Source organism: Coregonus lavaretus (genome assembly GCF_964263955.1).
Source record: "Coregonus lavaretus genome assembly, chromosome: 18".
In the NCBI taxonomy this organism is placed as follows: Eukaryota; Metazoa; Chordata; class Actinopteri; order Salmoniformes; family Salmonidae; genus Coregonus; species Coregonus lavaretus.
Window position 1 is genome coordinate 31,694,206 of NC_140005.1, and position 143,314 is coordinate 31,837,519.

The 143,314-nt window shown below is 42.9% G+C and overlaps 7 protein-coding genes and 1 pseudogene across 16 annotated transcripts in view; 4 read left to right on the plus strand and 4 right to left on the minus strand.

The window, feature by feature from the left end:
* Nucleotides 1-808: 808 nt before the first annotated feature.
* Nucleotides 809-3,707, plus strand: LOC311145947 (NF-kappa-B inhibitor alpha-like). The gene is made up of 6 exons (XM_084182351.1): nt 809-1,126; nt 1,648-1,753; nt 2,072-2,285; nt 2,489-2,577; nt 2,723-2,980; nt 3,201-3,707. The coding sequence occupies exons 1-6, from the start codon at nt 834-836 to the stop codon at nt 3,243-3,245; spliced, it is 1,005 nt and encodes a 334-aa protein (XP_084038477.1). The 5' UTR covers nt 809-833; the 3' UTR covers nt 3,246-3,707.
* Nucleotides 3,708-14,465: 10,758 nt separating this feature from the next.
* Nucleotides 14,466-18,593, minus strand: LOC311145826 (proteasome subunit alpha type-6-like). Its single transcript, XM_084182143.1, has 7 exons — nt 18,439-18,593; nt 17,738-17,832; nt 17,567-17,648; nt 17,303-17,458; nt 16,989-17,167; nt 16,787-16,881; nt 14,466-14,664 (listed from the first exon to the last, which is right to left on the minus strand). The coding sequence occupies exons 1-7, from the start codon at nt 18,512-18,514 to the stop codon at nt 14,607-14,609; spliced, it is 741 nt and encodes a 246-aa protein (XP_084038269.1). The 5' UTR covers nt 18,515-18,593; the 3' UTR covers nt 14,466-14,606.
* A 140-nt stretch (nt 18,594-18,733) lies between these two features.
* prorp (protein only RNase P catalytic subunit) lies at nt 18,734-49,744 on the minus strand. The gene is made up of 7 exons (XM_084182564.1): nt 48,457-49,744; nt 48,295-48,342; nt 47,983-48,115; nt 32,397-32,504; nt 19,555-19,703; nt 19,138-19,333; nt 18,734-18,967 (listed from the first exon to the last, which is right to left on the minus strand). Exons 1-7 carry the CDS (start codon nt 49,407-49,409, stop codon nt 18,836-18,838), a joined length of 1,719 nt encoding a protein of 572 aa, XP_084038690.1. The 5' UTR covers nt 49,410-49,744; the 3' UTR covers nt 18,734-18,835.
* Nucleotides 49,745-49,825: 81 nt separating this feature from the next.
* LOC311145632 (serine/threonine-protein phosphatase 2A regulatory subunit B'' subunit gamma-like) lies at nt 49,826-53,772 on the plus strand (annotated as a pseudogene). Its single transcript, XR_014615600.1, has 8 exons — nt 49,826-49,911; nt 50,257-50,378; nt 50,596-50,700; nt 50,836-50,948; nt 51,466-51,569; nt 52,162-52,375; nt 52,414-52,602; nt 53,135-53,772. The product of XR_014615600.1 is annotated as a serine/threonine-protein phosphatase 2A regulatory subunit B'' subunit gamma-like (transcript).
* Nucleotides 53,773-61,786: 8,014 nt separating this feature from the next.
* Nucleotides 61,787-64,673, minus strand: LOC311145805 (protein FAM177A1-like). 3 transcript variants are annotated; one of them, XM_084182117.1, is made up of 5 exons: nt 64,311-64,673; nt 63,669-63,830; nt 63,499-63,565; nt 63,267-63,364; nt 61,787-63,122 (listed from the first exon to the last, which is right to left on the minus strand). In XM_084182117.1, exons 1-5 carry the CDS (start codon nt 64,377-64,379, stop codon nt 62,928-62,930), a joined length of 591 nt encoding a protein of 196 aa, XP_084038243.1. In that variant the 5' UTR covers nt 64,380-64,673; the 3' UTR covers nt 61,787-62,927. The 3 variants fall into 3 exon arrangements, with proteins under 3 accessions (XP_084038243.1, XP_084038242.1, XP_084038244.1); XM_084182116.1 differs by having other exon boundaries at nt 63,669-63,848; nt 64,311-64,443; XM_084182118.1 differs by having other exon boundaries at nt 63,669-63,910; nt 64,311-64,424.
* Nucleotides 64,674-100,599: 35,926 nt separating this feature from the next.
* Nucleotides 100,600-106,623, plus strand: LOC311146095 (F-box only protein 33-like). Its single transcript, XM_084182563.1, has 4 exons — nt 100,600-101,130; nt 102,068-102,178; nt 102,556-103,223; nt 106,010-106,623. The coding sequence occupies exons 1-4, from the start codon at nt 100,703-100,705 to the stop codon at nt 106,273-106,275; spliced, it is 1,473 nt and encodes a 490-aa protein (XP_084038689.1). The 5' UTR covers nt 100,600-100,702; the 3' UTR covers nt 106,276-106,623.
* An 8,646-nt stretch (nt 106,624-115,269) lies between these two features.
* On the minus strand, nt 115,270-140,145 carry LOC311145713 (melanoma inhibitory activity protein 2-like). 6 transcript variants are annotated; one of them, XR_014614624.1, is made up of 26 exons: nt 139,908-140,145; nt 139,643-139,729; nt 139,230-139,492; nt 135,720-135,976; nt 130,784-130,915; nt 130,563-130,673; nt 130,352-130,423; nt 130,104-130,214; nt 129,881-129,952; nt 129,631-129,735; nt 127,660-127,782; nt 125,628-125,739; nt 125,379-125,425; nt 125,202-125,292; nt 124,788-124,926; nt 124,302-124,403; nt 123,999-124,059; nt 123,849-123,884; nt 122,483-122,550; nt 122,272-122,351; nt 121,804-121,990; nt 121,259-121,387; nt 119,031-119,174; nt 117,605-117,654; nt 116,429-116,633; nt 115,270-116,202 (listed from the first exon to the last, which is right to left on the minus strand). XR_014614624.1 is itself a non-coding variant. In XM_084181987.1 (26 exons), the coding sequence occupies exons 3-26, from the start codon at nt 139,378-139,380 to the stop codon at nt 116,039-116,041; spliced, it is 2,538 nt and encodes an 845-aa protein (XP_084038113.1). In that variant the 5' UTR covers nt 139,381-139,492; nt 139,643-139,729; nt 139,908-140,145; the 3' UTR covers nt 115,270-116,038. The 6 variants fall into 6 exon arrangements, 5 of the variants coding, with proteins under 5 accessions (XP_084038113.1, XP_084038110.1, XP_084038112.1 ...); XM_084181987.1 differs by having other exon boundaries at nt 121,853-121,990; nt 135,882-135,976; XM_084181984.1 differs by having other exon boundaries at nt 121,853-121,990.
* A 348-nt stretch (nt 140,146-140,493) lies between these two features.
* The window catches only part of LOC311146097 (gem-associated protein 2-like), a 4,167-nt gene continuing 1,346 nt past the window's right edge, over nt 140,494-143,314 (plus strand). The window contains exons 1-5 of one of the 2 annotated variants that reach the window (XM_084182565.1): nt 140,494-140,815; nt 140,916-141,000; nt 142,811-142,900; nt 142,986-143,045; nt 143,134-143,247. In XM_084182565.1, coding sequence (XP_084038691.1) covers nt 140,688-140,815; nt 140,916-141,000; nt 142,811-142,900; nt 142,986-143,045; nt 143,134-143,247 — 477 coding nt within the window. In that variant the 5' untranslated portion in view covers nt 140,494-140,687. The remainder of the gene's footprint in view (nt 140,816-140,915; nt 141,001-142,810; nt 142,901-142,985; nt 143,046-143,133; nt 143,248-143,314) is intronic. The other variant, XM_084182566.1, reaches the window with a different exon arrangement.

The window sequence follows — 143,314 nt, forward strand, 5'->3', positions numbered from 1 at the left end:
CATGTTAGCACCAGGTATACACAGGGCTAGAATATTTTTTCCCCAGTTCAGTTGGAGAGGTATCAGTCATTAGTCATGTTTTGTCAGTCTATGAAGTCAGATGAACAGTGGTTACCACTAGAGTGCGTATGTTCCTGTCAGTGTGGTCTGGTAACACATGGAGATAGTTGCTATGTTCCTGTTGCTATCATTTGAAGAGAAATGTACCTTCATGTGTGTGATTGTGTTTAATCCCCTGTGTTGTGCAAATAGAAAAAACCCTGGATTTCCCTGTGTTGTTCACACCGCACAATTTGAAGAGTAAAGTAAATTGGCACCTGGGATAAATAAGCAAACACAGGACTTTCCCTTAGAACTGCATTACAATTAGGAAATATTATGTCTGTTATTAGGCATATCATTGTAGAGACAAAATATTTCAAAAATAAAATTGTTTGATAGGTTTACTCAGCCAATAGGCTATGATCTATTCTGCAAGTAGCCTATAAACTCCCTTCACAAAATTATATTATATTTTGTTTTCTTTTAATTAATTTCATGAGTGAATTTATTTGTTTTGTTTTTCATTTAGGCTATTCTTTGCTTTTATGTAGGATTATGCAAAAATGGCCAAGCCCCTTTGCAGTGTTCTAACATAAACCTAATCTGTTGAGTTTTTAGGGGGTTCATTTTATGTTGGATAAACGGCCACAAGTATGAAAATGCAGAATTGAAATATGTGGAGCAGAAATTTCCCCATGGAGACCGTTTGGAGTCCTGCGTTCCGCCTGGAAATCCCCCACCCTGTGTTGACTCCTCCCCCTCGGGCACTACTGAGAATTTAACGTTGGTGTATGTCAAATTCTGAATTACAACCAACACAGCAGCCAGTGTCAACAATGGACCTTCATCGAGCTAGTATCCTCAACCACATGGATTATAACACTGATGGTCGACATTCTAAGGATAGGAAAGTGCAATCTATCAACGAAGAACGGCTGGACAGCGGCCTTGACTCTCTCAAAGACGAGGAATATGAAGTTGTCGCCAGTGAGCTCGAGCGTCTTCGTGTGGATTGTCCCCCACCGCAGAGAGACGAATGCGGCAATGAACCCTGGAAGGAACAAGTTTTAGAGGACGGAGACACGTATGTTGAGAAACTATAATAAAATCAATGGACATTCAAGTTGTTTCCATATCAGAAGTTAGTTACATGAAATCGACTTTAAAAAAATGTTTTTTTGTTATTTCTAGGTTATACAATAAGCTTATTTTTGTAGTCGAGTAATTATAGAGCAATTGTGGTTGTCTTCCTGTGTGCAAAAGTTACGTTTGCGTTTGCATGCAAAGTAGCTTCTAAACAATGCACAAGGAAGGTATTGGCCTTAGTGGGCTTTACGAAAACAAACCTTTCAGAACGGAATGTACTATGGCCAGGGGTCAAAGAAGGCGGCGCTCACACTTTGCCAGCTGGGAAAGTCCCGGGCCTCGTGCCAGAAACCTGATAAAACTGCAACGTGCGCAAGTGCGTCAAGCAACCACTAGTAGAAATAGATTGAGGGAAGGGTGTGACGCCTGTTTTAAGTGCTGCCTGTTTTAATCGTTATATATGTCGTATTCATGAGTCATCTGAGCAGTTAATAATTCCCCATTTTTTTTTCTATGCAGGCTTCTCCACCTTGCCATTATACATGAAGCCAAGGACTGTGCAAGGAAGTTGATCGAGCTGTCATGCAATGAGCCTTTCCTCAATCAACAGAACTACCAGAGACAGGTAAATACAGCTAAAACCTGCACAATTACAGTAATGCATAAATAGAATACAAGGTGTGTATGAAAAATGTATGCACTCACTAACTGTAAGTCGCTCTGGATAAGAGCGTCTGCTAAATGACTAAACATGTAAAATGTGTGTGTTTGTGTGAGAGAGATCGAGAGAGGGTCGAGCGAGAGACTCATATGTTTTTACATTTTAGTCATTTAGCAGACGCTCTTATCCAGGGCGACTTACAGTTAGTGAGTGCATTCAATGTATTTTTTTTTTCATACTGGCCCCAGTTCCTAACCATACCTGTCCTGCTCCCCTATACAGACTCCTCTCCATCTGGCTGTGATCACAGAGCAGGCTGAGATAGTGGAGCGTCTGCTGAAGGCTGGCTGTGACCCCATGCTAGTGGACGACAGTGGCAATACAGCCCTCCACATTGCATGTAGGAGGGGCTCGCTCACCTGCTTCAGTGTCCTCACCCAGACCCAGGGCTGCTCTACCCAGCTCCCAGCCATCATGGCCACGCCAAACTACAGTGGTAAGACACTGAAACATTTCTAGTTTATTTTCTGTTACTTGTTTCAGCTGGTGGGGAACCTGTGGCCATACTGGAACTAAGCAATTACAAAAATAATGTGTAACAACAATGTTACTGTAGTAATTACACAGGTATAAGAGCAACTTAATGTAAAGTATTACCCTGTTCTCTGACCATTGGTCTTCCTCTGCTCTCTGTTTCAGGTCAGAACTGTTTGCATCTGGTCTCTATCCATGGCTTTCTCTCGCTAGTGGAGAGCCTTGTTGCTCTAGGAGCTGACATCGATGCACAGGTAGGCTATGCAGCAAGTTAGCCTTTTTTCAACCCCACCCTCACAATAGTCCATTTGATTATGTCATTCACATTTCCTAAAAAGCACCCAAATGCTGTGTATTTCCCATTAACTTATTTGGCATTGTTTGTCCCTTGGATTCCAGGAGCAGTGTAATGGCCGCAGCCCTCTCCACCTGGCTGTGGACCTACAGAACCTGGACTTGGTACGGCTCCTGGTCAGTAACGGGGCTAACGTCAACAGCCTGACCTATGGAGGTCACACGCCGTACCACCTGACCTACGGACGCCAGAACGCCGCCATCCAAAGGGAACTGTATGAGCTGACGGCTCAGGAGCTGAGAGAACTGCCAGACAGCGAGTCTGAAGACAGTGAGGAAGAGGGACAGTCTGATGAGGAAGAGGTGAGTGTGACTGAACTGATGTGAGTGTATGTGAGGCATCTCTACTGTGTGTGATTGCTTATGTAGTGTAGGGTTTTTCCATATCGTTTTGTAGTGAAACAGCTGTGAAAACAGTTCAGCATATCTAGCTGTATGTCATGAGTGAACCTAGCAGATTCGATGTTTTAGATAGTCATAAGTTAACTTTGGCTCTAATCCACCTTCTCCTTTCCTTTCGCAGGTAACATGTTGGTATGATGACATTCAATGGAATGGGCACAAGTAGGAAGTAGACCAAAGAACCTGTAGAGAACGGTAGTACAGACAGAGAGAACCTCTCCTGCCCACAGGCTCTAGCAATGGTACAGTGGCATGCCCAGCAGTGGTGCCAACCTCAGAGGTAGAGGATGGCAAAAGGCTGGGGTACAACACCCCAGGACTGACGACGTGATGATGGACAGTGTGAACCAATGAGAAGATGACAAATATACAAAATGGATGCCAATAAATAATGGTCTTTATGGCTCTATGAAAGATACTCATTATCACAAAGCAAACATCCAACCAATGATGTAATAGCATCTGCATGTATTATATTGTAAATGGCTGTGAATACAAATACATATTTTTTTTTATAACTAACTGTAAATGTATAAAGTTTGACATTACTGTAAATGCTTTCCATTGCTTGTGGAAAGGTAAAGCAAGCCACACACTCCAGTAAATTAAAACATGACATTTAACTTTGCCTTGATTTCTGGTGTTTTTCCATCAGTGTTGGAGATAGTGATGAAAAAATGTGCTTTTTTTTCTCCATTACTTGAAAGTACAGGCAACATGCCCAATGGACTATTTGGAAAGTGACCATATATCTCTGAGACTGAATTATTTAATTATGTTAAATAAATCAAACAGATCCTGAAAGGTCAGTGTTCAAGACAAACACATCATTTTTATGCAGATAAAATGGCAAATCACAAATGCCTGAACAGAATAAGAGACTCCAAGTGTCAAGATGCTGGTTTATCAAGCTTGTGAATGAGTCGCAGGCATGTGAGCCGTAACATCTATCCATAGACTTGTATAGGTCTGTATCTATATTGTTATAGCTGAGTACACTGGGATTTCTTGTAAGGGTGGGGCCAAGACGGGCAGCGGTGAAAATTCCGCTGGGAAGTCATAGTTCCCGGACACGGCATTCCAGACATGAGGAACTTCACAGAATTCCTCACTTAGAATTAGTCAGAAGAAGAAGGGATTCTCCAAAGTACATTGTGATAATTAAGAAAGGTAATGTGATGAGAAATATACAGCATAACTATGATTAACTGCGTGTTTGTACAAACAGTCTGCCAGAAATGTACAGACTACTAGAAATCTGAGACTAGTGCCCGTGTGGTTGTACAAGCTAAAAAGCTCACGGGATTCTACCATAGAGCTACTAGTGTTTATACTAAAAAGATGAGTAATTTTGCCCTGTCGCTCTACTTTTCAGTGGTGTATTCTCAAAGAAACCTCTGCAAGTGAAGGCAAATTATTTAGTCATAGCATGCTCACCCAAAGCCCCAAGTCAGCAGGAAACACAGAGGGACAGTCAGGCATTTCAGAAAAGAGTCCCAATGGGGGATAAGAGGGGCTCATATGATTCAGCATGACAAGGAGAAATGACAAAGCCTTCGGATGGAAAATCCGGACTGTCTTCATGAAGGGGAAAGTATTCAGAACCCTTCACTTTTTCCACATTTTGTTATGTTACAGCCTTAATCGAAAATTGATAAAATTATTTTTTCCCCTCATCAATCTAAACACAATACCCCATAATGACAAAGAGAAAACAGGTTAAGAAATTTTAGGAAATTTATTAAAAAAACAAAGAAAACAAATACCTTTACATAAGTATTCAGACCCTTTTCTATGAGACTCGAAATTGAGCTCAGGTGCATCTTGTTTCCATTGATAATCCTTGAGCTGTTTCTACAATTTGATTGGAGTCCACTTGTGGTAAATCCAATTGATTGGACATGATTTGGAAAGGCACACACCTGTCTATATAAGGTCCCATAGTTGACAGTGCATGTCAGAGCAAAAACCAAGCCATGAGGTCGAAGGAATTGTCCGTAGAGCTCTGAGACAGGATTGTGTCAAGGCACAGATCTGGGGAAGGGTGCCATAAAATGTCTGCAGCATTGAAGGTCCCCAAGAACACAGTGGCCTTCATCATTCTTAAATGGAAGAACTTTGGAACCACCAAGACTGGAAACAGGATGCACCTGAGCTCAATTTCGAGTCTCATAGAAAAGGGTCTGAATACTTACAGTGGGGAAAAAAAGTATTTAGTCAGCCACCAATTGTGCAAGTACTCCCACTTAAAAAGATGAGAGGCCTGTAATTTTCATCATAGGTACACGTCAACTATGACAGACAAATTGAGAAGAAAAAAAATCCAGAAAATCACATTGTAGGATTTTCTATGAATTTATTAGCAAATTATGGTGGAAAATAAGTATTTGGTCAATAAGAAAAGTTTCTCAATACTTTGTTATATACCCTTTGTTGGCAATGACACAGGTCAAACGTTTTCTGTAAGTCTTCACAAGGTTTTCACACACTGTTGCTGGTATTTTGGCCCATTCCTCCATGCAGATCTCCTCTAGAGCAGTGATGTTTTGGGGCTGTCGCTGGGCAACACGGACTTTCAACTCCCTCCAAAGATTTTCTATGGGGTTGAGATCTGGAGACTGGCTAGGCCACTCCAGGACCTTGAAATGCTTCTTACGAAGCCACTCCTTCGTTGCCCGGGCGGTGTGTTTGGGATCATTGTCATGCTTAAAGACCCAGCCACGTTTCATCTTCAATGCCCTTGCTGATGGAAGGAGGTTTTCACTCAAAATCTCACGATACATGGCCCCATTCATTCTTTCCTTTACACGGATCAGTCGTCCTGGTCCCTTTGCAGAAAAACAGCCCCAAAGCATGATGTTTCCACCCCCATGCTTCACAGTAGGTATGGTGTTCTTTGGATGCAACTCAGCATTCTTTGTCCTCCAAACACGATGAGTTGAGTTTTTACCAAAAAGTTCTATTTTGGTTTCATCTGACCATATGACATTCTCCCAATCCTCTTCTGGATCATCCAAATGCACTCTATCAAACTTCAGACGGGCCTGGACATGTACTGGCTTAAGCAGGGGGACACGTCTGGCACTGCAGGATTTGAGTCCCTGGCGGCGTAGTGTGTTACTGATGGTAGGCTTTGTTACTTTGGTCCCAGCTCTCTGCAGGTCATTCACTAGGTCCCCCTGTGTGGTTCTGGGATTTTTGCTCACCGTTCTTGTGATCATTTTGACCCCACGGGGTGAGATCTTGCATGGAGCCCCAGATCGAGGGAGATTATCAGTGGTCTTGTATGTCTTCCATTTCCTAATAATTGCTCCCACAGTTGATTTCTTCAAACCAAGCTGCTTACCTATTGCAGATTCAGTCTTCCCAGCCTGGTGCAGGTCTACAATTTTGTTTCTGGTGTCCTTTGACAGCTCTTTGGTCTTGGCCATAGTGGAGTTTGGAGTGTGACTGTTTGAGGTTGTGGACAGGTGTCTTTTATACTGATAACAAGTTCAAACAGGTGCCATTAATACAGGTAACGAGTGGAGGACAGAGGAGCCTCTTAAAGAAGAAGTTACAGGTCTGTGAGAGCCAGAAATCTTGCTTGTTTGTAGGTGACCAAAGACTTATTTTCCACCATAATTTGCAAATTCATTAAAAATCCTACAATGTGATTTTCTGAATTTTCTTTTCTCAATTTGTCTGTCATAGTTGACGTGTACCTATGATGAAAATTACAGGCCTCTCTCATCTTTTTAAGTGGGAGAACTTGCACAATTGGTGGCTGACTAAATACTTTTTCCCCCCACTGTATGTAAAGGTATTTCTGTTTTTTCTCTTTGTCATTATGGGGTATTGTGTGTAGATTGATGAGGGGGGAAAAAAGCAACTGAATCCATTTTAGAATAAGGCTGTAACGTAACAAAATGCACTTTGTCTTTAGTCCCAGCCTTCAGCTACCCTCAACCCGTCCCATCTATCTCTGAAGGCCATCCAGTTTTGATTTCTAGCTGCCATATATATATATATATATTTCTACTGTGCTGTTTCACAAAAGTTCTCAACCTTTCTATTCTCATAGTTTCTACAGATTGTAAATTAAAGAAACATTTTTGCTAAGAGTATTATTATATTATTGATCGATGGACTATTACTTTTCAAATCACCCAGCACTGCTATTTGCAGAGTTAGCTCCAAGTAAATGTTGCAATTTTTTTGCCATTCCTGAAGCTGTGACCCAAAACAAGCTACATATGGGCAGTACCAAAATAAGTGAACTAATGATTCTGTCTCTTCGCAGAGCTGGAAAGGTTGTATCCCCCATATACAGTATATAACATTCTATTGGGAGGCAAGAATTTTGTATAATCATTTAAATTGAAAAATTTAGTTTTGAATCCGGCATCATTTTGTGTATCAGTTCATAAACCATGTGCCATGAAATCAGTACATCGAAAATCTCCTCCCAACTATTTTGCAGCTGTGAATTTTTTGGTCCTTAAATGAAACTGGTATACTTTATCACAATTTTCTTTAACCAATTTTGGTCTTTAAGAAAAGTTCCTTACCTTCTCCCATTTTCACTTGCCTCCTCCATCTTTGCGGTAATGCTGCAATCAGTTGGTTGTAACTTTGGATAGTGCAGACATTTCCATATATCTTTGTTAATTGCAAATGTGACATAACTCCACCAGTCCTATTTATGATGTAATTTACAAAGATCATACCGTTTTTTAAATCAATTAGTATATTTGAGTTTAACCATAATATATGTTCTATTATTTGTTCTGTCTTTTCTGGTAGATTAAACTGAAATTGCAACCAGCTTTCTATGGCTTGTTTCAAAATAGGGATATTTTGGAGATAATTTTCATTTCATTTTCAAATAACCGAAAGTGAGAGGTTGTAATCTGAATGAAGGGAAAAAGGCCATTCTTGAACACGGGGTGAGCCATTCTTACTAATCTGCTAGAGAACCAGTTTGGATTTAAGTATGTGTATAACTTAAGCCTTTAGTGAGAGATCCAATGCTTTGATATTTAATAATTTCTGCCCTCCGAATTCATATTCATTATATACAGTGGGGAAAAAAAGTATTTAGTCAGCCACCAATTGTGCAAGTTCTCCCACTTAAAAAGATGAGAGAGGCCTGTAATTTTCATCATAGGTACAAGTCAACTAGGACAGACAAAATGAGGAAAAAAAAAACAGAAAATCACATTGTAGGATTTTTTATGAATTTATTTGCAAATTATGGTGGAAAATAAGTATTTGGTCAATAACAAAAGTTTCTCAATACTTTGTTATATACCCTTTGTTGGCAATGACACAGGTCAAACGTTTTCTGTAAGTCTTCACAAGGTTTTCACACACTGTTGCTGGTATTTTGGCCCATTCCTCCATGCAGATCTCCTCTAGAGCAGTGATGTTTTGGGGCTGTCGCTGGGCAACACTGACTTTCAACTCCCTCCAAAGATTTTCTATGGGGTTGAGATCTGGAGACTGGCTAGGCCACTCCAGGACCTTGAAATGCTTCGTACGAAGCCACTCCTTCGTTGCCCGGGCGGTGTGTTTGGGATCATTGTCATGCTGAAAGACCCAGCCACGTTTCATCTTCAATGCCCTTGCTGATGGAAGGAGGTTTTCACTCAAAATCTCATGATACATGGCCCCATTCATTCTTTCCTTTACACGGATCAGTCGTCCTGGTCCCTTTGCAGAAAAACAGCCCCAAAGCATGATGTTTCCACCCCCATGCTTCACAGTAGGTATGGTGTTCTTTGGATGCAACTCAGCATTCTTTGTCCTCCAAACATGACGAGTTGAGTTTTTACCAAAAAGTTCTATTTTGGTTTCATATGACATTCTCCCAATCCTCTTCTGGATCATCCAAATGCACTCTAGCAAACTTCAATGTGATTTTTTGGATTTTTTTTTCTCAATTTGTCTGTCATAGTTGACGTGTACCTATGATGAAAATTACAGGCCTCTCTCATCTTTTTAAGTGGGAGAACTTGCACAATTGGTGGCTGACTAAATACTTTTTTTCCCCAATGTAAATAGGCCCGTTAATTTTGTCTTGCTTGCCATTTCAAATAAAGTGGAATACTTTTTGCTAATTTCATTTAAAAAACACATTGTTAGGTGTAGGCAGGGCCATAAGTAAATAGGTAAACTGGGATATGACAAAATAATTAATCAGGGTGATTTTTTCACAAATAGACATGTGGCTATCTTTCTATTAAAATGTATTGTAGTGAGATTATTTATTTCCTTTGGGATATGAATACCGAGTATGTCCACTTCACCGTCGGGCCATTTTATTGGTAAAGTTACACGGTAATGTAAAAGTTGTATTTTTTAGCGATGGAATACGTAATATGGTGCACTTACCATAATTCAGTTTTAATCCAGAGAGGTTAGAAAAATTATCTTGATGCTCCGAGGCTGTGCAGGGATCCAAATTGTGAATTTAAAAGAAAACATTAATCGTCAGCCTACAATGACACCTTTGTTTTTAAGCCCTGGATTTCTAGCCCCTTGATATTCTTGTTGGATCTGATTTTAATAGTTAACATTTCGATGGCCATAATAAATAGATATGCCGATAGTGGACAACCTTGTTTTACTCCTCTTGACAATTTAATTATTTCTGAGAAGTAGCCATTATTTACTATTTTACACCTGGGGTTACTATACATATCTTTAACCCATTGTATAAGAGATTCTCCTAAATTAAAATAGTCCAAGCATTTATATATAAACTCCAGTCATACTTTATCAAAGGCCTTTTCAAAGTCAGCTATGAATACCAGCTATAAAAAACCTGTCTGATTAGGATGAATAATATCCGACAATACCTTTCTAATTCTATGCGCTATGCATTTTGCTAGGATTTTGGCATCACAACACTGAAGTGTAAGGGGTCTCCAGTTTTTTAGGTGGACTGGATCTTTATATTTACAACCTGGGTCCTGTTTCAGTAATAGCGAAATTAGAGCTACTTGCTAAATATTTGATTGTCTACCATTTTTATAGGAGTGGTTAAAACATGTTAATAACGGATCTTTCAGTACGTAGGAAAATATTTGATATACCTCAATTGGTATGCCATCAAGCCTTGGAGTTTTCCCAGAATTTAAGGCTTTAATTGCATCTGGAAGTTCCTCCTCTGTAATTAGGCTTTCACTTGAGTATTTCTGTATTGCTGTTAATTTTACACTATTAATAGAAAATAAATCCTTACAATTAACTTCCGTTGGTGGAGATGGAGGAGACTGAAATGAAAACATATGCTTAAAGTACTTTGCTTTCTCTTTCAAAATATCGTTTGGTGAATCATGGATGACAAGTTTCTGTAAATTCTTTTTGGTAGCATTTCTAAGTAAAAAAATAAATAATTTGATGCATTTTCCTCCATATTCCATCCAGTTTGCTTTATTTTTATAATATATTACACTTGATCTTTCTTGAATAGTTTTTCCTCTAACTTACACTATATATACAAAGGTATGTGGAAACCCCTTCAAATTAGTGGATTTGTCTATTTCAGCGACACCCGTTGCTGACAGGTGTATAAAATCGAGCACACAGCCATGCAATCTCCATAGACAAACATTGGCAGTACAATGGCCTTACTGAAGAGCTCAGTGACTTTCAACATGGCACCGTCATAGGATGCCACCTTTCCAACAAGTCAGTTTGTCAGATTTCTGCCCTGCTAGAGCTGCCCCGGTCAACTATAAGTGCTGTTATTGTGAAGTGGAAACGTCTAGGAGCAACAACGGTTCAGTCGCGAAGTGGTAGGCCACACAAGCTCACAGAATGAGTGCTGAAGCGCGTAAAAATCGTCTGCAACACTCACTACCGAGTTCCAAACTGCCTCTGGAAGCAATGTCAGCACAATAACTGTTAGTCGGGAGCTTAATGAAATGGGTTTCCATGACTGAGCAGCTGCACACAAGCCTAAGATCCCCATGCGCAATGCCAAGCGTCAGCTGGAGTGGTGTAAAGCACGCCGCCATTGCACTCTGAAGCAGTGGAAACGCGTTCTCTGGAGTGATGAATGACGCTTCACCATCTGGCAGTCCGACTGAGGAATCCGGATTTGGCGGATGCCAGGAGAACGCTACCTGCCCGAATGCATAGTGTCAACTGTAAAGTTTGGTGGAAGAGGAATAATGGTCTGGGGTTGTTTTTAATTGTTCGGACTAGGCCCTTTAGTTCCAGTGAAGGGGAATCTTAACGCTACAGCATACAATTACATTCTAGACGAATCTGTGCTTCCAACTTTGTGGCAACAGTTTGGGGAAGGTCCTTTCCTGTTTCAGCATGACAATGCCACCGTGCACAATGCGAGGTCCATACAGAAATGGTTTGTCGAGATCGGTGTGGAAGAACTTGACTGGCCTGCACAGATCCCTGACCTCAACCCCATCGAACACCTTTGGGATGAATTGAAACGCCGACTGCGAGCCAGGCCTAATCGCCGAACATCAGTGCCTGACCTCACTAATGTTCTTGTTGCTGAATGGAAGCAAGTCCCCACAGCAATGTTCCAACATCTAGTGGTAAGCCTTCCCAGAAGGGTGGAGGCTGTTATAGCAGCCAAGGGGGACCAACTCCATATTAATGCCCATGATTTTGGAATGAGATGTTGGATGAGCAGGTGTCCACATACTTTTGGTAATGTAGTATATTCTGTGCCTCTGTTACAGTTTTTATTTATATCTGTACTGTTAGTTCCTCTATTTCCTTTTTTAAGAGACACTCTTTTGAACTAAATTGTTTTAGTTTTATATATGAGTATTGAATTGCATGGCCTCTAAAGGCACATTTAAAAGGGTCCCATACAATAAGGGGGATCTGCTGTACCTATGTTATGTAGGAAAAAGTCAGTTATAAATTATTCTGTCTTGGTTAAAAACAAGTTGCCACCCAGTAGGCTTTGATTACATTTCCAAAATCCTCACCCTCATGGAAATTCTTTAAGAGTAATGTGTATACCAATTATTTGATGGTCCGACCGCATTCTGTCTCCTATCATGGTGAAAATGACATCAGAAAGTAGTTAAGACTACTAGCTTGATTTAGGCTCCGCCAAGTATATCTCATTAGGTCAGGATATTTAAGCCTCCATATATCTACTAGTTCCAATTTATCCATAATATTTGTAATTTCCTTAAGTGCATGAGGGTGATAATTTGTAGTGTGATTTACTTTATGTTCCATTGAGGTATCTCCCACCATAATGATTGAGTAATGTATTCCATATCATTCTTAAGTATATATCTTTGGTGTATATATATTTTTTAGTTTCTAGTGTTTTATTATTATTATTTGTGTACTTGTTTGACATTTGTGCTGCACTGATAGGAGCTAGTAGCAATCATTTGAGTGGTGCAGTGGTCTAAGGCACTGCATCGCAGTGCTAACTGTGCCACTAGAGATCCTGGTTCGAATCCAGGCTCTGTCGCAGCCGGCCGCGACCGGGAGACTCATGGGCGGCGCACAATTGGCCAAGCGTCGTCCAGGGTAAGGGAGGGAATGGCCGGCAGGGATGTAGCTCAGTTGATAGAGCATGGCGTTTGCAACGCCAGGGTTGTGGGTTCGATTCCCATGGGGGGCCAGTATAAAAAAATAAAATAAAAAATAAAATAAAATAACCTTGTATTCACTAACTGTAAGTCGCTCTGGATAAGAGCGTCTGCTAAATGACTAAAATGTAAATGTAAAAAATTTGCTGCACCCGCTATTACATCTTCCAAACTGTGCAAAAGTATTCTTCCCCCTTGGCGTTTTTCCTATTTTGTTGCATTACAACCTGTATTTTAAATTTATTTTTATTTAGATTTCATGTAATGGACATACACAAAATAGTCAAAATTGGTGAAGTGAAATGAAAAAAATAACTTGTTTCAAAAAAATTCGAAAAGATAAATAACGGAAAAGTGGTGCATGCATATGTATTCACCCCCTTTGCTATGAAGCCCCTAAATAAGATCTGGTGCAACCAATTACCTTCAGAAGTCACATAATTAGTTAAATAAAGTCCACGTGTGCAATCTAAGTGCCACATGATCTCAATATATATACACACCTGTTCTGAAAGGCCCCAGAGTCTGCAACACCACTAAGCAAGGGGCACCAACAAGCAAGCGGCACCATGTAGACCGAGGAGCTCTCCAAACAGGTCAGGGACAAAGTTGTGGAGAAGTACAGATCAGGGTTGGGTTATAAAAAAATATCAGAAACTTTGAACATCCCACGGAGCACCATTAAATCCATTATTAAAAAATTGAAAGAATATGGCACCACAACAAACCTGCCAAGAGAGGGCCGCCCACCCAAACTCACAGACCAGGCAATCAGAGAGGCAACAAAGAGACCAAAGATAACCCTGAAGGAGCTGCAAAGCTCCACAGCAGAGATTGGAGTATCTGTCCATAGGACCACTTTAAGCAGTACACTCCACAGAGCTGGGCTTTACCTTAGTGGCGCCAGAAAAAAGCCATTGCTTAAAGAAAAAAATAAGCAAACACGTTTGGTGTTCGCCAAAAGCCATGTGGAAGACTCCCCAAACATATGGAAGAAGGTTCTCTGGTCAGATGAGACTAAAATTGAGCTTTTTGACCATCAAGGAAAACGCTATGTCTGGCGCAAACCCAACACCTCTCATCACCCGAGAACACCATCCCCACAGTGAAGCATGGTGGTGGCAGCATCATGCTGTGGTGATGTTTTTCATCGTCAGGGACTGGGAAACTGGTCAGAATTGAAGGAATGATGGATGCCGCTAAATACAGGGAAATTCTTGAGGGAAACCTGTTTCAGTCTTCCAGAGATTTGAGACTGGGACGGAGGTTCACCTTCCAGCAGGACAATGACCCTAAGCATACTGCTAAAGCAACACTTGAGTGGTTTAAGGGGAAACAATTAAATGTCTTGGAATGGCCTAGTCAAAGCCCAGACCTCAATCCAATTGAGAATCTGTGGTATGACTTAAAGATTGCTGTACACCAGCGGAACCCATCCAACTTGAAGGAGCTGGAGCAGTTTTGCCTTGAACAATGGGCAATAATCCCAGTGGCTAGATGTGCCAAGCTTATAGAGACATATCCCAAGAGACTTGCAGCTGTAATTGCTGCAAAAGGTGGCTCTACAAAGTATTGACTTTGGGGGGGGGGGGGTGGTGAATAGTTATGCACACTCAAGTTCAGTTTTTTTGTCTTGTTTCACAAAAAAAAAAATTTTGCATCTTCAAAGTGGTAGGCATGTTGTGTAAATCAAATGATACAAATCAATTTTAATTCCAGGTTGTAAGGCAACAAATTAGGAAAAATGCCAAGGGGGGTGAATAGTTTCACAAGCCACTGTATAAGGGAAAAGAAAACCTACCAAAATGTCAGTTCCTCGAAAACATTATCTTTAATTGAACAGCGTAAATGTACAGCAAGTCAGGGCTTTCGTTCTGAAGATCTGTGGTAGTGCTCTCTGTCATCTCTCTAGGGTAGTCTCCCCTCTAGTCTGGAACACAAGGAAACACTCAATCTCGCTCTGACAGGGACACAAGGTGGACATCGATTTCAGTCTCTGTCAGGATCCTGCAAAGAGAGAGAGATATATAAGAACACAAGTACTGACTGCGGATGCCTGGTCCTTTATACATATCGCCAAAGATGGTTTAGTATGTAGATATGTAGAAACTGCTTCTCCAATAGAAATCCTCGATCAAGCTTGTAGGAGATGTCATGCTGATGTCAAGCAGTTTTTTGACAAATTAAAAAGTGTCACTGTGACACTTTCACAAGGTTGTAGTAATGACATTCAGCTACTTAAAACACTGGCTTGAATCTACAGTCGTGGTCAAAAGTTGAGAATGACACAAATATTAATTTTCACAAAGTCTGCTGTCTCAGTTTTTATGATGGCAATTTGCATATACTCCAGAATGTTATGGAGAGTGATCAGACGAATTGCAATTAATTGCAAAGTCCCTCTTTGCCATGAAAATGAACTTAATCCCCAAAAAACATTTCCACTGCATTTCAGCCCTGCCACAAAAGGACCAGCTGACATCATGTCAGTGATTCTCTCGTTAACACAGGTGAGAGTGTTGACGAGGACAAGGCTGGAGATCACTCTGTCATGCTGATTAAGTTAGAATAACAGACTGGAAGCTTTAAAAGGAGGGTGGTGCTTGAAATCATTGTTCTTCCTCTGTTAACCCTAGTTACCTGCAAGGAAACACGTGCCGTCATCATTGCTTTGCACAAAAAGGGCTTCACAGGCAAGGATATTGCTGCTAGTAAGATTGCACCTAAATCAACCATTTATTGGATCATCAATAACTTCAAGGAGAGAGGTTCAATTGTTGTGAAGAAGGCTTCAGGGCGCCCAAGAAAGTCCAGCAAGCACCAGGACCGTCTCCTAAAGTTGATTCAGCTGCGGGATCGGGGCACCACCAGTGCAGAACTTGCTCAGGAATGGCAGCAGGCAGGTGTGAGTGCATCTGCACGCACAGTGAGGCAAAGACTTTTGGAGGATGGCCTGGTGTCAAAGAGGGCAGCGAGGAAGCCACTTCTCTCCAGGAAAAACATCAGGAACAGACTGATATTCTGTAAAAGGTACAGGGATTGGACTGCTGAGGACTGGGGTAAAGTCATTTTCTCTGATGAATCCCCTTTCCGATTGTTTGGGGCATCCGGAAAAAAGCTTGTCCGGAGAAGACAAGGTGAGTGCTACCATCAGTCCTGTGTCATGCCAACAGTAAAGCATCCTGAGACCATTCATGTGTGGGGTTGCTTCTCAGCCAAGGGAGTGGGCTCACTCACAAGTTTGCCTAAGAACACAGCCATGAATAAAGAATGGTACCAACACATCCTCCGAGAGCAACTTCTCCCAACCATCCAAGAACAGTTTGGTGACGAACAATGCCTTTTCCAGCATGATGGAGCACCTTGCCATAAGGCAAAAGTGTTAACTAAGTGGCTCGGGGAACAAAACATCGACATTTTGGGTCCATGGTCAGGAAACTCCCCAGACCTTAATCCCATTGAGAACTTGTGGTCAATCCTCAAGAGGCGGGTGGACAAACAAAAACCCACAAATTCTGACAAACTCCAAGCATTGATTACGCAAGAATGGGCTGCCATCAGTCAGGATGTGGCCCAGAAGTTAATTGACAGCATGCCAGGGCGGATTGCAGAGGTCTTGAAAAGAAAGGTCAACACTGCAAATATTGACTCTTTGCATAAACTTAATGTAATTGTCAATAAAAGCCTTTGACACTTATAATTATACTTCAGTATACCATAGTAACATCTGACAAAAATATCTAAAAACACTGAAGCAGCAAACTTTGTGAAGACCAATGCTTGTGTCATTCACAAAACTTTTGACCACGACTGTAGGTAGTGCCTTTAGAAATGTAGAAAATTAACAACTAAGGAAGAATTCGCAAGCATTCCCGGAAGTATCGCAACGTTGGGCCGCTGGGTTTAGAAACTCTGTTATAAAGAGGTTTTGGACAGAACGGCGTTATGTCCACAGTGTGTTTACACAATAAATAAAACTATTTAAGAAAATAAAGGATAAGATTTCAGATTGCATGTTTGTGATGTCTGGGAGATCTAAACTTTATAGTTACAATAAAACATCCTGTTATTTTTTGCACCAATATTTGACAAGTTCCATCACTATTAAACAATTCCCTTGGAGACTCACCTGAATTTAGGGTCTTCTATTGTAATGACACCGATCTCTAGCTCGGAGGGCTTGAAGTCAATGGACAGCACCGTAGACAGACAAGTTATCGCCGTCTGTAAACAGAAGAGGATGAAACTCAAAGTACAATGTCATTCAAATGGGGACTAGCTTGCTGATTTAGTTTGCAATCTTTTTTATGTCAATGGGTATGGTATTTTACCTCGATTGTTTGTGCGAACGTCCAGTCCAGTTTCTTCTTGACCTTTTTCTCCAAGAAGCTGGTGGCCTCTGTCTGTTTGACCCCAGCAGCGGTGGCCTTGAAGCCACAGTAGTATCCTGCAGGGTCACACTTAAACACCTGGGGACCCCACTCCTCATCCACACCAATCACTATCATGCCTGCAACAATAATTAACAAAAAATATGCATTGAGTGAGACCAAAGGCCAAAACTTTTCTTAAATATATATATATCTTGAAACTTCTCAGCTACACTGGTGTCTTTTGTTGTTTTTGACAATTTTGTAACACTTACAGCAACCAAGAGGTCTCATCTCAGCGTTCTGTGTGTACACCTGAGAGATGTCAGCCATCCTCTTACACAGCATGTCCACTGGGATCTCATAACCGTACTTGTACTTCCAGTTGGCTGCCTCGTAACGAGCCCTCTGGACTTGGGACTTGCTGTCAGCTGAACACAAATGAATCGGTCACGATTAGTCATTATAACATACATTAAGTAATACATTTCATAAGGTTGATTGTGTATTGGATATTTCAACATTAACACGTTTCTTACCCGTCATTCCAGACATGACACAGCCAATGTTTTCAGTGATTCTGAATAAGTGTGTGACTGTGGATGCATCAAGAAGCTTGTCCTATGGGAGAGATTGAAGAGTACATCTGATTACATCACATAGCCATATTGATAACTGAGTACTGAAATAGTCATGAAGGGTGTTCTTACTGGAACTTTCTTCTGTGTGACGACAACTGCACAGTCTTGTCCTCGGATAGCTACTGAGGTAAGGCCACCTTGGTTGATAGCCTTGAATGCATATTCTTGGAAAATAAACAGAACAGGGGAAAATTATGCACCACTCCAGACTTTTGTTAAGGTGAGAGATCAACAGCTTCAAAGATGTCACTGCATGTCATGATGAAGGCTATTCACCACATTGAGGGGCTTGGACCATGAATGCAACTGCAGCCATAACACTCGACGAATGACAAGAACAAAATGTTTAACAACTCATTACTGGACAGCTAGTTGCTGCTAAGCTAGCCTCCTAAGGCCATGGTGTAACGGTCTACTTCTGTCAAATAACGTTACAGGAATAGCTAGTTCTAAAGTTAGCTTGCTAACTGCTTCAAGCTAAGCATGAATTAGAATTTTATCAGATAGCTAGGTCAGCTGGCTAACTAGTTAGTTTAACTGCTAGTAGTTAGAAAACAATCAATGAGCTAGCTGTTAGAAATCTGACAGTATTAACATACTTTATCCATTAACTGACATTATAAAGCAGCTAATTAGCTTTAATATTTTTAACTGAGCTAACGTTAGGTATGGAACAGGTTAGATAACATTAGCTACCTAGCTAGTTGGCTACCGATAATGACTGGGCAAGTTGGTATTCTTTAATTTCTTCAGAACTATCCCATACTAACCGACTTGGTAGAGTCTGCCCTCCGGAGAGAAGATTGTAATATGTCGGTCAAATCCTGCACTCGACCCTCTGGACATTGTGTTGGTAAATGTGTATAAAAGTTGTAAACTGAAAACAGAACTACTGAGGAAAAAGATAATGCAAGACAATGACCCCGGAACTGGTTTAGGAACAGTAGTTGATGTCCGGGTCAAGCGAAGAGAGGGCCGTAGTTTACTCAGACACTTCTTGGTTTACTGAATGCATTTTCAAAAACATATTCTAGGACTGAAAGTAATTTTTTTCCAAGAACAAAAAACGTTTTTTTCAGTCTTTTAATATTTTTTCACATGCTATAGTTTCATTAATGAACACTGTATTTACAGGTTTGTGAAGATCAAACAGTTCTAAGCAGGTCCTTATTTTGCCCGGGTGAGACACAGCCACTTCTGTGGAACTTCATAAGTGCATCTCTCTGCCCCATTCTCATCATAGGGGATGTGCCAGGAGCCTCCATTTGTCTGGACAATGGTGTCATAAGTTAATATCCTCTGGAAAAAGATTCACAGAACAACGCAAGAATTGTAATAAACATACACATGCCATATTTATTTGTTTATCAATGTGCCTTTTAGGTCCTCATGTTGACAATAGATACTATACTATGCATTTATGCATTGATGTGTAATAAATAAGCAAACTATTTCCCTGTTACTCTCACCTGGAATCGTACTCTCTTTCCCGGGGTGTAGCTGCTCAGCACCAGCTGGTGACCTCTCTGCCACTTGAAGAAGAGGCGTCGGGTGGCACCGTCAGGCAGGCAGGCCTTGTGGTCCCTCATCAGGTCCCGGCTAACAAAGTTACAGTGGTTCCCAGAGTGCAGTGTGGCATACAGCAGGAAAGGGTCATCCTCAGAACTGACAACCAACCAGAGGTGTCAACATCCAAACAAACCCAAATAATCCATATTGGGTACTTTACCCAATGTATTGCACAAAAATATATATTTTCTTTCAGCCTTTAGTTATTCTCTTTGAGATATAGTCTCTTCTGCAAGAGTGACCTGTACTCTTGTAATATGGATATGAATGATCCACCAGAAAGCTTTGGTTTGTAAGACATATAGGGCTGAACTCACATGTTGTCCGTGAAGAAGCAGTGGGCCTTCTGCTGGACCAAGCTCATGTCATTTCTGTCCCAGCTGCGTGAGGGCCGCTGCATGTGCTTCCTCCCCAGGACCAGGATGACCAGGCCCTGGCGCTCCAGCTCCGACACCACCTCCAAGAGCTGCATAGAAACACCAACACGATTAGTCATCATCACATATGTCACACCAGGGTATTTTTCATTAGGCACCAAACGGAACACAATATATTGAAGGACTACCTAGACTTGTCCAAAAAGAAACTATTTTTTTTGCACATTATTTTAAAAAAGTTATCTGTTGCGTGCCGGCCCTAATGAACATGACCCAGTCAAGGCACAGAAAAGGGTTATTTTGCTTTTAGAAAATCAACAAAGGTTAGCCAATATGATGCATTGTACTTCGGGTTAACATTCTCCCATCCTTCAAAGGAATATTTGAATGAAAAAACACAATGCATTCGCCCATTGGGACATATACCCAGTACAGTCATGTGTTACTACCCTCATCCTCTTCCACTGTAGGGAATTTTCCTGGCCGAGTCTGAGACAATTGACACACAAGATGTAGGGAAATTCATTCTTTCAATGCTTAAAGGGGCAGTGCAGTCAAAAATGCAATTTCATTTGTTTTGTATACACTGAGTGTACAAAACATTAGGAACAACTGCTCTTTCCATGACATAGACTAACCAGTTGAATCCAGGTGAAAGTTATGATCCCTTCTTGATCTCACTTGTTAAATCCACTTCAATCAGTGTATATGAAGGGGAGGAGACAGGTTAAATAAGGATTTTTAAGCCTTGAGACATGGATTGTGTATGTGTGCCATTCAGAGGGTGAATGAGCATGACAAAAGATTTAAGTGCCTTTGAACGGGGTATGGAAGTAGGTGCCAGGCGCACTGGTTTGTGTCAAGAATGGCAATGCTGCTGGGTTTTTCACACTCAACAGTTTTCCGTGTGTATCAAGAATAGTCCACCACCCAAAGGACATCCAGCCATATTTCCACACTATGAGGTTGGAACAATACTGTGAAAATTATGATAATGCACTGAAATTTCATCTTGTTTGGCTTTGTGTGGTTTTTGGACTGTATAAGTTAATAGACCAATAATAAAGAGAGTTTGCCCTCCTCTCTGCCAATAATGGCTAGTTTTCAGGTTACGCGTCCATTCCCATTAGGCTCCTCCAATGAGGCCCCTCTCTCAGAGAGTCCTAGCAAAACTCTTGCTTGAGAAATTGCATTTGGCTAAGAAGCTATTTTTGTTTATTTTTTGACAATTTTAATGAAAATCAATCACAGCACAGTACTTAATTGTTACCCAGAAATGACTTGATATTGTGATAAAAACGTCTGCATTGGACCTTTAACCCATGTTTTGGCTTCTTTGGTAATACTTACTGGTTCACTCAGAGGTGATGGCGTCTTTCCTACCCGACACAAAAAAGGGGAAGTAAAAAAGTTTATTGACTTGTGTTACATTGTGAAATAAGGCTAAAATAATGAGGACCCATGCAAAAACTATGCCATCATTTAGCACATTTTAATAAGATCACACCCGGTTCTCTTTCTGTCCACTCTAGATGAGGAAGTGTTGACCTGGGAACAGCCGGTGGTTGTGGGCGTGGCTATTTTCTTCTGACTCATGTAATGATGGGGAAGTGAACTAGTAACAGCAGGTGTGAGGTTTACCAAGTAAAGCACGAGACAAGAACTTGTACCTGTAACTTGAAGCAATTTATATTTCTCACCACATTGTTTTATTCTCTGTTTGTGCATATGGAAAAAATATACCCAGAATAATTGTTTTATTACACAATAATGTCTATATTAAATGTACACTGAACAAAAATATAAATGCACCATGTAAAGTGTTGGTCCCATGTTTCATGAGCTGAAATAAAAGATCCCAGAAACTTTCCATACGCACAAAAAGCTTATTTCAAAATAAAAAAAATCGCACAAATTGGTTTACATCCCTGTTAGTGAGCATTTCTCAGTTTCCAAGATAATCCATCCACCTGACATGTGTGGCATATCAAGAAGCTGATTAAACAGCATGCTCATTACACAGGTGCATCTTGTGCTGGGGACAATAAAATGCCACTCTAAAATGTGCAGTTTTGTCACAACACAATGCCACAGATGCAATTGGCATGCTGACTGCAGGAATGCTGTTGCCTGAGAACTGAATGTTGATTTCTCTACCATAAGCCACCTCCAACGCCGTTTTAGAGAATTTGGCAGTACATCCAACTGGCCTCACAACCACAGACCACATACAGTGCCTTCGGAAAGTATTAAAACCCCTTGACTTTTTTCACATCTTGTTACGTTACAGCATCATTCTAAAATTGATTAAATAAAACTATTTCCTCATCAATCTACACACAATACCCCATAATGGCAATCGAAAACAGGTTTTTGGACATTTTTGGAAATGTATAAAAAAATAAAAAACAGAAATACCTTATTTACATAAGTATTCAGACCCTTTGCTATGAGACTCAAAATTGAGCTCAGCTGCATCCTGTTTCCATTTATCATCCTTGAGATGTTTCTGCAACTTGATTGGAGTCCACCTGTGGTAAATTCAATTTATTGGACATGATTTGGAAAGGCACACACCTGTCTATATAAGGTCCCATAGTTGACAGTGCATGTCAGAGCAAAAACCAAGCCATGAGGTCGAAGGAATTGTCCGTAGAGCAATCGGGGGAGAAGGGCCTTGGTCAGGGAGGTGACCAAGAACCCGATGGTCACTCTGACAGAGCTCTAGAGTTCCTCTGTGGAGATGGGAGAACCTTTCAGAAGGACAACCATCTCTGCAGCACTCCACCAATTAGGCCATTATGGTAGAGTGGCCAGACGGAAGACCCTCCTCAGTAAAAGGCACATGACAGCCCGCTATTAGTTTTCCAAAAGGCACCTAAAGACTCTCAGACCATGAGAAACAAGATTCTCTGGTCTGATGAAACCAATATTGAACTCTTTGGCCTAAATGCCAAGAGTCACATCTGGAGGAAACCTGGCACCATCCCTACGGTGAAGCATAGTGGTGGCAGCATCATGCTGTGGGGAAGTTTTTCAGCGGCAGGGACTGCGAGATGTCAGGATTGAGGCAAAGATGAACGGAGCAAAGTACAGAGAGATCCTTGATGAAAACCTGCTCCAGAGCACTCAGGACCTCAGACTGGGGCGAAGGTTCACCTTCCAACAGGACAACGACCGTAAGCACACAGCGAAGAACACACAGGAGTGGCTTTGGGACAAGTCTCTGAATGTCCTTGAGTGGCCCAGCCAGAGCCCAGACTTGAACCCGATCTAACATCTCTAGAGAGACCTGAAAATAGCTGTGCAACAACGCTCCCCATCCAACCTGACAGACCATTAGAGGATCTGCAGAGAAGAATGGGAGAAACTCCCCAACTACAGGTGTGCCAAGCTTGTAGCATCATACCCAGGAAGACTTGAGGCTGTAATCGCTACCAAAGGTGCTTCAACAAAGTACTGAGTAAAGGGTCTGAATACTTATGTAAATGTGATATTTAATATTTTTGTTTTTATATCAATTTGCTACAATTTCTAAAAACCAGTTTTTGCTTTGTCATTATGGGGTGTTGTGTGTAGATTGATGAGGGAAAAAAACAATTTAATCCATTTTAGAATAAGGCTGTAACGTAACAAAATGTGGAAAAAGTCAAGAGGTATGAATACTTTCCGAAGGCACTGTATATGGCGTCATTTGGGCGAGCGGTTTGCTGCTGCAATGTTGTGAACAGAGTGCCCCATGGTAGCGGTGGGGTTATGGTATGGGCAGGCATAAGCTACGGACAATGAACACAATTGCATTTTATCGATGGCAATTTTAATTCAAAGATACCATGACGAGATCCTGAGGCCCATTGTTGTGCCATTCATCCGCCGCCATCATGTTTCAGCATGATAATGCACAGCCCCATGTCGCAAGGATCTGTACACAATTCCTGGAAGCTGAAAATGTCCCAGTTCTTCCATGGCCTGCATATTCACCAGACATGTCACCCATTGAGCATGTTTGGGATGCTCTGGATCGACGTGTACAGCAGCGTGTTCCAGTTCCCACAAATATCCAGCAACTTCGCACAGCCATTGAAGAAGAGTGGGACAACATTGCACAGGCCACAATCAACAGCCTGATCAACTCTATGCGAAGGAGATGTGTCATGCTGCATGAGGCAAATGGTGGTCACACCAGATATTGACAGGTTTTCTGATCCATGCCCCTGTGACGGCCGCACCGCGAGCCGCACAGTAAAAACCGCTGCCTAACAAATATCCCTTTCATTTTATGCACTCAGTTTGCACTATATACTGTACATGGCGATACACATAATATATAAATGATGACGTGACACATTTTCTTTCTTATATCCCATACATAACTTTATTGCAGAAATACAGTTTGACATTTGCTATCATTGTTTTCTATGTTGAGTGCACGCTTCATAGTTTACGTGGTAACAGTCATTGGAATAATTTAACTCAATCATCTAACTTTATAATTTAACCATTATCATTCTCAAGCAAATAGTCAGTTCAATGTAATGTCTTGTTTACCTCCGTGTCTCAGCAGTCTTAAAGGCGTTACATGGTCAATCTGACTTTTCCATTGGCTGTGCAGCATTTACAGTGATATGGCCTCTGCAGAAGTCAGGGCATTCATACTTTGTGTGCTTCGCTGAGCAGCGCAGAGCTGTTGTGAAGGAAGTTGTCAAGGAAGTGAGTTTGTGTTTATACAGGACTTCCCACACTCACCTACCGTCAACCAATCATGTCAATGCGGAGCTATAGGAAGCTCTCCACATTTTTACAAAATTTGAGGCGCTCGGCTATGCGGTACAGAGCTCAATTTGGCCTCTGCATTTCTCTGGAGGCTCCGCAATTGCATCACACCATCCATACGGCACCTCCGACCACATTTTCGGATCAAGCATAAATTGGCTCTTACAGCCCCACGTCTGCAGCATGGATGCCGCTGTGTTCTGGTAAAGGAGGTCCAACTGGAATCCCAGGGTTAAAATAATGCCAACCCTCTGTTCACCCCGGGGAACTCTTTTTTTCCCCCCTTGAAGAGTTTAAAATAGTGAAGTACAGTTATACATTGATATTGTGTACTGTTATTGCTAAAATAATTATTGTATTTAAAAACATGATCTGTATATCTAAACGTTATATCATTCTTGTCTTAATGTAAAACCTGATGGTTTGCAGACTCCCCTTGGAGCAGGGAATGGAACTGGCCACTCCCCTTATAGTCTTTGTGGAACGTCCCTTCAGGTAGTTGATTTTTGGTTTATGTACGTTCTGTTCCTGCATGTTTGATCATAGTTATTTTTTAAGTTAAGACATTATTGGACAGTCCGTTTTTCATTTCAATTCATTTATCCCTTTGTATATTTTAAAGCACTTTGGTTTATTTCCTTGACATCATTTGTATTTTCCAAGTTTTGAGAAATAAAACCTTTGTAAGTGGCGTGTATTCATGGATGCCAAGGGAAGCCAGGCTTCCCCAAAAAATTTAACAATAAAAAAACAAAATAATTCATCTTTCAGTTTCATAATTTTCCTTCATTTCACAAGAGGCTGAATATCTCTCACCGGAGAAAGCATCCGAGCGAGCCAAACAGTGCCCCTCTGTCTCTACGTGTAGGCCATCTATCTTTATTTTATTTATTTTACCTTTATTTAACTAGGCAGTCAGTTAAGAACAAATTCTTATTTACAATGACGGCCTACACCGGCCAAACCCGGACGATGCTGGGCTAATTGTGCGCCGCCCTATGGGACTCCCAATCACGGCCGGTTGTGATACAGCCTGGAATCAAACCAGGGTGTCTGTAGTGACGCCTCAAGCACTGAGATGCAGTGCCTTAGACCGCTGTCTGGTCCAAATGAGTATGACATTGATGCTCCCAGTAGCACTGAATGGAATGCAAGGGAAGCCAGCGAGCATTTGGCCTCCCTTGTTAAAAAAAAGTATAACAAATTGACCAATCAGCGTTGAGCTAAACTGAGCGAGCTCAACTGTGAATGGTCCTGGCGCACCAAAAAAAGTGTCAAGGTAAGCCGGGTGTGGCGTCACTCCTATCAAATCCCATTGAGAGCATACGTCATTGACAAAAAATCTTGAATTGTTGCATCACGTTGTGTTGTTGTCCTCCGGTGGCTAGCTAGCTAGCTAAAGTTGGCCCTTTCCTAAATTAGCCATGGATGGAGATAGGGATTTGGAATGTGGTTTTACTTAATTCTCCGTACTGACCAATGATAATAACGGCGATTCTGATCCAACCATTAATTCATACATTGTTGTGCCCCTGGCATGAGGATGAAAGTTCAATACGTACTGTAGCTAGATGTAGAAGGCTAATGTTAACTAGCTAATGTTGCCCATGAATGTAAGTTAGGCTAGCGAGCAAGCATTTTAGCCAGGTAGCCTAGGACAACAAAAAATAAAAGTGTGTACTGTATGACAGAGTGATAGACCGTTTCGTCAACATGAAAGAGAGGAGGATGGCATTGGCTTTTCTCTACAAGTAGGGTGAGTCAACATATTGTTCTACTTGCACGAACCGCACGCGCGCACACACACACACACACACACACACACAGAAATCAGAACCATGGACATCCACATCATATTTAGCTTACGTTGGATTGGACTAAATTGTTTTTGGTATCCTTTAGTTGTCACTGTATTAGACTAAGCAGAGGTGATTTGATGATGTTTAAATGTTGAAGTTGAAATGGTGCTGGAATAGTGGAGGCAGCTCCTGTTTTCTTTGCGACTTGCGGTAACTCTCTGTGGTTCTAAATCAACAGTTGTTTAGTGGTCCAAAAATGTCCGAAACATTAACTTACTTGACCATGCTGTAGGTCATGTAACTGTCTGTTACATGCAATATGCTTTGTGGACTAAACCGGACAGAGGTTGCTATCCGGTTTTGTGATAAAAAAAAGGTATGGTTGAATGAATTGTGTCTTCTTATTGTCTCAGCCTTTATGCATATGAATTAACAGGTTATAGAGCAAACAACGCAATTATCACAACACATAAGGTGCCTTCGGAAAGTATTCAGACCCCTTGACTTTTTCCACATTTTGTTACGTTACAGCCTTATTCTAAAATTAATAAAATCGTGTTTTCCCCTCACCAATCTACGCACAATATCCCATAAAGATAAAGCAAAAATAAAATAAAAAAATCTGCAAATGTATAAATTAAAATAACTGAAATATCACATTTACAGAAGTATTCAGACCCTTTACTCAGTACTTTGTTGAAGCACCTTTGTCAGCGATAATAGAATAGAGTCTTCTTAGGTATGACGCTACAAGCTTGGCACACCTGTATTTGGGGAGTTTCTCCCATTCTTCTCTGCAGATCCTCTCAAGCTCTGACAGGTTGGATGGGGAGCGTCGCTGCACAGCTATTTTCAGGTCTCTCCAGAGATGTTCGATCGGGTTGAAGTCCGGGCTCTGGCTGGGCCACACAGGGACATTAAGAGACTTGTCCTGAAGCCACTCCTGCATTGTCTTGGCTGTGTGCTTGGGGTCATTGTCCTGTTAGAAGGTGAACCTTCGCCCCAGTCTGATGTCCTGAACGCTCTGGAGCAGGTTTTCATCAAGGATCTCTCTGTACTTTGCTCCGTTCACCTTTCCCTCGATCCCTCCAGACGTGACTCTTGGTGTTCAGGCCAAAGAGTTCAATCTTGGTTTCATCAGACCAGAGAATCTTTAGGTGCAGTCTGAGAGTCCTTTAGGTGCCTTTTGGCTTACTCCAAGCGGGCCTTCATGTGCCTTTAATTGGTTCACCAACTACTTCTCAGATAGAGTTCAGTGTGTCAAATCGGAGGGCCTGTTGTCTGGACCTATGGCAGTCTCTATGGGGGTGCCACAGGGTTCAATTCTTGGGCCGACACTTTTCTCCGTGTATATCAATGATGTCGCTCTTGCTGCTGGTGACTCTCTGATCCACCTCTACGCAGACGACACCATTTTGTATACATCTGGCCCTTCATTGGACAGTGTGTTAACAAACCTCCAAACGAGCTTCAATGCCATACAACACTCCTTCAGTAGCCTCCAACTGCTCTTAAACACTAGTAAAACTAAATGCATGCTTTTCAATCGAACGCTGCTGGCACCCGCCCACCCGACTAGAATCACCACTCTCGACGGGTCTGACCTAGAGTATGTGGACAACTACAAATACCTAGGTGTCTGGTTAGACTGTAAACTCTCCTTCCAGACTCACATTAAGAATCTCCAATCCAAAGTTAAATCTAGAATCGGCTTCCTATTTCGCAACAAAGCCTCCTTCACTCATGCTGCCAAACATGCCCTCGTAAAACTGACTATCCTACCAATCCTTGACTTCGGCGATGTCATTTACAAAATAGCCTCCAACACTCTACTCAGCAAACTGGATGTAGTCTATCACAGTGCCATCCGTTTTGTCTCCAAAGCCCCATACACTACCCACCACTGTGACCTGTACGCTCTTGTTGGCTGGTCCTCACTACATGTTCGTCGTCAAACCCACTGGCTCCAGGCCATCTATAAATCACTGCTAGGCAAATCCCCGCCTTATCTTAGCTCATTGGTCACCATAGCAGCACCCACCCGTAGTCTGCGCTCCAGCAGGTATATCTCACTGGTCATTCCCAAAGCCAACACCTCCTTTGGCCGCCATTCCTTCCAGTTCTCTGCTGCCAATGACTGGAACGAATTGCAAAAATCTCTGAAGCTGGAGACTCTTATCTCCCTCACTAACTTTAAGCATCAGTTGTCAGAGCACCTTACCGATCACTGCACCTGTACACAGCCCATCTGAAATTAGCCCACCCAACTACCTCATCCCTATATTGTTATTTATTTTGCTCTTTTGCACCCCAGTATCTCTATTTGCACATAATCTCTTGCACATCTAGCATTCCAGTGTTAATACTATTGTAATTATTTTGCACTATAGCCTATTTATTGCCTTACCTCCATAACTTGCTACATTTGCACCACTGTATATATATTTTCTGCTGTATTTTTGACTTTATGTTTTTTTTTACCCCATATGTAACTCTGTGTTGTTTTTAATCGCACTGCTTTGCTTTATCTTGGCCAGGTTGCAGTTGTAAATGAGAACTTGTTCTCAACTGGCTTACCTGGTTAAATAAAGGTGAAATAAAAAATAAATAAAAAGGAGTGGCTTCTGTCTGGCCACTCTACCATAAAGGCCTGATTGGTGGAGTGCTGCAGAGATGGTTGTCCTTCTGGAAGGTTCTCCCATCTCCACAGAGGAACTCTAGAGCTCTGTCAGAGTGACCATCGGGTTCTTGGTCACCTTGATGACCAAGGCCCTTCTCCCCCAATTGCTCAGTTTGGCCGGGCAACCAGGTCTAGGAAGAGTCTTGGTGGTTCCAAACTTCTTCCATTTAAGAATGATGGAGGCCACTGTGTTCTTGGGGCCATTCAATGCTGCAGACAATTTTTGGTACCCTTCCCCAGATCTGTGCCTTGACACAATCCTGTCTCGAAGCTCTACGGACAATTCCTTCGACCTCATGGCTTGGTTTTTGCTCTGACATGCACTGTCAACTGTGGGACCTTATATAGATAGGTGTGCCTTTCCAAATCATGTCCAATCAATTGAATTTACCACAGGTGGACTTCAATCAAGTTGTAGAAACATCTCAAGGATGATGTAAACTTATGTAAATAAGGTATTTATGTTTTTTTATTTTAAATACATTTGCAAAAATGTCTAAAAACCTGTTTTCGCTTTGTCATTATGGGGTATTGTGTGTAGATTGCTGAGGACTTGTTTTTATTTCATCCATTTTAGAATAAGGCTGTAACGTAACAAAATGTGGAAAAAGTCAAGGGGTCTGAATACTTTCCGAAGGCACTGTATGTTGTAATATGGCTCTTTTTCTGGCTTCCCCAGTGATTTTACCCACACACCGCTACTGACCCTTATATTGTTTGCACCCTACTAAGTTGTCTCTCGTTGCCTGCTTGGTCATCCCGGACAGCCTCTACCTTTTTTTAAAGGTATCTGTGACCAACAGATGCATATCTGTATTCCCAGTCATGTGAAATCCATAGATTAGGGCCTAATGAATTTATTTAAATTTACTGATTTCCTTATATGAACTGTAACTCAGTAAAATCTTTGAAATTGTTGCATGTTGCATTTATATTTTTGTTCAGTATAATAACTAAGTGCAAATATCTGTTCATGGTTGAGTCAGTTTAAAACACACACAAAAAGTCCTACATGTCTGTCTGATGTGGTTGAGGATGCAGACAAGTGGGTTGGGAAGATGTGGCCTTTAGCTGATAACTGGGACAGAAGTCAGCACCACAAATAAAGTTTAACACACACACAAATACTGATTTTAATCATATTACAACGGAAGAGAAATCCCCTCAATAAGGCATCAGGGTCTGTAGCTGTGCTGAAACAAAGCTACTTGTGCTGCATTTATACAAATAGAGAACTGCTGTATTTGAAAGCTGGGAGCATGTGCCTAATATTTATTCTATGCAGCCAGTGCCCTGAGGCCACAGTCTGCCCTGCTCCTCACTGCTGCTTAGCTCACATGTCAGAGAAACAAGATGCTAAACAGCTGTGGGGATGTCGAGGGATTATTCACACTGTTGGGTTGTGTTTTTTCTCCCCAATTTCGTGGTATCCAGTTGGTAGTTACAGTCTTGTCCCATTGCTGCAACTCCCGTACGGACTCGGGAGAGGCGAAGGTTGAGAGCCATGCATCCTCCGAAACACAACCCAACTGAGCCGCACTGCTTCTTGACACAATGCCCGCTTAACCCGGAAGCCAGCCGAAACGCTGACACCATACACCTGGCGACCGTGTCAGCGTGCACGCGCCCGGCCCGCCACAGGAGTCGCTAGTGCGCGATGGGACAAGAACATCCCTGCCGGCCAAACCCTCCTCTAACCTGGACGACGCTGGGCCAATTGTGCGCCGCCCATGGGTCTCCCAGTCGCGGCCGGCTACGACTTGTGTGAGTGTTTGTGCGTGCATGGCAGACTGCTGGCCAGACTCTGTGATGACTGAGGGTTCTGCTTACAGAGCAGAGATAGAAACCCACAGAGTATTATTCGGCTATTAAATATACACAGCACTAAAAGTCTTTCCCACAGGAAAAAGTGTCGCCATTTGTTAACAGCCTCCCACAGTACCCTGCAGCTGTGACAATGCCACCTTCTCTATGTCTCAAGAGGGGGAAGAACATGGGTACCTTATGTGGACTGGCATTACAACTTATTCACTTAATTGGAATTCAAGACGGATATTTGTATTTGGCTCTTTCCGAGGGGTCTATACATGCTGGCTTGGCTGTGCTGCGCACTATATCCTACCCTAGTGGCAACAGGAGAGAGGGAGCAGACATACCGTACATCCTATCCAGAATTACTTAATTGTACTGAGTTACAAATACAAGATAGGCACCCTTTATATTCCGTTACTAGGAATCCGTAATATTGACAGTGATTCCAGCCTTGGTCATCATATGGGAAAAAGTACTTTTCTCCCACTGTTTCAACCCAAGTCTGAGATGTTTAATGGCAGCTTCATTAAATAGTACCCGCAAAACACCAGTCTCAACGTCAACAGTGAAGAGGCAAGTCCGGGATGCTGACCTTCTAGGCAGAGTTGCAAAGAAAAAGTCATATCTCAGACTGCCCATCTTAATCTTTTCTTTTTATTGGCCAGTCTGAGATATGGCTTTTTCTTTGCAACTCTGTCTAGAAGGTCAGCATCCCGGAGTCGCCTCTTCACTGTTGACGTTGAGACTGGTGTTTTGCGGGTACTATTTAATGAAGCTGCCAGTTGAGGACCTGTGAGGCGTCTGTTTCTCAAACTAGACACTCTAATGTATTTGTCCTCTTGCTCAGTTGTGCACCGGGGCCTCCCACTCCTCTTTCTATTCTGGTTAGAGACAGTTTGCGCTGTTCTGTGAAGGGAGTAGTAAACAGCGTTGTACGAGATCTTCAGTTATACAAATAGAGAACTGCAATTTCTCGCACGGAATAGCCTTAATTTCTCAAAACAAGAATAGACTGACGAGTTTCAGAAGAAAGTTCTTTGTTTCTGGCCATTTTGAGCCTGTAATCGAACCCACAATTGCTAATGCTCCAGATACTCAACTAGTCTCAAGAAGGCCAGTTTCATTGCTTCTTTAATCAGCACAACAGTTTTCAGCTGTGCTAACATAATTGCAAAAGGGTTTTCTAATGATCAATTAGCCTTTTAAAATGATACACTTGGATTAGCTAACACAACATGCCATTGGAACACAGGACTGATGGTTGCTGATAATGGGCCTCTGTACGCCTATGTAGATATTCCATAAAAAATCCGCAGTTTCCAGCTACAATAGCCATTTACAACATTAACAATGTCTACATTGTATTTCTGATCAATTTGATGTTATTTTAATGGACAAAAAAATTGCTTTTCTTTCGAAAACAAGGACATTTCTAAGTGACCCCAAACTTTTGAACGGTAGTGTAACTGTTTTGTTCCCCCCCCCCCCATCACTAATCAATAGCACAACACCTCATCCTTACATGTCAGATTTTATTGTCAGATCAATGGTGCCAACCTAGGCTCAGAACATTTCATACCCTTTTGCTGTGATTGTTGTTCCAGTGAGTTTGGCAGGTCTGTTGCATGTGAAAATAGGCAAGGCCTTGCCTTAACTCATGACAATGATATATTCTGGATTCACATCAGCAGATAGGAGAGATCTGGCAGAGAACTCACCGTCTGCGACTGGTTCCCTTTGATGCCGATGTTGGCCACGTTGAGTCCATCTATGACCACGTCAAAGGTCGGCTTCCGCTTGACAAAGTTCTTGAAGCTCTCCAGCTCCTAGGAGAGGGAGAAACATTTGGTTACCCAAGCTACCAGTTTATATATCTGTTTAAATGTTTTATGCTTCCATTTGAAATGTTTGTGCATGTCAAGTCCATATCATATTTAATACTTTTTCAAATTAAATGTCTCACAGCTATCAAATATCCAATCGTAGGTGAAATATAAAGAAGGGGGGAATTCACATACTTTATCACAAAAACAGACTCTAAAGTCTCGAGCACCAGCTCACGTAGCATGCTTGTCTGTACACAACAAGGATGAACTTTAGTAGCAGGGAAAGATAGATAAAACATGGCTTGGTCATGTCCCGTGTAGCTCAGTTGGTAGAGCATGGCGCTTGCAATGCCAGGGTTGTGGGTTCGATCCCCCTGGGGACCAGTATGAAAAAATGTATGCACTCACTAACTGTAAGTTGCTCTGGATAAGAGCGTCTGCTAAATGCCTAAAATGTAAAAAATGTCAATATTTACTTAACTCGACAGCCAGGACTTCCCTCTCTCTCTTGTTTTTCTTTCTTTGTTTCCGTTTCAATGGGAACCTGGACTGGCTCCAGATATAAGTCTGGCAATACACAGTACAGTGCTTAATTTCTGGCTAGGCCACATGCCAACCCCAGGCCACACCTCCACCTGTCTGTCTGTCTGTCTGTCTATCATGTACATTCTACACTGTATGTATGCATAGGTCTCATGTTGCTGTCACTGCTGCTTCGTACATAGGAAAGAGATCCATTGACACATTTCAATGGTATGAGTTTGGTAAATACTGGCCATGCATGTCGCAATCTAAAATATGTTTAAAATATACATTTAATCACATATAGATGCTAATATATTCACCATGTTTCCTGAGAATGCAACAAGACTGACCAACTGCAGCCTACAGCCCAGAGATTACAGAACACTGCAGAGTCCATTCATTGTACAACAAATCATGTTGTATAAGTGTCCATTATACAATACTGTAGACCCATGGAACAGGCCAGTACTTTCACTTCTTTGTCTCTGCGATGCAAATAGCCTGAGAAATCCCCTGACACACCCCAATACAAACCTAGTCCACCAGAACAACAGTAAAGTACTGTATACCCCTGAGAAAAACTAACCATTCACATTTAAGTAGGCTCTAACTGCTTGATGGTACTGTAGCTTTGAGAATAAAAAAGGCAGATAACACTATAAAAAACTGTAGCAAATTTAGCTAAAGCTTTTGACTTTGTAAGCAACAGCATTGCAATGAGACATCTGTATGGGATGGAAAGACGAAGAATATTTGGGGAATCTCTCTTTGGTGCAGAAGGGAGAAAGAGTTCTGCAACTACAGGACATTAAGTATTCAAGAAACGTTCAGGCCCTGTTTCAGGCCATAGACATTCATATTCATATAAATCATTAGGCCTCTGGGATAAAGGCAGGATGTTAACATCTCGTTAACCAATAGCCTGGGGACGAGATTACATTCCGTTTACTTCACCTCTACCTTATTAACACAGCTTGTTGTGTTGCTATCTGCTCCCCTGCAGCACTAGCAGTTGTCATGGAGAGTTGGGGTACACAATGGGACTGGAAGAACTGGGAATTCCCAGAGGTTGTAGGGTCACGTGACTGGGGCCTAGATGTCGTTTTTGATGGAGTCAGAGACAATGGAACTCCACTCTAGTTCCATTGTGGCGGGAATGGGTTTAGCTGAGCATAGCATGGCACCCACCCAGTCACACTTGATAGGGTGCACCCAGGCATCTCCCCAGAGTTTCTCCTTTCACATTTGATGGCTCTTTTTCATTGTTCTTGCATAACTGAGTTTTCCACATGGAAAAAGGAGACAATGCTGAGAAACAATTTTATCAACTGCTTATCTGCAATAATGTCTGTAACCAATAAAATGTCTAAAGCACAAAGGAGCCTACATCAAACATGCCTACATCAAACATGCAAAAGGACAATATAGGAGGAAGGTGGAATCATATTACACAGGCTCTAACGCTCGTCGTATGTGGCAGGGCTTGCAGACGATAAAGGATGACAAAGGGAAACCCAGCCGTGATATACAGTGCCTTCAGACTTGAAAATGGCTGTCTAGCAATGATCAGCAACCAACTTGAAAGAGCTTGAATAATGTTAAAAAGAATAATGTGCAAATATTGTGCAATCCAGGTGTGCAAAGCTCTTAGAGACTTACAGCTGTAATCGCTGCCAAAGGTGATTCTAACATGTATTGACTCAGGGGTGTGAATACTTATGTAAATGAGATATTTCTGTATTTCATTTTCAATAATTTTGTGTAGATGGGTGAGAATGTAAAAAAAAAAAAATCCATTTAACAAAACAAAACGTGGAATAAGTCAAGGGGTGTGAATACTTTCTGAAGGCACTGTGCCCAGTGATGCAGAACTCCCAAACGAGCTGAATGCCTTTTATCCTCGCTTTGAGAAATACAACACTGAGTCTTGCATGAAAGTCCCTGTTGTTCCAGATGACTGTGTGATCTCGCTCTCCGTGGCCTTTGTGAGTAAAACTTTTAAACAGGTTAACACTCGCAAGGCTGCCGGGTCAGAAGGAATACCAGGGCACGGTCTCACAGCATGCGCAGACCAGCTGGCTAGTGTCTTCACAGAATTTTTTTGTTGTTGTTGTTTATTTGTGTAAATTAACCCCTTTTCTCCCCAATTTCGTGATATCCAATTGGTAGTTACGATCTTGTCTCATCGCTGCAACTCCCCAATGGGCTCTAGAGAGGCGAAGGTCGAGTCATGTGTCCTCCGAAACATGACCCGCCAAGCCGCGCTGCATCTTAACACACTGCTCGCTTAACCCGGAAGCCAGCCACACCAATGTGTCTTAGGAAACACAGTTCAACTGACGACCAAAATCAGCTTGCAGGTACCCGGCCCGCCACAAGGAGTCGCTAGAGCGCGATGAGCCAAGGAAAGGTATGACGCTACATGGGTATGATGCTACAAGCTTGGCACACCTGTATTTGGGGAGTTTCTCTCCAGATCCTCTCAAGTTTTGTCAGGTTGGATGGGGAGCGTCACTGCACAGCTATTTTCAGGTCTCTCCAGAGATGTTCGATCGGGTTCAAGTCCTGGCTCTGGCTGGGCCACTCAAGGACATTCAGAGACTTGTCCCGAAGCCACTCCTGCATTGTCTTGGCTATGTGCTTACGGTCGTTGTCCTGTTGGAAGGTGAACCTTCGCCCCCAGTCTGAGGTCCTGATCGCTCTGGAGCAGATTTTCATGAAGGATCTCTCTGTACTTTGCTCCGTTCATCTTTCCCTCAATCCTGATAAGTCTCCCAGTCCCTGCCGCTGAAAAACATCCCCACAGCATGATGCTGCCACCACCATGCCTCACCATAGGGATGGTGCCAAGTTTTCTCCAGACGTGACGCTTGGCATTCAGGCCAAAGAGTTCAATCTTGGTTTCATCAGACCAGAGAATCTTGTTTCTCATGGTCTGAGAGTCCTTTTTGTGCCTTTTGGCAAACTCCAAGCGGGCTGTCATGTGCCTTTTACTGAGGAGTGGCTTCCATCTGGCCAATCCACCATAAAGGCCTGATTGGTGGAGTACTGCAGAGATGGTTGTCCTTCTGGAAGGTTCTTCCATCTCCACAGAGGAATTCTGGAGCTCTGTCAGAGTGACCATCAGGTTCTTGGTCACATCCCTGACCAAGGCCCTTCTCCCCCGATTGCTCAGTTTGACCGGGCAGCCAGCTCTAGGAAGAGTCTTAGTGGTTCCAAACTTCATCCATTTAAGAATGATGGAGGCCACTGTGTTCTTGGGGACCTTCAATGCTGCAGAAATGCTTTGGTACCCTTCCCCAGATCTGTTCCTCAACACAATCCTGTCTCGGAGCTCTAAGGACAATTCCTTCGATCTCATGGCTTGGTTTTTGCTCTGACATGCACTGTCAACTGTGGGACCTTAAATAGACAGGTGTGCCTTTCCAAATCATGTCCAATCAATTTTATTTACCACAGGTGGACTCCAATCAAGTTGTAGAAACATCTCAAGGATGATCAATGGAAACAGGATGCACCTGAGCTCAATTTCGAGCCTCATAGCAAAGGGTATGAATACTTATGTAAATAAGGTATTTCTGTTATATATTTTTCATAAATTTGCACACATTTCTAAAAACCTGTTTTTGCTTTGTCATTATGGGGTATTGTGTGTAGATTGATGAGGAAAAAAATGTATTTAATCAATTTTAGAATAAGGCTGTAACGTAAAATGTGGAAAAGGAGATGGGGTCTGAATACTTTCCGAATGCACTGTATCTATCTCAAATACCTCGTACCCCTGCACAGTGATATGGTACTGGTACTCCCTGTATACAGTGGGGAGAACAAGTATTTGATACACTGCCGATTTTGCAGCTTTTCCTACTTACAAAGCATGTAGAGGTCTGTAATTTTTATCATAGGTACACTTCAACTGTGAGAGACGGAATCTAAAACAAAAATCCAGAAAATCACATTGTATGATTTTTAAGTAATTCATTTGCATTTTATTGCATGACATAAGTATTTGATACATCAGAAAAGCAGAACTTAATATTTGGTACAGAAACCTTTGATCATACGTTTCCTGTAGGTCTTGACCAGGTTTGCGCACACTGCAGCAGGGATTTTGGCCCACTCCTCCATACAGACCTTCTCCAGATCCTTCAGATTTCGGGGCTGTCGCTGGGCAATACAGACTTTCAGCTCCCTCCAAAGATTTTCTATTGGGTTCAGGTCTGGAGACTGGCTAGGCCACTCCAGGACCTTGAGATGCTTCTTACGGAGCCACTCCTTAGTTGCCCTGGCTGTGTGTTTCGGGTCTTTGGCATGCTGGAAGACCCAGCCACGAACCATCTTCAATGCTCTTACTGAGGGAAGGAGGTTGTTGGCCAATACATGCGATACATGGCCCCATCCATCCTCCCCTCAATACGGTGCAGTCGTCCTGTCCCCTTTGCAGAAAAGCATCCCCAAAGAATGATGTTTCCACCTCCATGCTTCACGGTTGGGATGGTGTTCTTGGGGTTGTACTCATCCTTCTTCTTCCTCCAAACACAGCGAGTGGAGTTTAGACCAAAAAGCTCTATTTTTGTCTCATCAGACCACATGACCTTCTCCCATTCCTCCTCTGGATCATCCAGATGGTCATTGGCAAACTTCAGACGGGCCTGGACATGCGCTGGCTTGAGCAGGGGGACCTTGCGTGCGCTGCAGGATTTTAATCCATGACGGCGTAGTGTGTTACTAATGGTTTTCTTTGAGACTGTGGTCCCAGCTCTCTTCAGGTCATTGACCAGGTCCTGCCGTGTAGTTCTGGGCTGATCCCTCACCTTCCTCATGATCATTGATGCCCCACGAGGTGAGATCTTGCATGGAGCCCCAGACCGATGGTGATTGACCGTCATCTTGAACTTCTTCCATTTTCTAATAATTGCGCCAACAGTTGTTGCCTTCTCACCAAGCTGCTTGCTTATTGTCCTGTAGCCCATCCCAGCCTTGTGCAGGTCTACAATTTTATCCCTGATGTCCTTACACAGCTCTCTGGTCTTGGCCATTGTGGAGAGGTTGGAGTCTGTTTGATTGAGTGTGTGGACAGGTGTCTTTTATACAGGTAACAAGTTCAAACAGGTGCAGTTAATACAGATAATCAGTGGAGAACAGGAGGGCTTCTTAAAGAAAAACTAACAGGTCTGTGAGAGCCGGAATTCTTACTGGTTGGTAGGTGATAAAATACTTATGTCATGCAATAAAATGCAAATTAATTACTTAGAAATCATACAATGTGATTTTCTGGATTTTTGTTTTAGATTCCGTCTCTCACAGTTGAAGTGTACCTATGATAAAAATGACAGACCTCTACATGCTTTGTAAGTAGGAAAACCTGCAAAATCGGCAGTGTATCAAATACTTGTTCTCCCCACTGTATAGTTCCATTCTTGTGTATTCTATTCCTCTTGTTTTTTGTTTTTACTCCGCTTCGTTGGGAAGGGCTCGCAAGCAAGCATTTCACGGTAAAGTCTATACCCGTTTTATTCGGCACGTGACAAATAACATTTGATTTGACGTCTTAATTGCATTAGGCTATTTAGTGACATTCCACATAACTGTATTCACCAAAATCCCCCAACCTCCCACAACAAAAGCTATAGCTAAAAATACATGTGGCTGTTCCACCGGTCTGTCACTTCCCTCTAGTCTAAAGCACGAGGAACAGGTTATGTTATGTTCTATGCCTGGATCTATACTCTAAAACCCTGCAAGCCAGGGTGTTCCCTGTCAACCTGCTACAAAAGGTTACCCTTCATATCCTGGTTAGTTACAGAAGAACAATACAATCTTACTTCTCAGTGCAAGACTATTTTATGCTTATGCTAGGAATTTACCTCTGAAAGTATTAATTGGGTCAGAGAAATAGGCTAATATAAAGCAGTGCTGCACCGCAGAGAAACCATAACAAGTTGGTTCTAATTTTAATCTGTGAATCATAGACACAATTATTTAATGAAAAATGGTACCGATGCTTTTCAATTTGTACTAAATGCATTTTCTTGCACTCTTTCATGTGATAGACTTTAAAATGAAGTTGAACCTTGCAAAGAAAACGCCAACGCTGCATAGGAGCAAAGCTCCAGGACTGGGGGTGTTCATTTTCAGTGCCACCAAACTGGTTTCACTTCATAAACTACTCACTCATGTAGCCATGGGGGGTTAGAGTCCACACACCGCGCGCGCACACACAAACACACACACACACACACACAGGGACTTTCCAGGGTCACTCATGTGAGAGCCTGTTGAGGGTTGAAATGTGAAACTCTTTTGTGCAGCTTATATGACTGCAGCAGGCCCAAAAATGTCCAAGATATAAACAAGACTAGTGTTACCTAACGCAACAGAGAGGGATTAAAGCTCAGAACAGGGACTTAACAGTGTAAGTTAAGTCCCTGTGGGGCGGCGCATAATTGGCCCAGCGTCGTCCAGGGTAGGGGAGGGAATGGCCAGCAGGGATGTAGAGCATGGCGTTTGCAATGCCAGGGTTGTGGTTTCGATTCCCACAAGGGGCCAGTATGAAAAATAAAATAATGTATGCACACACTAATTGTAAGTCGCTCTGGATAAGAGTGTCTGCTAAATGACTCTAATGTAATGTAAATTTTTAAAAATGTATTACAGTTCATCCTGACATGCAACAGAGGAGTCAAAGGAAATTGCATTTCCCAAATAAACTGCCATGAAATAGCCTATCACTTTATTATACAATATACACTGAGTGTACAAAACATTATGAAAACCTGCTCTTTCCATGACATACTAGGATCCTTATTGATGTCACTTAAAAATCCACTTCAATCAGTGTAGCTGAAGGGGACGAGACAGGTTAAAGAAGGATTGTTAAGCCTTGAGACAATTGAGACATGGATTGTGTAAGTGTGCCATTCAGAGGGTGAATGGGCAAGACAAAATATTTAAGGGCCTTTGAACGGGGTATGGTAGTAGGTGCCAGGCGCTGCTGGGTTTTTCACGCTCAACAGTTTCCCGTGTGTATCAAGAATAGTCCACTACCCAAAGGACATCCAACCAACTTGACACAACTGTGGGAATTATTGGAGTCAACATGGGCCAGCATCCCTGTGGAACGCTTGACACCTTGTAGTCCATGCCCCGACGAATTGAGGCTGTTCTGATGGCAAAAGGGGGTGCAACTGAATATTAGGAAGGTGTTCCTAATGCTTTGTACATCTGTACAAAAATGATAGTTCCCATGCTACAGTATCTATAAAGGATAGTTCCCATTGCGCTAACACTAGTTAGCATTGCCTCGTGAAACTACCTCTAACTTCCTTCATACTCGGCAGAGACACAAAACATTCATCCACGAGGTCATCTGACTCTGGGAAAGTAGATAAAGGGCCACATTGCCAAAATCCCGAAGTATCCCTTTAAGCCAAAACAGATTTAATACAGTAGTTCTCAGTGGTTGAAAAAGTACCCAATTGTCATACTTGAGTAAAAGTAAAGATACCTTAATAGAAAATGAATCAAGTAAAAGTGAAAGTCACCCAGTAAAATACTACTTGAGGAAAAGTCTAAAAGTACATGGTTTTAAATATACTTAAGTATCAAAAGTAAATGTCATTGCTAAAATATACTTAAATCAAAAGTAAAAGTAAATCATTAACAAAATCCTTATATTAAACAAACCAGACGGCACGATTTTCTTGTTTTTTAAATTTACGGATTGACGGGCACACTCCAACACTCAGACATAATTTACCAATAAAACATTTGTGTTTAGTGAGTCCGCCAGATCAAAGGCATTAGGGATGACAAGGGATGTTCTCTTGATAAGTGTGTGAATTGGACCATTTTCCTGTTCTGCTAAACATTCTAAATGTCCAATTACTTTTGGGTGTCAGGGAAAATGTATGGAGTAAAAAGTACATTATTTCTTTAGGAATGTAGTGGAGTGAAAGTAAAATGTGTCAAAAATATAAATAGTAAAGTAAAGTACAGATACCCCAAAAAACAACTTAAGTTGTACTTTAAATTATTTTTACTTAAGTAATTTACACCACTGGTAGTTCTAAGGTCTGTAGATTTCATGGCGTATAAGGCGCATCAGATACTTAAGATCAGACTCGGTCTCTCAGAATTGTTAACTACTGACTAACTACTCACTTTCAGCATGCACTCAACTTGTTATTTATGCAATAGAACCCAGAGAGTGTTCTTCAATGGGAGCTTCTCTAACATCAGATATGTACAGTGCGGTGTCCCTCAGAGCAGTTGCCTTGGGCCGTTACTCTTCTCTATTTTTACAAATGATTTGCCACTGGTCTTACACAAAGCTAGAATGACTATGTATGCAGATTATTCCACACTCTACATGTCAGCACCCAAAGCCTGTGAGCTCACTGAAATTCTAAATAAGGAGTTACAGTCAGTATTAGAATGGGTGATAAATAATAAACTGGTCTTAAATACACCTAAAACTAAAAGCATTGTATTTGTATGGAGCGATTTCAGTGCCAACAGAAATTGTATTTGAATTCCATAATTTGGAATTTATATTGGGATATTGAATGTTAATTTAATATTTTTGAATTTGTAATACATAAATTGAATAATTGAATTCATAAATTGAACTTGAACCCCATTCCTGAAAGCTAAGACTCTCTGGAATAGGGATGTGCCTTCTGTACCCCTCTATGATGATCACAGGCCATGTTAGAAGGGAGTGTCACAAAAAATATATATATACAGTGAGGGAAAAAAGTATTTGATCCCCTGCTGATTTTGTACGTTTGCCCACTGACAAAGACATGATCAGTCTATAATTTTAATGGTAGGTTTATTTGAACAGCGAAAATCCAGAAAAATGCATGTCAAAAATGTTATAAATTGATTTGCATTTTAATGAGGGAAATAAGTATTTGACCCCTCTGCAAAACATGACTTAGTACTTGGTGGCAAAACCCTTGTTGGCAATCACAGAGGTCAGACGTTTCTTGTAGTTGGCCACCAGGTTTGCACACATCTCAGGAGGGATTTTGTCCCACTCCTCTTTGCAGATCTTCTCCAAGTCATTAAGGTTTCGAGGCTGATGTTTGGCAACTCGAACCTTCAGCTCCCTCCACAGATTTTCTATGGAATTAAGGTCTGGAGACTGGCTAGGCCACTCCAGGACCTTAATGTGCTTATTCTTGAGCCACTCCTTTGTTGCCTTGGCCGTGTGTTTTGGGTCATTGTCATGCTGGAATACCCATCCACGACTCATTTTCAATGCCCTGGCTGAGGGAAGGAGGTTCTCACCCAAGATTTGACGGTACATGGCCCCGTCCATCGTCCCTTTGATGCGGTGAAGTTGTCCTGTCCCCTTAGCAGAAAAACACCCCCAAAGCATAATATTTCCACCTCCATGTTTGACAGTGGGGATGGTGTTCTTGGGGTCATAGGCAGCATTCCTCCTCCTCCAAACACGGCGAGTTGAGTTGATGCCAAAGAGCTCGATTTTGGTCTCATCTGACCACAACACTTTCACCCAGTTCTCCTCTGAATCATTCAGATGTTCATTGGCAAACTTCAGACGGGCCTGTATATGTGCTTTCTTGAGCAGGGGGACTTTGCGGGCGCTGCAGGATTTCAGTCCTTCACGGCGTCGTGTGTTACCAATTGTTTTCTTGGTGACTATGGTCGCAGCTGCCTTGAGATCATTGACAAGATCCTCCCGTGTAGTTCTGGGCTGATTCCTCACCGTTCTCATGATCATTGCAACTCCACGAGGTGAGATCTTGCATGGAGCCCCAGGCCGAGGGAGATTGACAGGTCTTTAGTGTTTCTTCCATTTGCGAATAATCGCACCAACTGTTGTCACCTTCTCACCAAGCTGCTTGGCGATGGTCTTGTAGCCCATTCCAGCCTTGTGTAGGTCTACAATCTTGTCCCTGACATCCTTGGAGAGCTCTTTGGTCTTGGACATGGTGGAGAGTTTGGAATCTGAATGATTGATTGCTTCTGTGGACAGGTGTCTTTTATACAGGTAACAAACTGAGATTAGGAGCACTCCCTTTAAGAGTGTGCTCCTAATCTCAGCTCGTTACCTGTATAAAAGACACCTGGGAGCCAGAAATCTTTCTGATTGAGAGGGGGTCAAATACTTATTTCCCTCATTAAAATGCAAATCAATTTATAACATTTTTGACATGCGTTTTTCTGGATTTTTTTGTTGTTATTCTGTCTCTCACTGTTCAAATAAACCTACCATTAAAATTATAGACTGATCATGTCTTTGTCAGTAGGCAAACGTACAAAATCAGCAGGGGATCAAATACTTTTTTCCCTCACTGTATATAGTTGAATAGCCCTGTCACAGCCCTTCTTAGGATAGCTGTTCCACTCCCTATTTAATCTTGCTCTTGTGAATGACTGGGTTCGAACCAGGTCTCCTTCATGTCACAAGACTGTGTTAGCCCACTTAGCTAAAGCCCATAGGGATCAGTTCAGGAAGCTAACACAAGTCTTCAAGTCTCCAGCAAGGTTACTTAACAAAAGAGCATAGTTCATCGAACAACCTCCGTTACATTTCACCCCCTTTGACCTCATACTCAGAGATCACGGCACCAATATAACTGACTGGGTTCGAAATTAGGCCTACTGCACAACAACAACACTTTCTGTGGCAAACAGAAGCAGAAAGATCTGTGCACCCCATTTAATGAGATGCAACAGAGGTGGTTTGATGATCCATGCATGTGATGAGCAACCTTGCCTGAGACCTGAAGACATGTATTAGTTTGACTGATGCACTTTCTAATGCAGGTATCCTGTGTGCCAGACAATGCAACTTTCCAGGTCTCAGACAAGTTACTCATCACACAAACGTGGTCACCGCACCACCTGTGTTATACTTCACCCCCCTTTGACCTCCTTCTTGAAGAGACCCATCCAAGTCACAGGACCAATGTCTAAGCTTTAGCACAACAGGCTAACACAGTCTTAACACAGTCAGAAACATGTTAACCTTATAATGACTACCCTTGCCGGAGACTTAAAACTAATACAAACTAACACATTTCAAACTAACACGTCTTCAGGTCTCAGGCAAGGTTCTCATCACATAAGCATGGATCACCAAACCACGCTCTTTAGATGAGTAATCTTGCTGGATCTTGAATACTCATCAGCCTGAAGCGTCGCCCCTTGTGCAATTGAAGAAGGCCTTTTCAATAGTACGGTGGGTTGGAACACTTCAGGAGGGCGGTCACGTATGTTTGCAAGGCAGAGGTCCTGAGTTCGAGTTTCAGTATGAGCTGAATCATGGGGATGCGGTACTTGTTAAGCAAGCAATGTGTCGTCCTTTACATGAACTTCCTGATCTTATCCCTATAGGCTTTAGCTAAGTGGGCTAACACATAGAGTAGGGTAATATGGGTACAAATCCATATTGCGATAAACTGCCTGAATTGATGCGATAACGATAAATAGAACGATATGTTTATAACAATGTGCACCAGTTGTTTTTAATTCTCCTTCAAACTACTACTACTAGTTTGATGGTTGTAGCAATCAACTGTCCCATTAACAAATCAGCCATATTAGCAAACGTATTTAATTTCAAACCTCACATTTCTATGGTATAGGCTACTTACCGTAAGGAACGATATCAGTGTCGATAATTTTCGGTCTATCGTCCCAGCTCTACTAACACAGTCTTGTGAAATGCAGGAGCCCTGGTTCGAACCCAGTCAGTCACAAGAACAAGATTAAATAGGGTGTGGAACGGCTATCCTTAGAAGGGCTATGACAGGGCTATTCAACTATATTCTTATGTGGGCTAAATTGTTGACACTCCTAACACGGCCTGTGATCATCATAGTTCATGTTCCAGAGAGTCTTAACTTTCAGGAATGGGGTCATAATAGCTTATAGCCAAAACGGTTCAATTGCTAGAGCCAAATTCATAGGAAGAAAATTAATGAAACATGCCACGTTGGCTTCAGAAACCACCAGAAGCTTCTGTTGACCACAGTGAGCATTTGATTCTATCTGTTCTCCTCTACCTTTCTTGGCTGGCAGAGTACCAGGATGTTGTCTCTGGTTTTTAATCTGAATTCGAAAACTGAATCTGAACGCATCTGAGAAGTCGAATATCTGAAACTTTGATCAACTTGAAATGCTAATTAATAAACTTGATACACAGACAATGAATGCAATATATACCATATTGAAACTGAAAATATAAATATTGCATTTGAATATTCAATTAAATTGAAATTGAATTTGAAAACTGAATGCAATATTCACTCAATTTTGTTTCAAATCATGAAATACAAGTTCAATTTATGAATACAATGATTCAATTTGTGCATTAAAAAATGTATGCAATAACCTAATACAAATTCCAAATTATGGAATTCAAATACAATCTGTTGGCACTGAAATCGCTCCATATATTTGGTTCAAAACATTCTCTAAGACCTAAACCTCAACTGGAGTTGTGTATAAAGGGTGTGACCATTGAGTTTGACCATTGAGCAAGTTGAGGAAGCTCCTAGGTATAACATTGGATGGTCCATTACCATGGACAAGTCATATTGAAAAAGTTGCTGTGAAGATGTGGAGGGGTATGTTTGTTATTTAAAGATGTTCTGCCTTTTTTTTTTTTTACATACAAATCAACTGTGCTAGTTGTTCAGGCTCTGGTCTTGTCCCATCTTGATTATTGCCTGGTAATATGGTCAAGTGCAGCAAAGAAAGACCTAGAAAGCAGCAGCTGGCTCAAAACAGAGCAGCACGCCTTGCCCTTAACTGCATATACAGAACTAACATCAACAACATGCATGCCAGTCTTTCCTGGTTGAGGCTTGATGAGAGATTAACTGCTTCTCTTCTAGTTTTTATGAGCAGCTTTACCGTAATGAAAATTCCTGATTGTCTGCATAATTAAATAACATTCAGCTCAGACACCCATACCCCATAAGACATGCCACCAGAGGTCTCTTCACAGTCCACAAGTCCAAAATGAATTCACGGCAACGCACAGTATTATACAGAGCCATGATCGCATGAAACTCCCTTCCATCTCCAATTACACAAGCAAACAGCAAAATTACCTTTAAATTGTTTTAACAACATCTCATGGAACGGCAGGGAGGGGACACACACACAAAAACAAACACTGAACACACACACAATTTTTTTAGTTGTATTGTTGTGGTTGTATTGTTTGTATATAGTTGTATTTTACATGTGTGACTGTCCTTTGTTACTTGTCATGTTTCGTGTTTTTTGTGGACCCCAGGAAGAATAGCTGCTGCCTCTGCAAAATCTAATGGGGATTCAAATAAACAAATAATTGTATGTTTCCTACCATGCATCTGAAGAATTCTTATTGATGAAACATAAATGACCACATATAGGACAGTGACAAATGGAGGTAAGCTAGTTACAGTACACTTAGCAGCTATCATCAAATACCCTTACAATGAGGTGCAATAGGTCTTCGCCAGTAAAGGCTCAAATCTATTTTGTCACTTACATATTGACCAGCCTTTACCAATGTTTGAAATGTGTGGCTGTGCTGACTGACTATGAGCGGGCTCAGTGGGGGATGCAGAGAGAGAGACGGGGAGATACATGTGCTGCAACTGGAAATCCCCATAATCTCATCTAATTATGGATCCTTTGGAGGACGACCTGCTATTTTAATCAGTAGACCCCTAAGCTCATACAACTGGCCCTCATGCAGCAAAATATCCTGTTTAATTCAGGAGATAAACCCCTAAACTACAGCAAATCCTAAGAGTAAAGCAAGATTGGCCCTGAACAACACAGAATCATGCAACACTGCATTTAATGGCTGAATAGTTCAACCAATACTTAAAAGATGTAGCCCCAAAACATCCAGCACGAAAGGAATAGTTAAATCCAAAATCAAACTTTGCCAGAGGTTTTTCACAACATTTGTTGTGCAATTCTCAATGTGTGCATATGGAGAAATACAGGAGAAATCTGCAGTGCTTGCTGTTGAATTTACATCGCGCAGACTTGGTTTGATACGACACTAGCACCAGCTAGTGGCCATTGTATTCAGTGCAACTATTTTCTGCTGTCTATCTACACTGAACAAAAATATAATCGCAACATATAAAGTGTTGGTTCCATGTTTCATGAGCTGAAATAAAAGATCCCAGAAATGTTCCATAAGTACAAAATGCTTATTTATCTCAAATGTTGTGCACAAATGTTGTGCACAAATTTGAGGCCCATTGTCGTGCCATTCATCCGCCACCATCACCTCATGTTTCAGCATGATAATGCACGGCTCATGTTGCAAGGACCTGTACACAATTCCTGGAAGCTGAAAATGTCCCAATTCTTCCATGGCCTGCATAATCACCAGACATATCACCCATTGAGCATGTTTGGGATGCTCTGGATCGACGTGTACGACAGCATGTTCCAGTTCCCGCCAATATCCAGCAACTTCACACTGCCATTGAAGAGGAGTGGGACAACATTCCACAGGCCACAATCAACAGCCTGATCAACTCTATGCGAAGGAGATATGTTGCGCTGCATGAGGCAAATGGTGGTCACACCAGATACTGACTGGTTTTCTGATCCAAACCCCTACCTTTTTTTAAAGGTAGCTGTGACCAACAGATGCATATCTGTATTCCCAGTCAAGTGAAATCCATAGATTAGGGCCTAATGAATTGATTTCAATTGACTGATTTCCTTATATGAACTGTAACTCAGTAAAATCTTTGAAATTGTTGCATGTTGCGTTTATATTTTTGTTCAGTATACTTGTACTTCATGCTCTTGTACTACCAACTGTACTCAAAAGGATTGGCTGACCAATTACATAAAGCTGACCTGTAGTGTAGACAATTTGCATAATGTGTGTGGACACTATCAATGCGGAGGACAAGAGGGAGACAAACAGAAAAACAGGTTCCCAAACCTCTGGAGTGGTCTTATTGAAGACGTCTCTGCCTTGGATCACGTCCCCCATCACCCTGTCTTTGAGCTGGGCATACTCCTCCTGACTCAGCTGGATGGACTCCAGCTCTGCCTGGCAGCTTCGACACACTCCCCTGGATAAAAAGGCAAAAGTTAGAGGTTAATAAAGAATTTCAATTTTCCAGCCATCTAGATTTCATATAAAAGTAGAAGAAGTATAGAAGAAGTAGCATATGAAGTGCTGATTCAAACTCTGAATTCATTAGGTCTAATGGTTTAATGAAGAAGATGAAAATAATGTTTATGTCTTTACCTGGGGTGTACGGTGGACCAGCTTCCAATCCACTTCTGTTCTGGAAGACTGGCAGGAGAGAGGAAGATATCATAATCAAACTAAAATAGGCACAGCCCATGCTTTGTCCCAATAACATTGTGTGATTGTAGGCCTATTTAGTAACCTATATTCAGGACTTACCTCTCAAACCAAGCTTTGATATCTTTAACAAGAGTCTCCTCGGGATAGATCTGGTTGTCCCTCATATGGAGCAGGATGGACTGCAGCCCGTCCTCGTGGCCCTGATGAGAGAGGCCACACTGGAACAGGGCCTGCCATGTCTCCTGGTTGGGAATGAGGCCCTTCTCCATCAGCTCAGCATACAGGGCCCAGGCAGTGGCACCGTCACCATGCAGCACCGCCCCAGCGATGGTATCGCCGTAGTTACGCGGTGACGGCGTGATGGCCCTCTTGATGTTCTCCAGGATGGTCAGCGCCTCCTTCCAGCGTTCTGTCCTGCTGAAGCCCTTTATGAACAGGCTGGAGGCTCCAGTGTCTAATGTCCTGAACCGGCTCCTCATGATGTCATACATGTCAAACACCTCAGAGTGGTGGCTGCCGCCGACACACAGGGTGAGATACCGCAGAAGCAGCTCATAAGACAGCGTCCCGGTATCCATGGCAACATAGGCCAGCAGGGACTTGGCCACGTTGATGTCTGTGCCATCGGCCAGCATTGATGACATCATCCGGACGTCAAAGCGATCAGGGTTCGGTGAAGTCAATTTGAGGCTCTTCCATTCTGAGGCAGTGAGAGGGTGTTCTGGGGGTTCCACTCTCTTGTTCTTTCTGGGGAAGTCTGGTTCCTCCTCCACCCTCTTCTTTTGGTATTCAGCAGTTCTCTTGGCTGTCCCAGCAGCAAACACTGACTTGGGGAAAGGGGGCCTCTCTCTGATATTGAATTCCCTCTGTCTGTCCTCTTTCCTGTTGTTAGCTGCATGTCTACTCACTCCTTTAGTGCATAAAAGTCTGGTTCTAACTGATAGCTTGCTAATCACATTATTCAGAGGAGTAAAGCCAGCAGTGCTTGGATTAAAGAGTGGGCTAACGTATTTCAGACATATTCTTGTTTTTAATATCAGGAGGGAGCTCATAGTTAGTAACAATATACTACTACTGTACACTGTCAGATGTGCTGTCTCATGTCTGTGTTGAACAACAACAAAAAACAGTCAAGTGAAGTCAGGGATACTTTAAGAAATGAGGTTCAAACTAGCTAGCTAGAAACTTTAGTTGACATTGCCTATAAGCAAACAACCAGCTTGCCGGTTTTATTATTTCGATAAGGAGTCAGGAGACCCAATATCTGCATGCACATGTTTTGGATGATAATTTGGCTAAATAAATGTAGCTATAGAACACTTTACGGAGTATTCACCTGCTGAAGAAGGCATGCCTGTGATCAGAAAGTCGCATATCGTGACGTCACAATCGTGTGACATTCGTGATGCAGTTCAGAGGTCACGTCGATAGCCGACCAATCCCAAGCGAGCTAACGATTGTTTAGAAATTTCAGAGACGCTGGAGATTGAAGTTCTCATAGTTGGATGCCAACCGCCGATAAACCCCACAGAAGAAGAAGTTCTCATGACATTGGTTAGCTAGTTTTAATGTTATTACGAATAAACAGAAGTAAAAATGTCAAACGATAAGGTAGTGTACTGGAAAGAGCTTTAGAAAAGGAGATCGGCATCCTCCATGAATGGTTTGCTGCATCCATAGATTTGTTGTGTTTATTTAGCTAGCTATCTAGTCAAATTTCATAGAAATATGAATAGCTAGCTAGCTAACGTTACTTCTTTATTTTTTGAGTAAGAAGTAGCTATCTAGCTAGATAACTAACTACCGGTAGCCACACTAGCCATCTACCCACTTATTTCAATGATTGAACATTCACACAGCCTTATTGTGTCAACATGTAACTTATCCATTTCTGTTCAGATGAGAGGACTGAGGAGGAGAAGAAAGCAGACGAGACAATACTCTTAACTAAATACTACACAGAGTGGAGGGGAGGAAGCAGCAGAGAGAACTACAAGAACATTCCATGCTTCTACTACAGGGCAAGCAATTACATTTTCTGACAGAATCTCAAACATTCTAACTAAACATTTTAACATTAAAAAAATTTTAACAGCTTTATAGCCTACAATAATTATGATATTCATGACGTGTGTCAACGGATGCACTTTTGTATTATTAGCCTGCTTCTGTTTAACTTGTTTGAGGGGCTGAAAGGATCATGTTTTCTGAAGTCTTTTATCTGTGTGATGCATATAGCTTCCTGCAGAGGATGAAGTTCTCCTACAGAAACTGCGAGAGGAGTCCAGAGCCTTCTTTCTGCAGAGGAAGAGCCGGGAGCTTCTGGACAATGAGGAATTACAGGTGAGACTAACATCTGGCAGAATCAAACAAATATTTATTAAAATAGAAAGCTTTACAAGCACCGGGAAAAGTGCATAAGTCTATTAAAGTAATCAAAACTAATGATTTAACCTAAATCTTCTTTCTGTTATCTAGATCCTGTGGTTTCTGCTGGACAAACACCAAGTGCCACCCATGACAGGAGAGGAGGCGAAGATAAGTTATGACTGTTTTCTGAAGGCTGGAGAAAAAGCAGGAGTAAAGTGCAAGTGAGTACTCTGCATATTACAGTCATTTTGAAGCCACAAAGTTTTGTGCTAATCTTGAGCAGAATTACCTCTGTTTACATTCACATTAGCCCAAAAGCATGTTTTTAGCTGGTGTTAAAAGGCAACATGAATACCATGATGATGAGACATAGTGTATGTGTAAACTAGGGGTTTATTCAACATGACATAAAGGCTGTTGAGTTCCATTTCATTCTTAAACGGAAGATGTAGTTCATAGGCCTGCCGCTCTGCTTCAAAAGAATGAACTACAACTAAACAGAATTCAACAGCTTTTACGTCACGTTGCAGAGCGTTTAGAGTAAATGTTTCCGTTGCTAAATGTTTTGCTGCAGTGCAAAACGTTTTGCAAGGGTGTGCGACTAATGAATAGACCAGAGGACTATGTGTGTCACAGGCAGATGGCACACTAAGATCATGTACCTTTTTTTGACATGATGACTTGGAATGGAACGTGGAATTCTTCTAACAATTTTTTTGTCCCACCGGTCGCTCCCAGGTAGTTTTTCACTGCCAGAGTGTATGCTAAACTCCTCCTATGGCAGGATATCAATTATGCAGTTCTTTAACTTTGTCATGATAAAAGGTCAGTTTCTCATCCATGTCTACTTTCTCATCAAACCATGGCTAATGACTTTGAATGGGAGCTAATGACTATGTCGCCTAGATTACACTAGTGACTTAGAAATAAGATGAGAGGACATTGCTAAAGTAGGCAAATATTTTGTAGGAATCAACTTTGCCATCATCATCATGTCGTCAAATTTACTTTAGACAGATGGCAATGTTGTCATTAGCTAGCAAAGTTCCTCAAAAATAGCTAGCAATGCTAACGTTAGCTAGCTAAAATCCACTGGTCTCCCCTCAATTTTAGCTAGCTAGCTAACGTTATACTGCAACTAAAGTCAATCTGGCGACATCAAAATGATGACCAAATGTTTTCCTAGTAATAATTTGCCGCCTTTAGAAATGTCATTGTGTTTTCAAGCCTTAGTATTGCACTTTAGACCAAATCTTCATCAGCGCCCATTGAGGATGCATTGAGTAGAATGTTCAGTTGCCCATCAGTCCTAAAACGAACGTTCAAAACAATATTGTGACGAAACGTGCAACCCATAAATAGGTTGAACACCAGACTGTTTGGAATTCAGGTTTGATTGAGTTGGGATGTGTGTGTTGTCTTGTTATGTGACAGGACTTGGAGAACTACATTTTAGAGCTGATCCCCACACTTCCTCAGCTGGGTGGCCTGGAGAAGTCCTTATATTCCTTCTACGTCTGCACCGCTGTCCGCAAGTTCTTCTTCTTCCTGGATCCTTTACGGACTGGTTAGTTAACGATAACTTGATTTAAACACGATATTTGATTTAAACATTTTGCCTAATAGACATCGGACTAATCTGAAGCCGGTAATACCTGAATGTTAAAATAAAAATATATACTCTAGATTTCTTTGTCCTGTCTTGGTAAGATGGTCGATCCTGTGTTTCCTCTTCCAGGTCAGTACCTGAATCTGGACAAGGACCACGACGGCATGCTCAGTAAGGAGGAGCTGTCTCGCTACGGCACTGGCACACTGACCAGCGTCTTTCTGGACAGCGTGTACCAGGAGTGCCTCACCTACGACGGAGAAATTGTAAAACCCTTATCTGTTTGGGGTCTTCCCGGGGGAGTTTTTTTTGTTGAACGACTGTGAGAAGGTCACTTCTGGTTACTGTTTTAAAGGACATTCTACTCCAAAATTCATTAAAATTAAATTATGTTCTCTTCCTTTGAAACTCATCTCAAAATAGAGGACAGTTTAATTTTATGTCTTGATCTCAATGACATCACAGCCAATTCTTTATTAACCCCAAAAATGTTTTTGCTAGCGTAACATTACTGTATTTTAGCTAACAATTATTACATACAGTACATCTATTAATAGGGTTGGCTACACATCCAGGATTACAAGCTAGCTAGCTAGTTACCTTGGAGGTTTCTCGGACAATGATGAGAATCTGAGGAAGATATGTAACTTGTTGTCCCTCTTATCTTAAAATTATTATTTTTCTACTTTTTTGGAGTGGCGGAAACGATTTAGGAGCCGCTGCTAAATTAATATAGGGGAAACACTGGACCTGATTTAATACTAAATCTGGTCTTGACTTTGTGTGTATCTTTCCCAGGACTATTAGACATACCTGGACTTTGTTCTGGCTCTGGAGAACAGGAAGGAGCCTGCAGCGCTGCAGTACATCTTCAAGCTGCTGGACATGGAGAACAAGGGCTACCTCAATGTCTTCACTCTCAACTACTTCTTCAGGGTGAGACAGACATCTGACAGAACATGCCACATTGGGCCAGAGATAATGGAAGTCAATGGAGACAGCAGACAGTGGGAACTTGCTATCTAGCTCACTGTATAAAAAATGTTTTCATCCATCATGTAAAACAAATTTTCCACCAGCCATTCAGGAGTTGATGAAAATCCATGGACAGGAGACCGTATTCTTCCAGGATGTCAAGGTAAATAGACTTTGTCCCCTGTTACCCTATTCACCATGGATGAAGTAACTGAAGTGTACTACTGGTTACTGAAAAATCAGCTGGAAGTATCCAGAAATAAGTCTCATCCAGAAATGTTGTGGAGGGATTAGGTTGTGGGTGTCAAGCATTTGTATGGAGTTAACCATAAGTGATAGTGCTCAGTAGGTGTTCAGTGCTGCTGCCTTTGTTTCCCCAAGATCTTTGAGTTTGCTGATACAATATTTAAAGCTAGCTAATTTCCATCCAAATGGTGACAGATTTTCATGTGAATATTCAAGAATGTTTTCCACCAGTGGTGTGTTTCCACCAAACAGACTTCAGTGCATGATGACATAGTTTACACAAAATGTACTTTTTCACTTCAGTTTTCATGTACCGAATAAAAATCTAAAGTTCAATGTGTTTCCATCGCATTTCAACTGTACCGATAGTTTTGTCACAAAAATTGTAGCAAATGTGCCTACTCTGGTCTTGGCACATGCGCTCAGCCAACAGCTCACAGACACAGTGCCGGTAGGCTGTGCGGGTCAGCATTTTTCATGCTGTGGGTGGAAGCACATGGTCAGACAGACAACTTTGGAATGAGAATACCTATTGTATTAAAAGCACCTCTTTGTCGCATTATTCACACACTCAGAATTTGCTGCTTCAAGTTCAGTAGCCTACCTCTCCACTCCTAGTTTGGTGTGCGAGATCAAGTGTGCCTGGTATATGTGTGGTCTAAATAGAGTCTTAATAACCATAAAACCAAGCGGTCAAATGGAAATGGTTCCAATTGTTTTTCCACCATTCATTTTCCCATAGGGGATTTTAGAAACACTTAAAATAAGGGCTGTGTTTCATGTAGGCTTACCCTGGCGTGACGTTTTGATAACCGTGTAAATCTCTCTAGGACAAAGTGACTTTTATCAATATATTCGCCTGTATTTACCCACCAACAATGAAATGCTAATTTGCTGCTAATGTGGCTATCATAAAGAACTACAAATGCCATGATGATCTGGATGAGACTGCTGAATCAAGGCAAAGGTAAGAATCTCTGGATTAACTATCTAATGCTAGCTAAATGTAGTAATGAATAAATTGGCAAAATGTCTTTAAATTTACAATTCTGTGAACTGTCTTGTAAAAGTTAAAAATTGACACAATACCTATTAGCAAAGGTGCCAGCTAGAGATGACATGCTGGTCTTGCATGATGTCTACTTTGATGCTAATTAGCATTTTCGAATCTGAGAGTAAATAGAGCCGAACATATTATATTGAATATATTGTCCGAGAGAGATTTACATGGTTATCAAAACTATATGCCAGGGTTAGCCTACACAAAACACAGCTCTTATTTTAAGTGTTTCTAAAATTCCCTATAGGAAAAATTAATGGTGGAAAAACGATTGGAACCATTTCCCTGTCTGACCGCTAGATTTTATGGGAATTATGACACCTCCACGGTGGGGCTCTATGAAGTAGGCTGCTTATGCATGGGCTGAGATTGATGTGGCAGTTATCTTTCCAAGTAAATTAACATAAATATGAATAGGCTATAGTTTACTACAGTGTCTGTAAATTAATATTGATAATTGAAAACTGGAGGGCGCTCAACCAACGTGGGTCGAGGTGCAATCCAAAAATTAGGTCATAATTGAAATTGAAAAGGAAAAGGGCAACGCACTTATTGGCTACCATGGTGACCGAGCGTTGCACCTTTCTATTTTCAATAAATATTGATTACCCATTTAATTGTCTCTGCCTGCAAATCGTCCTCCTAAAACGTAGGCTATATCCTATATGCAAAACGACTGTAGCTCAAGAGAAAGAGCAAGTGTTCGCTTTCATCATTCTTGCTGCTTCAAGTTCAGTAGCCATAGGTGCGAGATCAGGTGCGCGTGTGGTCTCAATTAAAATTGTAGGCTATAGCCTATGCATGGGCAGAGAAGCACGGGTCAGTTATCTTTCCAATGAAATTAACTTCTTAAATATGAATAGGCTATAGTTTACTACATTGCCTAGAAATACATACTGATCACCCATATTTGTCCCACTCTTAAAAAGTAGGCTATCAAACGAAGCTCAAGAGAAAGTACAAGTGTCTGCTCTCGCTCCAACTCTGCTCAATTTTAATAAATGATGATGAACTTCACAGGGTGGTGAAAGTGCACGGTGATCTTGATGCTGCTTTCGAATAAATATCGAGGGTCATATTCTGGTGACATGATGATTGATGCTTGACTGCCGTTTGACAAATACAAATATTATCGCTCTTATCCATAATAGCCTCATCATGGAGACTAGCCTACCCGCACAGTATCTGCGAGCTGTTGGCTGAGTGCACGTGCCAAGACGAGAGTATTCATATTTGCTATTTGTGACAAAACTATCCGTAGAGTTGAAAATTCGATGGAAACACATTGAACTTTAGTTTTTTATTCGGTACATGAAAACGTAAACAAAACAAGTGTATTTTGTGTGCACTACATCATCACACACAGATGTTTATCCTCAACAAGTCCGTTTGGTGGAAACACCACTGGTTGGAAAATGTGCATATTTTCGTTATGCGGATTCTAGAATATTCCCATAAAAATCTGTCGCTAATTGGATGGAAAGATAGCTACTGATGCACATTTGTCATGCCATTAAATCTTATGCTTCCCTGACAACTTTTTACAGACCGAACCTGCATTCTCATTTGTACTAGTTGGGATTTGAATATTTTTAATAATGATTTGAATAATTCATTCAATAATGATTTTAATAAGTCATTTTAAAACAATTTGCAATGTTGTGCCTTCAGGATGAGATCTTTGACATGGTGAAGCCAAAGGATCCGTAGAAGATCACGTTGCAGGATTTAGTGAACAGCAGCCAAGGAGACACAGTAACCAGCATCCTCATTGATTTCAACGGCTTCTGGACCTATGAAACCCAGGGAAGTACTGGTTGCTAATGACAGCAACACAGCTGATCTTGACGATACATGAATCTTCTGTCAAACTGGGAAGGACTACTAGACCAGCAATAAGAGGATATACAATACATTCGGAAAGTATTCAGGCCGCTTGACTTTTTCCACATTTTGTTACGTTACAGCCTTATTCTAAAATGGATTAAATAAACATGTCTCCTCATCAATCTGCACACAATAACCCATAATTACAAAGCGAAAACAGTTTTTTAGACATTTTTGCAAATTTAATAGAAAACAACAACATTCTTTACATAAGTATTCAGACCCTTTGCTATTAGACTCGAAATTGAGCTCAGGTGCATCCTGTTTCCATTGATCATCCTTGATATGTTTCTACAACTTGATTGGAGTCCACCTGTGGTATATTCAATTGATTGGACATGATTTGGAAAGTCACATACCTGTCTATATAAGGTCCCACAGTTGACAGTGCATGTCAGAGCAAAAACCAAGCCATGAGGTCGAAGGAATTGTCCCTAGAGCGCCGAGACAGGATTGTGTCGAGGCACAGATCTGGGGAAGGGGTACCAAAACATTTCTGCAGCATTGAAGCTCCCCAAGAACACAATGGCCTCCATCATTCTTAAATGGAAGAAGTTTAGAATCCCCAAGACTCTTCCTAGAGCTGGTCGCCCGGCCAAACTGAGCAATCGGGGGAGAAGGGCCTTGGTCAGGGAGGTGAACAAGAACCCGATGGTCACTCTGAAAGAGCTCCAGATTTCCTCTGTGGAGATGGGAGAACCTTCCAGAAGGACAACCATCTCTGCAGCACTCCACCAATCAGGCCTTTATGGTAGAGGGGCCAGATGGAAGCCACTCCTCAGTAAAAGACACATGACAGCCCGCTTGGAGTTTGCCAAAAGGCACCTAAAGACTCTCAGACCTTGAGAAACAAGATTCTCTGGTCTGATGAAACCAAGATTGAACTCTTTGGCCTGAATGCCAAGTGTCACGTCTGGAGGAAACCTGGCACCATCCCTACGGTGAAGCATGGTGGTGGCAGCATGCTGTGGGGATGTTTTTCAGCGGCAGGGACTGGGAGACTAGTCAGGTTTGAGGGTAAGATGAACGGAGCAAAATACAGAGAGATCCTTGATGAAAACCTTCTCCAGAGCGCTCAGGACCTCAGACTGAGGCGAAGGTTCACCTTCCAACAGGACAACGACCCTAAGCACACAGCCAAGACAACACAGGAGTGGCTTCGGGACAAGTCTCTGAATGTCCTTGAGTGGCCCAGCCAGAGCCGGACTTGAACCCGATCTAACATCTCTGGAGAGACCTTAAAATAGCTGTGCAGCGATGCTCCCCATCCAACCTGACAGAGCTTGAGAGAATCTACAAAGAAAAATGGGAGAAACTCCCCAAATACAGGTGTGCCAAGCTTGTAGCGTCATACCCAAGACTTGAGGCTGTAATCGCTGCCAAAGGTGCTTCAACAAAGTACTGAGTAAAGGGTCTGAATACTTGTGAAATGTGATATATCAGCTCTTTATTTGTAATACATTTGCAAACGTTTCTAAAAACCTATTTTTGCTTTGTCATTATGGGGTATTGTGTGTAGATTGATGAGGGAAAACAACTATTTAATCCATTTTAGAATAAGGCTGTAACGTAACAAAACGTGGAAAAAGTCAAGGGGTCTGAATACTTTCCGAATGCACTGTATATGTTACAGTTAAAGATTCTAGACACACACTCTTGTGGACTTGGCAAGACTTCTCAATACAACAAAGTTGTATGTCCATTTAAATGTTTATTAATGTACAGTTAAAATAGAAAATGAAAATACTATGTATTTAAGCTTTCAAATTAAACCGGTTTCCATTAATAAAGTAGATGTATTTTTTCTTCATAATTATGTTGGACTTTTAGATTGTATTTCCTTGTGTGAAGGAGTGTGTACGTAGTATAGCAGGGTGGGAAAATAAATATTTTCTTAACATCAGTCTTAATAAAGTGTCTCTTGGCATTTCAAACTCTCTGGGCAATTTACACACTGTAATAAGGAGTTATCTTGACAATACTGCGTTCCAAAAGAGAGCAGCAGATTTTAACATTCATTTAACATGTTTGGCTTTACCGTAGGCATCCCTCTCAAGCCCTGTACACTTGGAAGGGACAATAGCAGATAAGGTCAGCTCTAGCAGAGATACAGTGAGCGCCAAAAGTATTGGGACAGCGACACATTTTTTGTTGTTTTGGCTATGTACTCCAGCTCTTTCGATGTAAAATGATGCAATGACTAAGAGGTTAAGGTGCAGACTGTCAGCTTTAATTTGAAGGTATTTTCATCCATATCGGGTGAACCGTTTAGAAATTTCAGCACTTTATGTACATAGTCCCCCCATTTTTGGGGACCAAAAGTATTGGGACAAATTCACTTATGTGTATTAATGTAATCAAAAGTTTATTTGGTCCCATATTCTTAGCACACAATGATTACATCAAGCTTGTGACTCTACAAACGTGTTGGATGCATTTGCTGTTTTGTTTGTGTTTTAGATAATTTTGTGCCCAATAGAAATTAATAGTAAATAATGTATTGTGTCATTTTGGAGTCACTTTTATTGTAAATAAGAATATAATAGGTTTCTAAACAGTTAAAGAGGCATAAATATCATACCCCCCCAAAAAATGATAACCTCCCCTGTTATTGTAATGGTGAGAGGTTAGCATGTCTTGGGGATATGATATTTGTGCGTCTAACTTTAATTCAGGGAAACTTAAATCCGTTCTACCTAATTTCTACCAGCATGTTAAATGTGCAACCAGAGGGAAAAAAACTCTAGACCACCTTTACTCCACACACAGAGACGCATACAAAGCTCTCCCTCGCCCTCCATTTGGCAAATCTGACCATAACTCTATCCTCCTGATTCCTGCTTATAAGCAAAAACTGAAGCAGGAAGCACCAGTGATTCGGTTAATAAAAAAGTGGTCAGATGACGCAGATGCTAAGCTACAGGACTGTTTTGCTAGCACAGACTGGAACATGTTCCGGGATTCTTCAGACAGCATTGAGGAGTACACCACATCAGTCACTGGCTTCATCAATAAGTGCATCGATGATGTCATCCCCACAGTGACCGTACGTACATACCCCAACCAGAAGCCATGGATTACAGGAAACATCCGCACTGAGCTAAAGGGTAGAGCTGCCGCTTTCAAGGAACGGAACTCTAACCCGGACGCTTATAAGAAATCCCGCTATGACCTCCGACGAACCATCAAACAGGCAAAGAGTCAATACAGGTCTAAGATTGAATCATACTACACTGGCTCTGACGCTCGTCGGATGTGGCAGGGCTTGAAAACTATTACAGACTACAAAGGGAAGCACAGCCGCGAGCTGCCCAGTGACACAAGCCTACCAGACGAGCTAAACCACTTCTATGCTCGCTTCGAGGCAAGCAACACTGAAGCATGCATGAGAGCACCAGCTGTTCCGGATGACTATGTGATCACGCTCTCCGTAGCCGATGTGAGTAAGACTTTTAAGCAGGTCAACATTCACAAGGCCGCAGGGCCAGACGGATTACCAGGACGTGTACTCCGAGCATGTGCTGACCAACTGGCAAGTGTCTTCACTGACATTTTCAACATGTCCCTGACTGAGTCTGTAATACCAACATGTTTCAAGCAGACCACCATAGTCCCCGTGCCCAAGAACTCTAAGATAACCTGCCTAAATGACTACCGACCCGTAGCACTGACATCTGTAGCCATGAAGTGCTTTGAAAGACTGGTCATGGCTCACATCAACAGCATAATCCCAGAAACCCTAGACCCACTCCAATTTGCATACCGCCCCAACAGATCCACAGATGATGCAATCTCTATCGCACTCCACACTGCCCTTTCCCACCTGGACAAGAGGAACACCTACGTGAGAATGCTATTCATTGACTGCAGCTCAGCATTCAACACCATAGTGCCCTCTAAGCTCATCACTAAGCTAAGGATCCTGGGACTAAACACCTCCCTCTGCAACTGGATCCTGGACTTCCTGACGGGCCGCCCCCAGGTGGTAAGTGTAGGTAACAACACATCTGCCACACTGATCCTCAACACGGGGGCCCCTCAGGGGTGCGTGCTCAGTCCCCTCCTGTACTCTCTGTTCACCCATGACTGCATGGCCAGGCACGACTCCAACACCATCATTAAGTTTGCCGACGACACAACAGTGGTAGGCCTGATCACCGACAACGATGAGACAGCCTATAGGGAGGAGGTCAGAGATCTGGCCGTGTGGTGCCAGGACAACAACCTCTCCCTCAACGTGACCAAGACAAAGGAGATGATTGTGGACTACAGGAAAAAAAAGAGGACTGAGCACGCCCCCATTCTCATCGACGGGGCTGTAGTGGAACAGGTTGAGAGCTTCAAGTTCCTTGGTGTCCACATCACCAACGAACTATCATGGTCCAAACACACCAAGACAGTCGTGAAGAGGGCACGACAAAGCCTATTCCCCCTCAGGAGACTAAAAAGATTTGGCATGGGTCCTCAGATCCTCCAAAAATTCTACAGCTGCACCATCGAGAGCATCCTGACTGGTTGCATCACCGCCTGGTATGGCAACTGCTTGGCCTCTGACCGCAAGGCACTACAGAGGGTAGTGCGTACGGCCCAGTACATCACTGGGGCAAAGCTTCCTGCCATCCAGGACCTCTATACCAGGCGGTGTCAGAGGAAGGCCCTCAAAATTGTCAAAGACTCCAGCCACCCTAGTCATAGACTGTTCTCTCTGCTACCGCACGGCAAGCGGTACCGGAGTGCCAAGTCTAGGTCCAAAAGACTTCTCAACAGCTTCTACCCCCAAGCCATAAGACTCCTGAACAGCTAATCATGGCTACCCGGACTATTTGCACTGCCCCCCCACCCCATCCTTTTTACGCTGCTGCTACTCTGTTAAGTATTTATGCATAGTCACTTTAACTCTACCCACATGTACATATTACCTCAACTACCTCAACTAGCCGGTGCCCCCGCACATTGACTCTGCAACGGTACCCCCCTGTATATATAGCCTCCCTACTGTCACTTTATTTTACTTCTGCTCTTTTTTTCGTTGTTGTTGTTTTATTCTTACTTTTTTTGTTTAAAATAAATGCACTGTTGGTTAAGGGCTGTAAGTAAGCATTTCACTGTAATGTCTGCACCTGTTGTATTCGGCGCATGTGACCAATACAATTTGATTTGATTTGATTTGAATTCATTCACAATTCATTCAGGACTATCTGTAATCATGGTAGCATCCACATTAATGTAGAAGTGTTTAGAAATATATTACATTCTTATTTATAATAAAAGTGACTCCAAAATGACACAATACATTATTTATAATGAATTGCTATTGGGCACAAAATTATCTGAAACACAACCAAAACAAAAAGCAAATGCATCCAACAAGTTTGTAGAGTCACAAGTTTGATGAAATCACTGTGTGCTAGGAATATCGGACCAAATACATTTGTGAATTTGTCCCAATGCTTTTGGTCCCCTAAAATGGGGGGACTATGAACAAAAAGTCATAGTCATTGTATAATTCCCACGGGGGGCCAGTATGAAAAATGTATGCACTCACTAACTGTAAGTCGCTCTGGATAAGAGCGTCTGCTAAATGACTAAAATGTAAAAATGTAAATCATTTCAAATTCAATGTGCTGGAGTACAGAGCCAAAACAACAAAAATGCCCACTGTCCCAATACTTCTGGAGCTCACTGTAATATACGGCTCTGGACAATAGTAATGTCATGTGTTCGCACAGATGCCAATGAGCAACGTGTGAAGTTATTACGTTAAAGGCCTGGGGACAGATCCCGACATCACACTGATGGACTCTGAAAAGCCCTGTGCATAACTTCTCATAGTAACACAATAACATATTTGTGGGCATTCGGAAGTGAAAATAATTGATTGTCATGGTTGACAATTAATATAAATAGTAATTGTCAGCTGAAATACATCTTTACTATTCCTATAACATTGTGCAGCTCTGAAATGGTTTTAGAAAAAGGTAACTTATCTCACCGCTAACTGGCTGAAAATAGCTGCTAACTTATTGTATAACAATGTTATTATGTTCCTGAAAAAATAAATCAAAGACATTTCTTAAACCCGCAAATAGTTACAATCAGCATCAGATATCTATCATCCGTATGCTCATTCATTGTCACTGACACACAGCACAGCAATGTTCATTGCACACAAAAGTTCATGCATATTGACAACGCAGCAACTAAAAAAATATGTATTTTGTTTTTAAGAAATCTGATTTACAGTACTAATAGAACATGATCATTTAAACAAAAATAAGAAAACTACACTATAATTTTTTTTTGAGAGGCTACATCATTAAATCAGTATGATTTAAAAATAAGAATTCTACGCTAGCGCAAAAGAAGGCTGAGGAGGCTACATCGTGAAATTAGAAAAATGGAAACATCCATTTAATTGAACTGTTAGGTGGGGATGGGGGCAGGAAATCTGTTGGTATCAGGTGTGGGATCTTGATCCAACTCGAAGCTGACGTTGACGAAGGAGGCTTTGCCCTCCGGCTGCTCCATGGCTGGCTGCTGGATCTCCTGGTTGTGCTCCTCTTCAAAACGGCGTTCTGCCTCCTCAGACAGCCGGTTCTCCTCCTCCTCCTCATCCTCCTGTCAGTCACAACATGAATGAGAAGCAGGGATATACAAACTACATCATGGAGTAGTAACAAAGTAGTAGTAACAAAATAGAAGTAATGAAGCATTCCAAGTTCTGTAAATAGATGTTTCCCCAAATACAAGACAACAACGTACCTCCTTTTTCGTTCTGTAGTACTCGTCAATAGCATACTGGTACTTGGGTGAGGTAATGCCGAACAATGAGGCCATTCTCTCCCCAAGATAGTCACAAACTGAAAGTAAAAAGCACAAGGCAGAGGCACAGTATTACTAACACACTGAGCATTCAATTTATATAGGCTACATTTTAAATCACTCATCATACGTGTTTATCTTTAGAGTGTAGTATACATAATACCACATTTACCTGAAATAGTGGAGGTTGCCACTCGCCACATGTGAAACCAAAAATATGGACCCCAATTCAACTTGGACTGTAACAAAAACATGACACAATAAGAAAACAAAGTTAACGAAATGTGGGAATGTTTAATGGAGTAAAGTCCCGTTTTAATTTACAAGGACAGAGAAACCAACCTGGTCAGCTGAGGTCTTAACAGCGAAAGAAGCTTGCACTTCCTCATCTTCTTCATCTGTGCTGTATTCCTCCATGGTCTCGCCACTGGCAAAGTAAATCGTTCTACGGGGCACCTTCTGCTTCTTCATCCCCATGTCTCCCAGCTCCACACTCTCAAATTCCTTCACCATATTGGAGCTCTGTCAATCATCATCATCATCACAACAACAACAGTCCATTCTCCAGACGTGTTTGGTTACAGCTGGTAGAAACATAATTTTACTATCATCATGTAACTACTAGAAAGAATAGCAGCTACATTAGGGTTGTTGACATTTGTCACACATTGAATGAAAACATTCCAACACAACAGGTTTTTTCAAGCAGTTTCTGTGAGTGATTAATTCGTACCGTAGCTAATGAGAGTGCTAACGTTAGTGGCTGTTACTATGGTAGCTAGCTATGTATGTCGTAGAAATGTATAATTGTGAACAAATTGCCTACAGAATGCACATATTTATTCCTGCTTGAGATAGCTAGCTAGCTGCTGAGGCTAATGTTACAATACAAGGAAGTAGCTAGCTAGTTAAAAGACAACACACACATTCGTTTTTTTGTTGGCTAAACTCATGAGAACAGGTCTAAAATTTTTATCATCACACCTTTTCAGCGTCCATAGCTTGCCCCAAAGAGATGTTGACATTAGAAAGATACAGCGACAGCTCTGGCATCTCGCGCTGTTCTTATGCAGCGTTCAAATCAACTCGGAAATCTCCAGCTTCCAACTTCAGTGCGTTCAAGCCAACTGAACTCGGAAAAAAAGGAGCTCCGACTGGGAAAAATATTTTGAACGGTCATCCAACTCGAAGTTCAAACTTTGCGACTCGGGCCTCTTTCTAGAGCTCCGACTTTCCGACCTGAAGATCACAGAAGTCATGTTTTGACCTCGTATTATTTCGAGTTCCCAGTTATTTTGAACATACCATTATTAGCTCAGTGATCTCACTTCTCTGCCTCTCTCTGCCGGACCATCACTCGTTACCACAGTCAGAAGGCCCGCCTAGTTGACCAATCAGATTGGGGAATGTGTTGACGCATATGCCGGCTCAGAAGGCTCGCCTACCCGACCAATCAGATGAGGCTTCGCGGCGAACGACTCATTTTCGAAATGGCATATCTCGACTTCATACTATGGAGGACTAAAAGTGCCACAATTAAATAAATAAATACACCATTAAATAATTACTTAAATGTGTCATTAATTAATTAAAATTAGAATTAAATACATAAATGTGTTATTAAATGTGTCATTAATTAATTCAAATACCGATTCATTTTATGTAAAATACATATATAATAATTTCACTATTTACATTTACATTTCATGGTCCTGCGTTGGAGTGCTTCCTGAATTACTTAAAACTGTCAAACTGACCCATCAAAAGTTGGTAGGCGGAACCTAACGCCTGATTGGTTACCCTCTGCATCAAGCCAAGACAAATCAATTCCGGATAATGTCAGCAGGTCCTGCTTCTACATCCTCTGCTAAGTTTAAAATGTCTCTAACCAACTCCCTGGAAAGTTCACGGAGATCCTCCATTGTCTCTATCCAGGTTGGCCTACTCTACTTCAGACCAAAGCAATGGATCAGACTAGATTCGCGTTAGCCCCGCCCACTGACTTTGATGGGTCAGTTTGACAGTTTTAAGTAATTCATGAATCACTGCAATGCAGGATCATGAAATGTAAATGTAAATAGTGAAATAATTATATATGTATTTTACATAAAATGAATCGGTATTTGAATTAATTAATGATACATTTAATTACACATTTATGTATTTAATTCTAATTTTAATTAATTAATGACACATTTAAGTAATTATTTAATGGTGTATTTATTTATTTAATTGTGGCACTTTTAGTCCTCCATAGACTTCAAGTTTGAGGACCAAATAACTAAATACATTCGGGAACAAGAATTGACAACGTCACTAAAATTCATAACATTTAGAAAGGACAAAAGTTCTGGGCGAAAGGATAAGTTGTCTTTTCTTTTTTTGTTAACTAGTAGCTAATTTTTGCTACTCATCCAAAGTGAGCTAGCTAGCTAGCATAAGGCCGCTATTCCATTCCAAGCACAGAGAGGAGTTATTCTATTTGATAGAGCAACGTTGTTAGTTTCCATACAAGCCTTTCATTCGAATAGTAATATATCATTTTCTTGACCCTTCAACAGATGCACAGCCTTTGGCAGGAAAAAAAACTCAGTTGGGAGTGTAAAAGTCTGCCATTCAATGATGTTCTGTTTCAAGACGTGTACAGTATGAATGCCAACAGGGGAAAGACAGACAAACAAAAGCCAAAGAGAAATATGCTAATGAAATGAAAAGGGCAGTATGTTCAAAGACAGATCACTGTAATGTATACCATACACTTTTACAACATTCATCTCATTTTGATAATGTTGAAGTACTAACTAACAATGGAATGTTCCTCAATAAAATTGAAGATGGGACTTTAAATTGGTGTCCCAACTCTGTGGTCACTAAAGATCCCAGGGGGTGAAGGGGGTGCTTATAAGGGTTGCCAGGTTTAGCAAACATTTCTAGCCCAATGACCACTCAAAACCTGCCCAAAAGGCCTTAAAACTAGCAGTGCAGCAAGAGTTGCCACATTTATCCAATAAACTCTTGTCCCATAATGTTATCGAGCCAATTAAGAAGGAATATCGACATAATGGCGTTAGAAGCAAACTGTGGTTTTCATCAAAATAATAATTATTGCGAGCTATGATGTGACTTAATAAAGGAATTTGAATATGTAGCAAGAATGCTTGGATTTAGCAGTGGTATGTATAAGAGCGTCTGCTAAATGACTAAAATGTAAATGTATATTGGCCATATACCACATACCCCCGAGCTGCCTTATTGCTATTATAAAACTGGTTACTAACATAACAGTAAACTTTTTGTCATACTCGTGGTATACAGGCTGAGATACCACGGCTTTCAGCCAATCAGCATTCATGGCTCGACCACAGTTTATAATTGTAAATAAATCCCTTTTGCGCATGTGCATAACTATAGATAAATCCGACAGGAGAGTTTGAGTGATGAAAGTTGGACAGAGGATCTTGACATTTCTGCGCAAGAAACACTTCAAAACACTGTTAGGCTATTTTCGGGCATGATGTTAAGACTGCAAACCGTTATAAATGGCCCATTTGCGAGATTGATTTGTCATTTCTATAGAGTACCACAGTATGAATCATAATACCCATAAAACCTAGCGGTCAAACAGGGAAATCGTTCCAATCGTTTATCCATCATTCATTTTCCCATAGGGGATTTTAGAAACACTTAAAATAAGGGCTGTGTATCGTGTAGGCTTACCCTGGTGTGACGTTTTTATAACCGTGTAAATCTCTCTTGGACAATGTGACTTTTATCAATATATTTGCCTGTATTTACCCCCAACAAATGAAATGCTAGTTAGCTCCTAATGAACTACAAATGCCATGATGATCTGGACGAGACTGCCGAATCGAGGCAAAGGTAAGAATCTCTGGATTAACTATCTAATGTTATCGAAATGTAGTAATGAATAAATTGGCAAACGTGTTTAAATTAACCTGTTAGCAAAGGTGCCAGTTAGAGAAAACGTGCCGGAGGTTGCAGGGATTTGTGGTCTTGCATGATGTCTACTTTGATGCTAATTAGAATTTTCGAATCAGAGTAAATAGAGACTAATATATTGATAAAAGCCACCTTTTCCGAGAGAGATTTACATGGTTATCAAAACGTCACGCCAGGGTAAGCCTACACGAAACACAGCCCTTATTTTAAGTGTTTCTAAAATCACCTTTGGGGGAAAAGAAATTCCATGGCGGCCATGGTGCAACTTAGAAGTAGCCCAAAAACCTGCAACCCGCAACCAATACATTTTCACCCACGACATTGTTTTCAAAGTAGCCCAATTTTCTGGAAAACCGGAGACATGGCAACCCTGGTGCTAATATTTGTCCTGTTTTCACTGCATGTGTATATCAAACTATATTTCTATCATGTAATACTGTGTATAAAAGTACAATGTACAGTCCATTCGGAAAGTATTCAGACCCCTTGACTCTTTCCACATTTTGTTACGTTACAGCCTTATTCTAAAATGTATTAAATAAATAAAAATGTCTCATCAATCTGCAGTCGTGGTCAAAAGTTTTGAGAATGACACAAATATTAATTTTCTGCTGAGTCTGCTGCCTCAGTTTTTATGATGGCAATTTGCATATACTCCAAAATGTTATGAAGAGTGATCAGATGAATTGCAATTAATTGCAAAGTCCCTCTTTGCCATGAAAATGAACTTAATCCCCAAAAAAAATTCCACTGCATTTCAGCCCTGCCACAAAAGGACCAGCTGACATCATGTCAGTGATTCTCTCGTTAACACAGGTGAGAGTGTTGACGAGGACAAGGCTGGAGATCTCTCTGTCATGCTGATTCAGTTAGAATAACAGACTGGAAGCTTTAAAAGAAGGGTGGTGCTTGAAATCATTGTTCTTCCTCTGTTAACCATGGTTACCTGCAAAGAAACACGTGCCGTCATCATTGGTTTGCACAAAAAGGGCTTCACAGGCAAGGATATTGCTGCTAGTAAGATTGCACCTAAATCAACCATTTATCGGATCATCAATAACTTCAAGGAGAGAGGTTCAATTGTTGTGAAGAAGGCTTCAGGGCGCCCAAGAAAGTCCAGCAAGCGCCAGGACCATCTCCTAAAGTTGATTCAGCTGCGGGATCGGGGCACCACCAGTGCAGAACTTGCTCAGGAATGGCAGCAGGCAGGTGTGAGTGCATCTGCACGCACAGTGAGGCGAAGACTTTTGGAGGATGGCCTGGTGTCAAGAAGGGCAGCGAGGAAGCCACTTCTCTCCAGGAAAAACATCAGGGACAGACTGATATTCTGCAAAAGGTACAGGGATTGGACCGCTGAGGACTGGGGTAAAGTCATTTTCTCGGATGAATCCCCTTTCCGATTGTTTGGGGCATCCGGAAAAAAGCTTGTCCGGAGAAGACAAGGTGAGCGCTACCATCAGTCCTGTGTCATGCCAACAGTAAAGCATCCTGAGACCATTCATGTGTGGGGTTGCTTCTCAGCCAAGGGAGTGGGCTCACTCACAATTTTGCCTAAGAACACAGCCATGAATAAAGAATGGTACCAACACATCCTCCGAGAGCAACTTCTCCCAACCATCCAAGAACAGTTTGGTGACGAACAATGCCTTTTCCAGCATGATGGAGCACCTTGCCATAAGGCAAAAGTGATAACTAAGTGGCCCGGGGAACGAAACATTGACATTTTGGGTCTATGGCCAGGAAACTCCCCAGACCTTAATCCCATTGAGAACTTGTGGTCAATCCCACGACAAACAAAAACCCACAAATTCTGACAAACTCCAAGCATTGAAGAATCAGTCAGGATGTGGCCCAGAAGTTTAATTGGCAGCATGCCAGGGCGGATTGCAGAGTTCTTAAAAGAAGGGTCAACACTGCAAATATTGACTCTTTGCATAAACTTAATGTAACTGTCAATAAAAGCCTTTGACACTTATGGAATGCTTGTAATTATACTTCAGTATACCATAGTAACATCTGAAAAAAATATCTAAAAACACTGAAGCAGCAAACTTTGTGAAGACCAATACTTGTGTCATTCTCAAATCTTTTGACCACTACTGTACACACAATACCCCATAATGACAAAGTGAAAACAGGTTTTTAGACATTTTTGCAAATGTATTAAAAACAGAAATACCTTTATTTACATAAGTATTCAGACCCTTTGCTATGAGACTCGAAATTGAGCTCAGGAGCATCCTGTTTCCATTGATCATCCTTGAGCTGTTTCTACAACTTGATTGGAGTCCACCTGTGGTAAATTCAATTGATTGGACATGATTTGGGAAGGCACACACCTGTCTGTATAAGGTCCCACAGTTGACAGTACATGTCAGAGCAAAAACCAAGCCATGAGGTCGAAGGAATTGTCCTTAGAGCTCCGAGACAGGATTGTGTCGAGGCACAGATCTGAGGAAGGGTACCAAAACATTTCTGCGGCATTGAAGGTCCCCAAGAACACCGTGGCCTCCATCTTCCTAGAGCTGGCCGCCTGGTTAAACTGAGCAATTGGGGGGAGAAGGTCCTTGGTCAGGGAGGTGACCAAGAACCCGATGGTCACTCTAACAGAGCTCCAGAGTTCCTCTGTGGAGATGGTGGAACCTTCCAGAAGGACAACCATCTCTGCAGCACTCTACCAATCAGGCCTTTATGGTAGAGCGGCCAGACGGAAGCCACTCCTCAGTAAAAGGCACATGACAGCCCGCTTGGAGTTTGCCAAAAGGCACCTAAAGGACTCTGACCATGAGAAACAAGATTCTCTGGTCTGGTGAAATGAAGATTGAACTCTTTCCCTTTCCTTTGGCCTGAATGCCAAAGGAAAGGCCAAAGGAAACGTCACATCTGGAGGAAACCTGGCACCATCCCCACGGTGAAGCATGGTGGAGGCAGCATCATAAAAAAATGAATGAAAAAAGTGGTAGTCCCACTGGCTATCATAAGTTGAATGCACCAATTTGTAAGTCGCTCTGGATAAGAGCGTCTGCTAAATGACGTAAATGTAACGTAAATGGGATGTTTTCCAGGGACTGGGAGACTAGTCAGGAACGAGGGAGAGATGAACGAAGCAAAGTACAGCGAGATCCTTGACGAAAACCTGCTCCTGAGTGCTCAGGACCTCAGACTGGGGCGAAGGTTCACCTTCCAACAGGACAATGACCCGATCGAACATCCCCTGGAGAGACCTGTTCAGCAGCGCTCCCCATCCAACCTGACAGAGCTTGAGAGGATCTGCAGAGAAGAATGGGAGAAACTCCCCAAATACAGGTGTGCCAAGCTTGTAGTGTCATATCCAAGAAGACTCTGGACTGTAATCGCTGCCAAAGGTGCTTCAACAAAGTACAACAAAGTACATTTGCAAAAATTACTAAAAACCTGTTTTTGCTTTGTTGCTATGGGGTATTGTGTGTAGATTGATGAGGGAAAAAAACAATTTAATCAATTTTAGAATAAGGCTGTAACATAACAAAATGTGGAAAAAGTCAAGGGGTCTGAATACTTTTCGAATGCACTGTATGTAAAGTGTATGAATAATGTACATGTAACAAAATATCTGTAAAAAATACATGTTTAAACAAAGTCACTTTTGTCCTCAGAATAGTGGGGTGGATGGGCCAATAAAATAAATACAAATAAAGAGTATGTAAGTGAGGTTAGGGTGGTGAGTTTCCCCTTATACAGTAGAGCTTTGAGTGTCTAGAATAGTGCTATGTAAGTACAATCAATTACTATTATTGCTTGCTGTTTGGGGTTTTAGGCTGGGTTTCTGTATAAGCACTTTGTGACATCTGCTGATGTAAAAAGGGCTTTATGAATCAATTGTATTTGATTATTATTAAATGTTTTGCCATCTTCCATAGCTTGTAGGCCATGCCTTTGTACAGAGATGGAAACGTCTACATAATACCAAAAAGGTGGACTGCAAGGCTTTAAAGTTAAGTAAATGGCAATAGTAAGTGCCTAGGTGCTTATCTTAAAGCTTATCTTAAATCAACCAATCATTTTTTTTTAAAAGAAATTTCTGTGAAACTGTACGTTTTACTTGTGAATTTTTGAAAATAAATCTGAAACCAAGATGTGTCAGTTTGTTTGCCATTTTAAAAACAATGCAGATATTGGAGTAAATATTTTGGGTTAAGACAAGTAACTATGAGTAAGTGCAAACATCATGATAAGCTTGCAAGCTGAGTTTGAATAAGACATCTGATTAACACGTTGCATGTATAACGTTTGGTTTTACTATATCTAATAAATAACCAAATCATTGATTGATCAATAGATAAAATAAATGCATCTCTCGTCTGCTCCCTGTAAGCCGGTCGGCATTCGCGTCATCACACTTCTTCATCTGGTTGGTCGAATAAGCGGTTCATCTGACTTTGTGGCTGTGGTAACTGGTGACGACCCCTCTGCGGTCTCAAATCCGAAAGTGACGTAGAATGCATACATTTGGTTCTATCACAGCTAGAACAATGAGCCAGATATTTGCCGAATGTATAAATGTGAAGCATCCGGTTGGCCTTACCACTCACTACGAAATATGGTGATGAGAGGAGCCCAGTGGCTGGCAGTGAGATGGACGATGGAATGAGATGGATTTTGGCCAACATTATGCAAATGTTCTCATCGATTAAACGTTTGATCTCCATACAGTTTTCTGTTTCCAGAATTACAATCTGTAACAAACAGAGTGGACTGCATTTTATGGACTTTAGCCTTTGCCAAAGTAAATAAAATAAATGCGTTGTTTAGTTGCCCTTTAAATGCGTTGTTTAGTTGTGCAAGGGCGAATTTAGCTATTGCACAAGCGCTCTTCCTAAAGGTGATAGGCAAATAAATGCTAGAACACGCCAATAGGATCTCGCTAGCTCGTGCTTGGCTTTGCCCACCTCCTTGCTTGTTCTTCACACTATTCATTTGCACCCATTGGAAACGACAGGCTCTGGTCTAGCTTGGGTTAGTTATAAAAATATTTGGTTCAATCCTATACCCAAAGAGGTAGAGAGAGGCCCAACTCCGCAGAAAATCTGTCTCCCTTCAGCAGGTGGCGTTTTTTTCGTTAAAGGCCAACAGATTGCACCAATCAACAACTTTTTGTATGGCGGTCAATAAGAGTGTCGAATTTGGTGAACAAAAAAATTAATGGCTTATTATTATTATGATTATGATTATTATTATTTTATTTTTTATTAGGGGGTAGATCAGCTTTAATATTGCAGATAGATTGTAACTTCCATCAGTGTAATTGTCTGCATCACTACCAATCCCCCATATGTTTTTTTCTTCTCGCAATATATATATATATATATATATATATATATATATATATATATATATATATATATATATATATACACACACACATACATATATATATATGTATGTGTGTATATCCTTTAAAATATATTTCCCTTTATTACTTTCCAACTCCACCACCCCTTCCCTAATTGGAGTAAACTAGTGAACAACAACGCTTAGGCCTCTACTTCCATCTTATACATACTATATACATTTTATGGACACAGTCTATTTTACAATAATTATTTTTGGTTTGTTTTTACTCCTGAACTTCCTCAACCTCTCTGATCATTTTCATGGTATCCATCCGGTTTGCTTCTATATGCCATATCTTTCTAACTGTGCTCTTTCACAAAAGCTGTCAACCTATAACCTATATACTTATTATGGACACAGTATGCTTTACATGATTAGTTATTTTGTTTTTATTAGTTCTTGTTAGTTGTTATTAGTCCCAACCTTCAACTCCATTCAACACCACCCATATTGGATTTCTATTTGCCATATATTTTTCAACTGTACTGTGATTTAAAAAAGTTCGGAACCTTTCTATTCTCATTGTTTCTACAGATTGTAAATTGAAAATAAACATTTTTGCTAAAATTATTATTATATTATTGATCGATTGACTATGACGTTTCAGATCACCCAGTAATGCTATCTGCAGGGTTAGCTCCAGGTAAATATTGCAATCCTTTAGCCATTCCTGGACCTGTGTCCAAAAACAAGTTACCAATGGACAGTACCAAAACAAATGATGTAATGATTCTGGCTCTTCGCAGCAAAATATGCAGAGCTGGGAAGATTGTATCCCCCATATCAATAACATTCTATTGGTAGCAAGAATTTTATACAATAATTTAAATTGAACAATTCTAAGTTTTGAATCCGGTGTCGTTTTGCGTATCAGTTCATAAACACTATGCCATGGAATCGGTACGTCAAAAAACTCTTCCCAAATATTTTTCAATCCTTTGGTCCTTAAATTAAACTGGTATACTTTTTTATTTATCACAGTTTTCTTTAACCAATTATGTTCTTTAATGCAAGGCCGGCAGACAAGTTCCTTACTTTTTCCCCCTTCCACTTTCCTCTTCCATTTTTGCGGTAATGCTGTAATTATTTGGTTGTAATTTTGGGTAGAGCAGACATTTCCATATGTTTTTGTTAGCATAACTCCACCAGTCCTACCGATGATATCATTTTTTATCAATTAGTATATTTGACTTTAACCACAATTAATGGCTTATTTGCTACATGAGGTTTATTTGATCGAATAGAAGTTTCATAATGCTTAAATTGTTACAAGTGTACTGATATAAGGAGGCCACGTGACATCCTGGCAACTTTGAGAAAAAACACTATATTGGAGTTGTCTCGAGATGGTTATGCATATTCATGTCATGAGGCTCGTAGCATAGTATCATGCCGCATTCATGTGCTAGTCGGAACTCTGAAATGCCCGACTTGCTAACTGGTTGCAGTTATATATATACACGTGCCACGTTTAACGATTCAGCAAGTCAGAATTTCAGATTTTCCTAGTTCCAACTAGAATATGAACGCGGCATCTCTCTCGCTCTCCATTGAACTGGCAGTTGACGCCAACAAACGTCATCGAATATTTAAAAAAAGGATTACAATAATGAGATGTATCCACCAATACAAAGAAAGCATAGGCGGGAGCTAGACAGTCTGCTGTGCCACTTTGTGGACGACTCCCATTGTTAGGGCCGAGAGACGTGTATCTTGTCAGTGTATCCATAATCTTTGCTATAGCGCAATGGTTGTATCCCTGATTAGTTCTTCTTCTTTGGGTTTTATGGCGAACTACACGCAAAAGGCTGTATTGTTGGCACCAACTGTGCGGGATGAAAATAAAAAATCACAAAATACAACATTTATGTGGACAAAAATACTCTGCACATCTTCTGTTGCCAATAACCCTTGTAAATCTTCCGCCACTTTGAATTCCTGAAGCCCCAGATACTTTCCTGCCGCAGCCACATTGATGTCCAATTTATTTTATTTCCTTTCTACTTGAGCTGTGCAGTTTATCACAGTTGCAATGAACAACATTCAATTCACTTTCTATTACAGTGTCTTGCAAAAGTATTCATCCCCCTTGGCGTTTTTCCTATTTTGTTACATTACAACCTGTAATTTAAATTGATTTTTATTTTGGATTTCATGTAATGGACATACACAAAATAGCCCAAATTGGTGAAGTGAAATGAAAAAAATATTTTTTTTCAAAAAAATAAATAATGGAAAAGTGGTGCGTGCATATGTATTCACCCCCTTTGCTATGAAGCACCTAAATAAGATCTTACCTTCAGAAGTCACATAATTTGTTAAATAAAGTCCACCTGTGTACAATCTAAGTGTCACATGATCTGTCACATGATCTCAGAATATATACACCTGTTCTGAAAGGCCCCAGAGTCTGCAACACCACTAAGCAAGGGGCACCACCAAGCAAGCGACACCAAGAAGACCAAGGAGCTCTCCAAACAGGTCAGGGACAAAGTTGTGGAGAAGTACAGATCAGGGTTGGGTTATAAAAAAAATATCCGAAACTTTGAACATCCCACAGAGCACCATTTAAATCCATTATTAAAAAATTGAAAGAATATGGCACCACAACAAACCTGCCAAAAGAGGGCCGCCCACCAAAACTCACGGACCAGGCAAGGAGGGCATTAATCAGAGAGGCAACAAAGAGACCAAAGATAACCCTGAAGGAGCTGCAAAGCTCAACAGCGGAGATTGGAGTATCTGTCCATAGGACCACTTTAAGCAGTACAATCCACAGAGCTGGGCTTTACGGAAGAGTGGCCAGAAAAAGCCATTGCTTAAAGAAAACTATAAGCAAACATGTTTGGTGTTCGCCAAAAGGCATGTGGGAGACTCCCCAAACATATGGAAGAAGGTACTCTGGTCAGATGAGACTAAAATTGAGCTTTTTGGCCATCAAGGAAAACGCTATGTCTGGCGCAAACCCAACACCTCTCATCACCCCGAGAACACCATCCCCACAGTGAAGCATGGTGGTGGCAGCATCATGCTGTGGGGATGTTTTTCATCGGCAGGGACTGGGAAACTGGTCAGAATTGAAGGAATGATGGATGGCGCTAAATACAGGGAAATTCTTGAGGGAAACCTGTTTCAGTCTTCTAGAGATTTGAGACTAGTACGGAGGTTCACCTTCCAGCAGGACAATGACCCTAAGCATACTGCTAAAGCAACACTTGAGTGGTTTAAGGGGAAACATTTAAATGTCTTGGAATGGCCTAGTCAAAGCCCAGACCTCAATCCAATTGAGAATCTGTGGTATGACTTAAAGATTGCTGTACACCAGCGGAACCCATCCGTCTTGAAGGAGCTGGAGCAGTTTTGCCTTGAAGAATGGGCAAAATCCCAGTGGCTAGATGTGCCAAGCTTATAGACACATACCCGAAGAGACTTGCAGCTGTAATTGCTGCAAAAGGTGGCTCTACAAAGTATTGACTTTGGGGGGGTGAATAGTTATGCCCGCTCAAGTTTTCAGTTTTTTTGTCTTATTTCTTGTTTGTTTCACAATAAAAAATATTTTGCATCTTCAAAGTGGTAGGCATGTTGTGTAAATCAAATGATACAAACCCCCCCAAAAATCCATTTTAATTCCAGGTTGTAAGGCAACAAAATAGGAAAAATGCCAAGGGGGGTGAATACTTTATTTTGGTTGACAAATAGGCCTATTCACTATAGGCATTGGTGCATCCACTACCATTTCTTCAACTTCACTTGCCCTCTCAATTCTTTTGATTGCCTCCACATAGGACGTTATTCACTCCGATCTTCTGTATACTCCTCCACCTGTCTGCACATACTTGAAACATGGCTAAATCCTTTACAATTTTTACACTGTAATGGTTTGGGACAAAAGCTCTTACTGCAAACCTCATTAATTAATTAATTAATTTATTTCACCTTTATTTAACCAGGTAAGCCAGTTGAGAACAAGTTCTCATTTACAACTGCGACCTGGCCAAGATAAAGCAAAGCAGTGCGATAAAAACAACAACAACACAGAGTTACATATGGAATAAACAAAACGTACAGTCAATAACACAATAGAAAATCTATATACAGTGTGTGCAAATATAGTAAGTTATGGAGGTAAGGCAATAAATAGGCCATAGTGCAAAATAATTACAATTTAGTATTAACACTGGAGTGATAGATGTGCAGAAAATTATGTGCAAATATAGATACTGGGGTGCAAATTAGCAAAATAAATAACAATGTAAATAACAATATGGGGATGAGGTAGTTGGGTGGGCTAATTACAGATGGGCTGTGTACAGGTGCAGTGATCGGTAAGCTGCTCTGACAACTGATGCTTAAAGTTATTGAGGGAGATAAGTGTCTCCAGCTTCAGAGATTTTTGCAGTTCGTTCCAATCATTTGCTGCAGAGAACTGGAAGGAATGGCGGCCAAAGGAGGTGTTGGCTTTGGGGATGACCAGTGAGATATACCTGCTGGAACACACACTACGGGTGGGTGTTGCTATGGTGACCAATGATCTAATAAGGCAGGGATTTGCCTAGAAGTGATTTATAGATGACCTGGAGCCAGTGGGTTTGGCGACAAATATGTATTTGGCCATGTCCCCGTAGCTCAGTTGGTAGAGCATGGCACTTGCAACGCCAGGGTTGTGGGTTCGTTTCCCACTGGGGGCCAGTATGAAAATGTATGCACTCACTAACTGTAAGTCGCTCTGGATAAGAGCTTCTGCTAAATGACTAAAATGTAAAAAATGTAAAAATGTAGTGAGGGCCAGCCAACGAGAGCGTACAGGTCACAATAGTGGGTAGTATATGGGGCTTTGGTGACAAAACGGATGGCATTGTGATAGACTACATCCAATTTGCTGAGTAGAGTGTTGGAAGCTATTTTGTAAATGACATCGCCGAAGTCAAGGATCGGTAGGATAGTCAGTTTTATGAGGGCATGTTTAGCAGCATGAGTGAAGGAGGCTTTGTTGCGAAATAGGAAGCCGATTCTAGATTTAACTTTGGATTGGAGATGCTTAATGTGAGTCTGGAAGGAGAGTTTACAGTCTAACCAGACACCTAGGTATTTGTACAGTGAGGGAAAAAAGTATTTGATCCCCTGCTGATTTTGTACGTTTGCCCACTGACAAAGACATGATCAGTCTATAATTTTAATGGTAGGTTTATTTGAACAGTGCTAGACAGAATAACAACAACAAAATCTAGAAAAACGCATGTAAAAAATGTTATAAATTGATTTGCACTTTAATGAGGGAAATAAGTATTTGACCCCTCTGCAAAACATGACAGTACTTGGTGGCAAAACCCTTGTTGGCAATCACAGAGGTCAGATGTTTCCTGTAGTTGGCCACCAGGTTTGCACACATCTCAGGAGGGATTTTGTTCCACTCCTCTTTGCAGATCTTCTCCAAGTCATTAAGGTTTCGAGGCTGATGTTTGGCAACTCGAACCTTCAGCTCCCTCCACAGATTTTCTATGGGATTAAGGTCTGGAGACTGGCTAGGCCACTCCAGGACCTTAATGTGCTTCTTCTTGAGCCACTCCTTTGTTGCCTTGGCCGTGTGTTTTGGGTCATTGTCATGCTGGAATACCCATCCACGACCCATTTTCAATGCCCTGGCTGAGGGAAGGAGGTTCTCACCCAAGATTTGACGGTACATGGCCCTGTCCATCGTCCCTTTGATGCGGTGAAGTTGTCCTGTCCCCTTAGCAGAAAAACACCCTCAAAGCATAATGTTTCCACCTCCATGTTTGACGGTGGGGATGGTGTTCTTGGGGTCATAGGCAGCATTCCTCCTCCTCCAAACACGGCGAGTTGAGTTGATGCCAAAGAGCTCGATTTTGGTCTCATCTGACCACAACACTTTCACCCAGTTCTCCTCTGAATCATTCAGATGTTCATTGGCAAACTTCAGACGGCCCTGTATACGTGCTTTCTTGAGCAGGGGGACCTTGCGGGCGCTGTAGGATTTCAGTCCTTCACGGCGTAGTGTGTTACCAATTGTTTTCTTGGTGACTATGGTCCCAGCTGCCTTGAGATCATTGACAAGATCCTCCCGTGTAGTTCTGGGCTGATTCCTCACCGTTCTCATGATCATTGCAACTCCACGAGGTGAGTTCTTGCATGGAGCCCCAGGCCAAGGGAGATTGACAGTTCTTTTGTGTTTCTTCCATGTGCGAATAATCGCACTGACTGTTGTCACCTTCTCACCAAGCTGCTTGGCGATGGTCTTGTAGCCCATTCCAGCCTTGTGTAGGTCTACAATCTTGTCCCTGACATCCTTGGAGAGCTCTTTGGTCTTGGCCATGGTGGAGAGTTTGGAATCTGATTGATTGATTGATTGCTTCTGTGGACAGGTGTCTTTTATACAGGTAACAAGCTGAGATTAGGAGCACTCCCTTTAAGAGTTTGCTCCTGATCTCAGCTCGTTACCTGTATAAAAGACACCTGGGAGCCAGAAATCTTTCTGATTGAGAGGGGGTCAAATACTTATTTCCCTCATTAAAATGCAAATCAATTTATAACATTTTTGACGTGTTTTTTTCTGGATTCTTTTGTTGTTATTCTGTCTCTCACTGTTCAAATAAACCTACCATTAAAATTATAGACTGATCATTTCTTTGTCAGTGGGCAAACGTACAAAATCAGCAGGGGATCAAATACTTTTTTCCCTCACTGTAGTCCATTTTTTTTTTACTCCCCTTTATTACTTTAAAACCCCGCCATCCTTTCCCTACTTGGGGTAAATTAGTGAACAACAATGCTTAGGCCTCTACTTCCAGCTTATACTTACTATCTACATTTTATGGACACAGTCCATTTTACAATAATTATATTTTATTTGTTTTTGCTCCTGAACTTCTTCTACTCTCAACCTCTCCGATCATTTTCATGATGTCCATCCGGTTTGCTTATATATGCCATATCTTTCTAACTGTGCTCTTTCCCAAAAGCTCCCAACATACAACCTATATACTTATTATGGACACAGTATGCTTACATTATTAGTTATCTTGTTATTATGTTAATCACAGGTGTTATTCGAGAGGGCTAAGACAACAACTGGTAATGGCGACGAAAGTTTGGGCTGAGGCTAAACAGATAAACAGGATGGGGTACCGTGTAAAGGAACAGTCCAGCAGGCATTAGCTGTGTAGCTGAGTGATCATAAGGTCCAGTGAACAACACTAAGTAAGTCCGGGAGCAGATCGTAGGCTCCTAAAGCACAGGCGAGCAGGAGGCACGGCTGTTGATTGCGCATGCTTGCGGGCCGGGGCTAGCAGATGGATCTTCGTTGTCATCGCAATGGGAAGCCTGTTGAAACCACATCAGACGATTATACCCCAGCATTGCAGCGCATTCAGAAAATATTCAGACCCCTAGACTTTAAACACATTTTTTACGTTACAGCCTTATTCTAAAATGGATTAAATAGTTTCCCCCCCTCATCAATCTACACACAATACCCCCAAAACAGGTTTTTATAAATCTTTGCATTAAATAAATAAATGGATATCACATTTACATAAGTATTCAGACCATTTAGTCAGTACTTTGTTGAAGCACCTTTGGCAGCGATTACAGCCTTGAGTCTTCTTGGGTATGACACTACAAGCTTGGCACACCTGTATTTGTGGAGTTTCTCCCATTCTTCTCTGCAGATCCTCTCAAACACTGTCAGATTGGATGGGGAGCGTCACTGCACAGTTATTTTCAGGTCTCTCCAGAGATGTTCAATCGGGTTCAAGTCCGGGCTCTGGCTGGGCCACTCAAGGACATTCAGAGACTTGTCCCGAAGCCACTCCTGCGTTGTCTTTGCTGTGTGCTTAGGGTCGTTGTCCTGTTGGAAGGTGAATCTCAAATCAAATCAAATGTTATTTGTCACATGCACAGAATACAGCCGTTGTATACCTTACCGTGAAATGCTTACTTACAAGCCCTTAACCAACAATGCAGTTTTAAGAAAAATATTTACTAAATAAACAAAAGTAAAAAATAAAAGAGCAACAATAAAATAACAATAACGAGGCTATATACAGGGGGTACAGGTACCGAGTCAATGTGCTGGGGTACAGGTTAGTCAAGGTAATTGAGGTAATATGTATACTACCAGTCAAAAGTTTGGCCACACCTACTCATTCAAGGGTTTTTCTTTATTTGTACTATTTTTTTCATTGTATAATTGTCACACCCTGGCTCTGGGGACTCTATATGTTGAGCCAGGGTGTGTAGATTCTATGTGTTCTAGTTCTGTGTTGTAGGTCTATGTGTTATATTTCTATGTTGGCCAGAGTGGTTCCCAATCAGAGGCAACGAGTGTCAGCTGTTGCTGGTTGTCTCTGATTGGGAACCATATTTAAACAGTCTGTTTTCCCTTAGTGTTTGTGGGATCTTGTTTCCGTTTGGTTTGTTTCCGTGTTGGTTGTGTTAACCGTAGGACTGCACGTTTCGTTTGTTGTTGTTCATATTATCACTAAAGATAATAAAGATTTAGTATGTTTGCAACTAACGCTGCGCATTGGTCTACTCCGTCTAACGATCGTGACAGAAGATCCCACCATACCAGGACCAAGCAGCGTGTCCAGGAGCAGGCAGCCTGGACATGGGAGGAAGCGCCGGGAAAGGAGCTGGAGAGGTTGGCGATGGCCCAGGTGGGCAAAGGGTGGTCCTGGGAGGACATGCTGGGGGGTAAAGGGCCATGGGCTAAGATTAAGGCCCTGGTGAGAGAGGAGCAACGGCGTCAACAGTGTCGTCGTCGGACGGACGAGAGGCAACCCCAAAAAAATTTTAGGGGGGGCACACGGCATGGGCGACTGGGCAGCAGGAGGCTGCCACAGGGCGATTTGGGAGGTTGGCAGAGGAGGCCGCCAGGTTACGGGGGCCACTGGTCAAAGAGGGGAAGGAAGGTGTAGAGGCACGGCGAGAGGTACTGGGGTGTGTTACTAGTCCGGTCCGGCCCGTTCCAGATCCCGGCGTAGGGCCAGTGGTGTGTGTCCCCAGTACGGTCCGGTCTGTTCCTGCTCCCCGCACCAAGGTAATGGTGCGCATCGCCAGCCCAGCCCGGCCTGTTCCTGCTCCTCGCACCAAGCCTACGGTGTGCGTCGGCCAGCCCGGCCCGGCCTGTTCCTGCCCCTCGCACCAAGCCTACGGTGCACGTCGCCAGCCCGGCCCGGCCTGTTCCTGCCACTCGCACCAAGCCTACGGTGTGCGTCGCCAGCCCGGCCCGGCCTGTTCCTGCTCCACGCACCAAGCTAACGGTGCGCGTCGCCAGCCCGGCCCGGCCTGTTCCTGCCACTCGCACCAAGCCTACGGTGTGCGTCGCCAGCCCGGCCCGGCCTGTTCCTGCCACTCGCACCAAGCCTACGGTGTGCGTCGCCAGCCCGGCCCGGCCTGTTCCTGCTCCACGCACCAAGCCAGGGGTGCGGGTCGTCAGCCCGGTCCGGCCCGTTCCTGCTCCACGCACCAAGCCAGGGGTGCGAGTTGTCAGCCCAGTCCGGCCTGTTCCTGCCACTCGCACCAAGCCTACGGTGTGCGTCGCCAGCCCGGCCCGGCCTGTTCCTGCTCCACGCATCAAGCTAACGGTGCGCGTCGCCAGCCCGGTCCGGCCTGTTCCTGCCACTCGCACCAAGCCTACGGTGCGCGTCGCCAGCCCGGCCCGGCCTGTTCCTGCCACTCGCACCAAGCCTACGGTGGGCGTCGCCAGCCCGGCCCGGCCTGTTCCTGCCACTCGCACCAAGCCTACGGTGCGCGTCGCCAGCCCGGCCCGGCCTGTTCCTGCCACTCGCACCAAGCCAGGGGTGCGAGTCGTCAGCCCGGTCCGGCCCGTTCCTGCTCCACGCACCAAGCCAGGGGTGCGAGTCGTCAGCCCGGTCCGGCCCGTTCCTGCTCCACGCACCAAGCCAGGGGTGCGAGTCGTCAGCCCGGTCCGGCCCGTTCCTGCTCCACGCACCAAGCCAGGGGTGCGAGTCGTCAGCCCGGTCCGGCCCGTTCCTGCTCCACGCACCAAGCCAGGGGTGCGCATCGTCAGCTCGGTACGGCCCGTTCCTGCTCCACGCACCAAGCCAGGGGTGCGAGTCGTCAGCCCGGTCCGGCCCGTTCCTGCTCCACGTACCAAGCCAGGGGTGCGCATCGTTAGCCCGGTCCGGCCCGTTCCTGCTCCACGCACCAAGCCAGGGGTGCGCATCGTCAGCCCGGTACGGCCCGTTCCGGCTCCACGCACCAAGCCAGGGGTGCGCATCGTCAGTCCGGTCCGGCCCGTTCCTGCTCCACGCACCAAGCCAGGGGTGTGCGTCGTCAGTCCGGCACAACCCGTGCCTGGGTCACCGGTGCCTGGTCAGGTTCCGGTCAGTTGCTCCACACCGGAGCTGAAGCAATCCGCGCCTACGATGTCCAGTCCAGCTCCAGCCAGCGGGGCCAGACCGGACCAGGGGCGCTACGGGGGGATTATTGGAGGGTGGTGGTCAAGCCCGGAGCCGGAACCGCCTCCGAGGAGGAATGCCCACCCAGCCCTCCCCTGGTTTGTCTATGTTGAGGCGCGGTCGCAGTCCGCGCCTTTGGGGGGGGGTACTGTCACACCCTGGCTCTGGGGACTCTATATGTTGAGCCAGGGTGTGTAGATTCTATGTGTTCTAGTTCTGTGTTGTAGGTCTATGTGTTATATTTCTATGTTGGCCAGAGTGGTTCCCAATCAGAGGCAACGAGTGTCAGCTGTTGCTGGTTGTCTCTGATTGGGAACCATATTTAAACAGTCTGTTTTCCCTTAGTGTTTGTGGGATCTTGTTTCCGTTTGGTTTGTTTCCGTGTTGGTTGTGTTAACCGTAGGACTGCACGTTTCGTTTGTTGTTGTTCATATTATCACTAAAGATAATAAAGATTTAGTATGTTTGCAACTAACGCTGCGCATTGGTCTACTCCGTCTAACGATCGTGACAATAATAATAGTGAAGACATCAAAAATATGAAATAACAAATAGGAATCATGTAGTAACCAAAAAAGTGTTAAACAAATCAATATATATTTTATATTTGAGATTCTTCAAATAGCCACCCTTTGCCTTGATGACAGATTTGCACACTCTTGGCATTCTCTCAACCAGCTTCATGAGGTAGTCATCTGGAATGCATTTCAATTAACAGGTGTGCCTTCTTAAAAGTTAATTTGTGGAATTTATTTCCTTCTTAATGCGTTTGAGCCAATCAGTTGTGTTGTGACAAGGTAGGGGGGTATACAGAAGATAGCCCTATTTGGTAAAAGACCAAGTCCATATTATGGCAAGATCAGCTCAAATAAGCAAAGAGAAACAACAGTCCATCATTACTTTAAAACATGAAGGTCAGTCAATACAGAACATTTTCAAGAACTTTGAACGTTTATTCAAGTGCAGTCGCAAAAACCATCAAGCGCTATGATGAAACTGGCTCTCACGAGGACCGCCACAGGAATGGAAGACCCAGAGTTACCTCTGCTGCAGAGGATAAGTTCATTAAAGTTACCAGCCTCAGAAATTGCAGCCCAAATAAATGCTTCACAGAGTTCAAGTAACACATCTCAACATCAACTGTTCAGAGGGGACTGTGTGAATCAGGCCTTCATGGTCGAATTGCTGCAATGAAACCACTACTAAAGGACACCAATAATAAGAAGAGACCTGCTTGGGCCAAGAAACACGAGCAATGGACATTAGACCGGTGGAAATTTGTCCTTTGGTCTGGAGTCCAAATTTGAGATTTTGGGTTGAAACCGCTGTCTTTGTGAGACGCGGTGTTGGTGAACGGATGATCTCCGAATATGTAGTTCCCACCGTAAAGCATGGAGTAGGTGGTGTGATGGTGTGGGGGTGCTTTGCTGGTGACACTGTCTGTGATGTATTTAGAATTCCAGGCACACTTAACCAGCATGGCTTCCACAGCATTCTGCAGCGATACTCCATATCATCTGGTTTGGGCTTAGTGGGACTATCATTTGTTTTTCAACAGGACAATGACCCAACACATCTCCAGGTGGTGTAAGGGCTTTTTTATCAATAAGGAGAGTGATGGAGTGCTGCATCAGATGATGCATCAGATGACCTGGCCTCCACAATCCCCTGACCCCAATTGAGATGGTTTGGGATGAGTCGAACGGCAGAGTGAAGGAAAAGCAGCCAACGTGCTCAGCATATGTGGGAACTCCTTCAAGACTGTTGGAAAAGCATTCCAGGTGAAGCTGGTTGAGAGAATACCAAGAGTGTGCAAAGCTGTCATCAAGGCAAAGGGTGGCTATATAAAATATATTTTGATTTGTTTAACCCTTTTTGGGTTACTACATGATTCCATATGTGTTATTTCACAGTTTTGATGTCTTCACTATTATTCTACTATGTAAAAATAAAAAAGAACCCTTGAATGAGTAGGTGTGTCCAAACATTTGACTGGTACTGTATATCCAGGTAGGGGTAAAGTGACTATGCATAGATAATAAACCAAAAAAAGGGGGGGGGGTTAATACAAATAGTCAGAGTAGCCATTTGATTAGCTGTTCAGCAGTCTTATGGCTTGGGGGTAGAAGCTGTTAAGAATCCTTTTGGACCTTGACATGGTGGTCTTGTACCGCTTGCCGTGCGGTAGCAGAGAGAACAGTCTATGACTAGGGTGGCTGGAGTCTTTGATAATTTTTAGGGCCTTCCTCTGACACCGCCTGGTATAGAGGTCCTGGATGGCAGGAAGCTTGGCCCCAGTCATGTACTGAGTCGTACGCACTACCTGAGGATCCATGCCAAATCTTTTCAGTCTCCTGAGGTGGAATAGGTGTTGTCGTGCCCTCTTCACGACTGTCTTGGTGTGTTTGGACTATGATATTTTGTTGGTGATGTGGACACCGAGGAATTTGAAGCTCTCAACCTGCTCCACTACAGCCCCATCAATGAGAATGGGGACGTGCTTGGCCCTCCTTTTCCTGTAGTCCACGATCATCTTTTATGTCTTGATCACGTTGAGGGAGAGGTTGTTGTCCTGGCACCACACTTCCAGGTCTCTGACTTCCTCCCTATAGGCTGTGTCATCGTTGTCGATGATCAGGCCTACCACCGTTGTGTCGTCAGCAAACTTAATGATGGTGTTGGAGTCGTGCTTGGCCACACAGTCATGGGTGAACAGGGAGTACAGGAGGCGACTAAGCACGCATCCCTGAGGGGCCCTCGTGTTGAGGATGAGCGTGGCAGATGTGTTGTTGCCTACCCTTACCACCTGGGGGCAGCCCATCAGGAAGTCCAGGATCTAGTTGTAGAGGGAGGTGTTTAGTCCCAGGGTCCTTAGCTTAGTGATGAGCATTGAGGGCACTATGGTGTTGAACGCTGAGCTGTAGTCAATGAACAGCATTCTCACGTAGATGTTCCTTTTGTCCAGGTGGGAAAGGGCAGTGTGGAGTGCAATAGAGATTGCATAATCTGTGGATCTGTTGGGGCGGTATGCAAATTGGAGTGGGTATAGGGTTTCTGGGATGATGGTGTTGATGTGAGCCATGACCAGCCTTTCAAAGCACTTCATGGCTACAGACGTGAGTGCTACGGGTCGGTAGTCATTTAGGCAGGCTACCTTGGTGTTCTTGGGCACAGGGACTATGGTGGTCTGCTTGAAACATGTAGGTATTATAGACTCGTACAGGGACAGGTTGAAAATGTCAGTGAAGACACTTGCCAGTTGGTCAGCGCATGCTCTGAGTACACGTCCTGGTAATCCATCTGGCCCTGCGGCCTTGTGAATGTTGACCTGTTTAAAGGTCTTGCTCACATCGGCTACAGCGAGCGTGATCACACAGTCGTCCGGAACAGCTGGTGCTCTCATGCATGCTTAAATGTTGCTTGCCTCAAAGCACGCATATACCTCATTTAGCTTGTCTGGTAGGCTTGTGTCACTGAGAAGCTTGCAGCTGGGCTTCCCTTTGTAGTCCGTAATAGTTTGCAAGCCCTGCCACATCCGACGAGGATCAGAGCCGGTGTAGTAGGATTCAATCTTAGTCCTGTATTTTCTCTTTGCATGTTTGATGGTTCATCGGAGGGCATAGCGGGATTTCTTATAAGTGTCCGGGTTAGAGTCCCGCTCCTTGAAAGCGGCAGCTCTACCCTCTAGCTCAGTGCAGATGTTGCCTGTAATCCATGGCTTCTGGTTGGGGTACGTACGGTCACTGTGTGGACAATGTCATCGATGCACTTATTGATGAAGCCGGTGACTGATGTGGTATACTCCTCAATGCAATCAGATGAGTCCAGGAACATATTCCAGTCTGTGCTAGCAAAACAGTCCTGTAGCTTAGCATCTGCGTCATCTGACCACTATCATATTAAGCGAGTCACTGGTACTTCCTGCTTGAGTTTTTGCTTGTAAGCAGGAATCAGGAGGATAGAACTTTCGTCAGATTTGCCAAATGGAAGGTGAGGGAGAGCTTTGTGCGCGTCTCTGTGTGTGGAGTAAAGGTGGTCTACAGTTTCTTTTCCTCCTCTTGATGCACATGTAACATGCTGGTAGAAATGAGGTAAAACGGATTTAAGTTTCCCTGCATTAAAGTCCCTGGCCACTAGGAGCGACGCCTCTGGATGAGCATTTTCTTGTTTGCTTATGGCTTTATACAGATCGTTGAGTGCGGTCTTAGTGCCAGCATCGGTGTGTGGTGGTAAATAGACAGCTACGAAAAATATAGATGAAAACTCTCTTGGTAAATAGTGTGGTCTACAACTTATCATGAGATACTCTACCTCAGGTGAGCAAAACTTAGAGACTTCCTTAATATTTGATTTCGCACACCAGCTGTTATTGACAAATAGACACAGACCGCCACCCCTTCTCTTACCGGAGACAGCTGTTCTGTCTTGCCGATGCACGGAAAACCAGCCAACTGTTTATTATCCATGTCGTCGTTCAGCCACGACTCGGTGAACGTTTTTAATGTCCCTTTGGTAGTATAGTCTTGAACGGAGCTCATCCAGTTTATTCTCCAATGATTGCACATTGACCATTAGGACGGATGGTAGAGGTGGGTTACCCACTTGCCGAAGAATTCTCACAAAGCACCCCGACCTGTGTCCCCTGTATCAGCGTCTTCTCTTCATGCGAATGACGGGGATTTGGGCCTGGTCGGGTAGCTCTTTTCGGTAGTAATACAAAATAAGTTACAAATAACGCGAAAAAACACACAAAATAGCACAATTGGTTAGTAGCCCGTAAAACTGCAGCCATCTCCTCGGGCGCCATTCTTGCCGCCATTCAATGCGGCAGACGTTTTTTGGTACCCTTCCCCAGATCTGTGCCTCGACACAATCCTGTCTCAGAGCTCTACGGACAATTCCTTCGACCTCATGGCTTGGTTTTTGCTCTGACATGCACTGTCAACTGTGGGACCTTATATAGACTGGTGTGTGCCTTTCCAAATCATGTCCAATCAATTGAATTTACCACAGGTGGACTCCAATCAAGTTGTAGAAACATCAAGGATGATCAATGGAAACAGGATGCACCTGAGCTCAATTTCCAGTCTCATAGCAAAGGGTTTGAATACTTATGTAAATAAAGGTATCTGTTTTTTTATTTTTAATACATTTGCTAACATTTCTAAAAACCTGTTTTTGCATTGTCATTATGGGGTATTGTGTGTAGATTGATGAGGGAAAAACACAATTTAATCTATTTTAGAATTAGGCTGTAACATAACAAAATGTGGAAAAAGTGAAGGATTCTGAATACTTTACGAATGCATTGTACATGCGTAGGGAGGTGCTCATCATAAAAAAATTGAACCGACAAACTTTCTTCCTTTCTTCCATCCAGCATGCGGGACAAGTGACGGGCACCAACCACACCTGGGATTCCTGTCGCAAGGGTTTTCCTCCTTAACTTCCATCCATCGACACCCCGGAGATGACTCCCTTAACAGGTGCCCTACCCCTACTCCGGTGTTTGAAGCATGATACTTTGGGTGACTCGATTCTTGTGAGGCCCACTGCCCTGTTCCTCAGACACAAAATTAATCAGGACAAGCCCACTCCTGGTCACTGATTTGATTTAACTTTTCCCAACATAGGCTACGATTCACCGTCTTTGAGACCCCAAACGGATTTCCCAGATAAACACCCTCATCAAAAAATCGCATCCCAACAAGAAACAAGAAACAAATCCTTGTCTGATATGTCTCCCGAGTGGCGCAGTGGTCTAAGGCACTGCATCGCAGTGCTAGCTGTGCCACTAGAGATCCTGGTTCGAATCCAGGCTCTGCTGTAGCCGGCCGCGACCGGGAGACCAATGGGGCGGCGCACAATTCGTCCAGGGTAGGGGAGGGAATGGCCGGCAGGGAGGTAGCTCAGTTGGTAGAGCATGGCGTTTGCAACGCCAGGGTTGTGGGTTCGATTCCCATGGGGTATGAAAATTAAAAATAATAATGTATGTAATGTAAATGTATGCACTAACTGTAAGTCGCTCTGGATAAGAGCGTCTGCTAAATGATGTAAAATGTAAAAAAATGTAAATCCCCTTCAATTATCGACACATTTTTCATTACATTCTTCGCCACTACTGTTGTCCATTCTTCTTCTTCGGGATTGGGTTGGCGGATCGCAACCAACTTTTACGTGCATACACCGCCACCTACTGTACTGGAGTGTGAGGCCATTCACAGCCTAAATACATTAACTTCCGGTAATTCAACATAGGGAAAAAGGAACATTACCCTGCCAACTATTAACCCTCACTAAAAAACTCACCACCCCATTCCACTATTTAACCCTATTTAATCCTACTCCAGGCCAATGGTCTGGAAGGATAGAACACTACCACTCAACACCCCCTGCAAACCTAGTACTTCTCTGCAGCTGCCACCACAAACTCTATTTTCTTTTATTTACGTTCCATTTCTGCAGTACAGTTGACAACCATGGCTATGAATGCTAAGAAACCCACCTTACTGAAGCACATTTTTTATTTTTTATTTTATTTTAACCTTTATTTATACAGGTTTTTCTCATTGAGATAAAATCTATTTTTCAAAAGAGACCTGGTCCAACAGCAGCAGGGGGAACAAAGTTTCAGACAAAACTACTTGCATACACTAACACAACATTGAACAAAACTATAGACACACGTGCAGCATATTGGCAGCTTCATTAAATAGTACCCGCAAATCACCAGTCTCAACGTCAACAGTGAAGAGGCGACTCCGGGATGCTGACCTTCGAGGCAGAGTTGCAAAGAAAAAGCCATATCTCAGACTGCCCATCTTAATCTTTTCTTTTTATTGGCCAGTCTGAGATATGGCTTTTTCTTTGCAACTCTGCCTAGAAGGTCAGCATCCCGGAGTCGCCTCTTCACTGTTGACGTTGAGACTGGTGTTTGGCGGGTACTATTTAATGAAGCTGCCAGTTGAGGATCTGTGAGGCGTCTGTTTCTCGAACTAGACACTATAATGTATTTGTCCTCTTGCTCAGTTGTGCACTGGGGCCCCCCACTCCTCTTTCTATTCTGGTTAGAGACAGTTTGCGCTGTTCTGTGAAGGGAGTAGTACACAGCGTTGTACGAGATCTTCAGTTTCTTGGCAATTTCTCGCATGGAATAGCCTTCATTTCTCAGAACAAGAATAGACTGACGAATTTCAGAAGAAAGTTATTTGTTTCTGGCCATTTTGAGCCTGTAATCGAACCCACAATTGCTGATGCTCCAGATACTCAACTAGTCTCAAGGCGGCCAGTTTTATTGCTTCTTTAATCAGCACAACAGTTTTCAGCTGTGCTAACATAATTGCAAAAGGGTTTTCTGATGATCAATTAGCCTTTTAAAATTATAAACTTGGATTAGCAAACACAACGTGCCTTTGGAACACAGGACTGATGGTTGCTGATAATGGCCCTCTGTACGCCTATGTAGATATTCCATAAAAAATCTGCAGTTTCTAGCTACAATAGCCATTTACAACATTAACAATGTCTACACTGTATTTCTGATCAATTTGATGTTATTTTAATCAAATGTTTTTTTCGAAAACAAGGAAATGTGTAAGTGACCCCAAACTTTTGAACAGTAGTGTATATAACATCACTAAAATCTAATCTCTATCATACTATCCAGGTCTGTGCCCAAACAGTTTGAGCTCCTACTTCTAAAAATCCACCTTTCCAGAAATAAGTCTCTCACTGTTGCCGCTTGCTACAGACCCCCCTCAGCCCCCAGCTGTGCCCTGGACACCATATGTGAATTGATTTCCCCCCATCTACCCTCAGAGTTCGTACTGCTTGGTGACCTAAACTGGGATATGCTTGACACCCCGGCCATCCTACAATCCAAACTAAATGCCCTCAATCTCACACAAATTATCAACGAACCTACCAGGTACAACCCTAAATCCGTAAACATGGGCACCCTCATAGATATCATCCTGACTAATTTACCCTCTAAATACACCTCCGCTGTCTTCAACCAGGATCTCAGCGATCACTGCCTTATTGCCTGCGTCCGTAACGGGTCCGTGGTCAAACGACCACCCCTCATCACTGTCAAACGCTCCCTAAAACACTTTAGCGAGCAGGCCTTCCTAATTGACCTGGCCCAGGTATCCTGGATGGATATCGATCTCATTCCGTCAGTAGAGTATGCCTGGTTGTTCTTTAAAAGTGCTTTCCAATCTTAAATAAGCATGCCCCATTCAACAAATTCAGAACTAAGAACAGATATAGCCCCTGGTTCTCCTCAGACTTGACTGCCCTTGACCAGCACAAAAACATCCTGTGGCGTACTGCATTAGCATTGAATAGCCCCCGCGATATGCAACTTTTCAGGGAAGTTAGGAACCAATATACACAAGCAGTTAGGAAAGCAAAGGCTAGCTTTTTCAAACAGAAATGTGCTTCCTGTAGCACTAACTCCAAAACGTTTTGGGACACTGTAAAGTCCATGGAGAATAAGAGCACCTCCTCCCAGCTGCCCACTGCACTGAGGCTAGGAAACACTATCACCACCGATAAATCTACAATAATCGAGAATTTCAACAAGCATTTTGCTACGGCTGGCCATGCTTTTCACCTGGCTACCACTACCCCGGCCACCAGCTCTGCACCCTCCCCTAAAACTTGCCCATGCCCCCCCCCCCACTTCTCCTTCACACAAATTCAGACAGCTGATGTTCTGAAAGAGCTGCAAAATCTGGACCCCTACAAATCATCTGGGCTAGACAATCTGGACCCTTTCTTTCTAAAATTAGCAGCTGAAATTGTCGCAACCTCTCTTTCGTAAAGTCTGAGATCCCCAGAGATTGGAAAGCTGCCGCGGTCATCCCCCTCTTCAAAGGGGGTGACACTCTAGATCCAAACTGTTACAGACCTATATCCATCCTGCCGTGCCTTTCGAAAGCTTTTCAAAGCCAAGTTAACAAACAGATCACCGACCATTTCGAATCCCACCATACCTTCTCCGCAATGCAATCCGGTTTCCGAGCTGGTCATGGGTGCACCTCAGCCACGCTCAAGATCCTAAACGATATTATAACCGCGATCGATAATAGACAGTACTGTGCAGCCGTCTTCATCGACCTGGTCAAGGCTTTCGACTCTGTCAACCACCGCATTCTTATTGGCAGACTAAATAGCCTTGGTTTCTCAAATGACTGCCTCGCCTGGTTCACCAACTACTTCTCAGATAGAGTTCAATGTGTCAAATCGGAGGGCCTGTTGTCTGGACCTCTGGCAGTCTCTATGGGGGTGCCACAGGGTTCAATTCTCGGGCCGACTCTTTTCTCTGTGTATATCAATGATGTCGCTCTTGCTGCTGGTGACTCTCAGATCCACCTCTACGCAGACGACACCATTTTGTATACATCTGGCCCTTCATTGGACACTGTGTTAACAAACCTCCAAACGAGCTTCAATGCCATACAACACTCCTTCCGTAGCCTCCAACTGCTCTTAAACACTAGTAAATCTAAATGCATGCTCTTCAATCGAACGCTGCTGGTACCCGCCCACCCAACTAGAATCACTACTCTCGGCGGGTCTGACCTAGAGTATGTGGACAACTACAAATACCTAGGTGTCTGGTTAGACTGTAAACTATCCTTCCAGACTCACATTAAGCATCTCCAATCCAAAGTTAAATCTAGAATCGGCTTCCTATTTCGCAAACAAAGCCTCCTTCACTCATGCTGCCAAACATGCCCTCGTTAAACTGACTATCCTACCGATCCTTGACTTCGGCGATGTCATTTACAAAATAGCCTCCAACACTCTACTCAGCAAATTGGATGTAGTCTATCACAGTGCCATCCGTTTTGTCACCAAAGCCCCATATACTACCCACCACTGTGACCTGTACGCTCTTGTTGGCTGGTCCTCACTACATATTCGTCGCCAAACCCACTGGCTCCAGGTCATCTATAAATCACTGCTAGGCAAATCCCCGCCTTATCTTAGCTCATTGGTCACCATAGCAACACCCACCCGTAGTATGCGCTCCAGCAGGTATATCTCACTGGTTATCCCCAAAGCCAACACCTCCTTTGGCCGCCATTCCTTCCAGTTCTCTGCTGCCAATGACTGGAACGAACTGCAAAAATCTCTGAATCTGGAGACTCTTATCTCCTCACTAACTATAAGCATCAGTTGTCAGAGCACCTTACCGATCACTGCACCTGTACACAGCCCATCTGAAATTAGCCCACCCAACTACCTCATCCCCATATTGTTATTTATTTTGCTCATTTGCACCCCAGTATCTCTATTTGCACATCATCTCTTGCACATCTATCATTCCAGTGTTAATACTAAATTGTAATTATTTTGCACTATGGCCTATTTATTGACTTACCTCCATAACTTGCTACATTTGCACACACTGTATATATATTTTCTGTTGTATTTTTGACTATGTTTTTTTTTTTTTTATCGCACTGCTTTGCTTTATCTTGGCCAGGTCGCAGTTGTAAATAATAATATGCCATTTAGCAGACGCTTTTATCCAAAGCGACTTACAGTCATGCGTGCATACATTTTTGTCCCGGGGATCGAACCCACTACCCTGGCGTTACAAGCGGCGTGCTCTACCAGCTGAGCTACAGAGGACCACCAAATGAGAACTTGTTCTCAACTGGCTTAACTGGTTAAATAAAGGTTAAATAAAAAATAGAAAATGTAAAAAACCCGCCAGTAATGTACATCGTACCAGCTCCTTCCTGGCGTCCAGAGAAAAACAAGCCTTATGCCGGTAATAAAAACCTATTCTCAGCTTGAGCTTCTTTATCAAGTTCTCCACATGAACAGTGAAGCTCAGCTTGTCATCCACCCACACTCCCAAATATTTGTACACTTTGACTTGCTCTATAGTATGTCCATCCAATGTAGCAATGACATGTAGCAATGACATGATTAGTAACATCCTCTCAGGATCCCTCACATATTATTCCCATCCCTCTCTATTGGTCTCTGCCTACTCACAGGAATCCTCTCAGGATCCCTCACCATGTACCCATCTTCCTCTACCACTCTCTTCACTGCTTCAGCATATGACACTTTCTGTACTACTCTGACGCCTGGAAACCTCAACCTGCCTTTCTCTCACCGGACACCTCCGATCTCCAGCCCCATGGGCACCCTCCACAGCTTACACACACAACTTTCTCCACCGATACTACACATTCCTTCATCTCATGCCCCTCCTGCACACTTCCCACATCTTGGAATCTCCCTCCTATACACTGCTGCGACATGACCATAAGCTTGGCACCTATAACACTGTAGTATTTTTGGAAGGATAACTAACACATCCTAACTTGACCTTGTTGGGCAAAGATTCTGCATCAAAACTCAGCAGAACAGACTGTCTTCTCTGTTTCACCACGCTCTCCACCGGGTCTGCGTCGCACCAAACGGCGGGTGTCACAGACACCAGGAATCTTCCATTTCAGCTGATCTTCAGCAATACTTAATGCCACCCCCATTATCACGCCTTTCAACAGCGCCCTGCTCCGAAGAGCAAAGCAAGTCACGGTTCTTGTCCCTAGTCGCATGGTTCAGAGCGCCCGCTCCCTCTGGACGGAAGAAACACAATAAATCATCACAAGTCCACTTAGTTACTTTCACCAACTCGACAGTCCCCAACCTCTTCTCCATCCAACCTGACACCACATATGTATCAGCCAGAATACAAGGATCCATTCTCTCCACAAATCTCACTCCCACTGGGCCAGAATTATCCTTGTCATCATCTGGACAAGGCTTGAATTCTACGGTCCTCACCGCAGGTACTTCATCCTCACTCTCGTCACGTTCAATTTCCTTCTGTAGCTCTTCCAAAAGTTCTGTATGATCCTCTATTCCATATTCACTCAAAACATGTTCAATTTTTCCTTCTTTTTTCTTGTCCACCATCTTCTCCTTCATCAGATCTTGCAGAAGGCTTCTGAAATCCCCCACTCCATATTTACTCATACGTTCCACTTTCCTCACGTTCCACTTTCCTCATCCAGCCCTAAGATGCCATTTTTTCTCTCTCCTTCTCCAACTCTACTCGATGCACTTCTCGTTTCAAACTCGGCATTCACTTCGGCCATGATTCCTGTTTCTGTATGATATGTTGGATTAAGGAATAAAGACAGACACCAATGTTCAGTTCAATAGCCTTGTTCAGCCTTGTACAAATCCCTACGCGTGGAGTCTGGGGAACAGTCCAACTAGTCGATTACCTATCAACTAGACTCCGTAACATCATCCTTTTCAATAGAAAGTGCAAACATAACATTGCGTTCTTAACAGTCAAGTCATAACAATTGAAAGTGCAAACATAACATTGCGTTCTTAACAGTCAAGTCATAACAATTGAAAAGCATGACATTTTCTTTTTACTTCAGCTGTCATCTTCCTTTTTTTTTTTTTTTTTTTTAAATTAACAGACAACCAGTTAAGTCTCTTGCTTACAGAGTAAGCCTGTCCGGTGGCTTGCACAGCCGACCCACCCGTGAGTAAGTATTGGCTCTGACAGGGGTAGGATTAGGGCCACGAGCTGGAGAGTTTGGTGGGGTAGAAGCTTCACCTTCAGTTGGCTCATGTCTCAATTCTGCACCCCTTACCCTTAGGCCTGGACTGTGATCCAGCTCATCTAAGTGAGTGTATGGCATGTTCTGGTTTGTCTGCTCTGCTACGCGCAGATCCACCCGATTGCGACGATAGAGGGAGCCACCAACATCCACCAGGTAAGAACGTGGTGCAACTCTCTGTAGGCATGTGCCCAGCCTCCAAAGTCCTGTGTGGTCTCCCGGCAGCGGTTTCATCCTTATAGTTTCACCCACCTCCAGCTCTGGTAGGTCTCGAGCAGTCCGGTCGTAGAAGCACTTAGCGAGCTGCTTTCTGTGACGCAGTTTGTCCGTGACGCCAACCATGACGCAGGGCTCAAGTAGCTTGTTAGCAACGGGGATAGTAGTCTTCAGACGTCTGGACAGAAGGCGTTGTGCTGGGCTGCTGTCCATGTTTTCGGTGGGTGTGTTCCTCCACTGTAAGATCGCTTTCCATGGGTCGTTGCTGTCGCGCAAGGCCCTGCTTAACAGGTTTTTTGCAATCTTGACAGCTGATTCTGCCTTGCCATTTGCTTTTGGGTGTCTTGGAGAGGAGGTCACGTGGTCAAACTCCCATTCTGAGGCGAAACGCTTGAACTGTGCAGTGAATTGTGGGCCATTGTCCGTGATTACCTTGTCAGGCTGACCTTGCCTTGCAAACTGCGCCTTGCAGCGCTTTATGACCGTCTCTGCGGACAAGTCAGGGAGCAGTTCAATTTCCCAAAAGTCAGAGTAATGATCAACGAGGAGAAGATAGTCCTTTTGTCTGTGGCTGAATAAGTCCATGCTGATGATTTGCCAGGCCCTTGTGGGCAGTTCGTGTGACATCATGGTTTCCTTTTGCTGTTCATGAGCGTACTCGTTGCATGTGGTACAGTTGCTGACAAAGTCTTTAATTTCTGCTTGCATGTTTGGCCAGTATAATGTTTCACGAGCCTGACGGTAGCATGCGTCACCTCCGACGTGACTGGAGTGTATGCGGGTAAGCATCTCTGGACGTAGTGATTTGGGAATAATGACCTTCTGACCTCTGAACAAGACGCCATTTTGCACACTGATCTCATCTCGAAAGGTCCAGTATTCTCTCACTGTGAAAGGTGTCTCCTCTTTCAGATATGGCCAACCTGCTAGAGCCATGGACTTCAGTGACTGTAGGTGTTCGTCCTTGTCAGTATGTTGCCTGATCTGGGCTAGGCGGTGATCTGTCACGTTTAAGTAGTCTGCCTGATTGATCTGTTGAACATCTTGTTGTTCCTGCTGTAGCGAACAGATGGCCTGCCGCTGATAGGCAGTGCCTCTACCTGTACATTGTGCTGTTGCCCTGCTCAGTGTGTCGCTGATGTACATCTCAGGTCCTGGCTTGTAAATGACCTTCAGGCTGTAGTTTTGCAGAGTCAGGAGCATACTTTGAAGCCTCTTGGGCGCGTTGAGGAGAGGTTTACTGAATATGGCAATGAGTGGTTTGTGGTCAGTTTCAGCGGTGACCAGCTCTCGACCATATAAGTAGTGATGGAATCGCTGGCAGGCGAAGACGATGCTGAGGCACTCTTTCTCAATTTGTGCATAGTTTTGTTCGGTGGGGGTGAGCGCTCTCGAGGCAAACGCAACGGGCTGGCCTTCCTGCATAAGGCAGCATCCAAGTCCCCTTTGGCTAGAGTCGCTCTGGATTGTGACAGGCTTCGTGACGTCGTAGTAGCGCAACACTGGCATGGATGAAGCCAGAGATTTCATCTCCTGCACTGCGGCCTCGTGCTTGGGTAGCCAGTGCCATGGTGTGTCTTTGTCCAGCAATCGGCGCAGAGGCTCACAGACTGCTGATAGGTGTGGCATGAACTTTGCAAGATAGTTTGCAAAGCCGATGAGACGCTGTACTCCTTTTGCATCAGACGGGTTTGGCATGTCGAGGATCGCTTGGACCTTGTCTGGGTCCGGCTTCAGGCCTTTTGCCGAGAGAATGTGGCCATGGAAGTGGACGTCTTTCACCTTGAACTGCAGCTTCTTCAGGCCAAGACGAAGCTTAACTGATCGGCAGCGCTCCATCAGTGCCAGGAGCTTCACATCGTGGTCGCGTTCTGCTTCTTCGTCTGTTTCACCACAGCCTACGATCAGGATATCATCGGCGATGGGTTCAATGCCCTTGAGCCCAGCCAGTAACTCGTGCTGCTTGCGTTGGTATACCTCAGGCGCCACTGAGACACCAAACGGGAGCTTGAGCCAGCGTTTCCGACCCCAGGGGGTCCAGAAGGTAGTCATGAAGCTGCTTTCTTCGTCCAGCTTGCATTGAAGGAATGCATCTCGGGCATCCACCAAGGTGAAAATCCTGGCCTTGGGAAGCTTATAGAGGACATCCTCTAGTGTCGGCATGATGTAGTGGGATCGTTTCAGTGCTTGGTTCAGATGCTTTGGGTCGATGCAGACCCTCAGCTTCTCTGGTTTTTTTACTATGACCATATTGCTGATCCAGTCAGTTGGTTCAGTCACAGATGTCATGTGGCCATCGGCCTCATACTTGTCCAGCTGGGCCTTCACAGCCACTTTCATTGCAATGGGCACATTGCGAGGAGCACACTGGACTGGAGTAATGCTCTCATCCACTTCAAAGTGTACCTCCCCAGGCACTGATTCAACGGGCATGTTGAATACATCGTCATATCTACTGAGTAGTTGTTCTTTGGACAGGGGTCCATGCTGGACATGATCCACAATGTGCAGGTCATTTGGTACAGTGAACTGCATCAGTCCCAGGCGTTCGCATGTAGAGCCTGAGAGGAGAGGATTTTGACTGGTTTTCACAATCTCGAACTCCAGCTTGTGTTTGCGTCCCCGAATAACACATTCGGTCTCAAAGGTGCCCATAGAGCTCATTAGTTCTCCTGAGTACAGCTTTAGTCTAGTATCGCTGGGAAATAGATGTGTGTCAGGTGCCAGATTGATTTTGTCTTTGTAGCTCATTACGTTGCATGTAGCACCCGAATCCAGTTGACATTGTTGTTGCTTGTTGTGTAATCGTAGTGTCACAAACCATTTCTTCCCTCTTGAGTGTACAGCCCCAATGGATTCATGCATGTAAATGTCACTTTCACTGTTCAGCTCTGAACATTGAGTAACATCATCAACACAGTGAATCTTGCCCTCACTCACCCTTCTTTTGCTTTTGAGACACACTTTTGCAAAGTGATTATTAGTTCCACAAGCTCTGCATGGTTTTCCATAGGCCGGGCAGTGCTCTTTGCCACGTGTGTGTGTATTCCCACAGTATTTACATGCTACGGGGCTCTCTGTGTTCACCGTTCGTGGTGAATTACTCTGCCTCGATTGGTTTTGTCTGAATGTCTGCCTAGCAACAGCGTGAACAGTATCAACGTCGGAGCGTGGGGTTTCAGTTTCCATTGCTCTCATTCTCATGTCAGTGACTTCAGCAGTGCGGCACATTTCGATGGCAGTTACTAATGTTAAGCCTCTCTCTCTCAGTAGACGCCGGCGCGTATTCTCATTTGCAATTCCCAGTACTATTTTGTCACGAATCAGTTCATCTTTCAATCCCCCGTATTCACAAGTGGCGGATTTCTCTCTCAAACGGGTTACAAAGTTGTGTACTGACTCACCCTCTTCCTGTTTGCAGCTTCCGAAAACGAACCGCTCGTAAATTACGTTTCTGGCGGGTTTGAAGTAATTCTCCAATGCATCCAATATAGCCTTTGCATCACACTGTTGTCGTGCCGTGAGGGTGAGATTGTGCCGGTAGATATGCCTGCATTCGCTGCCCATTAAACTCCTCAGAGTTGCCGCTTGTACCTCGTTGGGTTTCTCACGTAGACCGGTCGCCAGCGCATAGTCCTCGAATTCATCCCTGAAGTTGTCCCAATTAGTATTCCAGTCCCCTGTGAGAACCATGTGATTTGGTGGCGGAATGTTCGCTGCCATAGCAATGGAATAGGAGATTTCTTTGTCTTCAGTCATGGAGGTAGGTAGTGATGCTAGCTAGCTAGCCAGCTAACACGAGTTGATCAGTGTTGTGAGTAGGAAACGGCTTGTGTTCGCATATGGAACGTAACTGCGCCTATACTGTACTTAGCTACAAAAATAACAAACGTGTGTTTTCCGAGCCACTTCTGATACCATGTTTCTGTATGATATGTTGGATTAAGGAATAAAGACAGACACCAATGTTCAGTTCAATAGCCTTGTTCAGCCTTGTACAAATCCCTACGCGTGGAGTCTGGGGAACAGTCCAACTAGTCGATTACCTATCAACTAGACTCCGTAACAATTCCTGCCTCGACCTGATTGGTTCTTCTTTCCCATGCCATCAGTTTACAGATAAGAAATTGTGGGATGCAACCAATTGTGTGTATATGGCATTCATATCTGCTATTGGATATAATGTCCGTGAAAAATAATTGCTTTTACATTTCTACAGCATTGGAAAAGGCTATGCTTGTTATAAGGTCAATAATATGGTATCCTACACTATAACGGTAAAGAGTGTGCAAAGAGAAAACGACGTGGTCTTTGCGTGGGCAGAGAATTAAATAAAATCACCCCTCATGTGGGGGACTCAACCGCAGTGAAAGTTCTCCCCCTTGCACACTTGAGAGGTATGGCAAAAATAACAGTCATTGGGCCAAACCATTATTGGAAATGGTTTGATAAAATAACACTACATTTGCAGATGACAACTAAATAAACAACATATTCTAGAGAAAATGAAAGTATATCAAACATATGAATGAATAAGGAAAACAAATTATGTCGGCCTGTTTCAAAAAGTGGAATGTTGCAGAGTATTGTTTTCATCGCCACGTAGTCATAAGTGGTATGATCCAATAGTATTGAAAGCAAATCTGTTGGATGATGTTTGTTTTTACAGAGCGCGAGTACCGGAACTGTACTGGTGTCGAACAATCGTTTAACGGTTATGTTTACACTTTCTGTCCGCGATTAATACCGTAGTTTAGTGGTCTGCGCCATGGCTCTGTACGGGGGTGTCGGAGCCATGGCTTTACCTAGCGAGCTTATCGTCCATATATTTTCCTTCTTGTCCGACCGTGACAAGCTTCGGGCCTCGTCAGTGTGCTCTCGCTGGAGGGAGTGTCTGTTTTACCCATCGCTTTGGACGGAGCTGAAGTTGCGTGTCGGAGGTGGTGCAAACTGGGGAGGCTCTGGCACCGAACAGACCCCAAGATTAGAATTTCTCATGAGGAAGTTTGGCTCTTTCGTGCGCGAGCTACATCTCGAGGTTGCGGCTGTGGAAGGATATCTAAGCCCACTGAGCGGAGTTGAGGGCAGGATGGAACCTGTAGAAAGCGACCCTCCTTTGCCTGACCGCTGGAAAAACGCAATGATCACCTATTTGGAACAGGTGTTGTGTGTGCTCGGATGTATTCGAAACAACAGGTAGTTGGATAGTTACAACAATTATTCAATGCATGTTTAAAGCAAAGTGCGTCAGCAACTCCATACTTGTCAATTTGAGTGTTTGTCGGGTCGAAGTCAGCTAACGTTTAGTAGCTAGTTTAGCCTACCTATAAACAAACCCATGTCATTACGTAATCGGGTCATGTGGTTAATCTACGGATTTCTATTTAACGTTACACTGCTTGTGTGGTTTTCAATCTGTTGAAGCTATAATCTAACTACTTGGTATAGGGCATGTCAGTTTGAAGTGTGTTTTTCTGCTTGCTATGCAGAGAATGTTGCAAGGATTTTTTACAATTACATTTGAACAACATTGCATCAGTGGTGGTCATGCTCAGGCTGAACCACTGAGGTCAACAATGACATTGGCAGCATGCTGTCAAATGCAACTCTTGTCTTTTCAAACCTGTACTTGCAATATGCCAATATCTTTTGGACACATTTGTGTCCTGAAAAGTTCCACTTGCACTGCCACAGAGATGGCTTAAAGGTGTCTTGAGGCATTTCTTTGATGGTAACTAATTCCAGTGTTCATTCAATAACAGCACACTTGTGAAAGAGAGTTCAAGAGATTTTAGTGGCACAGTCAAATGAGGAAAGCTGGGTTTGTGGTAGTGGACCAAACTCCACTCAATGGTGAAGGAAGTCACCATGGAGTGGAATTTAGTCCGCCAGGTTTGTGGTGGACACCAGTGTGTGATGTTGAAAGGTGCTGATTGTCAGAGGCCTTCTGGCAAATTGGTGAGGACATACTGTTTGATTGTGCTTGCAGTTGTTTGTTGCAGACCACAATTAGAACATACTGTCACTGACCTCCACTATGGCTGATTGTGTCCGATTTTGACTAAAGCTCATATCTCTCTCACCCCCTCCCACCCCTCTCTCTCGGCCCGTTCTCTCTCGCTCCCTGTCTCAGAAATATCCAGAAGCTGAGTCTGTATGGGGATACCTGCATTCTTCAGGATGAGGGCATTCTGGACAGTGCCTATCTCAACCAGGTTGACCAAGGAGGCAAGAAAATCAAAGAGTGAGTAGCTTTTAGGCAAGGCTACATCTTGCCCAGGGAGACAAAAGGGCATACAGCAGGGCTCTACACTGACCTTTTTTACAAGGAGCACGTCTGCACCTAAGTTGAAAAATGTAGGCACACACAAAGAAATGTATGAAGCTAGAATCGTTAATTTTTCTTCCAGGTCGCACAGAAAAATACTCAGTTGAAATTCAGCCTCATATAATTACATAGAACACATAGGTACTTTAATAGGATCTCTGTTCTGCCCATACAGTTTTTGTTTCTGTATTGATTGTCAGTGAGTAGGCCTTTATTTGCAGATATGGAAGAGATACAAAATTTTACAAACGTTTTCAAACTTTATTTCTGTGTTTTCCTCTGGGCCGGGGTAGGATCCAGCAGCTGTTAGTGGAGGTTCTGTCTAACAGCAGGCAGATAAAGTGGCTGTCCTCTGCCTTCATGCTGGGCGTGGTGACCCCATGCTCCCTGGCCTCTCTGTCCAACCCCAGCGCCGGCTCCCTGGAGCACCTCGGCCTGCTGGACAACCAGCTGCCTTGCCTGGTCTCACCTGTGGAGCTGGAGCGGCTGGTCCACCTGCGTTCCCTGGCCCTCGACTTCTGTGACTTCACCTCTGAGTTGAGCCACCTACTGGCTGGAGGAGACCGTGCTCCACTACATCGCCTCTCCCTGATGCTCAACGGCGCTGCTCTGGAGGCTAAGCCGCTGGATGGCACCGCCAGTGAGGATGACTGGAAGGCCCTGGTCCACCGCAGCGCTAACCTGCGGGTCTACATGATGGCCCTGGATGTTTGCAGCCAGGACCTGCTGAGGGTGCTAAAACCCAGCCTGCCCCTGGAGAGGATCCACCTTGACAGCTACTCCACCTTGGTCACAGACGGCACCCTGGAGCTCATTGCCCAGCAGTACAACAAGACCCTGAGCCACTTCGTCCTGATGAGGGATGACACCAGCTTCCCTGACCTCAGCATCAACCGCAACGAGGACCCGCTGGTCCTACTGGCCTGGCGCTGCGTACACCTCTCTGTCCTGGTCATCCACGGTGAGCCTGGCCCAGAAGCTAGCATTACATAGCTCACAACTGTTTTAGTGTAGCCTAACTTTTTAATAGGAGTGATTGATTTCCAGTGGCATGGGTTCTACAAGATGTTCTGATAGAAATATTTATTACTGGTTATTTCTGGGAGGAATGTTATGTCTAGTAGGGCTGACCCCATTTAGTCGACTGGTTGATTGTTTGGTCGATAGGCTGTTGGTCGACCAATATTTCTTTAGTTGAGCAGTAGCAACAACAAAAAAGACACCGGTATGATTTGCGCCTGTCTGAGTGGACTGATCAATTGTGGAGGCCGTGGGGATGGCACAGTCCAGCAGGCTAAGAGATGTAATACTGAAATTGTATATGGTTATATTATGTAAGAACAATGGTGCAACACAAATAAAAATATAATTTTATAACGTGCGCTTTCTCCCACGTTGGATAGTGGTCGCTGTCCGCGGTTCTGAAACACATCAGTGCGCTGTTGAATTGGCACTTTTTCCTAGACCATGTTGCTAAGTGCGTAATAGCAAAGTTAACCAGCATATTGGTGTTGAGAACAATGCGGTGGAGGCAGCAGCCAAGTTAGGAGATGAGAAAACAGACCTTGCCTTAATTGTCCAAGAAAAGTGAGAAGAGAGGAAACCCGAACTTAATTAGGTCTATAGGCCTAACTGTTAATGTGCCTGACTTTATAAATCATCCATAAGCCTCCCGAGTGGCACAGCGGTCTAAGGCACTGCATCGCAGCGCTTGAGGCATCACTACAGACCCGGGTTCGATCCCAGGCTGTGTCACAACCGGCCGTGACCGGGAGTCCCATAGGGCGGCGCACAATTGGCCCAGCGTTGTCTGGGTTAGGGGAAGGTTTGGCCGGGGGGGCTTTACTTGGCTGATCGTGCTCTAGCAACTCCTTGTGGCAGGCCGGGCGCCTGCAGGCTGACTTCGGTCGTCAGTTGAACAGTGTTTCCTCCGACACATTGGTGCGGCTGGCTTCCGGGTTAAGCGGGCAGGTGTTAAGAAGGACGCATGACTCTACCTTCGCCTCTCCCGAGCCCGTTGGGGAGTTGCAGCGATGAGACAAGATCGTAATTGGATATCAGGAAATTGGGGACAAAAAGGAGGTAAAAAATAATAACATCCATATATATCTACATAAATAAGACTCATCCTGCTTCTGTTGCCTGTTTGAGTGCTTGTTTAATAGCCTACTGATTCCGTGAGCACCAAGCCTCAAGCAACAACATGTCAGATAAACAAATATGGCTATTTTTAGGCTATTTTTAATCTTTGCTATGATGTAATAAAGGCTTTACACTTTTTTTATCGTTATACCAGCCTCTGGTATTATTTATAATTCATTTAGTGTTTGCACTGTTCCAAATTGTCAGAAGAATTATATTGATAATAATAATAACCCTCCTTTTTCCTTGATCTCCTTCTTATTTTTTATTATTATTATGATAATTATAATTATAAGTAATGTAATTCTCATTAGTAGGCTTAGTATAAAAGCCTTGTATAACCACTATCGAGCTGTAGGCCTAAGATCTCATCCTGTTTAGTCTTAATACCGTAACTTACTTCGGCCTATATTTCAGTACTTACAGTGCATTTGGAAAGTATTCAGACCCCTTGACTTTTTCCACATTTTGTTACGTTACAGCCTTATTCTAAAATTGATTAAATACATGTTTTTCCTCATCAATCTACACACAATACCCCATAATGACAAAGCTAAAACAGGTTTTTAGAAATGTTTGCAAATGTCTTAAAAATAAAAAACAGTATTCAGACCCTTTAGTCTGTACTTTGTTGAAGCACCTTTGGCAGCGATTACAGCCTCAAGTCATCTTGGGTATGATGCTATAAGCTTGGCACACCTGTATTTGGGGGGTTTCTCCCATTCTTCACCTCCCTGACCAAGGCCCTTCACGAGTTACGGTGTTCAGAGTTTATAACCAATTTATTGATGTGATTATGATATGCTATAGGTCAGGCCCTATTGGTCACATGCATGCGATGCTTACATGTCACGTAACGAGAGCAAGGGGTGTATGGGTGGTCCTCTGTAGCTCAGCTGGTAGAGCACGGCGCTTGTAACGCCAAGGTAGTGGGTTCGATCCCCGGGACCACCCATACACAAAAATGTATGCACGCATGACTGTAAGTCGCTTTGGATAAAAGCGTCTGCTAAATGGCATATTATTATATTATAAGGGTTGAGGGAATAGGGAATGTTTTTCCTACACAAATTAAGGATTTCGGTAACTTAACACTTCAGTCAGAAATGGCTGTAATTATGATGCTGCTTCAGCAACACGGACAGTGCGATACACACTGTTGATGTTCTGTGGTGGTCGCTGCAGCAGGGAGGAGCGAGAGGGACAACAGATGCTAGTCACAGTCACGCGTTGAGCCAGGCCTGGCACAATCAAATCAATTGCGGTCGGACTCCCTTTAGTCATTTGTGTGTCTTAATTATTTCATCAAACAGTTTCCTTAAAGCATCAGACAAGCTCAGTGCAGATAATTGATTTGATTAAAACACATAGGATGTGTCAGTATATGGAAACATTTCACATTTTTAAATTGACCAATCGATTGGTCGAGCAAGATTATTTATTTTTGGGGGGGGGGACAGCCCTAATGTGTGTATTGTAGAGGTCATATTGGCAGCATGTTGATATGTATAGCACAGATCAAATGGAGTTGGTTTACATTCAGTATGCAGTATGTTCTTTCTACAGTGGCTTTCAATGTGATTCTCCTCTGTCTGAACACTACAGGCTACACTGTGTGGTCCCACAATCTGGTGGCCATCTCCCGTCTGCGTGGCTCCAGCCTCAAGGTCCTGGCCGTGTCCGAGGAGAGCATCGACTTCGACCCAGACCAGAGGGTCTTCATGGAGGGTGACCCCGTCCACAACCTGGTGAAGGAGGTGTCCCTGGGCCTGGGGCGCGTCTGGCACCCCTCTATGGACTCCAACCTGGTCCTCAGCGAGGCCACCCAGCACTTCCACAGGGAGATGCAGAGCTTCAGCCTGGGCATGTAGGCTAGAGCTACAGCCGCCAGACCAGGCCGTCATCTGGGTCGTGTTCATTAGGCATCAAACAAAAGAAAACAAGACCTAAACAGGGAGGGACCACACTTGTCCAATAAACGCTAATTTTCTGCTACAAAAAGTTTTCCATTGCGTGCCCTAATGAACACGACCCTGGTCTGGTCTGGCCTGCTGCACATGCTCAGTGCTTGTCTTGATGATCTAATCACCTTATAGGTCCTATCTCATTTACTTTTGTTTGTTTATATTTTCTTCTCTGTAGCATGAACTTATTATCCTTTGTATGTGCCATGTTTATCAGTATAAGCTCTATATCTATATATGTGTGTGTGTGTGTGTGTATATATATATATATATATATATATATATATATATATCCTGCTTATGAATAGGAGAGTATAGTCAAGTATTTGTTTAGTAGCTAAATGAGCGATTGGTGTTGCAAGGGGGCTTTTTTACACAGCTAGCTTATTTAGTTGAATTGCAAGTTTTATTTTTTGCTTTGTGTTTTGTCTGTCTGTTGTTTTTTCTCTTAGCAAGTGCAGAGTTACTGTAAACTAACTATCAGTTAATCCACCTTGGCTTTTTGCAATGATGGAATCCTGTGTACTTGTTCGTTCACATTTTTTTAGGGGAGATTAGTCTAGTAGTCTTCCGGCAGAGGGAGGGACAGTGCTGATGGAGTGTGGTTAGGCCCCCCTCAGCCCAACAAGATCCTGTCTGCTCTTTACTTTTGTGTTTTGGAGATTATGTTGTTGCTATGTAACGGGACTAAGATCCTGCTGGTTCTTCTTAACCCAGAGGTGGGATATGATACACTTCTGCTGGTGAAACCGATTGCTGAGGTTTCCACACTGACACACTCATGCTGAGACCCTGTGAGCTTCCTACGTTCTACTGCAGTACTTAAGTCAGGGGTCAGCATTGCGAGTCATACGCTGCAGTTTGCTCTCAGAAAAATCCTCTGTCTCAGGTGGGCAAAACATGATTTTGAAGATGGTGATGATGAGGATGTATATACTATGAAACAATCAGCTAGTCTGTCAGTTTAATCCAGTTTTTTTTGTCACAGTTGCCTTGGAAAACCCCTTGTTCTCTGGATTCAGTAGTTTTTGCCATCAAATCTGCCCCTTTTACCATGGGGTAAACAAACTTAGTCATACATTTGTTTTAAGATGAAGGTGTTTAAAGAATGGCAAAAAGCTACTCCTTGCACATGTTTCTCTACAGGCCCACAGTATTTCACCTGCTGAGCGTTGGATGGAGGGAGGCATTTGTTTGCTTGTTCCAAATCTCAGGATTTTTGCACCTTCAGTAAATTTGTCCAATGAAGGCTTTCTTTTAATATAAAACTGTATGTTGATCTGCGGGCCAGTGTGCGTGGTGGTGTGGCTGAATACTGGATACTAATACTGTGGAAAGAGCTCTTCCAACACTACGCACACCAGAGGTTGTTGGTTTTATTTTTCTAGCCCCGCCTTCTAGTTTTCTCTTAACTTTTAAGAAGGTTAACATCCTTGATGTGTGTCTGTGAAAATACTTTTAATTACGTTTTCTATTGTGTATTTGACGTTTTAGAGCTCAGTGTAGTAGAGGGAATCTGAGGTTGATTGCTCAGTGGTAGAATGTAAATGTGAAGCTAACAACCTTTTTAATGTGTAAAGTTGTCTGCTATCCAGAATTCCCCCTGTATACGCTTATCTTCTTCTTTATTTTTGCTTGTAAAGCTTAGGGAGCCAGTCTTGACTGATAACGCAGTAGTGCAGGGTTCTTCAATTCCGGTACTGGAGGGCCGAAACACTTCTGTTTTTTATTTCTACCTGGTAGTTAATTGCACTCACCTGGTGTCCCAGGTCTGAATTAGCCCCTGATTAGAAGGAGAGGATGAAAAACAGAGGTGTTTCGGCCCTCCAGGACCGGAATTGAAGAACCCTGTGGTAGTGTGTGTGTGTGTGTGTGTGGCTTGGAATAGGTGACCTCTGGTTGTTCTGTGCAGCTGAGATGTTGGAACATTCCGGAGAAGAGGAGAGTAGGTTTCTCTTGATCTTGTGTGGTTTGTGAAGCCGTCGGTCAGCTATTACTACTTGTTGCCTTCCTCCGTGCCCATGACTTTCATTGGTACTACCAAAGCCAGCCATTTTAGTCAAGGAAGAGAAACACAGTATGCAAAGTTCTGTATATTGAGGGGGAAAATAAGTTTGCCTAGAAACATCTGGCATCAGATGGCAAGAAGTGTGTGTGATCCATTACTAACCTGTTTAGTTGTTGCAGTCAGATATGAGCCTGCATGCAAGGTTCCACTTGGGTTAAACTTAGTCTATCTACGGTTTATGCATGAGAAGCAGCGATTTGGGAAAAATGAATATTGAAACTATATGCATGTTAACAGAGGGATTCTAAAAGTTGTTTTTATTTTATTCCTGTCTATTTTTAGTACCACGCCAAAAAGGATATAGATAATATTATTCTATATTTGGAGTTAACTTGTTTGTTTGTGCTGAACAGGGGTCGTGTAAGACCTTGTTAGAGGATGACAAATGCCAGTCAATTGTTACAATGTGTAAAATATCCTAATGTTGCATTCATGCTGTGCCTAAAATCCAGAGTAGCTTTCATTTATTTTCAAATGTCGTTCTGTTTGTTCTGTGTTCGTTTCCAGTTCACCATTCATTGTCTAGTACAGCATTTGACTACCGTTAAAGAAGCATAGCTCATTTACGCATTAGTGGGGTTTTTTGTTGGGGGGGGGGGGGGTTGTGTGTTTGTAAAGTTTCAGAAGTGCATACAACAGAGAAGGGGGTGTATGGTGTGCTTGAAGTAAAGCATGGTGTACCACTTTCTCACCAGTGAGCAGGAAACAACCTTTCTCAGGGTTACTGTCAGTTGAGGAGTTCCAGGCTTCAACAAAATGATGAAAGTTAGGATGAATATTTTTTCCAACAAGTCACTGGATTAAATTAAACGGTCTGTCAGCCTGTCTGCGTCAGCTGCCAAAGATAACTGTGTGAAACAACCTTTATGAAGTGGCCACATGCTGGCAGAGGGCAGAGCCAATGCCTGATCAGCCAAGATGTACCACTACGACTGCTCCTCTACAAATACTACTAGAAATATACTTACTGAATAGGGGGTGAAGTTGGACCACATGTGGTGCACAGCTGTGCTGTGGCATGGTCAACAATAGAGCTCTCTCTACAAATGCACCAGTTTCACTGTGAAAAGTGAATGTAATTTAAGTATAGATAAAATCAAGTTTGGTTGGTTCTTTCAGACCTGTACGCTGCTATGAGACGTGTAAGGAACATTCCACTGGGGAGTTAAAAACAAACAGAAAATGGCCAAATGTCTGCATGAAACATTTTTTTTTTTTTTTAGGGGTAATGGGATCCAGTAGATGGTGCACAATTGGTCTTTGATGAAAAAATTGTTTGCTGTGTGAAGTCATAAAGAGGTGGTTGTGTAGCCCAGTCTCACTCTGCATGTTAACGGGCAGATCATAGCAGTGGAGATATTTTGTTACTCTGGAGAAAAATACCAGTTAGGTTATTACAGCTTACAACTCAGTTGGATCCCTTTTTCTTGACACTTTATATGGAATCATAAATAACATCTCTCTTGTTGAATAGGAGGAAGCTATGTAGCTATAGAGAGCTGCTTGAGGGCAGGTCCATCTCAGAGAGTTAACTGTTGCCTGTAGAAGCTCATTGAGCTGAGAAAGCTAGGACCTTACAGCTAAATGACCTCATACCAGCCTTATTAAGAGTGTAAACACTTGAAGTCAAGAGACCTGAGTGAGGAGAATTCTGTTTGGTTTTATTCCATTATTAAAAACCTGAACCACTATCATATCACAGGTCCACTGTTGTGGGGGTCAGGAGGGAGGCGAGCTTGAAACATGCCACATCTCTTAATGGCTGGCTTGCATTACAGCCAAGTCAAACTATGCAAGTGGAATGCATATAATCCAGTGGCTTTTATTTTTCTGTCACTTACAAATGGAAATAACAATTTATTATGATTATTATTATTATTATTGTTTTAAGATCTTGATTCTTCAGAAGCCAAACTCTGTTTCAAAGGCTACTGTGGGTTACAGACATGGTCTCTATGAGACTGGCCAGCAGGCCCTAGTTTTAAGTGGTATGAATGTTGTGCATTTGTTTAAAATCAGGATATTTTATAGCAAAATAAGTCAAACAATGCCTTCGGAAAGTGTTCAGACCACTTGACTTTTTCCACATTTTGTTAGGTTACAGCCTTATTCTAAAAAGGATTAAATCGTTTTTTTCCCTTCATCAATCACACACAATACTCCATAATGACGAAGCAAAAACAGGTTTTTAGAAATGTTTGCAAATGTATTAAAAATAAACTGATCACATTTACATAAGTATTCAGACCCTTTACTCAGTACTTTGTTGAAACACCTTTGACAGCGATTACAGCCCCGAATCTTCTTGGGTGTGGCACACCTGTATTTTCAGGTCTCTCCAGAGATGTTCGATCGGGTTCAAGTCCGGGCTCTGGCTGGGCCACTCAAGCACATTGAGACTTATCCCGAAGCCACTCCTGCGTTGTCTTGGCTGTGTGCTTAGGGTCGTTGTCCTGTTGGAAGGTGAACCTTCGCCCCAGTCTGAGGTCCTGAGCAGGTTTTCATCAAGGATCTCTCTGTACTTTGCTCTGTTCATCTTTGCCTCGATCCTGACTAGTCTCCCAGTCCCTGCCGCTGAAAAACATCTCCACAGCATGATGCTGCCACCACCATGCTTCACCGTAGGGGTGGTGCCAGGTTTCCTCCAGATGTGACGCTTGGCATTCAAGACAAAGAGTTCAATCTTGGTTTCATCAGACCAGAGAATCATGGTCTGAGAGTCTTTAGGTGCCTTTTGGCAAACTCCAAGCGGGCTGTCATGTGCCTTTTACTGAGGAGTGGCTTGCGTCTGGCCCCTCTACCATAAAGGCCTGATTGGTGGAATGCTGCAGAGATGGTTGTCCTTTTGGAAGGTTCTCACATCTCCACAGAGGAACTCTGGAGCTCTGTCAGAGTGACCATCGTGTTCTTGGTCACCTCCCTGACCAAGGCCCTTCTCCCCCGATTGCTCAGTTTGGCTGGGCGGCCAGCTCTAGGAAGTCTTGGCGGTTTCAAACTTCTTCCATTTAAGAATGATGGAGGTCACTGTGTTCTTGGGGACCTTCAATGCTGCAGAAATGTTTTGGTACCCTTCCCCAGATCTGTGCCTCGACACCATCCTGTCTCTGAGCTCTATGGACAATTCCTTCAACCTCATGGCTTTGGTTTTGCTCTGACATGCACTGTCAACTGTGGGACCTTATATAGACAGGTGTGTGCCTTTCCAAATCATGTCTAATCAATTTAATTGGTGGACTCCAATCAAGTTGCAGAAACTTCTCAAGGATGATCAGTGGAAACAGGATGCACCTGAGCTCAATTTCGAGTCTCATAGCAAAGGTTCTGAATACTGCTGTAAAGAAGGTATTTCAGTTTTTTGGAATTTGTAAAAATGTGTAGAAACCTGTTCGCTTTGTCATTATGGAGTGTTGTGTAGATTGCTGAGATTTTGTATTTATTTAATCAACTGTAGAATAATGCTGTAACGTAACAAAGTGGAAAAAGTAAAGGGGTCTGAATACTTTCCGAAGGCACCGTATATTACAAGTGTCCACCATGGTAAAACCATCTTAAATGTTTAAATATTTGGACAGGTGTGTTCTGTCAACTGTTTGTCTCAAGTGAGTGCATAGCATTGGATTTTATATGTACAGTACATCTGCAAATGGGAACTCAACTGGCGCAGGTGTGAAAATGCCTGTGTGGAGAGAATTTTTATTTGAAAAGTGATCCTAGATTCCAAGATAGCTAAAGGAAAAGCCTATGAAAAAACTTAACTGACAGATATTGGATAAACCAGCTGAATGTTGAATGGTTCTTCTTTTAAACCAGTGAATAAAAGCATTATAAAGACAAACATGGTTTTTGTGTTATTCATGGAGGCTTAGTTTGAGTTGCAATAATCCTTTGCTGATCCTAGTTTTTTTTGCAGTGCTTTACCTTTTATGTCGGGTGTAATTTTACCTTCCATGACCCAGTGTACAGGAACATGTCAGAGCTAAACAGCTGGTGCATAAAATCTAATACTAAGGAAGTCTCAAGGTTTTGCTTGCCTGAGGTAGAGTATCTCATGATAAGCTGTAGACCACACTATTTACCAAGAGAGTTTATCTATATTTTTTCGTAGCTGTCTATTTACCACCACAAACCAATGCTGGCACAAAGATTGCACTCAATGAGCTGTATAAGGCCATAAGTAAACAGGAAAACGCTCATCCAGAGGCAGCACTCCTAGTGGCTGGGGACTTTAATGCAGGGAAACTTAAATCCGTTCTACCTAATTTCTACCAGCATGTTAAATGTGCAACCAGAGGAAAAAAAACTCTAGACCACCTTTACTCCACACACAGAGACGCGTGCAAAGCTCTCCCTCGCCCTCCATTTGGCAAATCTGACCATAACTCTATCCTCCTGATTCCTGCTTACAAGCAAAAACTAAAGCAGTAAGCACCAGTGACTCGGTTAATAAGGAAGTGGTCAGATGATGCAGATGCTAAGCTACAGGACTGTTTTGCTAGCACAGACTGGAATATGTTCAGAGATTCTTCCGATAGCATTGAGGAGTACACCACATCAGTCACTGGCTTCATCAATAAGTGCATCAATGACGTCGTCCCCACAGTGACCGTATGTACATACCCCAACCAGAAGCCATGGATTACAGGCAACATCCACACTGAGCTAAGGGGTAGAGCTGCCGCTTTCAAGGAGCGGGACTCTAACCCGGACGCTTATAAGAAATCCCGCTATGCCCTCCGACGAACCATCAAACATGCAAAGAGTCAATACAGGACCAAGATTGAATCATACTACACTGGCTCTGACGCTCGTCGGATGTGGCAGGGCTTGAAAACTATTACAGACTACAAAGGGAAGCACAGCCGCGAGCTGCCCAGTGACACAAGCCTACCAGATTAGCTAAATCACTTCTATGCTCGCTTCGAGGCAAGCAACACTGAAGCATGCATGAGAGCATCAGCTGTTCCGGACTGTGATAACGCTCTCTGTAGCCGATGTGAGTAAGACTTTTAAGCAGGTCAACATTCACAAGGCCTCAGGACCAGACGGATTACCAGGACGTGTACTCCGAGCATGCGCTGACCAACTGGCAAGTGTCATCACTGACATTTTCAACATGTCCCTGACTGACTCTGTAATACCAACATGTTTCAAGCAGACCACCATAGTTCCTGTGCCCAGGAACACTAAGATAACCTGCCTAAATGACTACCGACCCGTAGCACTCGCGTCTGTAGCCATGAAGTGCTTTGAAAGGCTGGTCATGGCTCACAACACCATTATCCCATAAACCCTAGACCCACTCCAATTTGCATACCGCCCCAACAGATCCACAGATGATGGAATCTCGATTGCACTCCACACTGCCCTTTCCCACCTGGACAAAAGGAACTTCCTGACGGGCCGCCCCCAGGTGGTAAGGGTAGGTAACAACACATCTGCCACGCTGATCCTCAACACGGGGGACCCTCAGGGGTGCGTGCTCAGAACCCTCCTGTACTCCCTGTTCACCCATGACGGCATGGCCAGGCACGACTCCAACACCATCATTAAGTTTGCCGACGACACAACAGTGGTAGGCCTGATCACAGACAACGATGAGACAGCCTATAGGGAGGAGGTCAGTGACCTGGCCGTGTGGTGCCAGGATAACAACCTCTCCCTCAACGTGATCAAGACAAAGGAGATGATTGTGGACTACAGGAAAAAAAAGAGGACTGAGCACGCCCCCGTTCTCATCGACGGGGTTGTAGTGGAACAGGTTGAGAGCTTCAAGTTCCTTGGTGTTCACATCACCAACAAACTATCATGGTCACACCAAGACAGTCATGAAGAGGGCACGACAACACCTAGTCCCCCTCAGGAGACTGAAAAGATTTGGCATGGGTCCTCAGATCCTCAAAAGGTTCTACAGCTGCACAATCGAGAGCATCCTGACTGGTTGCATCACCGCCTGGTATGGCAACTGCTCGGCCGTCCGACCGCAAGGCACTACAGAGGGTAGTGCGTACGGCCCGGTACATCACTGGGGCCAAGCTTCCTGCCATCCAGGACCTCTATGCCAGGCGATGTCAGAGGAAGGCCCTAAAAATTATCAAAGACTCCAGCCACCCTAGTCATAGACTGTTCTCTCTGCTACCGCACGGCAAGCGGTACCGGAGCGCCATGTCTAGGTCCAAAAGGCTTCTTAACAGCTTCTACCCCCAAGCCATAAGACTCCTGAACAGCTAATCATGGCTACCCGGACTATTTGCATTGCCCCCCCACCCCTACCCCCTCTATTACACTGCTGCTACTCTGTTTATTATTTATGCATAGTCACTTTAACTCTACCCACATGTACATATTACCTCGACTAACCGGTGCCCCCGCACATTGACTCTGTACCGGTACCCCCTGTATATAGCCTCCCTACTGTCATTTTATTTTACTGCTGCTCTTTAATTATTTGCTTCTTTTCTCTTTTTTACTTAATACCGTTAAAATATATATATATATTTTTTTAAACTGCATTATTGGTTAAGGGCTTGTAAGTAAGCATATCACTAATGTCTACATCTGTTGTAATCGGCGCATGTGGCAAATAACATTTGATTTGATTGTCCTTTTCAGGTCATGTAAGGGTTAGATATACCTGAAGAGGACCAATATGGCATGCCAGTTGAAAATATGTAAATATGACTTAAGTAGACAAAATTACTTAATTAGACAGAGCAGTGAGCTGGCATTCATTTATTATTTAATGCAATTCATTCTATAATCTGTTTTGAAGCGATTTCATCCTCTTCCATGATTATCCCCTAAATTATTTGATCTATGAAAATCTAAGACAACTAAACACTTGAGCATAATTTATTACACTTTTACAATATCACATTTCCATATTCCTTCAAGGCTAATAACACTACCGTAATTTCATGACATTCAATGATCAAACTATGGACGGTCAAGACCTCACAGCTAAAAGGTAATGAACATCTTTCAGCTCAATTGACAGGACATGTGAATGGACTACGGCTGGTATACATACACACACACACACACACTTCCCTTTTCACAATATTGCATTTTTCTCTTTATATACATGGGAAGAATGCGAGGGAGAAATTAGGGACTTATTTCAAAGTTAAAATAAAAAGGCTTTGACATTGCAAGCAAACACACCCTTCTCAAATTAGTCCAAGTCACCACTCAGAACAAGGCAGTCTCACAGGCAGTTTACCATCAGCAGATTCACATAACTATAGAACTGCTTCAAAAAGACACTGCATTCAACATCAGAAAAACACATAGCAACAGTACTGAACTGTTACATAGATGATCACTAAGTACTTCCAGTTGTGTAAAACTCCTGGTGGTATTGTATTCTCTCATAACAGTCCTATGCCACTAATCAATTTTTGTGTGCGAAAGACTGGGGGGGAAACAATTCCACTGTCGGCCTCTAAAAAAACAGAAAGACAGTCACATGACTCAAGGTTACACTTCATGAACCAGTCCCTGAGCACATCCTCAGTCGCTCACTACTAGCACAACAGGAAGTGAAGTGCCACACAGGAAGCAGGCAGAGAGAGTTTCTCCCCCGAAGAGGGAGAAAGAGATGGCTCAGATGACATCATGTGGAGAAGGGGACTGGTCGGGAGGCTGTTCGCTGTCTGGTGGAGGGGTTCCAGGGGGGAAACTGTCAGGGTGGGGCCTCATGGGAGGGTAGCCCATATGCAACGGAGGTGGAAATCGCCCAAACATTCCCGGGGGAGGTGGCCCTCGCACTTCAGGGGAAACAAGGGGGAAAGGTTTACATTTAGTCATTAACAGTATTGATGTAGTGAATGCGGTATAGAATGATAATCCTCATCTCCCACCCATAGTTTATGTTATTATTATTACATTAAAACATTCTGTAACACTACTTAAAACCTTCAGTTATAAATGCATTATAACTACAAAGCACATATGAGCCTTTAATGTGTAAAGGATACAGAGACTAATACTTACTGCCCATGGGGGGCCCTGCTGGACCTCGTGGGGGGAAGAAGTCTGGGGGTCCGTAAGGGCCTGGGGGGCCTCTGCGTGCAAAGTAAGGGTCCATGGGTGGGAGGGGACCCATACCAGGGGGTCCTAAGGGAGGAGGCCCCATCCTCATGTCTACATCAGGGGGCATTCTCATGTCTCTCAGATCTCCAGGTGCTGACAGGTGGGACTGAGGGAACACATTTCAAATACAGATGTAGGATCTTAATTTGATCACCCTGTTGCAGGAAAACTTTCAGGAAATTAAAAACTTGCAGTGTATTTGAGGTTTAGAAAGGCTTCTGAAGTTTGTAATTTCCACAAAAATGTCCATGAATTATAATCCATATAGTAATTCACATTTCCTGTAGCTGCAGGATTATTTCCCTGCTGTAGCAAACTGGCTCAAATTAAGACCCTACATCTGTACACATTTAGACAAAGATTGAACTGACATCACACTCTGAAATCCAAAAGGAAGAAGAAAGAAGGAAACTCAGTCGGGGTCTGATAGTCAAATACAAGTGCAATTGCAGAAAATCATCTGTGAAACTGTTAATTTTTCTCTCCGCCCCATGGCAGAATAAGTAGAATTGCAGCAAACCGCTGTTTTTCTATCCAGGGGGGGGATTTCTTTCACTTAGGGCCCCCAAATGGCTAGGACTGGCTCTGACTGCATGTGTGGGTATGAATGTGGGTACGCAGACCCGCGAGCCACTGCGGCCATAATGACGAGTTCAGACTTTTTGTAATCCCACACCCCCATCAAAGTTGCCCATCCCAGTAGTAGAACATTTTATTATCCCCAATGGGAAATTGGTTTTGCAGCAAAATATGTACCTATGTAATATGTAAAATATGTAAGCATTGTTGTTCACTAACTTACCCCAAGTAGGGAAAGGATGGCGGGGTTGAAAAGTAATAAAAGGGGAGTAATATATATATATATATATATATATAAAAACATGGGGGATTGGAAGTGATGCAGACAATTACATTGATGGAAATTACAATCTATCTGCAATATTAAAGGTGATCTACCCCCCCCCCCCCCAAAAAAAAGAGAAAAATATATATGTACCCATGGACAGAGAGAGAGAGAGCGAGAGACAGTACATGAATGGTCCAATGCATTGTTAATAGAAGGGTTAGAATACTTACATCTCTTTCATTTTCACCAGGACCCATGCTGTTTTCCATAAATGATGAGTCTGCAAGAACACAAGAAAAAACACACAGTAAGAACCTAGCTAGATCCACTTCAAGCTTTGGTGGGTTTATTTCATTCAATCCTTAAGAACTTGATGAAGAGGGTTCATTCATGCTCTTTAATGCTATTAGCTTAACTGTCAAAACAAGGGAGTTTCCACATTGGGCACAATCAGTGTTGTGATTAGTTACTTGAAAAAGTAATACATTACATATTACACATTACTTTGTGTTACTCTACCAAAGATAGGCTACTTAGTAACTCAAGTTTGATCACAAGTTTCTCCTTTCATCTGTGGCGCTGCTTTCCTGTGCTAGTCTACAAAAGCTGCTCTATCATATGGGCTGCTTACTTAGCCATATCTGCACACACAGTGCATTCGGAAAGTATTCAGACCCCTTGACTTTTCCCACATTGTTACGTTGCAGCCTTATTCTAAAACAAACTTCTTATTTTTTTAAATCCACTTATCAATCTACACACAATAACCCATAATGACAAAGCAAAAACAGTTTTTTGCATTTTTTGCCAAAAATAAATAAATACTGAAATATCACATTTACAGAAGTATTAAGACCCTTTACTCAGTACTTTGTTGAAGTACATTCGGCAGCGATTACAGCCTCAAGTCTTCTTAGGTATGACGCTACAAGCTTGGCACACATGTATTTGGGGAGTTTCTCCCGTTCTTCTCTGCAGATCCTCTCAAGCTCTGTCAGGTTGGATGGGGAGCGTCGCTGCACAGCTATTTTCAGGTCTCTCCAGAGATGTTCGATCGGGTTCAAGTCCGGGCTCTGGCTGGGCCACTCAAGGACATTCAGACTTGTACCGAAGCCACTCCTGCATTGTCTTGGCTGTGTGCTTAGGGTCGTTGTCCTCCCTGACCAAGGCCCTTCTCCCCCAATTGCTCAATTTAGCTGGGTGGCCAGCTCTAGGAAGAGTCTTGGTGGTTCCAAACTTCTTCCATTTAAGAGTGATGGAGGCCACTGTGTTCTTGGGGACCAAGAACCCAATTTGAAAAATGTACTTGTTACTTTACTCCGTTACTCATAAAGTAATCTGATTACGTAACCCCCAACACTGGGCAAACTATCCTGCTCATTCTCTACCTAACACTAGATAGTTCTTCAGAGGTATACTAATCATCTACACTCCTACTATTTATTCAGTGTGCTGCTGATGAAGGAGCTTGGTCTGAGTCACGTCCTGAAATGTATTTCATCACTTCAGTTACATACTCCCAAGCACTAAACATCCTTTTGAAGTTTATATGACAGAGTGGCTATGGTGCAGAGATACAGTATCAATCACTTTTTAAAAACTAATTATATGATGCTGTAATACAGAAAGAACAATGGTAAAAAGGAGGGTTCTCACCAGATTGATCTCCAGGGTGGGGCCCAAAGCTGTGGGGCTCAGCAGGACCGGGGCCCCTGGATGGGAGGGGGCCCATAGGCCCAAGGGGAAACGCTCCGGGCAGGGGTCTCCTGTAGAGAAGACCTGGGTCTCGATACATATACCCTTTATGAGCAGAGAGAGAGAGCACTGTTTCATCAGCCTTATTCAGACCAGCTGCGCTAAGGATGGGGATCACACAGTGGGGGATGAGAACAGAAATGTCCAAATCAAAACAACCACTCTGCTGTCCAAAGGGGACTGGAGCAAAAAATAGAAGCCTCTTTGCAGATCACGAAACAAAAAAAGAACAAACATACATTTAAATCATGATGCATTTAGTTAGTACACAACAAAACAGTGACAGTAGTAGAATGGGTATGATGGAATTGTCGTTGACTAATCAAAATACAGTGATGCCACATGCTAAATCGCTCCCCCATGATAACTGAACTAAATGGTTAAAAGGTTCCTAGTTCCAGTGAATTTTAGACATCTTAAACCAGGCGGAGGCCAGAGTTGGGAAGCAGCAGGGGCCCAGGGGAACAAGGCCAAAGTGAGTGTGGAGAAAACTCTGGAACAAACCAGTGGCGACTCAGGGTCTGACTCCTCAATGCAGCGGCCTGCAGTCTGTGTGGCCCTGCTGCGTGACTCAGAGGTGAGGCTGGAACCACTACAGCTGACCACATACACTACATGACCAAAAGTATGTGGACACCTCCTCATCGAACATCTCATTCCAAAACCATGGGCATTAATATAGAGTTGGTCCCCCCTTTGCAGCTATAACAGCCTCCACTCTTCTAGGAAGGCTTTCCACTATATGTTGGAACATTGCTGCGGGGACTTGCTTCCATTCAGCCACAAGAGCATTAGTGAGGTCGGGCACTGACATTGGGCGATTAGGCCCGCAGTCGGCGTTCCAATTCATCCCAAAGGTGTTCGATAGGGTTGAGGTCAGGGCTCTGTGCAGGCCAGTCAAGTTCTTCCACACCGATCTCAACAAACCATTTCTGTATGGATCTCGCTTTGTGCACGGGGGCATTGTCATGCTAAAACAGGAAAGGACCTTCCCCAAACTGTTGCCACAAAGTTGGAAGCACAGAATCGTCTAGAATGTCATTGTATGCTGTAGCGTTAAGATTTCCCTTCACTGGAAGGGGCCGAGCCCGAACCATGAAAAACATTCCCAGACCATTATTCCTCATCTTTACAGTTGGCACTATGCATTCGGGCAGGTAGCGTTGTAAAAAAAAAAAAAAAAACATTTAATGAAGCTCCCGACGAACAGTTCTTGTGCTGACGTTGCTTCCAGAGGCAGTTTGGAACTCGGTAGTGAGTGTTGCAACCGAGGACATATGATTTTTACACGCTGTGCGCTTCAGCACTCGGCGGTACCGTTTTGTGAGCTTGTGTGGCCTACCACTTCGCGGCTGAGCCGTTGTTGCTCCTAGACGTTTCCACTTCACAATAACAGCACTTACAGTTGACCGGGGCAGCTCTAGCAGGACAGAAATTTGACAAACTGACTTGTTGGAAAGGTGGCATCCTATGACGGTGCCATGTTGAAAGTCACTGAGCTCTTCAGTAAGGCCATTCTACTGCCAATGTTTGTCTATGGAGATGGCATGGCTGTGTGCTCAATTTTATACACCTGTCAACAACGGGTGTGGCTGAAATAGCTGAATCCATTCATTTGAAGGGGTGTCCACATACTTCTGTATATATAGTGTAGTAGTCATACACTCACTGACCACAACTAGGTCTGTACCTCAGACTGACAACAGTGATTTGAACCAATAAAGAGAATCTCAAACCTCTCACAGGGCCGGCTGACCACAACAGAGTACCACAATAGTAACCAACTGAGGGGAATTATTTAGTTGTGAACAAATCTCTGACAGTTGATTAACAAATATAACATTCTCACCCTATAACTAATTATATTTCTCTACAACCCAAAAGAAAGTCAGGACATCTTTACATAGCAAAAGATGGTAAAACATAATGAAGCAAATAAATAACGAACACACACTCTTTAGGACTGATACTGAATGCAAATAAGTATTTGTCACACACAATAACACAATATAGTAGACTAGAAGATTAAAACAGAAGAATAGAATAACTTCTGTCTGTAGTGATTGGAGGGGCTGCTGAGATAATTGGGGGGGGGGGGGGGGGGCGATAGCAGGTGGTCATCACCGTACCTGGAGGGGGTATAGGTGGGTCCCTGCGATCCCTTTCCCAGGAGGGAGATATCGAGCCACTGTCAGAGTGAGGACCACCACTCCGATCAGAGTCCACCCCACCAGGGGGATCTACCAGGCCTCGGGATACTGGTTATATATGAGTGTGAGAGAGTGAGAGTGAGAGAGAGAGAGAAAGAGCCAGCATAATGTCAATGAGTTCATGAAGCTAGGATGACAAGACCAGAATACATCATGTGCAAAGACAATGCTCCCTCTGTAGGCGATACAGCTGCACATCATTCCCCATCTTGCTGTGCATGCTCGCCGCCAAGGCAATTTAGACTATAAAGATAAGCTCTGTAACAGATGTGCCTACCTTCCAGTAAATTAAGATTTAGCACGTACTTGTATCAGGTGATTAAGAACAGATTTCAGCATTGCTTTACTCAATAACTTAATTAATTGACAGGAGATTCAATAATAATCTAAAGTGAATTAATTGACAGTAGGTTAAATAATAATCCATTTATCCTGCTGATTATTTTTCTTAATGGCATTTTCACCATGTCATGGCACATTCACTGAGGAGGGGGTTTGTACTGGAGAAGTCACCTCTGCCTCCCGGTCCCATGGGAGGGAAGTTTGGAGAGAGGTGTGGCGGGCCATCCATCAGGGTGGGCGGAGACAGGAAGGCTCTGTTCTCAGAGGCGGGGCGACCCAGGGGGGAGGGGCCATACGGTGACCTTTCACCTGCAGGACAGGGAGAGACAGAAAGTTCAAATATCAGAATAATGACCTATTCAACACCTAGTCCCTAGTACACGATAGGCACTCCTGTAGACCTGAGAGGATTGCATGGATATAATGTAAGTAGTTCTGTTAATAACTTCATCTTGCCTTTCGGATTGTCGCCATATTGCTTTCACCTATCCAATCCTCTCAATGTTGGGAGTAGGGGCTAGGGGGCGAGTTGGGAGTCAGCAGAGGATATCATTATAGTTAGGGTGATAGGAGGGTTATTATAGACTCACCTCTGAACGGTCTGCCCATGTTGTCCAGAGCATAGGGGCCTTTCTCCACCACATCCAGCTTGAACTGAGTATCAGTCAATCTGCATGGAGACACACCACAGCTGAAGAATACTTTCCACACTGCAGGGAAATACTATTTTGTAGCAACACATCCCATCAAGTCTGGTGAAACTGACTGCACTTCAATAGAAAAGTATTCTTTAGTACTTACTTCTGCCTGAGGTGTGCGTTCTCTCTTTTAATGTCAGCCAGGTCACGGTCGGCAGCTCGTGCTGCTAGCTACAATGCAGACAACAGAGATTACAGATGAGTCGCCAGGCTGAGGAAATCACATTTAAGCACCGATTCCGCATGTGTCTTTCTGCTGCTCATTAAGAAAAATGAGATGTGGGTCTTGGGGGTGTGGTTCGATGTGGGTGTGTTATGTTTGTATATCGTACCCTGGCAGTTACTGTTGTTTGTCCCTCTTGAGACACCATGGCAACAACATAGCCACTATCACTTCCTCAAAATAGTCTGAATTGATTGCACAATTTTACATCTACATTTTAGTCATTTAGCAGATGCTCTTATCCAGAGCGACTTACAGTTTAGTGAGTGCATACATTTTTCATACTGGCCCCCCGTGGGAAACTAACCCACAACCCTGGCGTTGCAAGCGCCATGCTCTACCAACTGAGCTACAGGAGGGCTGGTGTTTGGTGCAGTATTTCTCAATTATTTTTTTAACTAGTCAGTGCACTGCAGACAGTATGAGTACCGAGTCAGCTGCTGCTGGCTGCACTCAGGACTGATTTCTGAGAACATTTCTACAACTTCATCAGCAAGCTGTCAGCTTATCAAGTCACTGGCGAGTGGCGACGTGTGTGCTTCAGTGCCGTTTTATTTTTTTTACAATCTATTACCAGAGTTTGCGTCTGTCTGGCAGTGTTTCATAGCAAATTATGTTACAAAACAGGTCACGGCGGGTCACAAGATGCTCACGAATGGGTTTCGAATTTCTGAATATTGACAAGTGGCAGTTGGGATGCAAGTGTGCATCGTCTTAGTTCTCATTTTGCCCAAAACAGTGGCAGACTTGAGTGATCACTATCAAACACATCAGCAAGTGGCCACTCCATAAAGAGCTTAGGGGCCAAGCGTTCTTTCAACATAACATTGGCGACATGTTGTCTTATGTAAACATGCGCTGCGTAATTGGCAGGTCTGTCTCACTGTCTGGAGGTTCTGCGATTGGATAGAGCGCAATCAGCGCAGATGTTTATCCATGCATGACAACCTCCTTTGGCGTTACCATCTCGTGTTAGTGGGCATGGTTGTAATCCAAACCCAGCCCTTACGTAAATTGTGGCGACCTCAGTTACACAAATCTCACAAAACTCAGTTTTGGAATATACTGACTTTATAACCAAAATGATCGTACTTACACTTTAGTCAATTTTGGCACCGGAATAAACGTTTCTAATATCGATTCCACATAGGCTGTTTTCAACCAGAGATTCGTTCAATTGCTCTTTAACATGACTATGAGCTGAGGTGTGCTCCATAGTGTATGTATGTTACTACTACATACTTACCCAGTTATTGTGTGCCTTCTTTTCCTGGGAAGTTATCTGAAAGATGGAGGGAGAATGACATTTGTCATTGGCTATACATCAGATAATTGCATGTGGTGAATGTTTTCCCCCCTCTTCCAGTCTCTTACGACAGACTGTCAGATCTCCCACCTGGATTTTGTAGGCCTGGTTGGTCTTCTCCAGCTCATCCTCGAGGTCTTGTGCTCTTTGCCTTTGTGTGAAAGCAAAACAGCACCCTGACTCACAATACAAAACACCCTGCGAATATTTTGGACATGTGCAACTCTTCATGTTTCACAAAATGAATTGCATCTATTCGATTGACAGCAAGTGTACTGAAAGTATACATTTAATTTAAGGCCTGTATTAAAACACTGTAAACAAGAGACAGTTGATATCTGGAGTCAGGGATGGTGTGTGTGTGTGTGTGTGTGTGTGTGTCCAGTAGCCGACCTGTAGCTGCTGAGCTCCTCCACGGCCAGGCTGATGCTCCTGTCAGCCTTGGTCAGCTTCGCCTCCTTCTGCTGACGCTCCCTCTCCTCCACCGTCAGCAACCTGACACCAGGGAGAACACCCATTATATGCATACCACAGAGTGGAACAGCCATGATCAGACAAACATTACTAGGCCCTGTGCAGCTCAGTCGGTAGAGCATGGCGCTTGCAACGCCACAGGTCGTGGGTTCGATTCCCATTGGGGCCACCCATACGTAAAACGGCATGCACGCATGACTGTAAGTCGCTTTGGATAAAAGTGTCTGCTAAATGGCATATATTATTATATTACCAGGCATACAGCAGTTCATTAGCCCCACTCATTGAAGATAGTTTGGTTACACTTCATAATAACTTTCATAAATAAGCCATTATAAATGCATATAAATCCTTCATGGATGAAGCTGTGCATTTGGGTCAGCCACTCTAAGTCTCGTACAGTACCTGTGTAGTTTGAGTTCATTCTCCTGGTACATCTCCGTCATGATCTGCAGTTTCTGCTGGAGTTTCTGCACCTGGCCCGTGTACTTCTCACTCTCTGTCTGCAGAGAGTCCTTCTCATTCTCCAGTTTCTTAATCCGCTCTGCAACCCAAGAGTCAAGCTGGTGTTAAAAACTAGACATGATTTTCATTAAAAGTCAGAGGTTTAGGCCGGTTTCCTGGACACAGACGCATGTCCTTTTTAGTCCAGGAGTACAAGGCTTAATATGCGTCTGGGAAACCAACCCTTTGTGTCTGTTGTATCATGAAAACAGCAACTGAAGCTCATTTCAATACATTTATGTACATTATAAAATGAATGTTGTTTTATTCTCCACCGTGATAAGTTACTACTGAACAGCATCATACTCCGCTTACCTTGGAGATCCTCCTTGGCCTTGACTTCATCCGCTAGCTTGGCAAACACTCTGTCCTTGTCTTCATCCACCGACTTCAAGTCTGCATTCATCTAAAAAGAAAAAAAAACTAACATTTTCCATCTATCGCTGACAAGTTTTGTTCTTAAAACAGAATTTAATTTAAGTGAAGACATACCTTTGCCGCATGAATTAGTTTCTGTATTCTGTGTCGTTGATAGTTATCTGTGTATAAAGAATTAACAAAAAAAGTAACATCTGGGAAGACGCAGATATCCCACTCCCACTCAGTCAATATCCTGACTCAAATGTTTTTTTAAATCCCATATATGACCTTGCATAATAATACCAAGAGATGGTGAGCGAAAGCCAGTTGATCATACTTCATACCTACTGGCGGTTATAGCCTTATCTACCAGAACCTCACCTGGCCCCTCTCCATTTTCCTCCCCTCGTGTCCTGTTTATCTCCTCTCCGTTGGCTCCGTCCTCCAGCACTGAGTCCCAGTCCTTTATCTTCAACAGGCAGTCTGTCAGGGACTAATGGAGAAAGAGAGAAAAGGCTTTACCATTCAAATAACTATAGTTTTTCCCCCAAGGAAACTTATTTTGTTGAGTGGTACATACAGTTGAAGTCGGAAGTTTACATACACTTAGGTTGGAGTCATTAAAACTCGTTTTTCAACCACTCCACAAATTTCTTGTTAACAAACTATAGTTTTGGCAAGTCGGTTAGGACATCTATTTTGTGCATGACACAAGTAATTTTTCCAACAATTGTTTACAGACAGATTATTTGATTTATAATTCACTGTATCACAATTCCAGTGGGTCAGAAGTTTACATACACTAAGTTGACTGTGCCTTTAAACAGCTTGGAAAATTCCAGAAAATGATGTCATGGCTTTAGAAGCTTCTGATAGGCTAATTGACATCATTTGAGTCAATTGGAGGTGTACCTGTGGATGTATACAAACTCAGTGCCTCTTTGCTTGACATCATGGGAAAATCAAAATAAATCAGCTAAGACGTCAGAATAAAATGTGTAGACCTCCACAAGTCTGGTTCATCCTTGGGAGCAATTTCCAAACGCCTGAAGGTACCACGTTCATCTGTACAAACAATAATACGCAAGTATAAACACCATGGGACCACACAGCCGTCATACCGCTCAGGAAGGAGACTCGTTCTGTCTCCTAGAGATGAACGTACCTTAGTGCGAAAAGTGCAAATCATTCCCAGAACAACAGCAAAGGACCTTGTGAAGATGCTGGAGGAAACAGGTACAAAAGTATCTATATCCACAGTAAACCAGTCCTATATCGACATAACCTGAAAGGCCGCTCAGCAAGGAAGAAGCCACTGCTCCAAAACCGCCATTAAAAAAGCCAGACTACGGTTTGCAACTGCACATGGGGACAAAGATCGTACTTTTTGGAGAAATGTCCTCTGGTCTGATGAAACAAAAATAGAACTGTTTGGCCATAATGACCATTGTTATGTTTGGAGGAAAACGGGGGTTGCTTGCAAGCCGAAGAACACCATTCCAAACGTGAAGCACGGGGGTGGCAGCATCATGCTGTGGGGTTGCTTTGCTGCAGGAGGGACTGGTGCACTTCACAAAATAGATGGCATCATGAGGAAGGAAAATGATGTGGATATATTGAAGCAATATCTCAAGACATCAGTCAGGAAGTTAATGCTTGGTCGCAAATGGGTCTTCCAAATGGACAATGACCCCAAGCATACTTCCAAAGCTGTGGCAAAATGGCTTAAGGACAACAAAGTCAAGGTATTGGAGTGGCCATCACAAAGCCCTGACCTCAATCCTATAGAAAATTTGTGGGCAGAACTGAAAAAGCGTGTGCGAGCAAGGAGGCCTACAAACCTGACTCAGTTACACCAGCTCTGTCTGGAGGAATGGGACAAAATTCACCCAACTTATTGTGGGAAGCTTGTGGAAGGCTACGCGAAACGTTTGACCCAAGTTAAACAATTTAAAAGGCAATACACTCAATTAGTATTTGATAGCATGTAAACTTCTGACCCACTGGGAATGTAATGAAATAAATAAAAGCTGAAATAAATAATTCTCTACTATTATTCTGACATTTCACATTCTTAAAATAAAGTGGTGATCCTAACTGACCTAAGACTGGGAATTTTTACTAGGATTAAATGTCAGGAATTGTGAAAAACTGAGTTTAAATGTATTTGGCTAAGGTGTATGTAATTTATAATAAATAACAGGCAATAGAGGATTACCATTATGAACATAGCCTCAAACAGGCTGGGCCACTTAGGGTGTCACCTAACTCATTGTTGGTTGAAACCCTCAGTAATCTTCAAAGTGTGTGGTGACTGGGTTTTCCCAGTACAGGGCAGAATAGCAAAATGTTTGTTGTAGGCACACATCTTGCTGTATGTGGTTTTTGCCAGTGCAGTAATATGAATGCAAACCTTGATGCTCTCGTCTTTGGTGGCAGCATCCTGCACCATTCCAGTATAGGAGCTCTCACACATCCTCATCTCCTCTTCCAGTTCGCTCATCCGCTCCCCCCAGCCCTCTGCTTCCTGGACCAGCTGTGGGAAGAGGGGGAGAGGTTGAGGATCCCACCAGAATATAGGACACTTTCTGCTTTCTCTTCAGGACAACCCATGCAGGTTCTTTGTAACAACCGCAACCAAGGCTGATATGGAACTGGAGTATACAACAATATTAGTGACAAAGCCATTCATATACAGTGAGGGAAAAAAGTATTTCATCCCCTGCTGATTTTGTACGTTTGCCCACTGACAAAGAAATGATCAGTCTATACTTTTAATGGTAGGTTTATTTGAACAGTGAGAGACAGAATAACAACAACAAAATCCAGAAAAACGCATGTCAAAAATGTTATAAATTGATTTTTGTATTTTAATGAGGGAAATAAGTATTTGACCCCCTCTCAATCAGAAAGATTTCTGGCTCCCAGGTGTCTTTTATACAGGTAACGAGCTGAGATTAGGAGCACACACTTAAAGGGAGTGCTCCTAATCTCAGCTTGTTACCTGTATAAAAGACACCTGTCCATAGAAGCAATCAATCAGATTCCAAACTCTCCACCATGGACAAGACCAAAGAGCTCTCCAAGGATGTCAGGGACAAGATTGTAGACCTACACAAGGCAGGAATGGGCTACAAGACCATCGCCAAGCAGCTTGGTGAGAAGGTGACAACAGTTGGTGCGATTATTCGCAAATGGAAGAAACACAAAAGAACTGTCAATCTCCCTCGGCCTGGGGCTCCATGCAAGATCTCACCTCATGGAGTTGCAATGATCATGAGAACGGTGAGGAATCAGCCCAGAACTACACGGGAGGATCTTGTCAATGATCTCAAGGCAGCTGGGACCATAGTCACCAAGAAAACAATTGGTAACACACTACGCCGTGAAGGACTGAAATCCTGCAGCGCCCGCAAGGTCCCCCTGCTCAAGAAAGCACATATACAGGCCCGTCTGAAGTTTGCCAATGAACATCTGAATGATTCAGAGGAGAATTGGGTGACAGTGTTGTGGTCAGATGAGACCAAAATCGAGCTCTTTGGCATCAACTCAACTCGCCGTGTTTGGAGGAGGAGGAATGCTGCCTATGACCCCAAGAACACCATCCCCACTGTCAAACATGGAGGTGGAAACATTATGCTTTTTGGGGGGGGGGGGGGGGGGGGGTTCTGCTAAGGGGACAGGACAACTTCACCGCATCAAAGGGACGATGGACGGGGCCATGTACCGTCAAATCTTGGGTGAGAACCTCCTTCCCTCAGCCAGGGCATTGAAAATGGGTCGTGTATGGGTAGTCCAGCATGACAATGAGCCAAAACACACGACCAAGGCAACAAAGGAATGGCTCAAGAAGAAGCACATTAAGGTCCTGGAGTGGCCTAGCCAGTCTCCAGACCATAATCCCATAGAAAATCTGTGGAGGGAGCTGAAGGTTTGAGTTGCCAAACGTCAGCCTCGAAACCTTAATGACTTGGAGAAGATCTGCAAAGAGGAGTGGGACAAAATCCCTCCTGAGATGTGTGCAAACCTGGTGGCCAACTACAAGAAACGTCTGACCTCTGTGATTGCCAACAAGGATTTTGCCACCAAGTACTAACTCATGTTTTGCAGAGGGGTCAAATACTTATTTCCCTCATTAAAATGCAAATGAATTTATAACATTTTTGACATGCGTTTTTCTGGATTTTTTTGTTGTTATTCTGTCTCTCACTGTTCAAATAAACCTACCATTAAAATTATAGACTGATCATGTCTTTGTCAGTGGTCAAACGTACAAAATCAGCAGGGGATCAAATACTTTTTTCCCTCACTGTAGATATTAATGGCTCTGATTAGTGGGTACTGTATAGCTGTAAATGGACATCTTATAGGTCAGGTTACATACCTGCAAATTTTTCTCCTGGAGCAAGGCCTTCTCTTCTTTTGCTGCCTCCAGATTATTCTGATTCCTCTCACTGTTCATGTCATATATTTTCAGGGTTGTCTGTGCCTGAAAAGAGAGCAAAATGTGTTACATCTAACCTGGCTCTGAGTGTGTCGACATGATTAACATGCCAAACAGGAAGGAATTACAATTAACATGATGTTCATGATACATAACACTAATGGGGACTTGTGTCAGCGTCAGATTTTACCTGCTCTGTCTGGGACTTGAGGTCCCTGGTTTCTTCTTCTACGGTTTTCAAGGTTTCCTGCATATCTGCAATCTGTAAAATTGCACAAAACACCACATCTCAAAAAGAATTAACTGAAATATGAGAGCAAAGAGTGAAACAAAAAATAAAAGATGTCAACGCATAAACATCAAAACACAGCAAAAGGTGATGAGAAAAATGTCCAGTCCGAAGTCAAACTCACTGTCTTCTCCTGCTGCAACCTCCTCGCTCTCTGGATATTCAGGTCCTCCTTTAACTTTTCTATATCCTCTCCAAGCTGTGCATTTGACTGTTTCAGCCTCTGGGACATCACCTGAAGAGGAGACCATTAAAGGTTTACTCGGACTTGAAAGTCCTTTTATACCATTTGCCAGTGTAATTTAGAGGTGAAATATGGAAATGTTTATTCAGTATTGAGAACAATCATACTGTATAATTTGTGTGTCTTACCTCCAGATTCTCTCTCTCTGAAGCTTGAGCCAAAATACCACTATTCCACAAGGCAGAATCCAGTTTTTCATACTAAAAAGGTACATAAATAAACATAAACAAACAGTAGCAAAGGCATTCATAGCACACAGGTTCATACAAAACATGTAATTTCAGAAGGCAGTCAGTCAGTCAGATACACACACACTGCATTCTTTGACATAGGACTCACATTTTGTTGAACCTCACTCAAAGTCTTAAGGACTTTGCACTTTTCATCTAATAGTTCAGCCACCTTCTGGCCCATCCGCCTCTCTTTGCCTGAATACAGTCTGCTCTTTATCTGGAAACAAGAACAATTTAGTGAGCTTGGTCACTCCCTAATCAAAAGTAAGAATGCTGTTGTTCATCCCTATACTTTTTTGCTGGTATAATATCAGTCAGTCAACTTACACATTGGTAGAACCTGCAGCTGAACAATAGGAGGGTGCCTAACCCCAGTAAGGCAGTGACGATGACAGCTTCCCATGGCAGTCCATACAGGTCAGGACCTGGCCTTACGTCATCAGGAAGGGACGACACGACCTGGGTAGAAAATAAAATACTTACACTTCCATTCAAAAGTTTGGGATCACTTAGATATGTCCTTGCTTTCCATGAAAACATACATGAGTTTGAATAGGAAATATAGCAAAATGCATAGGAAATGTAGTCATTGACAAGGTTAGAAATAATGATTTTTAATAGAAATAATAATTGTGTCCTTCAAACTTTGCTTTCGTCAAAGAATCCTCCATTTGCAGCAATTACAGCCTTGCAGACCTTTGGCATTCTAGTTGTCAATTTGTTGATGTAATCTGAAGAGATTTCACCCCATGCTTCCTGAAGCACCTCCCACAAGTTTGATTGGCTTGATGGCACTTCTTACGTACCATACGGTCAAGCTACTCCCACAACAGCTCAATAGGGTTGAGGTCCGGTGACTGTGCTGGCCACTCCATTATAGACAGAATACAGCTGACTGCTTCTTCCCTAAATAGTTATTGCATAGTTTGGAGCTGTGCGTTGGGTCATTTTCCTGTTGTAGGAGGAAATTGGCTCCAATCAAGAGCCGTCCACAGGGTATGGCATGGCGTTGCAAAATGGAGTGATAGCCTTCCTTCTTCATGATCCCTTTCACTCTGTACAAATCTCCCACTTTACCAACACCAAAGCACCCCCAGACCATCACATTGCCTCCACCATGCTTGACAGATGGCATCAAACACTCGTCCAGCATATTTTCATTTGGTCTGAGTCTCACAAATGTTCTTCTTTGTGATCCAAACACAGGTGGTGAGGGTAGGCAACATCACCTCCGCCACACTGACCCTCAACATAGGGGCCCCACAGAGGTGTGCTTAGTCCCCTCCTGTACTCCCTGTTCAACCACGACTGCGTGGCCACGTACGACTCCAACACAATCATCAAGTTTGCTGACAACACGACGGTCGTAGGCCTGACCACCGGTGATGATGAGTCAGCCTACAGGGAGGAGGTCAGGGACCTGGCAGTGTAGTGCCAGAACAACAACCTATCCCTCAACCCCAGTAAGACCAAGGAGCCGATCGTGGACTACAGGAAACAGGAGGAGCGAGCACGCCCCCATCCACATCGACGGGGCCGCAGTGGAGCGGGTCAAGAGCTTCAAGTTCCTTGGTGTCCAAATCACTAAAGACTTAAAATGGTCCAAACACACGCGCGCATTCTCCCTCTCAGGAGATTGAAAAGGTTTGGCATGGGCCCTCAAAAAGTTCTACAGCTGTACCATTGAGAGCATTTTGACTGGCTGCATCACTACCTGGTATGGCAATAGCACTGCCCTCGATCGCATGGCGCACAGAGGGTGGTGCGGACAGCCCAGTACATCACTGGGGCCGAGCTCCCTGCCATCCAGGACATCGTTAAAGACTCCAACCACCCAAGCCATAGACTATTATCTCTGCTTCCGCACAGCAAGCGGTACCGGTGCATCAAGTCTGGCACCAACAGGCTCTTGAACAGCTTCTGTCCTCAAGCAATAAGACTGATAAATAGCTAACAAAATAGCTACACAGAGTATCTGAGTTAACCTTGTATCCTCACTGACCTTTTTATTTTTGCACTGTCTATGCACACTCACAGGGCCCACACACTCACTCGATCATCTGCTCACGCACACATAATATGCACATACACTTATACTGACTGTACACACACACACACACACTCACATACAAGCTGCTGCTACTCTGTTTATCTTATATCCTGATGCCTAGTCACCTTACCCGTATACATATCTACCTCCATCACTCCAGTATCCCTGCACATTGGAAATATGGTATTGGAACTGACCCTGTATATAGTATGCTAACTTACTTATTGTGTTCGTCATACCTCTTTTTTTTTTTTGTATTACATTGTTATTGATTATTGCATTGTTGTGGTGAGTTTGCAAGAAAGGCATTTCACTGTACTTGTGCATGTGACATTAAAACTTCAAACTAACTAGCCAGCTATGTAGCTACTTAGGGTGTTTTCACACTTTGTGAACTCAGTGCAGATCGCTTATTTTTTTGTTCCGAGTTCGGTTTGCTAGAATTCCGCGTTCCGGTTCACTTTTTTTAGGGCAATGTGAACACAAAGCTCTCCAGGTTCGCTTGTCATTATTCCCGCACCACACACATTTCTGCGCATCCTTGACAATCGCTAATCAATATATAATTGCAGCACGCTTTTTTTCCGCGAATCTGCACATCATCATCTTCTCTCTTTTGTGGCACCAATGTGAGGGTTTATGGCAGGAGGAACAGTGTTGCGTGAATAATTACTAGCGAACCTGGGGAGTTTTGCGTTCACATTGCCCTAAAAAGGGAACCGTACCTCTGAATTCAAGCGAACCGAACTCAGACCACCTCTCGAGATGGTCTCAGTTCAGTTCGGTTCGCTTCTGGGGCTCTTTTGAGGGGTCTGAGTCTGAATTAAGCGAACCGCACGGAGTTCACAAAAATTGGCTTAAAAGGACCAAGAAGTGTGAAAACACCCTTAAATTAGGATACAACTGTTGCTTACGTTAGTTAGCTGACTAAATTAGCTAACATTAGCTTAGTTACGTTATCTTACCAGGAAACAGTGTTCTCGTGGTCAACGAGACACTAGCTAGCTAGTTAACTAAACAATATAGATAAGCCATATCTGACAGTCCTACACATTGAATTAACACAAATTACAAAATTGGCTAGCTAGATACACCAGTTGATGTTTTTAGCATTGACGAGTCCAAGCTAGCTAGCTAGCATGCTAATTTGATTTGACACTCACATCTCTCACTTTCTCCACGGCTAGAGTGTAATAGGTCCTTGCTGTCATTTTATAATCAGCCACTTGGGTAGCAACTGCCTCACCACTTGATTGATCTTCCATTTGTCGAATATTTCATTGAAATATTATTTCCAGGATTAGGTTAACATTGAAAAAAACGAATGCCCAGCTGTCACTTTGAAGTATCGGTGGCAACATGAAGCTGGAGAGTTGGGACACGTCATGACGCTCAAACGTACGGAGGTTGATGCTATTTTATGCACCCAGAACTCGCTAAAACGACTCACTTTCGTTTATATTTTCCTAAAACAAATATTGGTTGATTTATATAATTCTAATCCTACACAATCTTATCTTATTTGACTTTTCACTCAAAAGGAGTATTGGTAAACGTTACAACGCCCCCACTTCCTGCTTTAATGTTGAGTTGGTATATTCTCAACGTCACCAATTGTTGAACTATCCATGCTATGTGGGATCCTTTGGACGCCCCTACCCCATGACGTTGACATTTTAAATTGTTAGGGTTAGAGTAGAGGTTAAGGTTAGGGTTAGTATTTAGTCTATGGACGTCCCAAGGATTCTTAATAGCACACACTGGGAACGCCACACCGGGGCGCATTTAAAGTGACACCAGAGAGGAAGAGGCGAAACAAGAGGTGTTACTCAGCCCAAAATCTGTCCACGAAAATAATGCACGAAGTGTAAGAATTTTTGTATGGAGGTCAATGAGAGAGTGTCTAATTTGGTCAACAAAAAATGTAATTGCTAATTTGCTATGTGAGGCTTCGTGGTTAGTTTGTTACAAATGCACTGATATAAGTGGAGGCACCTGGCATTTTGGCATCTTTGAAAAAAACGACTTTATATCGGGGTTGTCCCTGTTGTAATAGAGATAGATAGAGGACTCATCAAATAACATGTTATTGGTCTGGTACACATTTTGCAGATGTTATTGCAGGTGCTTATCATGGATATAACCTGTTTTAGCATGGACATAACCCTTTTTAGCATGGACACTGCCATTGAGGGTTCCACCATTTTAAAGTAGTCAACTGGATGGGGATTCCTATGAATTGGGAGCAATCAGCCAATGAAGAAGAAGAAAATTGAATACTTTAAAATGGAGATAGCCTCAATGGCGCTGCCCATGCTGTCACAGATGCTATAATGTCACAGATACAAAGATGAGTCCTCTACCTATCTCTATGGCCTGTTGTTCACATGCATATCTGCCCTATCATTGGCTAAAATGGTCCCACCTGATCTCTCCTTCCGCCTGCCTTCCATCTTTGAGGACATGTATTTCCATTGTTAGAGCAGGTCAATATAATAGGCAATCTTTGGTGACACTCAAACTGATGAAACCTGAATGAAACAAATGCAAATTGTGGTACCCTACAAAATGTTTTGAAAACAACACATATCCAACCTCTATACCTATTCTCAAATAATCTATAAACATGGAATAAGTGACCTTTCCCTCCAGCTGAGACTAATTGTCACCAAAGTCCCTCTGCTGTCACCTGCCCTGCCCTATCAGAGTAGGCCCAGAAGTTGTTGTTGGTTGGGTGTTCACCTTTCAGCTAACTTTTCAGTGCATGTCCAAAACACTACTTCTCACTCACCTGGTCAACATCCTGAACCTCCATCTCTATTCTCAATATAAAATGCTCATGTTATTGCACTACCACAGTGCAGTGAATAGCTTAGTCACCAAAGCCAACTCCTCAAAGTGTTGGGTGATGACAGTGACAGATGACATGTTGCATACCAGAGAAACATACCAGAGGTTTTAAAGGACCAGCTTCTTCAGCTATCAGGTCAATTAATAGTGTATTGTGTGTATTGTGCTGTTATGTCAAATTCAAATGCCACAACCAAAGTTCCCTCTTGGAAGAATTAAGCTAGTCTATTCTATTGATGATGAAGAGGGGGCATTCATATTGACACATCCACAGTGTAGTCCAATCCTTTTAAATGTGGTCTCATTACATCTCAATAGATGACAAAGGGGTATACTTAAAAACAGTCATGTAAACATTCTTACCTGTACAGTGAGCCATTTCAGAAGCGCCTTAACTGTCTGCATATGAGCAATAATATCACCAGTGACTTGACATGCAGAAGTCAAAAGATATTCCACCACTGCAGGCTTATCTTTAACTCCCTCCCTGGTTTGCCCATCCATCTGCCAGTCTGAATGGCCCACCTCAGTAGAGATATCTTCTCCTTTCAGGTTGGTTAGGTCTTTGTTTTCCTTGCGAGTAAAACAATCGTCATTGACGCAGATTGTCTTGTCTGTATCTGCAGGAGAACATATTGTATTATGACACCATATCATTCTTAAAACATGAAGACATTGTCAATAAATGTTGGCAGATTTAGCACACTTCTAACAATGACCAAATGCAAAAACTTTGACAAAATATGCTAACCTTTCCTATATTGACATGCAAGAGACATGCGAACAAAATCAATAAACGTTTCTCATACTACTTTAGTAGTACCTTGATTTTCTTTCATACTGACAGTTGCTTTCAATGGTAGGAATCTTTTTTAAATGTTTGACAAGAGTATTTCTAGTTTTTGTAGTGACATGCGTTTTGTGGATTTGTCTTCATCCTCCAGAAATCCACCAGATGGAGCTTTTGTCTCATCCATGTGATACTGCAGGAGCCTCTCAAAGTCTGACATTATAGCAAGGTCATTATCACCATCTTGGCCCTAATTCAAAGTCTGTGAGCGTCCTAGGCTGTAGTCAAGCCACAGGAGTTTGTGCTTCCCAAACAAATCCAACAAAGTAGTTATCTCATCTGCACTTTTCAATATTCTTGTATTCTTTCAGAAATGTTGTAGCTCTGTGAGAGTCCTCTATTGAAGGTGACTGAGACTGTGGTTCTGGTTCATGGAGGTCCAAGTCAAGTATTTCCTGGCTACTGACTGATGAGATGTGATTACTGTCATCCATCTGATTCCTGTCTTCTAGTGGCAGATTATTGTCCTCAATTGCTGTCGTCTGGTCATGCATCATCCTGGATCTATCCTTCAGGACGTTTTCCTCGTCACTGTCTTTTTTAGATTCATTGGACTCCCCTTGTTCATGAATGAAATCTTCCACTGACAAGTTTTCTGTATCTGCCTCCTCAAGGATTGCTGTATGTCTTTGTTCACTTCCTGTTACTGTCTCAGGGGGAACTAGCTCTGAGCTGTCAGGATAACTTTTGATGTTAGCATCATGTCTGGAACGGCTCTGTGTTTCATCATTCTCAAAGACATGTGTAGGGAGAGTAGCTTGACCCCCATTGTCTTGCTCAACTTCAACTATTTTCCCTGGTTCTATCCACTCTGTCTCAGTAACTTCAATATTTGAACCTATCTCAGATGCTTTGCCCACTATATTACTTTCCCCATCATCATTGGCTTTATCAGATAAAAGTTTGTTACTTGTAGTGTCATCATTTAGTATAGTTGAGTCTAACACTGGGTCATAGGTAATGTTTATCAACCCTACTTTATCTATGGGATCGGCCTCAATGTGCCAATCCTTGGAATGATCAGAGGGAAGAAATTCCTCTTGATCAACAACTTCCATTACATTGGAATTACTTCCCTCATAGTTAGAAGAGAACGAGTCTTTCAGCGAAACGGAATCTTTGTCGATATCTTCAACATGAACATTCTTATCTGGTGCCTCGAATGTATTCTCATTCTTATCCTTACTTTCCCCCTCCTCACATGAGGTAATCAAATTATGTCCTTCCTCTCCTGAGACATTTTCAGTGACAGGTTCAGCTAGGGATAGATTCAGGATAGGTTCAGCTATTTCAGCCTCCTGAGCATCATGCAGATAGGGGTCAGGTGTCTGTGTGATCGTCCCCAGGACTGAAGCATCATCAGTTGCTGGCGGGTTTGTCTGATTATCACTGTCCTCTTCTGCCTGGCTCTGAGACACTAGAATACTGTCCTCTCCTGTCTGATTGGATGAGACCACTTCAATACCTGTACTGTCAATGTCCTCCACCTTAGCATGCATTACAGACATGTCCTCCGATACATCAGGTAGCTCCTCTGTCAGTATTTCTGCTTTTGTCTGAATAAGAGTCAAATCAGATAGATTTGGAATCCCTGAGCCTTCTAAAGCGTCCCGACCAACTGAATGATCAGTCTCAACATCATCCAGGCTATTTTCAGAGACGTCAGCAGCAGGACTCTCTTGATGGTGATTAGAGGCATCTTCATCACATGAATGCAAAAGCCCATTGAGGAGCACAGTTGATTTTTGCATGTCCTCATTGTCCGACACTAATTGGTTTGGCTCTATATCTCCATGGGAACTGAAAAGTTCATTAGTGGTGGTGACATCATCTAACTCTAATCTACCTGCAAAGTTATGCTCATCATTTTCATTGATCTCAGCAATAGCTTTTTCAGGATCAACTTCAAGATTCAGTATTCCAGTTGTGTTCTGTAATTGAGGGTCGTGGGACAATGAAATATTCTTGCTAGTGTCAAGTAGCTGTTTGAATGCCTCCTGTATTTCATTAGCACTCTGAACCTTACCTAGATCTAATCGAGGGGGATGTGGAGCCTCATTGCTGTCATTACCATCATTATCATCCTTCCTCCCTACAGATACCTCAGAAGAATCATATGGGATAGCCGTCTGAGGAGTAGGGGAGATCTCTCTATTGGCATCTGCGTCTGCCGGTTTTATATCTGTTACCTCATCACTTGGAGCATTTTTATCATCGGTATCTGCCTGAAACAGTGATGCCAGAGTGTCAAACATGGACGAGAACACAGGCTGAGACTCTGTTTCTGACTGAAGGCTGATATCTTTAGACTCTTTATCCTTGTCTATAACTGTATCCTCCTCCTCCTCTTCATTATCCTGTTCCCCATAAAGGCCTGCAATATTATTATAGATGCTGCCATACCACCCTGCATCTTCCTCTTTTCTAAATTCGCCATATTTGGTGATTTCTTCCTGATGGTCTTCTTGACCGTCGTCATAATCCCCAACAGGTTTTGAGGGGTGTGTGTCTGTTCTCTCTGTCTCCTTACCAGTGTCATCATCTCTGTGGTGCTCTGTTTCTTTTATTTGCTCCACTGTAGCATCATGATGAGACTGACTTAAGTCAAGGTCATGTGGGTCTGTTGTACCTGTCATTTCTTCTGGATCGATGTTTTCCTCTCTGCCTGCTGCTGGTACTCTCTCTTCAACTTTATTCTGATTAGACTGACCAAAATTTAAGACATCTCTAATGCCAATATTCAACCAGTAGTTAGAAGGTGGGGGTTGCTCTTCCACTTCCTTTTCAATGGGCTTCTCCTCTGGAGCTTTTTCACCAAAACTGAAGACACTAGTCAGTCCATCTCCAAATCAGACAGACTTTTCAGTCTGTTCCGTCTCTTCCTCAAATTGGTTCCCATCAATGTCCAAAGCAAGTTTCCTGCTCCTGAAAGACTGTTCTGGGTTGTCTTCTTTGGGATCATCAGGGCTTTCACCACCTAAACCAAGGCATCCAGTTACTGTAGTCAATCCACTGAGACCCACCTTGTTTGCTAGGTGCAGGTTTGGTATCCTCTGAGAAGTCTTCCATTCCGGCCTGATTGGCATCTTTGTTTCCTGTTTCATCAGTTTCCTGTTTCCTGTTTTCAATGTTTGGACACAAAGGCATCTTTGGAAGTTTTAGATTTTTGAGCATTATTGGTGGCGATCTCTTGAAATTCTGAAACTATATAATCTTCATTGTCCCACTCACTGGAGTCATTATCAATTAATATGCCATACTCATCAATGCAGAAGAAATCATGTTTCTGAAAGGAACAGAAGAATAGCTTTAACAGAATGTCTTTAACAGCAAGGTTTACAGCACCGATTATTCACCCTTTAATGCACATATATTTTCAGTACACAAATACATTCCCAAAACTAAAATGCATAGAGTACTGCTGTGTATAGATTACCTGTGTGGCTACTTCTTTCTCTGTGTTTGCATAAATTTCATCAACTTTCACAGCATATTTTGTGAAATACCCAAATCGTCTGTCAATCTGAAATACAGTATAGGGTACAAACATTATTGTATATTTCTGGCCCTGACCCGACTCAGCAAGCCTATGAAAAGTCACATAAGGTAATCATAGGAATTTTTACTTTACAGGATAGGATAGAAAAAACGAATTTGTTATACGTGCTGCATATTTCTTTTTTCTCTTGTTGTGTACTTACTTTCACACTCGGAGTCTCCACACATTTTGAAGTCAGACAACAATCCCCAAGTTAGAGTTGGAAAAATGTAAATAGTAAATGTCCAAAGGTATATCATTGAAATAGCCATATTGATGTTGGAAAGTCCAGTCATGTAAAATGGTCCATATACTAAAACCTGACTAAAACAGTGCTTGAGGTGAACAGTCAGGTTGCATTGAATTCCATAGTGTCAAATGGACATTGCCTTCAAGCTGTTGCTGTCACATCTCAACAAGTATGGACGTTTCAATAGCTAAATGAGGGATTCAAGATACAATGTAACTGAGGGGTAATGATTAACTTGGTGCACTTGTAACAAGATACCAATTTAATTTATCAAGAGCTGATCAATAAGAAACACAAACAACCAATAATTAGATAATTATCTCCCTTTAAGTGATTTGAACTATTTGTACAGTCATTATGGCGTAGTAGATTTTGTTAGAAAAAAATATGTGGAAAATTATATTTTAGACTATGAACTGTGGAATTTGGAACGCAAAATACGTGCAGCGTTTTCTTTAAATCGCCATGACAACGGGCGCATTCTATGCGTGTCATGATTGATTCGCACGTCGAACAAGATGGCGCCAAAGTTTGTTTTGACGTGAGACTTGTGTCGTTATCCAACAAAACCTTTATAAAACCTTTATAATGTGATATTTTAATAAGTACAATAGTAAATGCTACGGTCATTGGTTGCATGTTAATCTAACATTAAATCAGTCTGACACTGAGCATATAGTTTGCAGCATCAGCATGAAATCTGACGTGGAGGAACTGATGCCCAGGCTTCTGCCTGTGGAAACATGCGGCACTGACACTGGGGAAGACTTAAATCTGAACGAGCCTCCAAGAAATCCCCAGGAATATCTGAGGCAGGTTCAGTAAGTCCCTCATAGCTCTGTCTTTTGATATTTTTCACGCATATGATCAGGAAACACGCATTCATGTAAGTAAAAACAACACTGCCTTTCTCATTTTCAGATTAGAAGCGTCTCTCTGTCCAGATGTTGTGGTGGCGAAGATTGATCCAAAGAAATTGAGAAGGAAACAGACAGTGAACGTGTCGGTAAGTTTCACCACAGGCGCCACTGCCACAAATTAAATGTAGCCTTCAGTCTTGATGTATAAAGGGGAGAGCGAGAGAGAGTCTGTCTGTATGGATGGAGTTTTCAGAAAGGTTGAAACAGGTGAAGGAAAGAACTGGCTAGATACACGGACAAAGCTAGCAAGTAAACTATCTTTAGCTGTTCAATACAAAGAACTACAGTTGACTTTAGCGTAGACGGCACGGAAAAGCTGGCCGATGGGCGTGAAGGGGGAGCGCCTCGTAAATGGAGTCCCTTCAGAAAGCAAGAAACAGATGTCTGTCAGGAGAAGTGCAGTATTATCATAAGGAGACGTATACATGGATGACGGAGGAGGAATGGAGGGGAAAAGAGATGCAGAGGAGGTCTAAGAGAGGGAGGAAGATTGTGAGCTTGAGTCGGTAAAAAATGGCGGAAAAAAGGGAGAAGGTTTGTTAAAGAAGAATGGTAGGAAATGTAAGCAAAGTGAGCTGGAGATAGGAGGAGAAATGGAAGTGAATGAGGGTGAAGTATAGGCGGTGGTAGGTGTGGTGAAGTACTCGGAGCCCGAGGCTTGCACAGAGGGTCAGGATAAAGATGAGTCTGTGACAGTAGCAGTTACGTTTTTGGAAAAAGTGGACCCTTGCCTTTTGGCTGATTCATTTGTGGTTTCAGGATGGGTGAAAAAAGAGTTGGGTATAGTCGAATCGGTGAGTGTTACCAGAAGTGGTCTGGTGATAATTGTTTGTGTTTCTGTTGGTCAGTGGGAGAAGGCGCTCAGAGTTAAACAAATGGGGGAAATAATTGTGAATTGTTTCGCTCTCAAGAAAAGGGCGCCATTGAAAGGAGTGATTACTGGGGTAACAGTAAATGTAAAAGTTGACAAACTGAAGGGGAAGATTCCCGGTGTTTGTGATGCTCGTCGTTTGGTGCGACGCAAACAGGGTGGCGAGAGTGGGGAAACAGAATAGTCATTGTCTGTTCTTTAGAGTTTTGAAGTTGAGTCTTTGCCTGACAAAGTGAAGTTAGGATATATAAGTTATCCTGTACGAGTTTATGTGCCGAATACATTACGATGTTACAGGTGTCAAACTTATGGGCATGTGGCAGCAGTGTGTAGGAGGGAGGTTCCAAGGTGTGAGAAGTGTGCAGAAGGGCATGAGACAAAGGAATGTGTAGCAATGGGGAAAGTAGTGGTATGTGCTAATTGTAGGGGTGCCCATGGGGCTGGGGATCAGAAATGTCCCGTGCGAGAGAGGCAGGTTGAGGTTTCCAGGGTAAGAGTAGTCAAGAAGTTGTCATATGCTGAGACAGTGAAGAAAGTAGAGGAAGATGGGTCAAGGGGGAGGAGTGGTGAGAGTAGTAGGTATGTACCAGTACAGAGGGATAGGCCAACAAGTGATATATGTTTCAGTAAGATTGGATTTTTAGCATTTATAATAATGGTTATTAATTGTACTGCAGGGATGGAACGTAAGTCTAAGAAAATTGAGGTTGTGGTGGCAGCTGCAGAGAGGTATTTGGGTGTGCGAGACTTGACATCAGAAGAGTTACAGGGAGTGTTAAGTGGTGATGTTCCTTCATTTCAGTTTGAGGGCATGAGGTAGGAATGAATATATTTAAATAGTGGAGTAGGGTGGTGTTAATTATTAATGATATTTTTGAATTTGTGAGTGTAGCGTTAGATGGTAGGGTATTTCTTTATTTTTCAAGCAAAATATAAGGGAGTTGTACTCCAGTCTAGTAGGTGGTGGTAATGCAACAAATTGGATGCCGACCGCTGTTAAACCTGTCAAATCTTCTATTTGGTAGCTCACGGGTTGCCAAGCTGCTCCACAAGGATTTTCACCGAGTTTAAAATGGCAGCGACAGCAAGTCAGCAACTTCTCAGAAATAAGACGGGTAATTATAGATTTCACTACCCTTTCGAGTTGTTTGTCACTTTGTTTTGAAGTGAATTTTTCTGATAATGTTTTACTGCTTGCAGAGTATCAGTAAGCACAGACAACACTGGAGTGGTCAAGCTTTAGATGACAATGTGTTAATGGTAAGTATGAGATTATGATTTTTTGTTGTTGGTAAAAGTGAATTGTAAAATACAACAACCTTTAAGCATGTGTTCTGTCTATCTCCAGCCAAAACAGGACTCAGAGGAACAGTGGAAAAAGTTCTGCCTGGGTGAAAATGTTTATCTGAACTCTCCTCCCACTGACCCTGGTAGTGAAGATCCAGGCCTTGATTATGTAAAGGTAACTGTATATAGACCATAGAGGAAATATCTAAGTGAGGCATCATGTAAGATTTTTGTGTAAAGAT

Bases quoted from the DNA above. Each gene is read 5' to 3' on its own strand.
- LOC311145947 (XM_084182351.1), top strand. From the start codon at position 834: ATGTCAAATTCTGAATTACAACCAACACAGCAGCCAGTGTCAACAATG. The intron at 1,754-2,071 runs GTAAATACAGCT...TCCCCTATACAG, and splicing joins AACAGAACTACCAGAGACAG to ACTCCTCTCCATCTGGCTGT. The intron at 2,286-2,488 runs GTAAGACACTGA...TCTCTGTTTCAG, and splicing joins GGCCACGCCAAACTACAGTG to GTCAGAACTGTTTGCATCTG.
- LOC311146095 (XM_084182563.1), top strand. From the start codon at position 100,703: ATGGCTCTGTACGGGGGTGTCGGAGCCATGGCTTTACCTAGCGAGCTT. The intron at 101,131-102,067 runs GTAGTTGGATAG...TCCCTGTCTCAG, and splicing joins GGATGTATTCGAAACAACAG to AAATATCCAGAAGCTGAGTC. The intron at 102,179-102,555 runs GTGAGTAGCTTT...GGGCCGGGGTAG, and splicing joins GGAGGCAAGAAAATCAAAGA to GATCCAGCAGCTGTTAGTGG.
- LOC311145826 (XM_084182143.1), bottom strand. From the start codon at position 18,514: ATGTCCAGAGGGTCGAGTGCAGGATTTGACCGACATATTACAATCTTC. The intron at 16,882-16,988 runs GTAAAATACCAT...TTCTGTTTACAG, and splicing joins CGTTCGCACAAACAATCGAG to ACGGCGATAACTTGTCTGTC. The intron at 14,665-16,786 runs GTGAGTCTCCAA...CTCTCTTTGCAG, and splicing joins ATAGAAGACCCTAAATTCAG to GATCCTGACAGAGACTGAAA.
- LOC311145805 (XM_084182116.1), bottom strand. From the start codon at position 64,379: ATGCCAGAGCTGTCGCTGTATCTTTCTAATGTCAACATCTCTTTGGGG. The intron at 63,566-63,668 runs GTTGGTTTCTCT...TTTTTGTTACAG, and splicing joins TTAAGACCTCAGCTGACCAG to TCCAAGTTGAATTGGGGTCC. The intron at 63,123-63,266 runs GTACGTTGTTGT...TGTGACTGACAG, and splicing joins ACTACAGAACGAAAAAGGAG to GAGGATGAGGAGGAGGAGGA.
- LOC311145713 (XM_084181984.1), bottom strand. From the start codon at position 139,380: ATGCTCAAAAATCTAAAACTTCCAAAGATGCCTTTGTGTCCAAACATT. The intron at 129,953-130,103 runs GTGAGTTTGACT...GCAATTTTACAG, and splicing joins GGTTGCAGCAGGAGAAGACA to ATTGCAGATATGCAGGAAAC. The intron at 125,293-125,378 runs GTATGTCTTCAC...TTTTCTTTTTAG, and splicing joins AACTAATTCATGCGGCAAAG to ATGAATGCAGACTTGAAGTC.
- prorp (XM_084182564.1), bottom strand. From the start codon at position 49,409: ATGAGCTCCCTCCTGATATTAAAAACAAGAATATGTCTGAAATACGTT. The intron at 19,704-32,396 runs GTGAGTTCTCTG...GTTTCTATGCAG, and splicing joins AAGGGAACCAGTCGCAGACG to CTCTTGGAGGTGGTGTCGGA. The intron at 18,968-19,137 runs GTGAGAGTAACA...ATCTTTTTCCAG, and splicing joins GAAAGAGAGTACGATTCCAG to AGGATATTAACTTATGACAC.